The sequence below is a fragment of the Momordica charantia genome (genome assembly GCF_013281855.1).
Source record: "Momordica charantia cultivar OHB3-1 chromosome 7 unlocalized genomic scaffold, Mcharantia_2.0 BLBB01000007.1, whole genome shotgun sequence".
NCBI lineage: Eukaryota > Viridiplantae > Streptophyta > Magnoliopsida > Cucurbitales > Cucurbitaceae > Momordica > Momordica charantia.
In genome coordinates this window covers 5,640,100-5,784,278 of record NW_028275165.1, presented here as the reverse complement: position 1 = coordinate 5,784,278, position 144,179 = coordinate 5,640,100, and the positions used below count along the sequence as shown (strand labels likewise).

At 36.9% G+C, this 144,179-nt stretch overlaps 2 protein-coding genes and 13 pseudogenes across 2 annotated transcripts; 1 reads left to right on the top strand and 14 right to left on the bottom strand.

Annotated features, from left to right (window-relative positions):
* Nucleotides 1-1,475, bottom strand: part of LOC111025581 (berberine bridge enzyme-like 14 pseudogene) — a 1,626-nt pseudogene extending 151 nt beyond the window's left edge.
* An 8,948-nt stretch (nt 1,476-10,423) lies between these two features.
* On the bottom strand, nt 10,424-10,542 carry LOC148210069 (5S ribosomal RNA; annotated as a pseudogene).
* Nucleotides 10,543-11,872: 1,330 nt separating this feature from the next.
* On the bottom strand, nt 11,873-11,991 carry LOC148210068 (5S ribosomal RNA; annotated as a pseudogene).
* Nucleotides 11,992-40,272: 28,281 nt separating this feature from the next.
* LOC111025582 (auxin response factor 18) lies at nt 40,273-44,040 on the bottom strand. Its single transcript, XM_022303465.2, has 13 exons — nt 43,658-44,040; nt 43,457-43,572; nt 43,273-43,368; nt 43,139-43,195; nt 42,849-43,001; nt 42,638-42,722; nt 42,435-42,525; nt 42,161-42,325; nt 41,965-42,078; nt 41,801-41,873; nt 41,545-41,692; nt 40,847-41,445; nt 40,273-40,735 (listed from the first exon to the last, which is right to left on the bottom strand). The coding sequence occupies exons 1-13, from the start codon at nt 43,671-43,673 to the stop codon at nt 40,400-40,402; spliced, it is 2,049 nt and encodes a 682-aa protein (XP_022159157.1). The 5' UTR covers nt 43,674-44,040; the 3' UTR covers nt 40,273-40,399.
* Nucleotides 44,041-48,100: 4,060 nt separating this feature from the next.
* LOC148210067 (berberine bridge enzyme-like 14 pseudogene) lies at nt 48,101-50,689 on the bottom strand (annotated as a pseudogene).
* Nucleotides 50,690-53,041: 2,352 nt separating this feature from the next.
* On the bottom strand, nt 53,042-55,630 carry LOC148210066 (berberine bridge enzyme-like 14 pseudogene; annotated as a pseudogene).
* Nucleotides 55,631-57,981: 2,351 nt separating this feature from the next.
* On the bottom strand, nt 57,982-60,560 carry LOC148210065 (berberine bridge enzyme-like 14 pseudogene; annotated as a pseudogene).
* Nucleotides 60,561-62,923: 2,363 nt separating this feature from the next.
* On the bottom strand, nt 62,924-65,512 carry LOC148210064 (berberine bridge enzyme-like 14 pseudogene; annotated as a pseudogene).
* A 2,353-nt stretch (nt 65,513-67,865) lies between these two features.
* Nucleotides 67,866-70,454, bottom strand: LOC148210063 (berberine bridge enzyme-like 14 pseudogene; annotated as a pseudogene).
* A 2,352-nt stretch (nt 70,455-72,806) lies between these two features.
* On the bottom strand, nt 72,807-75,395 carry LOC148210062 (berberine bridge enzyme-like 14 pseudogene; annotated as a pseudogene).
* Nucleotides 75,396-77,747: 2,352 nt separating this feature from the next.
* On the bottom strand, nt 77,748-80,336 carry LOC148210061 (berberine bridge enzyme-like 14 pseudogene; annotated as a pseudogene).
* Nucleotides 80,337-82,688: 2,352 nt separating this feature from the next.
* LOC148210060 (berberine bridge enzyme-like 14 pseudogene) lies at nt 82,689-85,257 on the bottom strand (annotated as a pseudogene).
* A 2,370-nt stretch (nt 85,258-87,627) lies between these two features.
* LOC148210059 (berberine bridge enzyme-like 14 pseudogene) lies at nt 87,628-90,038 on the bottom strand (annotated as a pseudogene).
* Nucleotides 90,039-93,142: 3,104 nt separating this feature from the next.
* Nucleotides 93,143-94,979, bottom strand: LOC111025613 (berberine bridge enzyme-like 14 pseudogene; annotated as a pseudogene).
* Nucleotides 94,980-124,042: 29,063 nt separating this feature from the next.
* LOC148210058 (serine/threonine-protein phosphatase 7 long form homolog) lies at nt 124,043-130,627 on the top strand. The gene is given in 4 exon segments (XM_088126239.1): nt 124,043-124,217; nt 128,730-129,471; nt 129,558-129,645; nt 129,723-130,627. Coding segments are annotated over 4 exon segments (1,623 nt in total). The 3' UTR covers nt 130,341-130,627.
* Nucleotides 130,628-144,179: the final 13,552 nt, after the last annotated feature.

Below are 144,179 nucleotides of genomic sequence, written 5' to 3'. Positions count from 1 at the left end.
TCGATATCCCTGTAATTCAAGAACGCCTCTATCGGATTCTTCGACACATAAGGCGTCATCACTTCGTACAATCATCTCACCAATGCAATATTCTCCTCAGCCACTTCATCGCCCCCTTCCTTCGAGTTCGCAGAGTACTGGAGTTTGAATTTTACTCCTGCTCTGTGGGAAAATGGCGTCGCTGCGTCTGAAATCTGGCTCATCCTCCCTCCATAAGGGCTCCAAATGAGACCCACTTCCTTAATTTCAATAACCGCCTTCGAGATTGCTTCTATCCCTTCTCTCGAAATGGGTTCTCTCACGTAGTCCGATTTCCGTTTGAGAAAGGGCAAAGATGGGATTTCCCTGCTTAGTAAGGCCTCTGGGGCCGTCCCATTTGGGAAATTAAACCAAAACAGAACAGATTGAATCCAACTAATTTCACTACACTTCTGTTTCTGCAGTTTCAAACTGGATATGTTCTGATTCACAATCTCTAAAAGTTTCTCCGCTCGCCCAAGATACAAACCCACCAATGACGCCTTCCCTGTCATTTCCGCCTTATTCTTTCCTTTGGAAGCATGTAGCTTTAGTCTTATGAATAAATTCTCATCTAGCTTGTCTGCAACTTGCAGCCATTGCCAAACGACATCCGCTGCTCCTTCTTCTATGGTTCTGCCAACATTAAACACTGTAACTATTGAAGGGACTGTAACTAGCTTTATCTTCCATGAGAGAATGACTCCAAAGCTCCCTCCTCCCCCTCCTCTAATGGCCCAGAACAAATCCTCTCCTATTTGTTTTCGGTTTAGAATATGACCATGTACATTTAAAATTTGTGTATCCATTTACAATTTGTGTATCCATTTAAAATTGTAACTAGCTTTATCTTCCATGACCAGAACAAATTTTCTCACTAAATTGTCGTACCCGCCTCCTGAAATATGTCCACCAGTACCCATCCTCGGGCAAACACCTCCAGGGAAGGCGTGGACTCCGCTCCTCTTTGCAATAGCGTAGTAAAGTTCCCCCATGGTGGCCCCTGCTTGAACCCAAGCGCTTTGGTCCGCGGTATTAACATTAATGGCTAGTAGATTAAATAGGTTGAGGATGATGAATGGCTGTTGGGAGATGTAGGAGAGGCCTTCGTAATCATTGGCCGCCGTTGCGGATTCTGATGTGCAGACCAACGCGTTTGGCACAAATAATAATTGCTTGGACATGAGATTCGTTTTTCGCCGTGACAATGGCAACTGGCTTTGGGTTTGGGGGTTCTGAAATCGAGGGTTTCTGATGTAGAAATTGAGAGTTGGTAAGAACGAAGAATTGTTGGGAGTGAAGATGGTTTCAGAGATGAGGAAATTTGGCTGCCCGTTGCTGGATAGACATTGGAGAAAGTTCCATTCAGCACAATAACTGGTAGACACCCATGGCGACAAAATTAAAATGACAGAGAAAACTGTAAGGATCGAGGAAGATGCTGATGAACTCCACATTTCTTTAAGAAAAATAGAACGTTGGGAATTTTTTGAATTGTGATTCCTTGTCTTAGGCGTGTTTATAAAGGTGGCATGAGGACGAAAAGACTCTATTCCAGCTGTGTAACGACCCAGAATTTCCCCCACAGTTCTAAGTCACGTTAACTACCCAACTGATTAAACTTAACCCCAAACGCATGATGCCCACTCCCTATGCAACAATTACATACAATCAAGTTCCACCTCTGGTCAATTCAACAATAAATCAATTTCATAGAATATCATTCAACAACATCCGTGGACAACCTCACGAGGCAATTTTATTATTCAAACTAGGCAAAACTCAATGAATGGTAGACAACTAAGATAGACACCTATCCTGAAATAAAGTCAATACCAAGTGGGAACCTCCCAAATTATTCAAACACGAAGAAATAGTTTATTGACCATAACATAAGGTCTTAATTAATAACTTAAGCTAAGCAAGAATGACTAAGCAGCCTATGGTCCTCGCTCGTCATGCCTCCTCTGTCTCATCACCATGGTCGCCCACGAGTCCTTCACCTGAAACAATCATTGTAGAGGGGGGTGAGTATATAAAATATACTCCGTAAGTAGCCCTCACCAACAACACACACACATCATACTCAACTAAATCATGAAACATTCATAGTCATGTCTTTCATCACATCATGCATTCAAACATAGACACATCCCATAAAATTTGGTGACAACCACAACCAGGAACACGTTAACTACCAACCTATAGTCTCCCTTGAAGGGATGTGAATCCCGGAGCGGAAACAGATTTTCGTTTCTGATTTTCGGGATACAAAATCGAATTTTACAGAAGGAAAATACAGAGGAAATTCATTACCTTTGAAGAACGTTTCTTCAACTTTTCCCAACGAACACCACCAAAATATCTTCCTTGCTATCCTCTTGGGTTTCGAGAACTGTGCTTGTGGGAGCACCTTGTTTGGAATGAGAGGGAGAGTTTGAGAGAGTGTGCTTGAGAGAGAAATTGGCAGTCTCTTCTTTTCTGTTCTGTTCTAGTTTTTGTTTTGCAGAACTGCAAAGGAAGAAGCAGTGACGTGGGGAGTTACCCCACGTCACTTAACTACCCACTCCCCTACAATTTTGCAGGGGAGTTAATTATATATTAATTAATATATAATAATTAATATTATATATTTTAATTTATTAATTAATCATATTAATTAATAAATATAATTAATTATTAATCCAATTAATAATTAATTAATAAATAAATATATATATATATAAATCAAATAAATAATTAACACTTAATTATTTATTATAAAATTAGAATCATATTCTAAAACATTTCTCTCGCATAACCTATAGTTGTAATGTACATCTTATGCACATTATTTTTAACCTATAGTTTTAATATGAATCATATTCACATTAATTTTATTTGAATCTCATTCAAATAATTTCTCTCATAATATATAGTTTTAATTTAGAATTAACTATATATTATAATGTATCAATATACATATAATCCCTTAAGAAATTTGAACAGTTCAAATTCTTCCAAAAATTTGATCCTCGTTTTACCCGTTATGAGCTAGCAAGGGAACCTAATGGACCTACATATCCGAAGCTCCAACGATGCAAGATTAATCGGTCAAACTCATTGACCGAGTTACTCTAGATTCGTTAACTACGGGTCATTCCACTAAAGACCCGCAGTTGCACTCTTCTCACTGCAGAATGTTTTCGTGTCCATGGATATACGACCATTAATGACGAGTCAATCCTTCATGAGTGTTCGTAACTAAAGTTGGGTCAAATTACCGTTTTACCCCTGAGTTACATCTTACTCCTTAAACACCACTGCTCCTCTAATGAACAACCCGGTTATGGTCCAACCAATAACCGGAAGTCCCTCTCGGCCAATGAGAGGGTGGGGCCTCTTGTTCAAATCCCGAAGTCAGCATTTAAGGGAACACTCATCTACTCCCCTAAAGTTGGGGAGGAGTGAATTCCATCTTGTGAAGTTATGTTCCCAGCTCCCCACTCGGTCTCTTCCCCGAAATGGTAGGAATGTTGAGTCGGCGACTCGGGCCACTCTCACCCATACAGATCAAAGAACGAGCCCTCACGGGCAGGAGTCCATAACTCACTCAGGATTGAGAATGAGTTGCCTGGTCATCCTAAGAAATGACAACCTATTAGTTAACGGTGTTACATCTAAAGATTGCCTATTTCGTGGTCCGGTCTTATACAAACTCATTGTATAGGATACCCCCACTCGCATGTCTCCACACGAACGACCTGGATCGAGTCGTCTGTAACCTTTACAGAGTGGGCCGTATCCATAGTGTTGCCAGGATAAGGTATCCAGCCTTATCCATATACTATAGACCCTTTAGGTGATTCACGGGACATTATCCATTCATATATCAGGGGTATATCAAATATATACCCCGTATATCAACTATATACCCAGTATATATACTGTTTCGATTACATAAAAAATAACCTTGGATGTTTAGTTTATTGGATTTTGGACAATGCAAAGCTATGATTCAACAACAAATTTATTGAATAAAACTTTATTAAATAGACATTTGTTTTTACAAAATACAAACTATGAGTTTAGGGCAACACACCCAACATCCCTAACATCCCAAGTACCTCTACGCTATCACAGCTATCCTAGCCTTCCACAGTTAACTCCTTCGAGTAGAGTCGGCCCCTGACCATTTTTACCCAGAGCCCCGACACTGCTGCATCGACCCTCGACCATTTTTACCCAAGGCCCCGATGACTTCACCATCTATTGGCCCTTGACCATTTTTACCCAAGGCCCCAATAGCCTTCCTTCCAAAGGACTCCTCGTATCGACCCTCGACCGTTTTTACTCGAGGCCTCGATAACTCAATTAGTGACGTATCAGCCCCGACCATTTATACCCGAGGCCCTGACACTCACTCATTCATTTCCTCCAAGAATCCAACTCTCACCAGAGTCTTACTATATACTTTCTTAAGCCATTACCGCGGCATCTTTCAACTCACAACTACAAATCAGCATGCTTCCACAACATAAACAACATTCTAATAAGGAAATAATAAACCAATCATGCTCTCACAATATAACTTTTCTTAACAACGGCTCCACAATGAGGTTCGTCGCAACAAGGCATAACCAAACAAATTTTAGACCATTGGAATCCGACACAGTTCACCCAAAACACTTAATATCCAGCATCAATATTCAATAAGCATTACTAAGTATCATAACACACAAGACACGCCGAACAACTCATGCATATTCAGACCACAAACATTTCCACAGCAATACTCAGCAGTTTTAGCAAAGCAGAAACCTCACCATTTTCGGCGACAAATATCCAACACTACTCCAATTATACCGATTAACACAACGAGAATTATTTAGCACAATGACGTAACAAAATTAGTATTAAACGCCACAAAATCAGCACATTAGAGACTATTTAGCATACATTAACGCACGCACACGCCCCTTGTCTACTTACTCACAACCGCGCCCTTAAGTTTTGCGTCGACCTCACACCTAAGTACTAAAATAGAAAAATACAGCAAGTTACGTACACTATTTAGCCTTCGAAATCAATTCTAAAAGGGTTCAAATGAATCATTACCACCAAAGCCGACTTCGTATAGATGTGGGTCACCTAGATCTAGCTCGCCAAGGTGTGGGTAGCCTAAATCGAGCTTCGAACGGATGTGGGTCACCACCAAACGTCCTAAACACTGCTGTAACGCACAAATCCCTCTGCCGGAGTTGCTGTTCATCGGATCGTAGCAGCAGGTCGTCGAGGTTCGCCGCGGATCTGACCCGTTCGTCGTGCGCTGCCGGTTCGCCGCTGTAACAACCCGTTTGCCGTGCGCCGCCGCGGATCTGACTTGTCGTCGTGTGCCACCGCGAGGAGGAGCGGTGCTGGTTCGTTGCAGACCGCCGAGGAACGCACCGCCGCTGCTGCAGATCGCCGGGACGTCGGAGGAGTCGCGCCGCCGCTGCTGCTGCTACAGATGCCGCCGCTGCTGCTACTACGAATGTGGTCGCCGGCCGCTGCTGCTGCTGTTTCGAGGAGGCGCCGCCGCTTCCGTCGCCGCCGTGAGGTGTGGTCACCGGTGAACAAGAAGAAGAAGAGGGGTGGGTGACGGCTAGGGCAAAAGGACGAAGGAGAAGAAGAAGATGAAGTCCCTCCCTTTTTTGTTTTCTTTTTCCTTTGTTTTAAAACAAAATTAACTCAATAGAAGCCCAACAAGTCCAAGCCCAAAAGATAAGAAATCCATCCCCCTTTAAAACAAGACCCACCACACGGAGTCCGGTAAATATTAATTTAATTGGAGTTTAGAGTCCGATAAATATAGATAAATTTAATTAACAATTAATGTAAAAATTAAATGAAAAATCTCCTGATTCGAGACTAACTAACCTGAGGGACTCGGGGCACTACAAGCTGTGTTTTTTAATTTGTGATTCTAGTTTTTGTAGCTACCTTAATTGCGATGTGTTTATAAATGTAGTGTGTTATGGCATATTATAGAGAGTTATTAATGGAGTTGATTTCAAATCGACATCCTATGTTTCCTTTTTTTAGATGAAATAAAGAAACAAGTACAATACCACACACACGACAAGATAAACAATGGAAAAAATAGAGTCGTTTAAATGTAACCTGTACAAGGTTATTTTGGATGCATTTTATACTATTTTTGTTCTTATTTTCTGTTTTTTATTTCTCGTTTCTCTTTTTTTTTTCATTTATAATTTTTGAAAAATACAATTATTTGATAAATGATCATTATTTTAGAAAAGCTTCTATCATTGTTGATCTAAAATAAATAGATTTTTTATCCAATTCTAAGATTTTAAAGGACCAAGTATTCTCGAACAATGAGAAATAACACATCTTTGTTTTGATTTCTTTCTATTTTGTTACTAACCATAAGTGTTGATGTAAAGAGAGCATAGTTTAGTATGACATTAGGAAACCTAGTTTAAATATTCATTTCTACATTCATATATATTTGTAATTTAATATTCTCGCGAAATACAAATAATAACCAAAAACAAAAACATCATAGATAATTATAAGATTACTTTTACAGGAGCCTGGACGAAACAAAGATTTTTGCATCGAGAAAGTTTTTATTGGTTGAATGTGATTGATCCTAGTACTCTACCAAGTTCCTAGAGTCTAACTCTTATGGTGATGATTCATTAGGATTTGTGAAGATTTAGTGTCGAGCAACTTAAACTAAGGAAAACCCATGCACTAATGATGGTATTTCATAAAATGGTTGTCGTGGTTCTAAGGTTTTTAGTCTAAAGGTTTATTTTAATCTCATTTAATCAATATCACTTTTTAATATATTTGAATCTCTTAGAATTTGTAGTTAGACAATATTTTTATTCGTTTTAGAGAAAAATTAGACAATGGAGAAAAGTTTGTAATTTGTACTTTCTCCTTTCTATATATTATTAAAATGAAAAGGAAAATATAAAATTGAGAAAAGTTTAAAAATTACAATTTTTTCTTGCTTCTTGAGTTCAATAACACGCAAGAGTAGAGATTTCAATCCTCTTATGAGCTATGCTCAGTAAAAATTGACCATTAACAAAAGCCAGAAAGAAAATGTTAATTCAAGTATAGTTTAGTAAATAAGGAACTTATTAGCTTCATTAAAATTAATCAACTTGGGGTAATAAGCCTTCATATGTATGGAGGAGCATCCTTTGGTGGCATGACCTTTTCGAGAAGGGCTACCGTTGGTGAGTTAGCAATGGGCATAGCATCACTATAGGCTCAGATCCGTGGATTCCTAGAGAAGGCAACTTCAACCTCATCTACACGCCAAATAATATATGTGATTATCTTGTTGCTTGGTTGCAAGTTGAGAGGGGAACTTCGGATGTGGAGAAGATAAGAGATCACTTTATACCCACTGAGGTAGAGCAGATACTAAAATTCATATTCGTAGAGGTTACGCAGACGACGAAATCATTTGGGGATGGGCAAGAAGGAGATTTTCACTTTCAAAAGTGCTTATCACCTGGGCATGAAAGTGCATAATAATGCAGAGGGTCCTTCTTCATCCAATGCAGATCTACTAATCAATCAGTGAAAGAGGCTTTGGAATGAAAATGTGGTGTCTAAGATAAAGATTGCATGTTGGAAGATTGTGAAAGATATAATTCCCCTTCAATCAAATCTTTATAAGAAAGGAATTGTTACTGATTTGTGTTGTGTGTTTTGCAGGAAAAACGAAGAAATGGCGACCCATCTGTTTGAGGATTTAAGGTGTCCAAATCGCTGTGGAAAACTCTTCTAACTTCTTATTTGGATCTCTATTCACTTGACAGGTGCGGCTAGACAATTTGGGACTATTGAGAATGGATGGATAATGCGACAACGGAGGAAGTGAAGATGCTGATGATTGGTTCATGGGTAATCTGGACGCATAGGAACAATGTGATTTTCAAAAGGGATATTCCAACACAAACCAGAGTCCACAATGCAAGGAAAGTCATTACCGAAAACAACACAAGATTGGACCAACACATCATAACAGCGGAGTCACTAAGGCAAGAATTACCTGGACCCCTCCTCCCCCTTATACCTAGACACTGAATACTAATGCGGCTCGGTGTTGCATCCACACAACCATGTTGGATACACGTGGAATTATACACGATATCTATCCATTGTAGTACGAAGCGAGGTCAAATCCACTAGGACTTAGGAAAATATTCTAAACTATGCTTGAAGATACCAAAAGTACAAAAATAATAAAATATAGATGATTGTATCGAAAATAAAGAACAATATCATAACAAAGCAATAAACGATCTCAGCAGTGAACACACTTTAAAATGTTGACAACAAGAAGAAGTTACAGTATAGAATATCGGAAATAAGGGTTAAACAAATATGGAAAAGCGGGGGAGACATCACATGCTTTTACTAAATACAAACCTACACTCTAGCACGAAATCATTCATTAATGCTCAACTCGACATAGTTCCCTTCTGAGACACCCAAACATGGATACCTACAAATTCCGTTGCTAAATATCCAATCCATAAACACAAGTTATAAGCATGATTAGGGGACCCCATTCCTGAGTATCCATGACCCTACTAGAAAAAAGTAGGTAATCACAAATATAGCAAGTCAGCTACTCGTAAGCCATCCCGGGTCATCCAGATGCTAGCATACAAAACATACTGGCCAACAATGTTAGTAAGATTCAAGAAATAAACACAGCTCTATTTAATAACAAATGGAAATCAGCTAGTTTCGGTTGTTCATCATTTACAGCACGCAAATTTCCCATAAAATGGGGTTTAGCTCATGGAGGAAGAAGAAAACATTATGGATAAAGAAATGTTACAACCTATTTAGAGAAAAGAGATGAAAACCAAATATGGATATGACAGCTCGTAGCAGCAGCCGAATATCCTCCTCTGTCGTCAGCTCTCCTCCGAAAATGGTGAGATTCTTCTTCTTTGTCTTTTCCAACACTCAATAATGTGTCTCCTTTAGGATCTGTGTGTGTCGGCAAGGTCAAAATGTCCCTTTTATATCGGGTCCCAATTTTAGGGCACCCAGCTGGAGATTGTACGGGTATGGTAACTTTTCCCATGTCTGGGACAGTTATTGTTCTGTAAATTCATGATCCAACGATTCTTCGTTCCAGCTTTCTTCTGATCTGCCTTGAACATGTTTTATCTACTATTTTCTGGGCTCAACGCTTTCTTCATGTCTTGTCTTCTCTGTCGTAGCTGTGCAATTAAACCAAAAATACGAGAATTTCGCACAATTTTTAGCCAAAGCATTCAAGACATGGGACTTTTAGCTCAAGCTTCGATTTCAATACTATTTATGAGATTTGAGAACTAAATTAGACACACTTTGACATTTCATTGCACAAAAACACCCAAATATTTACTAAAATAACTCTCTTTTGGAGAGTTATCACTTCGTCGGAGACTCAGCAGGCAAGGGGACTTAGGTGGGTCTTTCGTAATTGGGAAGGTGTCATCATTCTTGCAGGCAACCATTTCGTCAATAATTGTAGGAGTGTGAAGATGTTGGAAGCTATGACTATTATGGAAGGGATGTGGAACTTGCAGTTTATGGTTTCTTATCCTATTCAGGTGCAGATGGACTCGATATAGGTGGCTAATTTGCTGCGAAGGGAAGACAATGATGTTATTGAAATAACGTGGATAGTTAAAGAAATTTTACATCTTCAAGATGCTTGTGGCGTCATCTCTTTTAATAAAGTAGATATGGATGGTAATTTTAGTGCCCACTATCTTGCTCACAGGGCTTTCAGATTAGAGGAAAGTGTATGTTGGATTACTTGTATCCCTGATTGGCTGGCCCTTGTGGCGAATTACGACTTTATTTCTTCTTAATAGAAGTCGCTTTTTATTCTAAAAACAAAATTAATCAACTTGATGGCATGTGGGCTACATTTGAAATGGATCCACCCTCAAAAAGATTAATGAGCCATAAAGGAAAGACAGTCTGTTGAGTCCATAAAAAAGAGTCTAAAATAATGGGGATCAGGAGGGAAATAGATGAAAATAAAAATAAGACGGGTTGAGGACTTCCCAAGTAGTCACCCAACTTAGTACTACTACTTCTTATGGGATCTGGTGAATTAGTGTTGTTATGATCACACCGGACATGGAATGCAGAGAAATTGTATATGACCCAAACGGGGCAGCACAACCTAGTGGGTACCGGCTATGCGGGAATCCCCGAGACAGGCCGACCGCCATGCCGGGCAATATAGGCATGCGATCGGGAGAAAATTGAAATTAAAATTAGAAAAGAAGAAAGAAACTGCATCGGGAGAAAATTAAAATCAAGTTAAGTCTTAAAGAATGGGGATCCGGAGGGAAAGACATGAAAATAAAAATAAAAAGGGGTGTCACACGAGGACTTCCCAAGTGGTCACCCAACTCAGTAATACTCTCGCCCAAGCACGCTTAGCTGCGGAGTTCTAATGGGATTCGGTGTATTAGTTTTGGTATGATCAGACCCGACATGGAATGCAGAGAAATTGTATATGACCCATGTGGAGCATCACAACCTAGTGGGTACCTACTGTGCGGGAGGCCCCGAGACGAGCTGACCGCCACGCCTGGCAACATAGACATGCGACCGGGATAAAATTGAAATTAAAATTAGAAAAGAAGAAAAAAAAAACATAGCGAGAAAAAAGGAAATGAAGCTAAATTTAGAAGAATGGGCATCGGGAGGGAAAGAGATGAAAATAAAAATAAAAAAGGGAAACATCACGAGGACTTCCCAGGTGGTCAGCAAACTTAGTACTACTCTCGTCGAAGCATGCTTAGCTGCAAAGTTCTTATATGATCTGATGTATTAGTGCTAGTATGATCGCACCCAACATGGAATGCAAAGAAATTGTATATGACCCATGCAAGACGGTAAAACCTAGTGGGTACCAGCTCTGCGAGAGGCTCTGAGACAGGCTGACTGCCACTCCGGGCAACATAGGCATGTGATAAGGAGAAAATTGAAATTAAACTTAGAAAAGAAGAAAGAAAACACATGGGGAGAAAAAAGGAAATGGATGTAAGTCTAAAAGAATGGGGATCGAGAGGGAAAGAGATGAAAATAAAAAGGGGTGCAACATGAGGACATCCCAAGTGGTCAACCAACTTAGTACTACTCTCGCCCAAGAACGCTTAACTGTGGAGTTTTGATGGGACCCGATTCATTAGTGCTATTATGATCGAACCTGACATAGAATGTAGAGAAATTGTATATGACCCAAGCGAGGCGGTACAACCCAGTGGGTACCGGCTATACGGGAGACCCCGAGACTGGCCAACCGCTACGCTGGGCAACGTAGGCATGCAATCAGGAGAAAATTGAAATTAAAATTAGAAAATAATAAAGAAAACGCATCGGCAGAAAAAATGAAATCAAGGTAAGTCTAAAAGAATGGGGATCGGTTGGGAAACAGATGAAAATAAAAATAAAAATGGGCGTCACACGAGGACTTCCCAAGTGGTTACCCAACTTAGTAATACTCTCGCGCAAGCACGCTTAGCTGCGGAGTTCTTATGGGATTCGGTGCATTAGTTTTGGTATGACCACACCCGACATGGAATGCAGAGAAATTGTATGTGACCAATGCGAGGTGGCACAAACCAGTGGGTACCGGTTGTGCAGAAGGCCCCGAGACGGGCCAACCGCCACTCCAGGCAACGTAGGCATGCGATAGGGAGAAAAATAAAATTAAAATTAGAAAAGAAGAAAGAAAACGCATCGGAGAAAAAACAAATCAGGCTAAGTCTAAAAGAATGGGGATCGAGAGGGAAAGAGACGAAAATAAAAATAAAAGGAGGTGCAACACAAGGACTTCCCAAGTGGTCACCCAACCTAGTACTACTATAGTCCAAGCACGTTTAACTATAAAGTTTAGATGGGATCTGGTACATTAGTGCTAGTATAATCGCACCAAATATGGAATGGAGAGAAATTGTATATGACCCAAGCAAGGCGGCAAAACCCAGTTGGTGCCGGCTCTGCAGGAGACCTCGAAACCGACCGACCGCCACGCTGGGCAACGTAGGCATGAAATCGGGAGAAAATTGAAATTAAAATTAGAAAAGAAGAAGGAAAACATATCGGGAGAAAAAGGGAAATCAAACTTAGTCTCAAAGAATGGGGAGAGAAAGAGACGAAAATAAAAATAAAAAGGGGTGCAACACGAGGACTTCCCAAGTGATCACCCAACTTAGTATTGCTTTCGCCCAAGCATAATTAACTCCGGAGTTCTTATGGGATCTAGTGCATTAGCGTTGGTAGGATCGCATCAGTCATAGAATGAAGAGAAATTGTATATGACCCATGTAGTGCAACACAACCCAGTGGGTATCGGCTATGCGGGAGGCCATGAGACGGACAGACCGCCATGCCGGGCAATGTATGCATGCGTGTTGGGACTTTCTCAACCTTAAAAGATAAGAGACATGTGCAAGCGTACGCAGTCACAAGTAATAGTTGGGAGTAATTCCAAGGTCGAATCCTCAGGGACTTTGCTTTCAAAAAATGAATTTTACAAAGTGAAATGGTTAAAATACAATTATTGTTTATGAAGAAAATGGTGACAAATGTTCTTGTTTGGGGTTTCAAATATGAAGCAATTTTATAAAACACAACCTCTCTACCTCCTACCTTAGTTTTGATGGAAAATATGGAAGATACACATTTTGGGGAAAATGCACCCACCACAATCTGGCTCTGGCTATACTTCGGAATATTAGTTCTAATTCACGAACTGCTTTTGGTTGCTACAGAACCTAGGGTAACCTAGAATCATATTTCTATGTGTGATTATAATCCAAGAGTGTATTTATCAACTCATTTGCATTTATGGGTTAGAGGGCCTATGTTTAGGATCGTGGTTTATGCGGTTACGTCTAAGTCACATCTCATATTGGTTTCCTATTATTTTACTTAACCTAATCTTCTCAGAGTTGGACTTTGGTGCATAAATCAGTTTCCCAGTGGCCAAATGGGAAAAAAACGTAAAGAGAAAATTTTAGAAACAAATCCAACATAAAAAAAGTAACAAAATTCCCGAGCATGACAAAATCAAATCATTTTGACTAAGACATTTCACAGAGAGGTTGACAAATAAATTAGTGCATAATTAAAGGAAAGAAAAATGAACGAAAACATAAGAGAAGCAATTTTCATTGAATTACAATGAATAATAATGGTGTACAAGGTGTTCTAGCTTAACCTTCTCTCTTTCGAGCTTGAAGGGAGTGAAAACTCGCTTAAGAACTTTAAAATAGCATAATAAATGAAGAACTTTGAATTAAAAGTAAAACAAGTAGAAGTTTGAAATTACAAGGAAATAAGAACTATAAAAGTAACTCCAACGAACTCTAAAGCTAAAAATCGTAAACTAAAGCTAAGAGTGACTGAATTTGAGATGGAAAAGGATTGAAATGGGATGATAAACTGATGGGAAAGAGACTCCCTTATATAAGCCTTCAAAGTGGTTGAACATCCCACCAAAATAGGAGGGAATGAGTTGAGATCCTTCAAACAAACTCATCTTGACTTGGGCTACCGGATTTTGATCCTTCATTAAGTGAAACACATGTTTGAAGGAGTTGACCACCCAAATTGTGCCAGGCACAATTCTTGCACAAAGGAAAACTGTGATTTTCTTCCATCTTCGAACACGTTTTTCTTACATTTTTCTCAAAATAACACATATTGCAAATTATCCAGAAATGTTCTATGCATGTTCTACTTTAAGAATATGTAAACATTTTTACTTAAAAATGACGGGAAAGAGTTCGTTTTTATCGTCAAACAGGCCTACCGAATCACATCTCTGCAGAAAAAAGTCAATCCTAACACACCGTCAAACTTAGCCATTTCCTTGTCCTCAAGCAAAAACAATAACACAAATCCAAAACAATCAACATGCTAGAAAGATGAATGATCAACAATCCAAAGATTCCATAAACCATTCTTATGTTAAAAATAAAAATTATTGTAATCTCCTTCTTTTCTAAAACAGAAAACCTTTTTACAAAAACCAAGGAATTCGCACACTTCCGTTTTGATTCAGAAGTTTATATCAAGAAGACACGTGGACCGGCTACTAGCCCCTGTGGTTTTTTACTCACTAACATCAGTTTCCAACCACAACCACTCATCTTTAGTAATGAAAAAGTTTAAGTTTTAAAATAAAAAGAAGCAGAACACGTCTTTAGTAACAAAACAAAAAGTGGAGAATGACTTATAGCTTGATCATAAACCTAAAAAATCTAACCTATTCATGCCCTTAAGTATCCTCATTGACATGATACAAAAACAAAGAACAAAAAAAAGCTTTTCATTGACAAGATGAGCATGCTGAGAGTTTTGAAAATATGTTATCGAATAAGCTAAGGACAAACTTATAGCTAGAACAAGGGAACATGCAAAATTTGAACTTAAAGCATATTGTAGAAACAAAACTAATAAGCATTTCATCACTAATAGCATAGCATCCCACAAAAATTATCTAAGACTAAAACTAGCCTAAACAAACTAACAAGCAAACTAGAAGCACATAAACACACAAGGTCAAGATCTAACAATATCAAGTATCGAAGCAAAGAGAGAGATACTCCCCTAATCATTATCATCTAAAGAATCAGCGACGGTAGGAGTGGTGGTGGGTTGTGAAAAAGAAGGCAAGTCGGCTGTGAGCTCATCGGGAAGAGAAGGTGCACCATCACCATAAAGCTCCTTGAGAAACTCACATGTCGCGTATTGGTAGCCAATAGAAGATCATACTTGCACCTCAGCTCTCATACTATTCTCTAGTAACCACACTAGCTTGGGTCTCGAGATCTGCGACAGTAGTGGGAGAATCCTCTTCACGAACTATCGAGTATCCCCGAACTCTCCTTGTAGACGTGGCCGGCTTTTTGAGCGTCACTACATCTTCAACATCAGTTTCTACACCTACTTTCAAACATAATTTTGTTATAACATAGGAAAAACAAGCGAACCTACCATTTTCTCGGTGCATACCCGAATCTTGTTCCTTATAAGTTCGCCAAAGTTGAACTTAATGCCCTTCATTAGAATATACACCATCATCACCCTGCTACGTTTGATGGAGGAATCATGTGAAGTAGGGATCAACCGGTTCTTCACTACATATCTCCACACCGTGCCTTGTTCATTGATATCAAGCGGTTTTATGTAAGCTTTCCCTAGGACAAGACAGTCCATGTCTTACGTGACTTACATAGAGCTTACGCGCCTCCTCCACTTGTTCGTCCGTCAGATGCACCACAATCTCATTACCTACTACATTAAACACATATGACAACCCAAAGTGAGTATTAATAATCGAAGGAGAAAATCATACCAACTTACCCCTTACTCTCACGGCATCTCCTCGATTTGGGTGAATGGCAGCATAGAATTCTTTTACCAAAGCCTTTGACACACGCGTAGGTGGAGCAAACAAAGTATCCCAACCACGCTCCATAAGTTTTCGCTTGACATAATCTGGCATGGACTCCTGCTCCTCATTAAAGCCTTTCTCAATCAAGAGTCATCCGACTGTAAAGTCAGGTTTCTTCACTTCTATCCTTACCCTTTTTCCCTCTGGTGGTTCTGGCTTGGTAGTAACGGGCTCCTCTTCGTCGGCCTCTTCAAGTGGCTTTTCTGCCTCTCCAAGTGGTCTAGGCCTCTTGGCTTTTTAGATGGACCAGCCTCAGCTGCTTTTAGGGCAACCAATCTTACTACAGTAGCCTAGGTGAACAATCTTGAAAAAGCGTCTGACGCTTTTTGGGTCGAGTTTTTTGCTTTCTTTGTTTTCTTCACCATTTTGGCCAAACATACTTCCTCTTCTAAGCTCTCTGCAACAGCAATAAAATTTGGGTTAGAAACATTCATACTTGAGAGGGAAGGAGACAAACCTTTGAGGGAGACGAGGACGACTCCGTAGCTTCATTTGGGGCATCCACAGAATTAGATGCTCCTTCTTGGACTTTAGAAGAGACATCCTCCTCATCTTGATGTGACTCATGCACTAGAGTGTGCATACGAACTTCGAATTGTGAAATATCGTCATTGCCATCTTCTTCCTCCAACTCTCTTCCATGGACTTCTAAGGACAAATCTCCAAGAACGTCATCATCTCTAACAAAATCCAACCTCTTCTGAGCTTCCATGTTGTTTTCATCATCCTCTAATGGATTTTCTCACGTCGTTTCATCCATGACCACCAAAATTTCGGTGATTTTTGCCTGACCCGCCCCCAGCACCAACCCCACGCACACCCGCCTGCCCAGCGCACGCCCTGCATGTTGCCAGCATCCCTATGCGCACACCTCCTCTCTTACTACGGCCACCCCTATGGGCGTTCAATCCTTGGCACCAAAACAAGTGACTTGTCGCCTACTCCATAGCATTTTAGGAATCTCCCTATTTCTAATTTGATTCAAAACAATTGTGGGATTTATTTTATTTGCTTTTTATATTGAACAAGTATTTGAATTTTAGGAAAGATTGTTTTAATTTTTATTATTTTAATTTTACAATTTTCCTTGTAAAGGTCATAGGGCTTAGCCTATAAATAGGCTTGCACCCCTCTTGTATTTTGAACTTTTGAATTGTAGAATTATCAAATTGAGTAAAGTGGGAGAGTTTTCTCCTATTGTCGTGTGCAAACCCCCCCCCCCCCCACCACCACCAAAAAATATTGATTTCTTTTGTGTGGTTGAATATAGGATCTCATATTTACCCCTTGGAGCATGCTTGTTTGATTGGCCATCAAACTCGTTGAGTGTTTCCGACCTCGAGCATAGTGAGTATTCTGTCTGCTCAAGATAACGACTGCAAAGGTAAGCCTTTTTGGTTGAACCTCTTATATGATTGGATTCAAGTAGTTGGTGGCTTGAATCGTCCATACGTTTGAATTGTCGCGTATCATTTGGTATCAGAGCTAAGGCTCTAGATCAAGATATATGTTATTTTTCTGCCTTTAAATTTCTGTCTTTATCTTCAATTTCATATTATTCGAAAATCATAAAAAGTTCATCCCTTGTTCTTGTTTTCTTCTGCGTACAAATTTTGCTATCATTCTTGCATATGAATTTTTAATTTTGAAAATTACTTTAAAGTATATAAATCTTATTTGTTTGTGTTCAGCATCCCAAAAGCTTTCCAATAAACCAAGTTTCACTTTAATACAAGCCTCAAAGCCAAAGTTATCAATTTTTCTTCAAATCCCAGAAATTGTGAGAAACCTACAAAGAGCTAAAATCCGAGAGCCAACTTTAAAATATCATAACCTTTTGCTCCAAAGTTCAAATTAAGTAAAACCAGTGTCATTTGAAAGATATATGAGTTAGCTTTCTAGGGATACCAAAATTGATAATTTTGGATTGGTAGTCTGAAAGTTATGGTGTTTTTAGTAAGCATTATTTCTGGAAAAATCCTACAGCAGCTGAGAGTTCCCTGTACCAAATTCAGAGGATTTATATCTCACTAACCTTTTCATTTTTTATTATCAAACTATATATCAAATTGAAGGTCTTTAGAAGAGCTTTCCAGGGACACAAAGATGGCAGTCATACGAGATCTGCAACAAAAGTTATCATTGATTGAAGATGGAGTGTCCAAACATAAAACTTTTCATATTTTGAACTGGACAAATTTAGATAATTTCTTTCGGCAATCAAATCTGGTCCAAAGTGATTTATTTTTAACAAGTAGTCCTATTATTGGTTTATTTTCAAACTAAAAATACTTTTGGATTATTTTGTCAACTTAGGATAACCCTAAAGGAGGACAGCCGCCAAGCCCACTGGGCTACCCCAAAGAGACTTTTAGTGCTGCCCCAGAATTCTTTTCGAGAGAGCAACCCTTCCAAATGATTTCAACCCCAACCGGCAGCTCACATAAGTTAAGTAAACTCATTGTGCTTTCATTTGCCATTGGTTTGGGTCTCATCCGAGTCATACACAACACGCACCCCTGACCCGAAGTCAGCCTTCTTGCCGCAAAGCCCACGATTTGTTGTTGGTAAGTTACCTTTTGTGTGTGTTTGAACTACGAATTGAATTTTGTACATCTTTTTAAGTTAATTTTTGTTTACTTAAAATTTTATTGCATATTTCTTTCATTTGTTGTGCTTTGACTTCAATTTGCATATTGTGGTTGAGTCTTGTTCACCAAGAGCATTAGGCTCAAGGTAATTGCATCTTGTTTCTTTGTGTCACTTGTATTTTGAGTCATCATTCCTCATACACTTTGTTATCCTTTGGTATCATTTGTTACTTAACTCCCTCTTGTCTAGTATCATTTGGTATTTTTCATATCTTATCATTGGTATAATTTATATCCTTGACCTTTATAGATATATACAGAGCATCTTTGCACTGTTACTTGTAGACTTTTGCTTGCTTGTTCAACTGCCGATTCACCACGAGCAATCAAGTAAATATTTCAAAAAGGGTATCCACGCCTATCTTACCCTACCAAAAGAGAGAGAATCTGAGAGGACAAGTAAGGGAGTGAGTGAGAGGTATAAATTGTTATTTTGTTCTAACGTTTGCTTGTGTAGCATAGAGCCAAGAATTGAGATTTCACAAGGAGCCACCACCAACTCCCAAGGAGAATGAGTAAGTCAAAAAGTGCTCATTAAATGCTAGGAGATCTCTCAATGCACAATCTAGGGAAGCATCCTTGGCGGAAAATAGAGATAATCTTTTTTACACTAGATGCATAGTAAATACCACACCTTGTAGTGTTCGTATCGATAGTGGTAGTTGTACTAATGTAATTAGCATCTAAATAGTGGATAAGATTGAACTTAGCCACCACACCACATCCATGCCCATATAATTTGCAAGGTTCAACCAATAAAGGTGAAATTAAGATCAAAAGTCAAGTTAGAGTTTCTTTTGTAATAGGTAGTGTTTATGCAGGAATTTGCACAACAGTTCTTCACGAATCGAGCTCGAACCCGGTCTCCGGTTCCGACCTGAAAACTAGAGTGGACCTGCACAAGAGGGTAAGCACTCCGACGCTCAAGTCAGTATAGATCGGACTCCTTATTTATTTCGAGGTGAGATTCGATACCTGAGCGTGAAATGAAGTCCTCTATTTATAGTTAATGGATCTGACAGTACACACGACCGGCGGTTATGTGTCTTTTTCTCATATCGGACCTGTCGGGTTCCGAGCAGGTCGGACCCTAGTCAGGTCGAACCTTGGTGCCCATAGTCTTTTATAACGGGCGAACCCGGCCACCTCGGCGGGGCCGAGGTGGACCTAAGCAATCCTTCTTATTCGGCTTCTTCAAACACTAATAAGGGTCCTCCACGTGTCTCGGGTATGTTTACCCCCAAACATTGGCCCCCTCTCTGTCAGGTTCGATCTCGACCTGACAGAGAAGTTCATTCGAATTTATTTTGGACACGTGGCGACTTTTCATTTGTAGAGGGAATATGACCGTTGCGGAAGACGTTTTGACCTGCCAGGTTGTCGGAGCACTCAAGTGTTCTGCCGTTGCGTATTTCGAGATGATCTTAGCCACTCGTTGATTACACATGTACGGTGTAGAGGTTTTTCCGATCAGCTATAAATAGTCCCGAAACTTCAGGTCAAACCCTACACTTCCTGAATTTCTGGAGTTCGATCTGAAACCAGCTCGAACCCTTTCTGTAGGTCAGTCGCTTTTCCTTGCTCTTACTCTTCTTTCAAACATGGTAGTTTTCTTGTCTTCCCCCTCCAGTAGCGATAGCCTGGGTAGTTTAGGTCGGACAATAAGTAGTTCGCTCCCCAAACCAAGTGACTCTGGGGAGGTCTTAGCTCGTAGGTTAGAGTCCGAGCTTGAAGAAATAGAGAACTTTAGGTTCTCAGATGATGGAGAGGATAGTGATACCTCCACCTCCGGCCAGGGTCTGGAGTACCCTTCTAGGATGCCCGAGCACTATCTTGGACCCCTTCGTAGGGGGTTTAAAATCCCGAATGACATCCTCCTTAGAATTTCGTAGGAAGGGGAAATAGCTGACAATCCTCCAGAGGGATGGGTCGCTATTTACCTGAAAATGTTTGAGTACGGTCTCAGACTTCCTCTCCACCCTTTTGCTCAAGAGTTCCTCAACCGAACTGGTTTGGCGCAGGCACAAGTGACCCCCAATGGGTGGGGTGTCATTTTTGCCTTAGCCATCATTTTTTGGTTGCGAGCTCGGGATGAGGACGAGGCTGAGCTATTAAGTGTTGAGCAACTGCTTGGATGCTTCGAAGCCAAAAGAATAGCTAAGAAGCCTGGTCGGTACTACATGTGCGTAAAGAAAGGCGCAGGTGGCATAGTCAAGGGGTCGACCTCCATCAAGGGATGGGTAGGAAAGTGGTTCTTTACCTCGGGAGAGTGGCTGGCAAAGGACGAGTCTGGTCGTGCCTTTTTTGATGTTCCCACTAGGTTTGGGAACTTAGGTATGGAGTCTATCTTGTTTTCTTTCCTTTTAATTTCTTGATTTTCTCTTCTAACTCAAACTTGGGTTTGTTTTGGGAACTTAAACCCATTCCGGAGCTCGCTCAAGCCTCCTTTGACACTCTCAAGTACTACAAGGACAACTTCCCCAAGGGCAGGAAGATCGGAACCTTGGTCACCGACAAGCTTCTCTTGGAGTCGGGGCTTCTTGACGACAACCCTCTAGTTCGACCAATCGAAGCTTCAAGGCCGAACTCTGAACTCGGTAAGTCGTGCTCGACCTAGGTTTCAATTTTATCTTTCCTTTGATCTCTAACTTTATGCTTGTTTATTTTGCAGCAATGGTGTGCGGATTCACTAGAAGTGTGAAGCGCAAGTCCAAGGGTCGTGCTTACGCCCTCAAGACCGTGGTGGGGACTGAACCGGTGACGCCGACGGTGCCACGGACTGAGGCTCAGGGTAACTCTGGGCCTTCTTCTGCAGTCCCCACCCCTGTGATCGAACTAGACTTGTTTGGGGGTCGATCTGAAGAGAAGCGTCCGAGGGAAGAGTCCGAGGCGCTTGACGTATCTCCCCTGCACGAGGTGAGGGGAGAGTCGCCTTTGAGGAGAAGAAGAAAGAAGAAGAAGGCCTTCTCCTCCTCGGAAGCTGGGGCTCGTGGGACTCTGCCTACGAGCCATGCTGATTTGGTGGATGACCCCGAAGCTCGAATGGGGGGGACATCCGATGTGCGAATGCGGTTCAGGATGGAACCGTCAAGTTCCGGGGTGAAGGACCAGGTGTCCCGCATCTCAGCCACGTGCTTGGACCTCTGCCTGAGGAGAGCATCCAAGTTCGTGAGTGATCCTGGGTTCGTACTGCAGAGGACCATTGACAACGCTGCCGAGGTAAGATCTGCTTTGCATCTCCCCTTGTTATTATTTTATTTATTTATTTTTTTACACCTTGATCTAACCATTGTGTTCCTTGACTTTCGCAGGCGTTTGTCGCTTCCATTCATTCAGCTATTATGGTCAAGGCCGAACTTGATGGAAGGGAGGCTTTGGCAGCAAAGGAGAGGGAGAACTCCTCTGCTGCCTTAGAGGCTGCCACCACGCTGAAGGGCGAGCTGCTAAAGGCCCAAGGCGATGTGGGTATCCTAAGGGCCGAGGTGGATGCCAAGGCCGAGCTTTTGAAGAAGGAGGGTGAGAAGCACAAGGCCCACCTCCGAGCAGCCCATGCGATTACCAAGGGGCTGGAGAAGGAGAAATTCCAACTTTTGAAGGAGAAGGACGATCTCGCTCAAGCCCTTGAGGAGAAGGATGCCTCAATAGGGCGCCTCACAGCCGAGGTTAAAGACCTGAAGGAGCGTCTTACCAATGGATCTCTGCTGGAGGAGTCGTTCAGGCAACACCCAGACTTCGATGGGTTTGCCAAGGACTTCAACGACGCCGGCTTCAAGTTCCTGATGAAGGGCATTGCTGCCAACATGCCTCACCTTCAGATCGATCTCAGGGATCTCAAGAAGAGATCCTCTGAAAAGTGGGCTTCTGGGCCTAATGGGACTCTTGGCCCCCAATCGCTGGCGGACAAGTACATCAGGGAGCTGGACTTTGACTACTCCGACGTGGAAGAAGAAGATGCTCCTAGCCAAGAGCCTAATGAGATCGGCACGACGCAAGAGGAGGTTCCTTCCCAGTAGGATGGATCTCAGGAGGTTAACCTTCTAGGCTCCCAGGGCGAGCTGTCCTCCCACCTCGGAAGTAGTTGAGGCTCTCTTTCCTTCTATCTTTATATATTTTTTTGTAAGTCTCTGGGCAGAGCTGCAAGGTATATAAGCCTTGGCTCTGTCCTTTTAATCAATGAAACTTCCATTTCTCCATTTCTGTCTGTTCTTTTACTGCTTTTCCCTTTAAGAATCTTTTTAAACTTGCTTGTATAAGTCGAAACTTATGAAGGAACAGATTCATCTCGCACTTTTAACTCATAACTTTTTGTAAGTTTAAAGGCTTGTGAGATAACTCTTTTCACATCGCACCTCTTTCCTAAGGTTTGAATTTCTTTTATTAATCTTTAATATTTCTCCTCGAACTCGGAAGTCCAAAAGATAGTATCAAGCAATTTGAACTTTTTTACATCGCACCTTTAACTTGAACGTTCCAAGGTTTGAATTTTAAGTTCATAATTAATACTCACATCGCACCTCGAACCCGTAGGTTTAGAGGATTGAATTTTTTGAACCTTCAACATCGCACCTTTAACTTAAGCGTTCAAAGGATTGAATTTTGGCTCGTAATTGATTTTGACATCGCACCTGGAACCCGTGGGTTTTGAGGTTACCGATTTTAAGTCTTATGGGAGTCTGTGGCCCCCATTTAATTTCTAATCGAACTCGGAGTTATGAAATTAAATAACCCCATTTATTGAAAGTTCCGCCCCTTGAAAATTTTTACAAGCCCATTTTGGGACTATTTTGACATTTCAGGGGTAATAGCGCTTCAAGTGCTCCGCGTTCCATGGATGCGCAAGCACTCTTCCTTCCAGGTCAGCCAGCATATAAGTTCCAGGTCGGACTATGCCTTTGACTTCGAATGGTCCCTCCCAACTTGGGTCAAGGGTGCCGACATGACTCTGAATTTTTCTTAATACTAAATGTCCAACTTGGAAGCTTCGAGGTCGAACTCGGGCATTGTAATGTCTGACCATTCTGTTCTGATACTCTGCTAAGCGCAGCTGAGCCATTTCCCTTTTCCCTTCCAATAAGTCCAGGTTAAGGAGTAGCTCTTCCTTGTTCTTTGTTGGCTCGTACTGTTCTACCCTGTCTGTTGGTATGCCGATCTCGACTGGTACAACAGCTTCGAAGCCAAAGGCTAGCGAGAACGGAGTTTCGCCAGTTGATTCTCTTGGGGTGGTTCGATATGACCACAAAACTTCAGGTAGCTCCTCAGCCCACCTTCCCTTTCTGGAGTCCAACCTTAGCTTGAGTCCTCGTTTTATGATCTTGTTTACTGCTTCAACCTGCCCATTTGCTTTTGGATGCGCAGGGGACGAACTGAGGTGGCTTATACTCAGTTTTCTGCAAAAGTTCTTGAACTTTGCATTGTCAAACTGTTTTCCGTTGTCCGTCACAATAGCATTGGGTATGCCAAAGCGGCACACGATGTTTGTCCATATGAACGACATGACCCTGGACTCTGTGATGTGGGATAGTGTCTAGGCTTCGGCCCACTTAGTGAAGTAGTCCACAGCGACAACGGCGAACTTTGCTTGTCCTTTGCCCAGAGGAAAAGGACCATGATGTCTACCCCCCATTGCGCAAATGGCCATGGGGCCGAGATGGGGGTGAGCAGTTCGGGAGGTTGATGGATAATGTTTGCGAAACACTGGCAGTTGTCACAAGCTTCCACAAACTGCTTTGCATCCTGCTCGACACTGGGCCAACAGTACCCTTGTCGAACCACCTTGGCCGACAGCGACCTGGCGCCAGAGTGGTTTCCACACACCCCTTCATGAACTTCCCTAAGAATGTAAAGGCCTTCTTCGGGAGTCACACACTTGAGGAGAGGCAGGGAGAAGCCACGTCGGTACAACATTCCTTCTCGGAGTGTGAACCGAGCTGCTCTTCGCGCCATCTTCTTTTGCTCCTTCGGATCTTGTGGTGGGTTTCCTTTGATGAACTCCAGGATTGGGTCCATCCAAGTGGGTGATGGAGTATCAACCTCCATTACATCTGGCTCCAAGATTGAAAGAGTGTCCAAGATCTCGACCGGGACCGATCTAGCCAGGTCGGTCTCGTACGCTGACGCTAATTTGGCTAAGGCATCCGCATTAGAGTTTTCAGATCTTGGAACTTGACTCACCTCGTAAGTCCCGAACTGGGCGAGGTGCGATCTGACCTTGCTTAGATATTTTTCCATTCGGGGGTCCTTCGTTTGGTACTCCTCCTTGATCTGATTTACAACTAGCTGGGAGTCACTAAAGACCTTAATATAATTGGCCCCCAGTCCTTTGGCATCGCGCAGGCCTGCTAGGAGTGCTTCATACTCAGCCTCATTATTCGACGTTCGAAAGTTGAATCGCAGAACATATTCGAATCGCTCACCTCCTGGTGCGAGCAAGAGGATTCCTGCCCCGCACCCCTTCTCGTTGGAAGATCCATCAACGTAGATCGTCCACGGGAGGTCGGACTTGGCCAACTGAGGTGGTGGAGTGAGCTCTGCGATAAAATCGGCCACTGCTTGCCCTTTCATCGCAGTTCTAGGCTCGAACTGGATGTCGTACTCGCTCAATTCCATTGCCCACTTCATCAGACGCCCTGACGTTTCAGGCTTACTAAAGATATTCCTCAGGGGCAAGTTTGTAAGTACTATGACAGTGTGTGCTTAGAAGTATGGCCTAAGTCTTCGGGCCGAGGTGACTAATGCGAGGGTCAGCTTCTCCATTTGGGGGTATCTGGTCTCGGCTTCGGTCATGGCCTTACTGGTATAATAAACGGGGCTTTGGCTCGCACCTTCCTGCTTAATCAGTGCCGAGCTGACGGTGCTATCAGATACTGCCAGATACAAGTGGAGTTTTTCTCCTGGAAATGGTTTTGCGAGTAGAGGTGCCGATCAGAGATAGTCTTTTAACTGCTCTAGTGCTTGCTCACATTCTACTGTCCACTCGAACGGTCCTTTCTTCCTAAGAACCTTGAAGAAAGGAAGGCATTTGTTCGTTGATCTTGACACGAACCTATTCGAGGCTGCAATCCTGCCATTGAGCCACTGAAGCTGCTTTAGAGTCTTGGGCGCCTTCATCTCGAGCACGGCCTTTATCTTCTTTGGGTTAGCCTCAATCCCACGGTTATTTACCATAAAACCAAGGAACTTTCCCGAGGAGACTCCAAAGGTACACTTGGTCGGATTGAGCTTCATTTGATACTTACGTAGTACTCCAAAGGCTTCGGTTAGATCGGAAAGATGCGACTTTGACTGCTTGCTCTTGACAAGCATGTCGTCCACATACACTTCCATATTCCGACCGATCTGCTTGGCGAACATTTTGTTCGCCATCCTTTGGTAGGTCGCACCCGCATTCTTTAGGCCAAAAGGCATCACCTTGTAGCAGTACAGACCTTGGTCTGTAATAAACGCGGTATGATCTTGGTCCGGCAAATGCATTTTAATTTGATTGTATCCGTAGTAGGCATCCATGAAGGTGAGTAGCTCGTGCCTGGCTGTTGCGTCCACGAGCTGGTCGATCCTCGGAAGGGGGAAGCAATCTTTTGGGCATGCCTTATTTAAATTAGTGAAGTTCACGCACATCCTCCACTTCCCGTTGGACTTTTTAACTAATACTACATTAGAGAGCCACTTAGGATACATAATTTCTCGTATATATTCAGCTTTTAAGAGTTTGTTTACTTCCTCAACAATTACATCACTCCTCTCTCTATTTACAGGTCTTTTTTTTGCTTTACAGGTCGGAATGATGGGTCTATGTTGAGGCGATGCACCATAATCTTTGGGTCGATGCCAGGCATGTCCTCGTGAGACCATGCGAAGACGTCCGAGTTAGACCTGAGGAAGTTGATCAGTTCTTCCCTGTCAGTGGCCCCCAGCTTGGTTCCTATGCTTACTTGTCTTTCAAGGCTGAGTAAAGGAACAAGTTCGAGTTCTTCTTTTGGCGGGGAGAATTGCCTTTTACCTTCCTTTGGCAGGTCTGCTTCGGACTCTTGCAGCTTGCCACGATTGGTTTGCTCTTCCAGGGCGCATACCGCCGACCCTTTAAGCGCGGATGCATAACACTCCCGCGAGGTTTTTTGCTCACCTCGGACTATGCCCACTCCATTCGGGGTTGAGTACTTCAAGACTTGATGCAATGTGGAGGGGACAGCCCGAAATGAGTGGATAATGGGTCTCCCAAAAATGGCGTTGTAGGCCGATCTGCCGTCGATTACCACGAACTCGGCCATCTGCGTTACTTGGGTAGCATCTTGCCGGATAGTTACCGGCAGGTCAATGCACCCTTCTGGGGAGACCAATTCTCCAGAGAATCCAACCAAGGGTGTTGGACTCTTCTTCAATTGTGACCTGGTCCATCCCAATGCTAGATATGTTGGGAGGGACAAGATGTTGGCAGATGCGCCTCCATCGACCAATACTCTTCGGACCAGGACGTGATCAATCAGAGGGGCGATCACCAGTGCATCATTGTGAGGCAAGTGGACTCCCTCCAGGTCGGCATCGCCGAAAGTGATGGAGCAAGTGGGCTTCTGCTCCCTGATGATGCATACCTCGCGCCTGGCCTCGCGAGCTAGCTCCTTCCTCTTGTTTCCGGACTGGCCCCCACTCGGACCTCCGAAAATAGTGTTGATGACCGCAGGTCGGTCATCTCAGCGAGGCGGCGTTCTTGAACGCTTCCTCTCTTCTTTCTTTTCAACCGAGTTAGACCTCGGTTTGCCCACGAATTTTTTGAAGTAGCCGTCTTGAATGAGGTCTTCAATCTGGCGTTTTAACTCCCAGCAACTTGACGTATTGTGGCCGTGATCGCGATGAAAACGACAATACTTATCTTTGTTGCGCTTTTCTGGATCTCCTCGGAGCTTCTCAGGTCGCTTGAGGAGCTTTTCCATCCCAGTTTCCTTAATATTTGTAAGTATTTCAGAGATTGGGATGGTGGTCGAGGTATAACGTTCGTAAGGTCGGCTTCATTTGGGGCCACCGTCCGACCTGCGATACTCAATTCGGCTACTGGAGGAGGATGATCCCTTATCCTTGGACTTGACAACAGGCCTCCTCATCTCCTGGTTCAACTTCTTCTGGTCGATCTGCTTTTCAGGTCGGCCAGTTTTGGTTCGGAGGAGCTCCTGCCCATCAATGACCTTTTTCGCCTTCTGCAGGACTTCGGCGAAGGTGGCTGGAGCCTCCTCTCCAAGTTTTACTGTTAAGGCCTCATCGGCCAGGCCGGTGAGGAAGTAGCACATGGCCGAATCATCGGAGCAGTGCGCGACCTTCAACTGTTCCTCCTGGAACCTCGTGACATACTCTCTCAGCGTCTCTCCTTCCTTCTGCCTGATAGTGGCGAGATGAGTCACTGTCTTTCTGTCACAATGCCAAGAAGAGAACTGACTGATGAGCTCCTTTCTCAGCTGAGAGTAGGTCGAGATCGACCTAGCCGGCAGTCTTCGATACCACAGGCGCGCGCTACCGGTGAGCGCGATCTGGAAGGCGCGGCACTTGATTGCATCTGTTGCCGCTTGAAAGTCCATGAGGCCTTCAAAGACCTCAACATGATCCTTTGGATCCTTAGATCCATCATAAGGCTTCATCGTGGGAGTTTGAAACTTTGGAGGGATTGGAGCCTCCATAATATCCGAGGTGAATGGTGACTCTCCCAAGTCGCCATCGTCGAACGAGCTCTCCTTCTTCTCACACCTGGCTTTGAGTGCCTCGACCTGCTCATCGAACCTGTGTTTCATCAGGTCGAACTCTTCCCTGGTGATCACAGCTTCTGGTGCTAGAGGCTTGTATTTTGGCTGAGCCTTTAGGTTCGAGTTCGAGAACTCTCGGGAGTAGGAAGGAGAGTCTTCCGACTCCCGAGATGCTCTCTTCTTTTTTTCAGTTACATGTTTTCTCAGATCGTTATCCCGCAAGCTGTAATCCACTCCTTCAACATTGGGAATGGGCTCACGGTCGCCAGGTTGGATGGATGGAGCTCCCTTTTCACCAGGTGCGCCCGGGACCCTAGAGGGAGACGCAGTTCGGTTAGCACGTGTTGCCTCAGCGTACATTTCTTCCATTGTGCGCAATCGATGTCGCATATCATCCAACTTGCGCTGGAGAGTAGACAGAGCTTCAGGGTTTGCTTCCTAGTTGGCCCTTTGAGAGGTCTTTCTCGAGGTCCCTCCTCGGCCTCTGTTGGCTTTTGAGGGTTTCGGGTGAGCAGGTGGTAGCTCTTGGTTCGCATGGCGGGCAGATCTGCGCGGTAGATCTCCCTCTTGTCCTGCTCGGACCTGGTCCTCGACTATTCTTGCGTCGAGGTCTCGCTGAGTGCCATTATCAGCGTTCACACCCCTCCGTTCCGTCGTATTGGCAGAACTTGCCGGATGCACCATCGTTGCGTATATTTTCTAGATCGGGATGACTTAAGATGTCTTTCCCACAGACAGCGCCAAATGTTTATGTAGGAATTTGCACAACGGTTCTTCACGAATCGAGCTCGAACTCGATCTCCGGTTCCAACTTGAACACTAGAGTGGACCTGCACAAGAGGGTAAGCACTCTAACGCTCAAGTCAGTATAGATCGGACTTCTTATTTAGTTCGAGGTGAGATTCGATACCTGAGCGTGAAATGAAGTCCTCTATTTATAGTTAATGGATCCGACAGTACACACGACCGGCGGTTATGTGCCTTTTTCTCATATCGGACCTGTTGGGTTCCGAGCAGGTCGGACCCTAGTCAAGTCGAACCTTGGTGCCCATAGTCTTTTATAACGGGCGAACCCGGCCACCTCGGCGGGGCCGAGGTGGACCTAAGCAATCCTTCTTATTCGGCTTCTTCAAACACTAATAAGGGTCCTTCACGTGTCTCGGGTACGTTTACCCCCAAACAGGTAGGTATAAAGATGAGATTATTTGTGATGTCAAACCTATGCATACTTGTGATCTTTTGTTTGGAAGACTGTGGCAATATGATAGGAAGGTAAAGTATGATGGTTTTCATTACAAGTACTCATTTGATAACAATAGCAAGAAAACCACATTACTTCCGTTACCTCCAAACGAAGTGCAAATTGACCATAGAAAGCTGGAGGAAAGAAGAAAAGAAGTCGCAGCCAAGGAGGCTACCAAGTTTGAGGAAAAAATGAAAGAGGTTGCAATTGAGGATGCTACCAACATCCAGGTGGAAAAGGAAAGTGCCCCAACCAAGGTGAGAAGGCCGAGAGTCTCATGGTAAGTTTGAATGAGCATAAAAATAAAACATGTTGATTATATCTCACTTGATTGCAAGGAAATACATGATTATATGTTTGTTGACAAGGAAGGTAGTGAGCTTAACAATTGTAATACCATGCATGAAATTTCCATTGATTTATGTGATAGCAAGCCCATTGTGGAGATAAAAAGTAGTGACTTAGAAAAGGAGATTCATTGTGATATGCTTGCTAGTCCAAGCCCTTTAGATAGTGAAGATCCTCTTGATGATAATATCTCTACTATTGAGTCACTTATGCATGGAAAATCAAGCAAGTAGAGAGTAAGGAGAAGAAGAGAGAGAAATGCAAGCTATGTGGACATATAAGCCAAATTTTGAAGAAGTGTTGCATAAGGATCCCTATTTACAAGCTAACATGTTTTATTCTAGTATTTGCTTTCTTTTGAGATTTTTGCAGAAAATTTCAACTCCTAAACTCACTCATGGTCAAACCCAAGTAGAGTTGAAACTTGAGAGAAATTACAAAATGGAATCGAAAATATTCATCATACCATTTTCACAGGATTTTGAAATCACCTTACAAGGTAAATGTAGAATAAATATGTATTTTGAAGATACTAACTTGATTCCTTTTTTTTTTTTTTTTGTAGGTGATCATGAACAAATACTGATATGGCTGAGAATCATTGAGAAGTTCTTATCCAATAAGTCCTCAAAACAATGTCACAGTCGAGAACATCATTTGTTATGCTGGAGAATAAAAATGTCAAACACCATGTCGAGGACAAGGAAACCCAAGCACAAAGTTAATAAACCAAATGATTGGATTCGTAAGCATTTTTGGAAAGAACAAAGATATTTTAAAAGGAAGTTCAAAGGAAGGCCTATGAGAGCATCATTACCAAAAGACTTCAAGAAAGCTCTACAAGGTAAATATAATGTACATCTTGAAGTTACAAACTTGCTTTCTTTATGTGTAGGTTACAAATTTGACTCGAGGACGAATCTTTTTCAAGGAGGAGATGATATGATCATATTTGGCAACAAGTCCTTGAAACCACATCACCACAAAAGGATTGCACCACCGCACGTTCAACACCATCAAATGCACTCTAACCTCATATGGAGACAGCCCATGAGCACACGACAATGCCCTCTACGCCCATGCCTACGCTCTACCGTTCACTCACAAGGCCCGTGCAACTGCCTTGTGCGCATAGCCCCGCCACGCGTACCTCCAGCCACAGCACCCACACCGTGCGCACAATCACGAGCACACACGCTCTGCAGCCCGCGCGCCCCACATCGCACGCCCTCCCCCCCACCTTCCGTACGACCCACCAAGCGCCCTTTCCACACGCACCACCCAGCCACACGCCCTGCGCATGCCTGCTCCTACCAAGTGCTAGCCTCACAGCGCCTCCCCCTACCGCAAACGCCCACGCACGCCCCTACTAACCAGCAGTCGCACGCCCTCTACTTTACCAGCGTTGTGCGCCCCCTATCCTGCCAACCTCACAAGAGGCCCGCACCTCCCTAAAGCATGCGCATGCCTAACCCTAGACCAGCACCAACCCAACGCCCGTTTACGTCCCAACGTGCGCCCTCCATGCCGCAGCATCCCCTATGCGCGCGCCTCCCCTCTTGCTACCACCACCCCATGGGAGCCCCATACTTGACGCCAAAACAAGTGACTTGTCGCCCACTCCATAACATTTTACGAATCTCCCTATTCCTAATTTGCTTGAAAACAATTGTGGGATTTATTTTATTTGCTTTTTAGATTTAGCAAGTATTTTAATTTTAGGAAAGATTATTTTAATTTTATTTATTTTTAATTTTACAATTTTCCTTGTAAAGGTCATGGGGCTCCTGTCTTGTATTTTGGATCTTTGAATCTTAGAAGGATCAAATTGAGTACACTGACAGTTTTCTCCAATTGCCATGTGCAACAACCTGACAGTTTTCTCCAATTGCCATGTGCAATACCCCCCCCCCCCCGCCCCTTGTGTGGTTGAACTTAGGATCTCATATTTACCCCTTAGCCGTTCAACTCGCTTGAGTTGTCGCGTATCACAACTTGAGCTTAGGTCAAACTGGTTAAGACATTTATCTTCTACCAAAAAGTCATAAGTTCGAATTTCCACTTTCACATGTTGTACTAAAAAAATAAAATAAAAAAACTTCTGTAAAAAATATACAAGCTTTATAGAAATACATATCAACCTTGACTTTAATTCTAGTCAGATATTAAATATCTATGGATATGTCGAAATTTTTATATGTTTATAGATTTAACATCGACATGCGGGGTGAATCGACATTTTCATAGTATCTCAAAAAATTGACAAAATAAAAAAAATTAATATCAATATAATATCACTAATATTGACATAATGTTAATATTAATAATTTTTAACTTATTTAAAAAATGTGAGATGCTTATTTGTTATTTTAAATATTTATTACAAATTTTTTATTTTTATAACTTTTTCATAAATATTGATTTGCATCAACATTTTATTGATATTTCTATTAACATTTTCATAAAATTGAAACCTCGACATCGAAATTGATATTTAAAACTTTGCTTAAAATTACCCATTTGTTTGTGTCATGCACATTTTAGGTATCTAACCTGATACAATTTATAATTTATTTAATAATTAAAATTAATTCATCTTATTTTCATTCACAAAATTATTATTCTTTTATATTAACATACATCTTTTTTTTATTAAAAAGAAAATTATCTTTTGGAGTTAAGACAATTGTTCTTTTAAATTTTCATGAAAATGAAAATTATTATATTGGAAATTATAAAATTTATGGTGGTTTATAAGAAATTTTGATGAACTCATGAAAAAATAAATATATTGATCCAAAAATATTTTTTCAAGATAATAGTCTTTTAATACATTTTAATACATTATAGATATATTGGTTAATTGACCTAACAATTTTTCAAACATGTATAAACATTTAGATAAAAAAATAATGATATTTAGATTGACCACAAAATAGTTCAAAATTAAGAATAGAACCGTAAAAATAAGGCTTACTATCATATGATTTCCATAAAATTGATTTTCTTCTTAAAGTGACAATACTTGGTTGATCAACTATTACTAAATAATCCTTTTCAAAAAATATATATATATTGCTAAATAAAACTGCTCAACAACTTAAAAAAAATTAACTTATATCATACTAAATATATAAACTTTAAAAATAATGAACCAATAAATAAGAATAAAAATAGACAAAAGGTAAGACTCAAATTAGTGTAGAAAATAAGGGGATAGAAAACGACATATAAAGTTACAAAACACGTGAGATTCTACCCTTTTTACATTCCACTATTAAGCTTCATCTCAATATTATAGAAGCCCATTAACCTAAAGCTTAGTGTCAAAATATTAAAGGTGTCTTCAAGCCCTTCCTCCATGTGGTTTTTCCCCAATAGCTCCATGTGCCTTGTTAATTATCCTTAGTGTCCAATTCATACACATCATATTTGTACATTTGCCTATAAATAAGAGGCAACTGGTGGTTTGTAGTTGAGTATGAAATTGAACAATTTGGTGGAAAATTTCATTTTAAAATCTTGAGCATTTTACATTTTTGGTTTTTATTTTTATATTTTGTATTTTAGCATTTCTCTTGTTGCTTGTGTATTCGTAATGCCTCGTTTTGTTCTTCAATTTCAAAATACATTATCAACATGAGTCTCTGTCATTCTCTCCGCCAAACGGTAGGTTGTGTATTTTATTTTTCATGTTACAATATATTAAATTGTTAATCTATATACATTTGTTTGTAACAGTGTCACCATGACAAATCTCATCAAATTAGAGTTTGCTGCCCTTGACATCAATGACAATAATTATTTGTCATGGGTACTTGATGCTGAGATTCATCTCGATGTCATGAACCAGAGACCAAATAATTATTTCCTTCGTCACCATCTATACGAGGGATTGAAGATAGAATATCTGACAATAAAAGTTCTCGTGTTTTATGGTAAAATTTGAAAGAGAGATATGATCCTTAAAAAACAGAGCCTTCCTCAAGCTCAATACGAATGGATGCATTTGAGGCTCAAGATTTCAAATCAATAAGTTACTATAATTCCGCATTATTTAAAATCAGTCCTAAATTGAAATTATGTGGAGAAAGAATTACTGATGGAGATATGCTAGAGAAGACATTTTCTACCTTTCATATCTCGAATATGCTCTTGCAACAACAATATCGAGAGAAATGTTTTAAGAAATATTTTGAGCTCATATCATGTCTTCTTGTTGTTGAGCAAAATAATGAGCTATTGATGAAAAACCATGAATCTCGACCAACGGGAGCAACCACCGTTCCCTGAAATAAATGCTGTGAGTTTTAATAATCGTGGTCGAGTTCGAGGTCGTGGCCGCGGTAGATGAAGAAATAATTATTTTTTTCGTGGTGGTTGTTATAATCATCCACATTTCAAAATAACCACATGAAATGATGATCATAAAGGAAAAGCTCCAAAAGATTAGAGTTCTAGAAGTGTTGAAAATAAATGTTTCTGATGCGGTATGACTCGGCATTAGGCACATATCTGTCGTACATCAAAACACTTAATGGATCTCTATCAAGCTTCCCTAAAATAAAAGGGAAAAAATGTGGAGGCAAATCTTGCATATCAAGATGGTGATATATTTGATCCTGCCAACATAACAAGTTTGGATGTAGTAGATTTTCTTGAGTCTCCTGGAGAACAAATCGGCACAGTGGATGGAATAGCTAGTTCTTCTTTCGACTTTGAGAATATTCATAATTAATGTTTTTAATATCTATCTTTCATGTTTCTTTTATCTTAGGTTTACATTTTGTATTTCAAGTTTTTTCCTCTATCTTTTCTTCTTATTGTAATTATTTTGTTTTAATGAAGAAGCATGGATAAATTTAGTATATCGGATGACTCGAGAATGAGCAATGATGATCTATGTCTGACAGATAGTGCAACTACGCACACAATACTGAAAAGTAGGAAATATTTTTCCAAATTGACAATGTTGGAAGCAAAAGTCAATACAATATCAGGTTCTGCAAACTTAATTGAAGGTTTTGAAAAAGAATATATTATTTTGCCTAGAGGAACAAGATTTACAATTGACAATGCATTATTCTTTCGTCAATCAAAGAGAAATCTACTAAGTTTTAAAGATATACGTTGCAATGGTTATCATATTGAGACTGATAATAAAGATAATATAGAATATCTCTATATTATATTTACTGTCTCACATGAGAAACATATACTGGAAAGGTTGCATGTTTTATCTTCTGGATTATATTATACTCATATACGAGTAATTGAAACATATGCAACTACGAACTTGAAGTTCATGAATCCAGACATATTTACCATTTGGCATCACCGGTTGGGTCATCCTGGGTCTATAATGATGAGAAGAATTATTGAGATTCACATGGACACCCATTGAAAAACCAGAAGATTCTTCAATCTAATGAGTTATCATTTGATGTTTGCTCTCAAGGAAAATTAATCATTAGACCATCACTAGCTAAAGTGGGGACTGAATCACCTGCATTTTTAGAACAAATTCAGGGTGATATATGTGGACCTATTAATCCACCAAGTGAACTTTTTAGATATTTTATGGTGTTAATTGATGCATCAATTAGATGGTCACATGTGTGCTTATTATCAAGTCGAAACCTTGCATTTCCAAGATTACTTGCTCAAATTATAAAGTTACGAGCACAATTTTCTGATTATACAATTAAGAGCATTCATCTTGATGATGTTGGTGAACTTACATCTCAATCATTTAATAATTATTGCATGGCGATTGAGATAAGTGTTGAACATCCTATAGCTCATGTTCATATACAAAATGGTTTAGCATAATCATTTATAAAAGGTTTGCAATTAATTGCTAGACCGTTACTTATGAGAGTTGAGCTCCCTACATCTGTATAGGGTCATGCTATTATGTATGCAACGTCACTTGCATGCATTAGGTCAACAACATATCATAAGTATTCCCCATTACAATTAGCTTATGGCCAAGAGCCAAACATTTCCCATCTGAGAATTTTTGGCTATGCAGTATATGTTCCAATTGCTCCACCCAAACGTACTAAAATGGGTCCTCAAAGGAGGCTAGGAATATATGTTGGATTTTATTCCCCATCAATCATTAAATATTTTGAACCCTTGACGGGTGATGTATTTACTACACGATTTGCTGATTGTCATTTTAATTAGACAAATTTTCCAATATTAGGGGGAGAAATTAAGAAGTTGGAAAAAGAAATTACATGGAATGCATCGTTATTGTTTCATTTAGATCCTCGTACAAATCAATGTGAACATGAAGTTCAGAAAATAATTCATTTGCAAAATATAGCAAATCAATTATCAGATGCATTTATAGATACTAAGAAAGTGTCCAAGTCATATATACCAGCTATAAATGCTCCATCGAAAATTGATATCCCAGTGCAGCAAGTTGTCATAACTAATGAGTCTACGACACGCCAGAAGCGTGGTAGACCAATGGGTTCCAAAGATAAAAATCCTCGGAAAAGAAAACTAGTCAACGAAATGACTCAATTGAGAATGTGAATATTCTAGAAGAAATCCTAAATATGACTACTCAAAAAGATACTGAGAAAGATCAAGTGCCAGAGGATAATAATGAGATCTCAATAAACTATGTCATGACGGGAAAAAGATGGAACCGAAGTAATGTAGTTATTGATAACATTTTTACTTATAATGTTGTTATTGACATTTTATCTGAGAGTGAGGATTCTAAACCAAAATCTATGAAAGAATGTCAACAAAGAAAAGATTGGCTTAAATGGAAAGAAGCAATCCAGACAAAATTAAACTCACTTTCAAAACGTCAAGTCTTTGGACCAGTAGTCCGAACACCAGAAGGCGTTAAGCCTGTGGGATACAAATTGGGTATTTTTAAGAAAAAGAAATGAAAACAATGAGGTCACAAAATATAAAGCAAGACTTGTTGCACAAGGTTTTTCGCAAAGACCTGGTATTGATTATGAGGAGACATATTCTCCGGTGGTAGATGCGATTACATTGAGATATTTAATTGGTCTTACTGTGTTTGAAAGTCTTGACATGCATTTTATGGATGTAGTCACAACATATTTATATGGATATCTTCATAATGATATTTATATGAAAATCCCTGAAGGATTGAAGATACCCGAAACATATAATCCAAGTTCTCGGGACTTGTATTCAATAAAGTTACAGAGATACGATCATTATATGGATTAAAACAATCAGGACGAATATGGTATAATCGCCTGAGTGGATATTTGTAAAAAAAAGGATATCGAAATAATCCAATTTGTCCTTGTGTTTTTATAAATAAATCAAAGTTCGGATTCGCCATTATAACTATATGTGTTGATGACTTGAATATAATTGGAACTCCTGAAGAGCTTTCGAAGACTATTGAATATCTTAAAAAAGAATTTGAGGTGAAAGATCTCGGGAAACAAAAGAAAATTTTGTTTTGGCTTGCAAATTGAACATTTAGCAGATGAGATATTTGTTCATCAATCAACTTATATAGAAAAAGTTTTAAAAAGATTTTATATGGACAAAGCACATCCATTGAACATTCCAATGGAAGTTCGTTCACTTGATGTGAAGAAGGATATATTTCGACCTCGAGAAGATAATGAAGAACTTCTTGGTCATGAAGTGTCATATCTTAGTGCAATTGGTGCACTAATGTATCTTGCTAATAATACAAGACCAGGTATAGCATTTTCAGTTAATTTATTAGCAAGATATAGTGTTTCTCCTACAAAAAGACAATGGAATAGAGTTAAGCGTATACTCCGTTATCTTCGAGGAACGATTGATATGGGCTTATTTTATTCAAACAAATCAAATTTTGATCTAGTTGATTATGTAGATACTGAATATTTATCTGATCCACACAAAGCTAGATCTCAAACAGATTATTTGTTCGCATGTGGAGGAACTGCTATATTATGGCGATCAGTGAAACAGATCATAACATCCACCTCCTCAAATCATGCTGAAATTCTTGCAATACATGAGGCTAGTCGAGAATGTGTTTGGTTAAGATCAATGACTCAGCACATTTGTGAGACATGTGACTTGTCTTCTAGTAAAAATCTCCCAACAATATTATATGAAGATAACACAGCATGTATAGCTCAAATCAAATGGGGACATATTAAAGGAGATAGAACAAAACATATTTCACCAAAGCTTTTCTACACTCATGATCTTGAAGAAAGTGGCAACATCATTGTACAACAAATTTGTTCGGATCATAACTTGACAAATTTATTCACAAAGGCATTACCTACAACAACCTTTGAAAAATTGGTGTGTGACATTGGAATACGACGACTCATAGATCTTAAATGATGTTTCCATGAGGGGGAGCAAGATATATTGTATTCTTTTTGGTTTATTAGATTATATGAAATATATACTCTTTTTCCTTCACTATGATTTTTTTCCCACTGGGTTTTTTCCTAGTAAGGTTTTAATGAGACATATTTCATATATACAATGGGCATCTAAGGGGGAGTTTTATAAATTTAGTTAAACTATTATAGATGCCCATTAACCTAAAGCTTAGTGTCAAAATATTAAATGTGTCTTCAAGCCCTTCCTCTACGTGGGTTTTTCTCAATAACTCCACGTGTGTTGTTGTTAATTATCCTTAGTGTCCAATTCATACACATCATACTTGTACATTTGCCTATAAATAAGAGGCAATCAGTGGTTCATAATTGAGTATGAAATTGAACAATTTGGTGGGAAACTTCATTTTAAAATCTTGAGCATTTTATATTTTTGGTTTTTATTTTTATACTTTGTATTTTAGTATTTCTCCTGTTGCCTATGTACTCGTAGTGTCTCGTTTTGTTCTTCAATTTCATAACAATATTTCTTTTATTTATACCACTTTATAGTACATTTAAATTTTGTTCTCCCAAATAAAGTTTTCAATATTCATAATTTATTTATCTTAAATATTAGGAAATTTATTAAACTAAATTTTAATATCTTAATTTATAAAACAAAGATATTCTCATGTTTTAATTTTTAAAAATGTATTTGGTTAATTTTGATCTATATAATTTGCATTTCCTATTTTTAAATTATTTTTGGAAAATAACACTTCAAAGATATTTTATTTTATCATATAATAATATTTTAATTTTGTCCACAATTTAAACTAGTAAATAATAAATGTAAAAACTACCTTTAGAATCTCACTTTGTTAGAAAATAATATTTTAAATTTATCATAATAATTTCTAATTATTAATAAATTGTTAACTAATTAAAGAGATATAACAATTTAAGATTCAATTAATTGATTGATTATTGATAATTAATGAATAATGGCATGCCTTGTAATTTAGAAATCGAAGAATAATAAATAAAATAGTCCAAAACTATTTTTCTAACCTCCTTTTTTTAATATAGTATAGATAATGTACTTGTTCTAATAGTCGAAAAATTAACTAATATATTGAAATTTTTCCTAAAAGTAAATTCAAGTCCAAGCATGAAAAAAATAATCATAAATAAAATTGTTGGTATATAAAAAAAAGGTAACTCCAAAGAGTTGAATTGTTAAAATCAACAAAATATTATTAACAAAATCAGAGTTAAGAGTTTGAAGATTGAATTTAGTAATGAAAAAGAGTCCATATCTTCTATGTGTTTGTCCAATAGATTTTCTAGTTGATAGTTGGGAGTAACTTTAGGGGGAGAAGCAATCTTAATGAAAGCTACTTCCTGCCTCCATATCTTTAGGCCAACACCAAACAACCCAAGTTTTATTATTTCATACCTTTTTTTGCCACAACAAATCCATTCCACTTTTGCCCTCCTCTTCCACAACAAGGCAACTTCAAAACATTCTCTCTATAGCAATCTTAGTTTTTCTAAAATATGAACTCATTCATGTAGAAAATATACACACATATATATATATACATATATATCTATACATATATACATATATATATATATACAAGTATACATCAGAAAATTTTAAGAAGTTTTTAGAAACACTTGTCACTATGTGATATCATACTTGATGAAAAATTGAAAATGTTTTAATTAATGAGTTCTACAACACTAAATTTTGAATATATCTAATCCTTTTTATTTACGTGATAATAAACTGGTTTTTTTTCTTTTCTTTTATGCCAACCTGAGCATAGTTTGCACTTATGTCCCACCAAAAAGTTATGAGTTATAATCAAAGTTAAGCTTAATAGTTATTTATTTATGAGAATGGAGATTTTAACACTTGGTATTTAAGATAGACGTATCATACCTTTATTAGGTTGAACCATGCTCAAATTGTCTGATTCCAATAATTTTTTAACAAAAAAACATAGAAAAATAGATTTAAGAACGACAAATATAAACTGGATTTCAAATTACGATGACTAAATTGAAACTTTAAAAATTAAATTAATTAAAACTCCTACTCAAGTCAAGTCCAAGCTAGAGGGATTAAATTAGTAATTGGACAAATAAATTTTTTATTTAATTAAATAAATCCAATATCAAACAGTGAAAGGAATTAATCGAAAATTCAGAAATTTATACAAAAGGAAACGTAGGTGAATTTACCAATTAAAATGCGTGACTGTTAAGGTGCAGAAGAAAGCACGTTATGCACTCTCCCCACCAGAACAGGTACTTCCAAAATTTCATCACACAAGTTTTGTTTGGCATACATAAAACTATCCTATCAAATTTAAATTAAAAAAAAAAAAAAAAAAAAAGAAGAAGAAGAAGAACTAAGCAAAATCACTTGCCTGAAACACTACTGCTACTAGCTAGCACTCCATTGGAAGGAGGGAAACGGATTTATCCAAAAAAAAATCAGAGAAAATTGAAACAGCAAAATAATAATAGTAATAATAGTAGTAATAATGATATCAGGATTCAGTCTTGCGCTCTGAATCCAAACTATTAGTGATTTGGTGGTCTAAGGATGATGGAGAAACAAGCTTGCTTTTACTACTCATCTTCTTCACCTCTTCACTTGAATATATGAAGATCCTCTTCACCATCTTGCAGAACTCCGGCCACGGATCGTCCCCCACGAGCATCATGTCATTTTCGTCGTCTGTGAAAACGACTGCCCATTTGTTGACTTCCCGAAGTTCGCCTTTTATTTCGAATACGTTCTCCAGCTCGTTTATGAGGTCATCGTATCCTTCGAGCGTCGTTAAGTCTACAGCTCGACCTACCGCAGCTCCTTCCATTTGTACCTTCTCAACAAGCCAATGTTGCTATTTTAGTCTAACACAAAATCAGAAGATAACATTGCGGTTAAATATGGTGAAATTTAATTAAGCCTGCAAAAGGCTTCCATTTTGCACCTTTGTACGAGTTCTCGATGATAGATTGGAAGCGTGCTTCGTCTGCATTCCCTTCGTCAATGGCTCCGATGTCATGACTTGCTGCTGCTCCTTTGAAGGCTGTGAGACTTGTTCAGCATCAGCTTGAGACACCGTATTTGGGGAACATGGTTTTGTCTCCATAGATGATGAGAGGATGCTGGAGTTGTTTTTCAGATCAATTCCAAATATCCGGCAGCCGAGAGACGTGTCGGGTTTATTCGCTTTCTCGACTTGATCGTGCTGAATAAGGTTGGTGCTCGGCTTTGAAGTAACGGAGGGAGAATAAGGCGAGGGAAGAGGGTGTTTTGGAGCAAGTTCTCTTTCACACGTTGAATCTGGGCAGAGCTTCAGGGAAATATTAAGGTGTGGAGGAGGAGAAGGCCAGATGCCTTCTACGAGTGCCAATGAATTACAGTGGCTGCTGCTATTAGTATCGACATTGCTATTGAGTTTTTGCTGCCCGACAGCCCACGCAGCCTGGTTATCACCGCTTTGGACTACTTCATTTCCGCCACTTACCTGAGGAACTGTCGATCCGTGAAGCCAAAAGCCCGAAGGAGCCAAACTGGAAGTCATTTCTACACTCCCAGATCAACAAACATTGGAAATCTTACATAAACACAACATAGAAGAAACTGATTTTCAAAATGACCAAGTTGAGTAGCTTTTCCCATTACCAGGAGGAGGAATCTCAACGGGGCGTGCCCTTTTACTCTTCGTGATGGGATGAGTGAAGTTCAAGGAGGCAGAAGGTACAAAGGGTTCGATCTCCCATGGAGAAACTCGTTCTGGCCTAAGGATTGTAGCAGCTTCATCCCATTGAATCTGGTAAATGCCAAGCATCAGAACAAGTTTCAAGTTTGTGTATATCAATCACATCACAAGTAAGCCTTCAAAGAGTCTAAACCAAACTAACTAAATAACTATCTTCACCTTCAGCGATCGCCATTTAGAATCCGACCATTGCGGAGAAATATCCCCAACCCCAACAATGGTTCCAGTGAACCTAATATAACAGAAGCAACATAAAAACAATAATATTCAATGACTGAAAAGAAAAAATAGAAAAAAAGGCTTTATCATATATCAGACAGTACCTTCTGTCTGGGGAGTCCTCTCCCTCAAATCTCATCTTAAAGCGCATCCCCACACAGAATCCATTTATAACTGTTTCCAAGTATTTGTTTAAGCTGATGATGAATTGGCTAGTTCTGGAAATGAGACTCGTTAGACTAGAGTGTGATTCAATCATATAAGCCAAAGGCCACGGAATTTTATACCCGAAAAACGAACCTTGGCTTATAATAGACGACGAAATAGGTCTGCGTACGAACAGCATGAGAAGCAGTGGCAAGAACTCCAAGATGCATACTATGGCTAGATATGACAGAGGAAGGCATCACGCACTGCTGCCGAGCCTGTCGCCGAACCCCTACCCTCAGTTCCCCATTGCCACCCCTAACGAAAGACATAGACACAAATGCAAATAGATGTTCAAAAACAAGTTAAAAAGGTGCAAAAGGAAGTTTCAAAATATGCTGCACATCCCATTTATGAACTGAACCACCTTAAGAAAACAAAAGCATCCCCAGCAACGAGCCGTTTCGACGTAACGAACGTACTCCACCCGGTGGTCAGCAAATGCCTCCGCGGTTGACCTGATTCCAGAAAGTATAGATTGCAGGAAATCCCAGTGACCACACAGAAGTAGAACAAATTGACTTCCAATACAGAAGAGTTCCAAGATAGAATATAGTTCAAATGAAGTACCTCTGAAAATATGCTTAAACTTCCACTCATACCCATGAAGATCCTTGGCAGCCAACTCCTGGGTTGGGGTGGATTGGCTCATATCCTAAGAGTTTTTTTTCACAAATATTAATGTTTTTTGAACATCGATATGAAAATGAACAAAAATTGTTCAAAGATACAAACTCCAGAATTAGAAAAAGGGAAAAAGGAGGAAGGGAAGAGAGATTACAAGGGGAGGAAGGCATTCAGTGGCATGTTTTCTAAGAACAGAGAAGCCTCCATGAGTGCTGGTATCCGAAGCTGTCAAAATCTTACAAAATGAATGAACACTTTGCCTTGTACGCTCAGGTGGCTCTGGATCAGGGCTTTGCGGCTCACTTTGCTGTCTCATCACACCCACCAACAACAAAACAAAAATCACAACAAAAAACAAAAAGCAATTTTACCCTCGTGGTGGGTATCATTAGAGAGAAATTAATTTACAGTTCATCTTCATAATCATAAGCTAATTGTGCTTACATCAGCTTCCGGGTATAAAGTAATCTGCGCGTAAACCTCGTCTGTTTCTTTCTCTGCCTGAAAATTCAAAGCACAGGGTTCGGTAGGTAGGAGAAACAATAATTTTCCCAAAACAAAACAAAACAAAAAAATACCAGCAAACGAGTGTTGACAACGCGACAGAGGATCTTGGGAGGGAGATCAAAATGGGGGATTTGATGATTCAGCTCCTGATTCGTCGATTCCTCCAACTGATGAACCAAAAACCAGTAGAAATTTAAACCCCATAATTTATTTTTTTAATTTTTGGGTAAAAAAAGATGAAATCGAAGTGGGTACTTGTTCCATATGACCCTGAGGGAAGTAGAAAACCCGTTCTCCATTGACAGGAACTTCCACCAGCGGGCCGGCGCATGCCTTCCACAGCTCCTGATACAGATTCTCCCCCTCCAAACCTACACAAAACCAAAACAAAACTGGTTCAAATTCCAAACTTCAAATTTCAAAACAAAACCCATTATTAACATCATAATTTCTCACCTTTGGGATGCGTCATTGAAGGAAAGAAGAGAGAAGAAGAAGAAAAGGATGGAGAAGAGTGTAAAGAATGGTGCTACCCCATTTACCGATCACAGGACACGGCCCAGGAGAGAAAAGCTAACCAAACAGGACGGTTATGCAAGCAATCATAATTAGCAGTACACGTTTTTTTTTTCTCTTTTTCTTTTTCTCTGTGTAATGTAACAGACTGTGTGTGTGATTATTATCTTCTCTCTCTCTTCTGCTTCGGTTACAAATCAGGTTGCTGTTTTGTTTTTGTCTTGGTTTGAGGAAAAACACTAGTCTAACTCTACTGCTTCTGGGGGAACTTTTGGTGCTGAGTTTCTCTCTCTAGAGTCTAGAGTCTAGAGAGAGAGAGACGGGGAACTGACTCGACGTTACCAAATCCCCAAAAAAAAGGCTTTCTGAGAGGTGGAGGCGAGCCATGTCATACTCATACGTACTGTCGCCGTCTCTCTCTCTCTGTCTGATTTTTGAACAGTTGGGGGATGGGAGGGTGAGCCTATATTGGACCTCCGCGCTTCCCTACGGTGTCATAAGCTAAGCCTTTTTATTATTATTATTTTATTGTTGATAGTTACTTCTTGAAAAAATATGAAAATTAAAAAACATTTCGCCTTTTTTAATAAGTTAATACTTGTAAGCATGACCTTCGAGGAAATATGACATGAGCTCTCCATTTGTTTAAATCTAGCTATCTCCCCGGAACAAAATGTAGTCAAATTAATTATAATTGGCCTATATTTCCAACAAGAGTGTGTGAGTTCGATCCTCATCCCCACGATGAAAAATTTTATGCTCAACTAATCTCTTACAAATATAGCAACATGTTTTGACTTTTTGCAAATATGACAAAATTATTTTAAATACTATGTTTCATTTTTTTAATTCCAAATTTACCCTTCTCTATTTTGTTTCAAATTTTGCGTGTTTTCTCCCCTTTCTTCATTCTTTTTCGAATCTGAAACTTTCAATCTAAAATTTCTATCTTCTACAATTTTATTTCTTCAAGCCGAATCACTACAAATTCTGAAACTTAAAATTTTGGGCTGCACGATTCATCGTTCAAGTTGAATCTGAAACTTGTGGCTCAAACTAAAAACTTCTGACTTCGCTATAAATCATCTTCTTCTTCTGGCTCATCGGAGAAAACAAGAAAAATGGAAAAATTGAATATAGATTTAAAAATCGTGGGTCAATTTTTTCAATTGAACCCACTTTTGAATTTATCCAATTTTTATTTTTTTTCTTATCCTTTTAGTCTCTTGGTATATTGGTTCTTGAAGTTTATTTCTATATGATTCCTATTTTGCTTTGGTTTATTTGTCGTTTAACTTGTGGACAGTGATGAATATCAAGTATTGATGTACCTTTGATTTACCTGAAACCAATGTTTTCTTATTGTTTAAGGGAATTCATTTTCAAGTTTCAAACCTCTGCAACGAATTCATTCTTTGTCTGTAGATATCATAGTTATATCAGTGGTAAATCAATAGTAAACTATGATATCAACAAATTGGCAAACATATGATTAAATTCAAAATGTTTTACATATAAAAAAGTTCATTGTCATATCATTCAAAAAACTAGTGGATATATTAGTAGTATATCAGTATATCAAAAAACATATAAGAGGTAATATATTTGAAATCATTGGTATATCAATGGTAAATCATTGATAAATGATTGATACATCATATAATCATATCAGAAGTATATATCAACACACATATACCATATTTATATCAGTTTATGTAGTTATATTAGTAGATATCATAGTTATATTAGAGATATATCAAGTATATAACAGACATATATATCAGTGCTATATCAATGGTAAATCAATGGTAAAATCAATCAATCATAACAGAAGTTATATTAGTAGATATCATAATTATATCATAAGTAAATCAATTGTATATCAGTGATACATTAGTGGTATATCAAAGGTATATTAAGCATATCAGATATATATTAATGATATATCAGTAGTAAATCAATAAATGGTAAATCATATAATCATATAAGAAGTTATATGAGTAGATATCATAGTTATATTAGTTGTATATCAGTTGTATATTAGCCGTAAATTAGAGGTACAATAAGTATATATGAAACATACATCAATGCTTATTAATGTTTTGAGCTTGGTAAATTTGACCTTTTACAATTTGAACCTCCATTTAAAAAAAAATTGTCATATTTGTAAAAACTAAATGTGGATGCTAAATGTATTATTTTACTTAACTTTTTTTGCCATTATTGCAAGTGCCCGTTTTTTTTTAATTTTCTCTTTTTTTTTTCTTTTTTTTTTTAGGTTTTTGTAAAAACAATGTTAGTTTAGAACTGACATCATAAATAACCATTATCATAAATGATTATTTAGATGACGGTTCTTATAACCATGATTATTAGGATAAGTGTTTGAAATGTCGATGTTGATGGAAATGTCGATATCTCGATTTTACAGACATGTCGATGTCGACGGATATTTTAGGAAAAATCATGGAAATTGATGGAAATTTTTTAAACTAGTAAATAAAATTTGAATTATAGCTTAATTAGTCTATAATTGATCACCTTTAACCATTAAATGTAAGAATATGACCATTTTACTTATAAAAATGCCGACGTCAATGGAAATATCTAAAATATATATATATATTAATGAAGATTGATGGAAATTGTTTGAATAAGTAAAGTAAACTCTAATTGTAGCTTAATTTGCCTATACTCGTTTCTTTTTTACCATCATATCTAAATTATTTGCCTATTAGTTTCATAAGTAAATTACTTAGGGAAATGTCATTGCGATGAAAATGTTGGAACAAAATCCTGTATACATATATGAAAATTATTTGAATTATTAAATTAAAGTTCATTGTTACTTGATTATGTTTTATTGATAATTTATAATACAATTTAGACTTTAGTTACACAATTGAACAATAGATGTGAAATACTGATATATATAAAGATTGAAACAATTGTATAAATTTTAAATGTGTTTGAAAAAATGTGTAAATTCAAATTTGAAAAGAAATATAGGTATGAGTTAATTAGAATTTAGAAATGTGTTTAAAAACTAAGTCGATAATTATCCAATTTACAAATGAATTCCTATTGTGAAAGCACTAAAGAAGTAGTCAACTACCTTTTGCCCAAAAAAAAAAAAAGTAGTCAACTACTTTTAATAGAACAGAAAGTAAATTCTTAATCTTATATTCGTAATGATCTAGTTAGTTATACTTATTACTAAATATTTATATGAAAGTGAGAATGTTGCATGGAACAGACTAAGATAACAATCATCGGGTTGTGAGAAATTATAGATTTTAGTAGGAAGATGATGAAAATAAAATAAACTAAATTAAAAAAAAACGCCTTTTAAGTCGACATGTCGACGACATTGGGGGAAAAACGACTTTTCCCACACATGTCGATATCGAGCAACTCGACACGTCAACATGTCGACGCTCGAAATTTGGAACCATGGTTATATCTATAAACCAATTCTACTCATCATCCAAAGTGGGAATTTGAACTAGCCGAATCCCAAATATTAACATGCATATTAAAAAAATAAACATATGAATTCATTAAAAAATACTTTTCTTTGACATAATAAACGTCTGGATTGAAAAAGCAAAAAAAAAAAAAAAAAAAATAAACGTTGTGAAAATTCGGAAATATTAAGGGTATTTCTCACCACAACTCATTTAACATATTTGATTTCTATTTTTTTAAAACTAAAAAATAAAAATATTATAAATCATATATGGTTTTTGTTTTTTAAAAACAGAAAATAAAAAACAAAAACTAAAAATAGAAAAATAAAAAACCAAAAACAGAAATCATTATCAAACGGCTCTAATAAATTGAATACAATTTTATGACACACGATCACGGTTCCTTACCCCTTACAATTTCTACCCTTCGTTTCCAACATTTCCATGGAAAAAAGAAACCATTTCTTTATACATATATACCATAAAAAAAAAGTTACATATAGGAATGAAAATCAACAAAAATATCGGAAGTCACAAGGAGAACAAATAACAAGGCCTTGTTTGATTCTTCTTCGTGCTTTCACTTACATTAATATCCTCCACCGAATCATACGACCCTGTGGCTGAGGATGTGGTGGATAAATTTCTCTGGTACCTTTCCATTCAATAATACAAAACCATTATTTAAAACAAAAATATAAAAACTATTGTACATATTTTTTTTTTAGTACAACTATTGGTACAATTTTATATTTAAAAGAATTATTGTAATTATGTTTAAACTTTGAAATAATTGTGATATGTTACCTAATTACATATTACTGAATAAAATTATTGGTTATCTCAATGTGACCCAACAATATTTGAACAAACACATTTAAAAAAAAAAGCATTCACGTTTATTTAGTAAACATCCATTTTCTAATTATTTTCGCTTTCCTATTAACATAAATTTAAATATAATTTAACGGATCAATAAATTCCTATTTGGTTCTTTCGGTAGTTGGACTGAGAATTATACCAACCACCTACTTCCCTTCAATTTGTGCCTTCGAGTCCTCAATGGTCGAGATCCTCTTGCAAATGGCAGCCTCCTTTGGTTGAGTGTTACAAGGTAAATACAAACGTCTCTTTTCTTTCGGCTTCTTTATGTGCAGTTTGAGAGTTGTTATTGGCAATAATAACGGCCGTGTAGTGAAATTCCTTCTCTATTGTGGTTCGGTCTTATGACGAAGCATTGGCAATTCAAGAAGGTTTGCCCTTGGCGATGGACAGGGGTTTCAGGCCAATTATCTTGACTTTCTTTAATGTTTGATTCGAATATATATAGATTAATGGATCAATCACAAATTATGATTCGATCCCACAACAACCAACTAAAGAATGCCGTTAATAATTGTAAATTAACATTCAATGATAAGGTTTTGCATTGATTAGTAACACAAGTTGTAGAAAATCAAGAATTCAAAGCTGTGCCAGGCCAACTAATTTGCTCAAATACATAACAAAACCATAATTAGAAGCCCAAGATACAATATTATTAGACGTTCGTATCAATTCACTCACAACATCAACGAGTAGGGATACTCTGTTCATTTCTGAAGAAATTTTCAGGATCAACCTTCGTCTTCACGCTCACCAATCTCTCAAAATTCCCCTTAAAATACTTCGCCCCGTAAACCCTACCTTCCTCCATGCTCCAATGGGCGGTGCTCCCCACGTCGATATCCCTGTAATTCAAGAACGCCTCTCTCGGATTCTTCGACACATAAGGCGTCATCACTTCGTACAATCGTCTCACCAATGCAATATTCTCCTCAGCCACTTCATCGCCCCCTTCCTTCCAGTTCGCAGAGTACTGGAGTTTGAATTTTACTCCTGCTCTGTGTGGAAATGGCGTCGCTGCCTCTGAAATCTGGCTCATCCTCCCTCCATAAGGGTTCCAAACGAGACCCACTTCCTTAATTTCAATAACCGCCTTCCAGATTGCTTCTATCCCTTCTCTCGAAATGGGTTCTCTCACGTAGTCCGATTTCCGTTTGAGAAAGGGCAAAGATGGGATTTCCCTGCTTAGTAAGGCCTCTGGGGCCATCCCATTTGGGAAATTAAACCAAAACAGAACAGATTGAATCCTACTAATTTCACTACACTCCTGTTTCTGCAGTCTCAAACTGGATATGTTCTGATTCACAATCCCCAAAAGTTTCTCCGCTGGCCCAAGATACAAACCCACCAATGACGCCTTCCCTGTCATCTCCCCCTTATTCTTCCCTTTGGAAGCGCGTAGCATTAGTCTTATGAACAAATTCTCATCCAGCTTGTCTGCAACTTGCAGCCATTGCCAAACGACATCCGCTGCTCCTTCTTCTATGGTTCTGCCAACATTAAACACTGTAACTATTGAAGGGACTGGAACTAGCTTTATCTTCCATGAGAGAATGACTCCAAAGCTCCCTCCTCCCCCTCCTCTAATGGCCCAGAACAAATCCTCTCCCATTTGTTTTCGGTTTAGAATATGACCATGTACATTTACAATTTGTGCATCCACAATGTTGTCCACGGAGAGCCCAAATTTTCTCATTAAATTGCCATACCCGCCTCCTGAAATATGTCCACCAGCGCCCATCGTCGGGCAAACACCTCCAGGGAAGGCGTGGACTCCGCTCCTCTTAGCAATAGCGTAGTAAAGTTCCCCCATGGTGGCCCCTGCTTGAACCCAAGCGCTTTGGTCTGCGATATTAACATTAATGGCTCGTAGATTGAATAGGTCGAGGACGATGAATGGCTGTTGGGAGATGTAGGAGAGGCCTTCGTAATCATGGCCGCCGCTGCGGATTCTGATGTGTAGACCAACGCGTTTGGCACAAATAATAGTTGCTTGGACATGAGATTCGTGTTTCGCCGCGATAATGGCAAGTGGCTTTGGGGTTTGGGGGTTTTGAAATCGAGGGTTTCTGATGTAGAAATTGAGAGTTGGTAAGAACGAAGAATTGTTGGGGGTGAAGATGGCTTCAGAGATGGGGAAATTTGGCTGCCCGTTGCTGGATAGACATTGGAGAAAGATCCATTCAGCAAAACAACAAGTAGACACCCATGGCGACAAAATTAAAATGACAGAGAAAAATGTAAGGATTGAGGAAGATGATGATGAACTCATCATTTCTTTAATGAAAAATAGAACGTTGGGAATTTTTTGAATTGTGGTTCCTTGTCTTGGGGGTGTTTATAAAGAGACATGAGGATGGAAAGACTCTGTTCCAGATAGGTAACCATTCTATTTTTTTTCTTTTCTGTTATTTAAAATTTAGCTTATAATTTTGAAAGGTGAGCTGTGTTTTTTAATTTGTGATTCTGGTATTTGTAGCTACCTTGATTACGATGTGTTTATAAATGTAGTGTGTTATGGCAGACTATAGCGAGTTATTAATGGAGTTGATTTCAAATCGACATCCTACGTTTCCTTCTTTTAGATGAAATAAAGAAACAAGTACAACACCACACACACACGACAAAATAAATAATGGAAACAATAGAGTCGTTTAAATGTAACCTGTAGAAGGTTATTTTGGACGCATTTTATACCTTTTTTGTTTCTTATTTTCTTGTTTTTTATTTCTCGTTTCTTTTTCATTTATAATTTTTGAGAAATACAATTATTTGATAAACCATCATTGTTTTAGAAAGGCTTCTATCATTGTTGATCTAAAATAGTATAGGTTTTTTTTATCAAATTCTAAGATTTTAAAGGACCCAGTATTCTTGAACAATGAGAAATAACACATCTTTATATTTTGTTTCTTTCCATTTTGTTACTAACCATAATTGTTGATATCAAAAGAGCATAGTTTAGTATGACATTAGTAAACCTAGATTAAATATTCATTATTTCTACATTCATATATATTTGTAATGTAATATTCTCGCGAAATACTAATAATAACAAAAAAAAAACAAAAACATCATAGATAATTATAAGGTTACTTTTACAGGAGCCGAGACGAAACAAAGATTTTTGCATCGAGAAAGTTTTTATTGGTTGAATGTGATTGATCCTAGTATTCTTCTAGATTGCTAGAGTCTAACTCTTATGGAGATGACTCATTAGGATTTGTGAAGATTTCGTGCCAAGCAACTTAAACTAAGGAAAACTCATGCACCAATGCTGGTATTTTATAAAATGGTTGTTGTGGTTCTAAGGTTTTTTTAATCTAAAGGTTTTTTGTAATCTAATTTAATCAATATCGCCTTTTAACATATTTGAATCTCTTAGAATTCGTAGTTAGACAATATTTTTCAGTCTTTTTTATAGAACAATTAGATAAGGGAGAAAAGTTTGTACTTTCTACTTTGTATATATTATCAAATAGAAAAAGAAAATACAAAATGGAGAAAAGTTTAAAAATCATAATTTTTTCTTCCTTTTTAGTTAAATAACATTCGTGATCAGAGATTTAATTTCGATCCTCTGAAGAGCTATGCTCAGTTAAAAATTACCATTGACAAAAGCTAGAAAGAAAATGTCAATTCAAGCATAGTTTAGTAAATAAAGAACTTAGTGCCTTCATTAAAATTAATCAACTTGATGGAACGTGGGCCAGAGTTGAAAGGGATTCACCCCCAACAATATTAATGAGCTGTCAAAGCGACAGCACATATTGTACTAAAAAAAACCAAGATTAATGAGCCATAAAAGAAATGCGGTATGTTGGACCATAAGAAAGAGTTCGAATGATTGAGCCCAAATTTTACTAACATATGAGATGGATGTTTTCAAACTCTCGGAATATGAGAAAATGAGATTGAACCAAATTTTAGGACCAAATTGGTTATATCTATCAACCAATTCTACTCATCACCCAAAGTGGGAATTTGAACTAGCCCAATCACGAATATTAACGTATATATTAAAAAAGTAATAATAATATTTATATATTCATGAAATATTTAAAAAATAAACACATGAATTCATTAAAAAAGATTTTTCTTTGAAATAATAAACGTCTGGATTTAAAAAACCAAAAAGAAAAACAAAACAAAAAACGTTGTGAAAATTTATTCATTAATTACGATCATATGTATCAAAAGAAACTACAAATTAAATCCAAAGTATTAACGATATTTCTCATCACAATTCATTTAACATATTTGATTTCTCTTTTTTAAAAACAAAAAAACAAAAATATTATAAATCATACATGGTTTTTGTTTTTTAAAATCATAAAATAGAAAGCAAAAACTAAAAATAGAAAAAACAAAAAACCGAAAAAAGAAATCATTATCAAACGAACTCTAATTAATTCGATACAATTCCAGGACACACGTTCACGGTTCATTACCCCTTTCATTTTTTACGCTTCGTTTCCAACATTTCTATGGAAAAAAGAAACGATTTCTATATATATATATACCAAAAAAAAAAAAAAAGAAGTTACTTATACGAAAGAAAATCAGCAAAAATATTGGAAGTCAATAAGGAGAACAAAAAATAGGCCTTGTTTGATTCGTCTTGTGCTTTCACTTACATTAGTAGCGTCCATCGAGTCATCAACCCCTATTCCTCTGAGGATGTCGTGGACAAATCTCCTTGGTTCTTTTCCATTCAATAATACAAAACCATTATATAAAACAAAAATATAAAACTATTCGTACATATTTTTTTTAGTACAACTATTCATACAATTTTATATTTTATAAAGTTATTGTAATTATGTTTAATAGTAAACTTTGAAATAATTGTGATATGTTACCTAATTACATATTACTGAATAAAATTATTGGTTATCTCAATGTGACCCAACAATATTTGAACAAACACATTTAAAAAAAAAAAGCATTCACGTTTATTTAGTAAACATCCATTTTCTAATTATTTTCGCTTTCCTATTAACATAAATTTAAATATAATTTAACGGATCAATAAATTCCTATTTGGTTCTTTCGGTAGTTGGACTGAGAATTATACCAACCACCTACTTCCCTTCAATTTGTGCCTTCGAGTCCTCAATGGTCGAGATCCTCTTGCAAATGGCAGCCTCCTTTGGTTGAGTGTTACAAGGTAAATACAAACGTCTCTTTTCTTTCGGCTTCTTTATGTGCAGTTTGAGAGTTGTTATTGGCAATAATAACGGCCGTGTAGTGAAATTCCTTCTCTATTGTGGTTCGGTCTTATGACGAAGCATTGGCAATTCAAGAAGGTTTGCCCTTGGCGATGGACAGGGGTTTCAGGCCAATTATCTTGACTTTCTTTAATGTTTGATTCGAATATATATAGATTAATGGATCAATCACAAATTATGATTCGATCCCACAACAACCAACTAAAGAATGCCGTTAATAATTGTAAATTAACATTCAATGATAAGGTTTTGCATTGATTAGTAACACAAGTTGTAGAAAATCAAGAATTCAAAGCTGTGCCAGGCCAACTAATTTGCTCAAATACATAACAAAACCATAATTAGAAGCCCAAGATACAATATTATTAGACGTTCGTATCAATTCACTCACAACATCAACGAGTAGGGATACTCTGTTCATTTCTGAAGAAATTTTCAGGATCAACCTTCGTCTTCACGCTCACCAATCTCTCAAAATTCCCCTTAAAATACTTCGCCCCGTAAACCCTACCTTCCTCCATGCTCCAACGGGCGGTGCTCCCCACGTCGATATCCCTGTAATTCAAGAACGCCTCTCTCGGATTCTTCGACACATAAGGCGTCATCACTTCGTACAATCGTCTCACCAATGCAATATTCTCCTCAGCCACTTCATCGCCCCCTTCCTTCCAGTTCGCAGAGTACTGGAGTTTGAATTTTACTCCTGCTCTGTGTGGAAATGGCGTCGCTGCCTCTGAAATCTGGCTCATCCTCCCTCCATAAGGGTTCCAAACGAGACCCACTTCCTTAATTTCAATAACCGCCTTCCAGATTGCTTCTATCCCTTCTCTCGAAATGGGTTCTCTCACGTAGTCCGATTTCCGTTTGAGAAAGGGCAAAGATGGGATTTCCCTGCTTAGTAAGGCCTCTGGGGCCGTCCCATTTGGGAAATTAAACCAAAACAGAACAGATTGAATCCAACTAATTTCACTACACTCCTGTTTCTGCAGTCTCAAACTGGATATGTTCTGATTCACAATCCCCAAAAGTTTCTCCGCTGGCCCAAGATACAAACCCACCAATGACGCCTTCCCTGTCATCTCCCCCTTATTCTTCCCTTTGGAAGCGCGTAGCATTAGTCTTATGAACAAATTCTCATCCAGCTTGTCTGCAACTTGCAGCCATTGCCAAACGACATCCGCTGCTCCTTCTTCTATGGTTCTGCCAACATTAAACACTGTAACTATTGAAGGGACTGGAACTAGCTTTATCTTCCATGAGAGAATGACTCCAAAGCTCCCTCCTCCCCCTCCTCTAATGGCCCAGAACAAATCCTCTCCCATTTGTTTTCGGTTTAGAATATGACCATGTACATTTACAATTTGTGCATCCACAATGTTGTCCACGGAGAGCCCAAATTTTCTCATTAAATTGCCATACCCGCCTCCTGAAATATGTCCACCAGCGCCCATCGTCGGGCAAACACCTCCAGGGAAGGCGTGGACTCCGCTCCTCTTAGCAATAGCGTAGTAAAGTTCCCCCATGGTGGCCCCTGCTTGAACCCAAGCGCTTTGGTCTGCGATATTAACATTAATGGCTCGTAGATTGAATAGGTCGAGGACGATGAATGGCTGTTGGGAGATGTAGGAGAGGCCTTCGTAATCATGGCCGCCGCTGCGGATTCTGATGTGTAGACCAACGCGTTTGGCACAAATAATAGTTGCTTGGACATGAGATTCGTGTTTCGCCGCGATAATGGCAAGTGGCTTTGGGGTTTGGGGGTTTTGAAATCGAGGGTTTCTGATGTAGAAATTGAGAGTTGGTAAGAACGAAGAATTGTTGGGGGTGAAGATGGCTTCAGAGATGGGGAAATTTGGCTGCCCGTTGCTGGATAGACATTGGAGAAAGATCCATTCAGCAAAACAACAAGTAGACACCCATGGCGACAAAATTAAAATGACAGAGAAAAATGTAAGGATTGAGGAAGATGATGATGAACTCATCATTTCTTTAATGAAAAATAGAACGTTGGGAATTTTTTGAATTGTGGTTCCTTGTCTTGGGGGTGTTTATAAAGAGACATGAGGATGGAAAGACTCTGTTCCAGATAGGTAACCATTCTATTTTTTTTCTTTTCTGTTATTTAAAATTTAGCTTATAATTTTGAAAGGTGAGCTGTGTTTTTTAATTTGTGATTCTGGTATTTGTAGCTACCTTGATTACGATGTGTTTATAAATGTAGTGTGTTATGGCAGACTATAGCGAGTTATTAATGGAGTTGATTTCAAATCGACATCCTACGTTTCCTTCTTTTAGATGAAATAAAGAAACAAGTACAACACCACACACACACGACAAAATAAATAATGGAAACAATAGAGTCGTTTAAATGTAACCTGTAGAAGGTTATTTTGGACGCATTTTATACCTTTTTTGTTTCTTATTTTCTTGTTTTTTATTTCTCGTTTCTTTTTCATTTATAATTTTTGAGAAATACAATTATTTGATAAACCATCATTGTTTTAGAAAGGCTTCTATCATTGTTGATCTAAAATAGTATAGGTTTTTTTTATCAAATTCTAAGATTTTAAAGGACCCAGTATTCTTGAACAATGAGAAATAACACATCTTTATATTTTGTTTCTTTCCATTTTGTTACTAACCATAATTGTTGATATCAAAAGAGCATAGTTTAGTATGACATTAGTAAACCTAGATTAAATATTCATTATTTCTACATTCATATATATTTGTAATGTAATATTCTCGCGAAATACTAATAATAACAAAAAAAAAACAAAAACATCATAGATAATTATAAGGTTACTTTTACAGGAGCCGAGACGAAACAAAGATTTTTGCATCGAGAAAGTTTTTATTGGTTGAATGTGATTGATCCTAGTATTCTTCTAGATTGCTAGAGTCTAACTCTTATGGAGATGACTCATTAGGATTTGTGAAGATTTCGTGCCAAGCAACTTAAACTAAGGAAAACTCATGCACCAATGCTGGTATTTTATAAAATGGTTGTTGTGGTTCTAAGGTTTTTTTAATCTAAAGGTTTTTTGTAATCTAATTTAATCAATATCGCCTTTTAACATATTTGAATCTCTTAGAATTCGTAGTTAGACAATATTTTTCAGTCTTTTTTATAGAACAATTAGATAAGGGAGAAAAGTTTGTACTTTCTACTTTGTATATATTATCAAATAGAAAAAGAAAATACAAAATGGAGAAAAGTTTAAAAATCATAATTTTTTCTTCCTTTTTAGTTAAATAACATTCGTGATCAGAGATTTAATTTCGATCCTCTGAAGAGCTATGCTCAGTTAAAAATTACCATTGACAAAAGCTAGAAAGAAAATGTCAATTCAAGCATAGTTTAGTAAATAAAGAACTTAGTGCCTTCATTAAAATTAATCAACTTGATGGAACGTGGGCCAGAGTTGAAAGGGATTCACCCCCAACAATATTAATGAGCTGTCAAAGCGACAGCACATATTGTACTAAAAAAAACCAAGATTAATGAGCCATAAAAGAAATGCGGTATGTTGGACCATAAGAAAGAGTTCGAATGATTGAGCCCAAATTTTACTAACATATGAGATGGATGTTTTCAAACTCTCGGAATATGAGAAAATGAGATTGAACCAAATTTTAGGACCAAATTGGTTATATCTATCAACCAATTCTACTCATCACCCAAAGTGGGAATTTGAACTAGCCCAATCACGAATATTAACGTATATATTAAAAAAGTAATAATAATATTTATATATTCATGAAATATTTAAAAAATAAACACATGAATTCATTAAAAAAGATTTTTCTTTGAAATAATAAACGTCTGGATTTAAAAAACCAAAAAGAAAAACAAAACAAAAAACGTTGTGAAAATTTATTCATTAATTACGATCATATGTATCAAAAGAAACTACAAATTAAATCCAAAGTATTAACGATATTTCTCATCACAATTCATTTAACATATTTGATTTCTCTTTTTTAAAAACAAAAAAACAAAAATATTATAAATCATACATGGTTTTTGTTTTTTAAAATCATAAAATAGAAAGCAAAAACTAAAAATAGAAAAAACAAAAAACCGAAAAAAGAAATCATTATCAAACGAACTCTAATTAATTCGATACAATTCCAGGACACAAGTTCACGGTTCATTACCCCTTTCATTTTTTACGATTCGTTTCCAACATTTCTATGGAAAAAAGAAACGATTTCTATATATATATATACCAAAAAAAAAAAAAAAGAAGTTACTTATACGAAAGAAAATCAGCAAAAATATTGGAAGTCAATAAGGAGAACAAAAAATAGGCCTTGTTTGATTCGTCTTGTGCTTTCACTTACATTAGTAGCGTCCATCGAGTCATCAACCCCTATTCCTCTGAGGATGTCGTGGACAAATCTCCTTGGTTCTTTTCCATTCAATAATACAAAACCATTATATAAAACAAAAATATAAAACTATTCGTACATATTTTTTTTAGTACAACTATTCATACAATTTTATATTTTATAAAGTTATTGTAATTATGTTTAATAGTAAACTTTGAAATAATTGTGATATGTTACCTAATTACATATTACTGAATAAAATTATTGGTTATCTCAATGTGACCCAACAATATTTGAACAAACACATTTAAAAAAAAAAGCATTCACGTTTATTTAGTAAACATCCATTTTCTAATTATTTTCGCTTTCCTATTAACATAAATTTAAATATAATTTAACGGATCAATAAATTCCTATTTGGTTCTTTCGGTAGTTGGACTGAGAATTATACCAACCACCTACTTCCCTTCAATTTGTGCCTTCGAGTCCTCAATGGTCGAGATCCTCTTGCAAATGGCAGCCTCCTTTGGTTGAGTGTTACAAGGTAAATACAAACGTCTCTTTTCTTTCGGCTTCTTTATGTGCAGTTTGAGAGTTGTTATTGGCAATAATAACGGCCGTGTAGTGAAATTCCTTCTCTATTGTGGTTCGGTCTTATGACGAAGCATTGGCAATTCAAGAAGGTTTGCCCTTGGCGATGGACAGGGGTTTCAGGCCAATTATCTTGACTTTCTTTAATGTTTGATTCGAATATATATAGATTAATGGATCAATCACAAATTATGATTCGATCCCACAACAACCAACTAAAGAATGCCGTTAATAATTGTAAATTAACATTCAATGATAAGGTTTTGCATTGATTAGTAACACAAGTTGTAGAAAATCAAGAATTCAAAGCTGTGCCAGGCCAACTAATTTGCTCAAATACATAACAAAACCATAATTAGAAGCCCAAGATACAATATTATTAGACGTTCGTATCAATTCACTCACAACATCAACGAGTAGGGATACTCTGTTCATTTCTGAAGAAATTTTCAGGATCAACCTTCGTCTTCACGCTCACCAATCTCTCAAAATTCCCCTTAAAATACTTCGCCCCGTAAACCCTACCTTCCTCCATGCTCCAACGGGCGGTGCTCCCCACGTCGATATCCCTGTAATTCAAGAACGCCTCTCTCGGATTCTTCGACACATAAGGCGTCATCACTTCGTACAATCGTCTCACCAATGCAATATTCTCCTCAGCCACTTCATCGCCCCCTTCCTTCCAGTTCGCAGAGTACTGGAGTTTGAATTTTACTCCTGCTCTGTGTGGAAATGGCGTCGCTGCCTCTGAAATCTGGCTCATCCTCCCTCCATAAGGGTTCCAAACGAGACCCACTTCCTTAATTTCAATAACCGCCTTCCAGATTGCTTCTATCCCTTCTCTCGAAATGGGTTCTCTCACGTAGTCCGATTTCCGTTTGAGAAAGGGCAAAGATGGGATTTCCCTGCTTAGTAAGGCCTCTGGGGCCGTCCCATTTGGGAAATTAAACCAAAACAGAACAGATTGAATCCAACTAATTTCACTACACTCCTGTTTCTGCAGTCTCAAACTGGATATGTTCTGATTCACAATCCCCAAAAGTTTCTCCGCTGGCCCAAGATACAAACCCACCAATGACGCCTTCCCTGTCATCTCCCCCTTATTCTTCCCTTTGGAAGCGCGTAGCATTAGTCTTATGAACAAATTCTCATCCAGCTTGTCTGCAACTTGCAGCCATTGCCAAACGACATCCGCTGCTCCTTCTTCTATGGTTCTGCCAACATTAAACACTGTAACTATTGAAGGGACTGGAACTAGCTTTATCTTCCATGAGAGAATGACTCCAAAGCTCCCTCCTCCCCCTCCTCTAATGGCCCAGAACAAATCCTCTCCCATTTGTTTTCGGTTTAGAATATGACCATGTACATTTACAATTTGTGCATCCACAATGTTGTCCACGGAGAGCCCAAATTTTCTCATTAAATTGCCATACCCGCCTCCTGAAATATGTCCACCAGCGCCCATCGTCGGGCAAACACCTCCAGGGAAGGCGTGGACTCCGCTCCTCTTAGCAATAGCGTAGTAAAGTTCCCCCATGGTGGCCCCTGCTTGAACCCAAGCGCTTTGGTCTGCGATATTAACATTAATGGCTCGTAGATTGAATAGGTCGAGGACGATGAATGGCTGTTGGGAGATGTAGGAGAGGCCTTCGTAATCATGGCCGCCGCTGCGGATTCTGATGTGTAGACCAACGCGTTTGGCACAAATAATAGTTGCTTGGACATGAGATTCGTGTTTCGCCGCGATAATGGCAAGTGGCTTTGGGGTTTGGGGGTTTTGAAATCGAGGGTTTCTGATGTAGAAATTGAGAGTTGGTAAGAACGAAGAATTGTTGGGGGTGAAGATGGCTTCAGAGATGGGGAAATTTGGCTGCCCGTTGCTGGATAGACATTGGAGAAAGATCCATTCAGCAAAACAACAAGTAGACACCCATGGCGACAAAATTAAAATGACAGAGAAAAATGTAAGGATTGAGGAAGATGATGATGAACTCATCATTTCTTTAATGAAAAATAGAACGTTGGGAATTTTTTGAATTGTGGTTCCTTGTCTTGGGGGTGTTTATAAAGAGACATGAGGATGGAAAGACTCTGTTCCAGATAGGTAACCATTCTATTTTTTTTCTTTTCTGTTATTTAAAATTTAGCTTATAATTTTGAAAGGTGAGCTGTGTTTTTTAATTTGTGATTCTGGTATTTGTAGCTACCTTGATTACGATGTGTTTATAAATGTAGTGTGTTATGGCAGACTATAGCGAGTTATTAATGGAGTTGATTTCAAATCGACATCCTACGTTTCCTTCTTTTAGATGAAATAAAGAAACAAGTACAGCACCACACACACACGACAAAATAAATAATGGAAACAATAGAGTCGTTTAAATGTAACCTGTAGAAGGTTATTTTGGACGCATTTTATACCTTTTTTGTTTCTTATTTTCTTGTTTTTTATTTCTCGTTTCTTTTTCATTTATAATTTTTGAGAAATACAATTATTTGATAAACCATCATTGTTTTAGAAAGGCTTCTATCATTGTTGATCTAAAATAGTATAGGTTTTTTTTATCAAATTCTAAGATTTTAAAGGACCCAGTATTCTTGAACAATGAGAAATAACACATCTTTATATTTTGTTTCTTTCCATTTTGTTACTAACCATAATTGTTGATATCAAAAGAGCATAGTTTAGTATGACATTAGTAAACCTAGATTAAATATTCATTATTTCTACATTCATATATATTTGTAATGTAATATTCTCGCGAAATACTAATAATAACAAAAAAAAAACAAAAACATCATAGATAATTATAAGGTTACTTTTACAGGAGCCGAGACGAAACAAAGATTTTTGCATCGAGAAAGTTTTTATTGGTTGAATGTGATTGATCCTAGTATTCTTCTAGATTGCTAGAGTCTAACTCTTATGGAGATGACTCATTAGGATTTGTGAAGATTTCGTGCCAAGCAACTTAAACTAAGGAAAACTCATGCACCAATGCTGGTATTTTATAAAATGGTTGTTGTGGTTCTAAGGTTTTTTTAATCTAAAGGTTTTTTGTAATCTAATTTAATCAATATCGCCTTTTAACATATTTGAATCTCTTAGAATTCGTAGTTAGACAATATTTTTCAGTCTTTTTTATAGAACAATTAGATAAGGGAGAAAAGTTTGTACTTTCTACTTTGTATATATTATCAAATAGAAAAAGAAAATACAAAATGGAGAAAAGTTTAAAAATCATAATTTTTTCTTCCTTTTTAGTTAAATAACATTCGTGATCAGAGATTTAATTTCGATCCTCTGAAGAGCTATGCTCAGTTAAAAATTACCATTGACAAAAGCTAGAAAGAAAATGTCAATTCAAGCATAGTTTAGTAAATAAAGAACTTAGTGCCTTCATTAAAATTAATCAACTTGATGGAACGTGGGCCAGAGTTGAAAGGGATTCACCCCCAACAATATTAATGAGCTGTCAAAGCGACAGCACATATTGTACTAAAAAAAACCAAGATTAATGAGCCATAAAAGAAATGCGGTATGTTGGACCATAAGAAAGAGTTCGAATGATTGAGCCCAAATTTTACTAACATATGAGATGGATGTTTTCAAACTCTCGGAATATGAGAAAATGAGATTGAACCAAATTTTAGGACCAAATTGGTTATATCTATCAACCAATTCTACTCATCACCCAAAGTGGGAATTTGAACTAGCCCAATCACGAATATTAACGTATATATTAAAAAAGTAATAATAATATTTATATATTCATGAAATATTTAAAAAATAAACACATGAATTCATTAAAAAAGATTTTTCTTTGAAATAATAAACGTCTGGATTTAAAAAACCAAAAAGAAAAACAAAACAAAAAACGTTGTGAAAATTTATTCATTAATTACGATCATATGTATCAAAAGAAACTACAAATTAAATCCAAAGTATTAACGATATTTCTCATCACAATTCATTTAACATATTTGATTTCTCTTTTTTAAAAACAAAAAAACAAAAATATTATAAATCATACATGGTTTTTGTTTTTTAAAATCATAAAATAGAAAGCAAAAACTAAAAATAGAAAAAACAAAAAACCGAAAAAAGAAATCATTATCAAACGAACTCTAATTAATTCGATACAATTCCAGGACACACGTTCACGGTTCATTACCCCTTTCATTTTTTACGCTTCGTTTCCAACATTTCTATGGAAAAAAGAAACGATTTCTATATATATATATACCAAAAAAAAAAAAAAAAGAAGTTACTTATACGAAAGAAAATCAGCAAAAATATTGGAAGTCAATAAGGAGAACAAAAAATAGGCCTTGTTTGATTCGTCTTGTGCTTTCACTTACATTAGTAGCGTCCATCGAGTCATCAACCCCTATTCCTCTGAGGATGTCGTGGACAAATCTCCTTGGTTCTTTTCCATTCAATAATACAAAACCATTATATAAAACAAAAATATAAAACTATTCGTACATATTTTTTTTAGTACAACTATTCATACAATTTTATATTTTATAAAGTTATTGTAATTATGTTTAATAGTAAACTTTGAAATAATTGTGATATGTTACCTAATTACATATTACTGAATAAAATTATTGGTTATCTCAATGTGACCCAACAATATTTGAACAAACACATTTAAAAAAAAAAAGCATTCACGTTTATTTAGTAAACATCCATTTTCTAATTATTTTCGCTTTCCTATTAACATAAATTTAAATATAATTTAACGGATCAATAAATTCCTATTTGGTTCTTTCGGTAGTTGGACTGAGAATTATACCAACCACCTACTTCCCTTCAATTTGTGCCTTCGAGTCCTCAATGGTCGAGATCCTCTTGCAAATGGCAGCCTCCTTTGGTTGAGTGTTACAAGGTAAATACAAACGTCTCTTTTCTTTCGGCTTCTTTATGTGCAGTTTGAGAGTTGTTATTGGCAATAATAACGGCCGTGTAGTGAAATTCCTTCTCTATTGTGGTTCGGTCTTATGACGAAGCATTGGCAATTCAAGAAGGTTTGCCCTTGGCGATGGACAGGGGTTTCAGGCCAATTATCTTGACTTTCTTTAATGTTTGATTCGAATATATATAGATTAATGGATCAATCACAAATTATGATTCGATCCCACAACAACCAACTAAAGAATGCCGTTAATAATTGTAAATTAACATTCAATGATAAGGTTTTGCATTGATTAGTAACACAAGTTGTAGAAAATCAAGAATTCAAAGCTGTGCCAGGCCAACTAATTTGCTCAAATACATAACAAAACCATAATTAGAAGCCCAAGATACAATATTATTAGACGTTCGTATCGATTCACTCACAACATCAACGAGTAGGGATACTCTGTTCATTTCTGAAGAAATTTTCAGGATCAACCTTCGTCTTCACGCTCACCAATCTCTCAAAATTCCCCTTAAAATACTTCGCCCCGTAAACCCTACCTTCCTCCATGCTCCAACGGGCGGTGCTCCCCACGTCGATATCCCTGTAATTCAAGAACGCCTCTCTCGGATTCTTCGACACATAAGGCGTCATCACTTCGTACAATCGTCTCACCAATGCAATATTCTCCTCAGCCACTTCATCGCCCCCTTCCTTCCAGTTCGCAGAGTACTGGAGTTTGAATTTTACTCCTGCTCTGTGTGGAAATGGCGTCGCTGCCTCTGAAATCTGGCTCATCCTCCCTCCATAAGGGTTCCAAACGAGACCCACTTCCTTAATTTCAATAACCGCCTTCCAGATTGCTTCTATCCCTTCTCTCGGAATGGGTTCTCTCACGTAGTCCGATTTCCGTTTGAGAAAGGGCAAAGATGGGATTTCCCTGCTTAGTAAGGCCTCTGGGGCCGTCCCATTTGGGAAATTAAACCAAAACAGAACAGATTGAATCCAACTAATTTCACTACACTCCTGTTTCTGCAGTCTCAAACTGGATATGTTCTGATTCACAATCCCCAAAAGTTTCTCCGCTGGCCCAAGATACAAACCCACCAATGACGCCTTCCCTGTCATCTCCCCCTTATTCTTCCCTTTGGAAGCGCGTAGCATTAGTCTTATGAACAAATTCTCATCCAGCTTGTCTGCAACTTGCAGCCATTGCCAAACGACATCCGCTGCTCCTTCTTCTATGGTTCTGCCAACATTAAACACTGTAACTATTGAAGGGACTGGAACTAGCTTTATCTTCCATGAGAGAATGACTCCAAAGCTCCCTCCTCCCCCTCCTCTAATGGCCCAGAACAAATCCTCTCCCATTTGTTTTCGGTTTAGAATATGACCATGTACATTTACAATTTGTGCATCCACAATGTTGTCCACGGAGAGCCCAAATTTTCTCATTAAATTGCCATACCCGCCTCCTGAAATATGTCCACCAGCGCCCATCGTCGGGCAAACACCTCCAGGGAAGGCGTGGACTCCGCTCCTCTTAGCAATAGCGTAGTAAAGTTCCCCCATGGTGGCCCCTGCTTGAACCCAAGCGCTTTGGTCTGCGATATTAACATTAATGGCTCGTAGATTGAATAGGTCGAGGACGATGAATGGCTGTTGGGAGATGTAGGAGAGGCCTTCGTAATCATGGCCGCCGCTGCGGATTCTGATGTGTAGACCAACGCGTTTGGCACAAATAATAGTTGCTTGGACATGAGATTCGTGTTTCGCCGCGATAATGGCAAGTGGCTTTGGGGTTTGGGGGTTTTGAAATCGAGGGTTTCTGATGTAGAAATTGAGAGTTGGTAAGAACGAAGAATTGTTGGGGGTGAAGATGGCTTCAGAGATGGGGAAATTTGGCTGCCCGTTGCTGGATAGACATTGGAGAAAGATCCATTCAGCAAAACAACAAGTAGACACCCATGGCGACAAAATTAAAATGACAGAGAAAAATGTAAGGATTGAGGAAGATGATGATGAACTCATCATTTCTTTAATGAAAAATAGAACGTTGGGAATTTTTTGAATTGTGGTTCCTTGTCTTGGGGGTGTTTATAAAGAGACATGAGGATGGAAAGACTCTGTTCCAGATAGGTAACCATTCTATTTTTTTTCTTTTCTGTTATTTAAAATTTAGCTTATAATTTTGAAAGGTGAGCTGTGTTTTTTAATTTGTGATTCTGGTATTTGTAGCTACCTTGATTACGATGTGTTTATAAATGTAGTGTGTTATGGCAGACTATAGCGAGTTATTAATGGAGTTGATTTCAAATCGACATCCTACGTTTCCTTCTTTTAGATGAAATAAAGAAACAAGTACAACACCACACACACACGACAAAATAAATAATGGAAACAATAGAGTCGTTTAAATGTAACCTGTAGAAGGTTATTTTGGACGCATTTTATACCTTTTTTGTTTCTTATTTTCTTGTTTTTTATTTCTCGTTTCTTTTTCATTTATAATTTTTGAGAAATACAATTATTTGATAAACCATCATTGTTTTAGAAAGGCTTCTATCATTGTTGATCTAAAATAGTATAGGTTTTTTTTATCAAATTCTAAGATTTTAAAGGACCCAGTATTCTTGAACAATGAGAAATAACACATCTTTATATTTTGTTTCTTTCCATTTTGTTACTAACCATAATTGTTGATATCAAAAGAGCATAGTTTAGTATGACATTAGTAAACCTAGATTAAATATTCATTATTTCTACATTCATATATATTTGTAATGTAATATTCTCGCGAAATACTAATAATAACAAAAAAAAAACAAAAACATCATAGATAATTATAAGGTTACTTTTACAGGAGCCGAGACGAAACAAAGATTTTTGCATCGAGAAAGTTTTTATTGGTTGAATGTGATTGATCCTAGTATTCTTCTAGATTGCTAGAGTCTAACTCTTATGGAGATGACTCATTAGGATTTGTGAAGATTTCGTGCCAAGCAACTTAAACTAAGGAAAACTCATGCACCAATGCTGGTATTTTATAAAATGGTTGTTGTGGTTCTAAGGTTTTTTTAATCTAAAGGTTTTTTGTAATCTAATTTAATCAATATCGCCTTTTAACATATTTGAATCTCTTAGAATTCGTAGTTAGACAATATTTTTCAGTCTTTTTTATAGAACAATTAGATAAGGGAGAAAAGTTTGTACTTTCTACTTTGTATATATTATCAAATAGAAAAAGAAAATACAAAATGGAGAAAAGTTTAAAAATCATAATTTTTTCTTCCTTTTTAGTTAAATAACATTCGTGATCAGAGATTTAATTTCGATCCTCTGAAGAGCTATGCTCAGTTAAAAATTACCATTGACAAAAGCTAGAAAGAAAATGTCAATTCAAGCATAGTTTAGTAAATAAAGAACTTAGTGCCTTCATTAAAATTAATCAACTTGATGGAACGTGGGCCAGAGTTGAAAGGGATTCACCCCCAACAATATTAATGAGCTGTCAAAGCGACAGCACATATTGTACTAAAAAAAACCAAGATTAATGAGCCATAAAAGAAATGCGGTATGTTGGACCATAAGAAAGAGTTCGAATGATTGAGCCCAAATTTTACTAACATATGAGATGGATGTTTTCAAACTCTCGGAATATGAGAAAATGAGATTGAACCAAATTTTAGGACCAAATTGGTTATATCTATCAACCAATTCTACTCATCACCCAAAGTGGGAATTTGAACTAGCCCAATCACGAATATTAACGTATATATTAAAAAAGTAATAATAATATTTATATATTCATGAAATATTTAAAAAATAAACACATGAATTCATTAAAAAAGATTTTTCTTTGAAATAATAAACGTCTGGATTTAAAAAACCAAAAAGAAAAACAAAACAAAAAACGTTGTGAAAATTTATTCATTAATTACGATCATATGTATCAAAAGAAACTACAAATTAAATCCAAAGTATTAACGATATTTCTCATCACAATTCATTTAACATATTTGATTTCTCTTTTTTAAAAACAAAAAAACAAAAATATTATAAATCATACATGGTTTTTGTTTTTTAAAATCATAAAATAGAAAGCAAAAACTAAAAATAGAAAAAACAAAAAACCGAAAAAAGAAATCATTATCAAACGAACTCTAATTAATTCGATACAATTCCAGGACACACGTTCACGGTTCATTACCCCTTTCATTTTTTACGCTTCGTTTCCAACATTTCTATGGAAAAAAGAAACGATTTCTATATATATATATACCAAAAAAAAAAAAAAAAGAAGTTACTTATACGAAAGAAAATCAGCAAAAATATTGGAAGTCAATAAGGAGAACAAAAAATAGGCCTTGTTTGATTCGTCTTGTGCTTTCACTTACATTAGTAGCGTCCATCGAGTCATCAACCCCTATTCCTCTGAGGATGTCGTGGACAAATCTCCTTGGTTCTTTTCCATTCAATAATACAAAACCATTATATAAAACAAAAATATAAAACTATTCGTACATATTTTTTTTAGTACAACTATTCATACAATTTTATATTTTATAAAGTTATTGTAATTATGTTTAATAGTAAACTTTGAAATAATTGTGATATGTTACCTAATTACATATTACTGAATAAAATTATTGGTTATCTCAATGTGACCCAACAATATTTGAACAAACACATTTAAAAAAAAAAAGCATTCACGTTTATTTAGTAAACATCCATTTTCTAATTATTTTCGCTTTCCTATTAACATAAATTTAAATATAATTTAACGGATCAATAAATTCCTATTTGGTTCTTTCGGTAGTTGGACTGAGAATTATACCAACCACCTACTTCCCTTCAATTTGTGCCTTCGAGTCCTCAATGGTCGAGATCCTCTTGCAAATGGCAGCCTCCTTTGGTTGAGTGTTACAAGGTAAATACAAACGTCTCTTTTCTTTCGGCTTCTTTATGTGCAGTTTGAGAGTTGTTATTGGCAATAATAACGGCCGTGTAGTGAAATTCCTTCTCTATTGTGGTTCGGTCTTATGACGAAGCATTGGCAATTCAAGAAGGTTTGCCCTTGGCGATGGACAGGGGTTTCAGGCCAATTATCTTGACTTTCTTTAATGTTTGATTCGAATATATATAGATTAATGGATCAATCACAAATTATGATTCGATCCCACAACAACCAACTAAAGAATGCCGTTAATAATTGTAAATTAACATTCAATGATAAGGTTTTGCATTGATTAGTAACACAAGTTGTAGAAAATCAAGAATTCAAAGCTGTGCCAGGCCAACTAATTTGCTCAAATACATAACAAAACCATAATTAGAAGCCCAAGATACAATATTATTAGACGTTCGTATCAATTCACTCACAACATCAACGAGTAGGGATACTCTGTTCATTTCTGAAGAAATTTTCAGGATCAACCTTCGTCTTCACGCTCACCAATCTCTCAAAATTCCCCTTAAAATACTTCGCCCCGTAAACCCTACCTTCCTCCATGCTCCAACGGGCGGTGCTCCCCACGTCGATATCCCTGTAATTCAAGAACGCCTCTCTCGGATTCTTCGACACATAAGGCGTCATCACTTCGTACAATCGTCTCACCAATGCAATATTCTCCTCAGCCACTTCATCGCCCCCTTCCTTCCAGTTCGCAGAGTACTGGAGTTTGAATTTTACTCCTGCTCTGTGTGGAAATGGCGTCGCTGCCTCTGAAATCTGGCTCATCCTCCCTCCATAAGGGTTCCAAACGAGACCCACTTCCTTAATTTCAATAACCGCCTTCCAGATTGCTTCTATCCCTTCTCTCGAAATGGGTTCTCTCACGTAGTCCGATTTCCGTTTGAGAAAGGGCAAAGATGGGATTTCCCTGCTTAGTAAGGCCTCTGGGGCCGTCCCATTTGGGAAATTAAACCAAAACAGAACAGATTGAATCCAACTAATTTCACTACACTCCTGTTTCTGCAGTCTCAAACTGGATATGTTCTGATTCACAATCCCCAAAAGTTTCTCCGCTGGCCCAAGATACAAACCCACCAATGACGCCTTCCCTGTCATCTCCCCCTTATTCTTCCCTTTGGAAGCGCGTAGCATTAGTCTTATGAACAAATTCTCATCCAGCTTGTCTGCAACTTGCAGCCATTGCCAAACGACATCCGCTGCTCCTTCTTCTATGGTTCTGCCAACATTAAACACTGTAACTATTGAAGGGACTGGAACTAGCTTTATCTTCCATGAGAGAATGACTCCAAAGCTCCCTCCTCCCCCTCCTCTAATGGCCCAGAACAAATCCTCTCCCATTTGTTTTCGGTTTAGAATATGACCATGTACATTTACAATTTGTGCATCCACAATGTTGTCCACGGAGAGCCCAAATTTTCTCATTAAATTGCCATACCCGCCTCCTGAAATATGTCCACCAGCGCCCATCGTCGGGCAAACACCTCCAGGGAAGGCGTGGACTCCGCTCCTCTTAGCAATAGCGTAGTAAAGTTCCCCCATGGTGGCCCCTGCTTGAACCCAAGCGCTTTGGTCTGCGATATTAACATTAATGGCTCGTAGATTGAATAGGTCGAGGACGATGAATGGCTGTTGGGAGATGTAGGAGAGGCCTTCGTAATCATGGCCGCCGCTGCGGATTCTGATGTGTAGACCAACGCGTTTGGCACAAATAATAGTTGCTTGGACATGAGATTCGTGTTTCGCCGCGATAATGGCAAGTGGCTTTGGGGTTTGGGGGTTTTGAAATCGAGGGTTTCTGATGTAGAAATTGAGAGTTGGTAAGAACGAAGAATTGTTGGGGGTGAAGATGGCTTCAGAGATGGGGAAATTTGGCTGCCCGTTGCTGGATAGACATTGGAGAAAGATCCATTCAGCAAAACAACAAGTAGACACCCATGGCGACAAAATTAAAATGACAGAGAAAAATGTAAGGATTGAGGAAGATGATGATGAACTCATCATTTCTTTAATGAAAAATAGAACGTTGGGAATTTTTTGAATTGTGGTTCCTTGTCTTGGGGGTGTTTATAAAGAGACATGAGGATGGAAAGACTCTGTTCCAGATAGGTAACCATTCTATTTTTTTTCTTTTCTGTTATTTAAAATTTAGCTTATAATTTTGAAAGGTGAGCTGTGTTTTTTAATTTGTGATTCTGGTATTTGTAGCTACCTTGATTACGATGTGTTTATAAATGTAGTGTGTTATGGCAGACTATAGCGAGTTATTAATGGAGTTGATTTCAAATCGACATCCTACGTTTCCTTCTTTTAGATGAAATAAAGAAACAAGTACAACACCACACACACACGACAAAATAAATAATGGAAACAATAGAGTCGTTTAAATGTAACCTGTAGAAGGTTATTTTGGACGCATTTTATACCTTTTTTGTTTCTTATTTTCTTGTTTTTTATTTCTCGTTTCTTTTTCATTTATAATTTTTGAGAAATACAATTATTTGATAAACCATCATTGTTTTAGAAAGGCTTCTATCATTGTTGATCTAAAATAGTATAGGTTTTTTTTATCAAATTCTAAGATTTTAAAGGACCCAGTATTCTTGAACAATGAGAAATAACACATCTTTATATTTTGTTTCTTTCCATTTTGTTACTAACCATAATTGTTGATATCAAAAGAGCATAGTTTAGTATGACATTAGTAAACCTAGATTAAATATTCATTATTTCTACATTCATATATATTTGTAATGTAATATTCTCGCGAAATACTAATAATAACAAAAAAAAAACAAAAACATCATAGATAATTATAAGGTTACTTTTACAGGAGCCGAGACGAAACAAAGATTTTTGCATCGAGAAAGTTTTTATTGGTTGAATGTGATTGATCCTAGTATTCTTCTAGATTGCTAGAGTCTAACTCTTATGGAGATGACTCATTAGGATTTGTGAAGATTTCGTGCCAAGCAACTTAAACTAAGGAAAACTCATGCACCAATGCTGGTATTTTATAAAATGGTTGTTGTGGTTCTAAGGTTTTTTTAATCTAAAGGTTTTTTGTAATCTAATTTAATCAATATCGCCTTTTAACATATTTGAATCTCTTAGAATTCGTAGTTAGACAATATTTTTCAGTCTTTTTTATAGAACAATTAGATAAGGGAGAAAAGTTTGTACTTTCTACTTTGTATATATTATCAAATAGAAAAAGAAAATACAAAATGGAGAAAAGTTTAAAAATCATAATTTTTTCTTCCTTTTTAGTTAAATAACATTCGTGATCAGAGATTTAATTTCGATCCTCTGAAGAGCTATGCTCAGTTAAAAATTACCATTGACAAAAGCTAGAAAGAAAATGTCAATTCAAGCATAGTTTAGTAAATAAAGAACTTAGTGCCTTCATTAAAATTAATCAACTTGATGGAACGTGGGCCAGAGTTGAAAGGGATTCACCCCCAACAATATTAATGAGCTGTCAAAGCGACAGCACATATTGTACTAAAAAAAACCAAGATTAATGAGCCATAAAAGAAATGCGGTATGTTGGACCATAAGAAAGAGTTCGAATGATTGAGCCCAAATTTTACTAACATATGAGATGGATGTTTTCAAACTCTCGGAATATGAGAAAATGAGATTGAACCAAATTTTAGGACCAAATTGGTTATATCTATCAACCAATTCTACTCATCACCCAAAGTGGGAATTTGAACTAGCCCAATCACGAATATTAACGTATATATTAAAAAAGTAATAATAATATTTATATATTCATGAAATATTTAAAAAATAAACACATGAATTCATTAAAAAAGATTTTTCTTTGAAATAATAAACGTCTGGATTTAAAAAACCAAAAAGAAAAACAAAACAAAAAACGTTGTGAAAATTTATTCATTAATTACGATCATATGTATCAAAAGAAACTACAAATTAAATCCAAAGTATTAACGATATTTCTCATCACAATTCATTTAACATATTTGATTTCTCTTTTTTAAAAACAAAAAAACAAAAATATTATAAATCATACATGGTTTTTGTTTTTTAAAATCATAAAATAGAAAGCAAAAACTAAAAATAGAAAAAACAAAAAACCGAAAAAAGAAATCATTATCAAACGAACTCTAATTAATTCGATACAATTCCAGGACACACGTTCACGGTTCATTACCCCTTTCATTTTTTACGCTTCGTTTCCAACATTTCTATGGAAAAAAGAAACGATTTCTATATATATATATACCAAAAAAAAAAAAAAAAGAAGTTACTTATACGAAAGAAAATCAGCAAAAATATTGGAAGTCAATAAGGAGAACAAAAAATAGGCCTTGTTTGATTCGTCTTGTGCTTTCACTTACATTAGTAGCGTCCATCGAGTCATCAACCCCTATTCCTCTGAGGATGTCGTGGACAAATCTCCTTGGTTCTTTTCCATTCAATAATACAAAACCATTATATAAAACAAAAATATAAAACTATTCGTACATATTTTTTTTAGTACAACTATTCATACAATTTTATATTTTATAAAGTTATTGTAATTATGTTTAATAGTAAACTTTGAAATAATTGTGATATGTTACCTAATTACATATTACTGAATAAAATTATTGGTTATCTCAATGTGACCCAACAATATTTGAACAAACACATTTAAAAAAAAAAGCATTCACGTTTATTTAGTAAACATCCATTTTCTAATTATTTTCGCTTTCCTATTAACATAAATTTAAATATAATTTAACGGATCAATAAATTCCTATTTGGTTCTTTCGGTAGTTGGACTGAGAATTATACCAACCACCTACTTCCCTTCAATTTGTGCCTTCGAGTCCTCAATGGTCGAGATCCTCTTGCAAATGGCAGCCTCCTTTGGTTGAGTGTTACAAGGTAAATACAAACGTCTCTTTTCTTTCGGCTTCTTTATGTGCAGTTTGAGAGTTGTTATTGGCAATAATAACGGCCGTGTAGTGAAATTCCTTCTCTATTGTGGTTCGGTCTTATGACGAAGCATTGGCAATTCAAGAAGGTTTGCCCTTGGCGATGGACAGGGGTTTCAGGCCAATTATCTTGACTTTCTTTAATGTTTGATTCGAATATATATAGATTAATGGATCAATCACAAATTATGATTCGATCCCACAACAACCAACTAAAGAATGCCGTTAATAATTGTAAATTAACATTCAATGATAAGGTTTTGCATTGATTAGTAACACAAGTTGTAGAAAATCAAGAATTCAAAGCTGTGCCAGGCCAACTAATTTGCTCAAATACATAACAAAACCATAATTAGAAGCCCAAGATACAATATTATTAGACGTTCGTATCAATTCACTCACAACATCAACGAGTAGGGATACTCTGTTCATTTCTGAAGAAATTTTCAGGATCAACCTTCGTCTTCACGCTCACCAATCTCTCAAAATTCCCCTTAAAATACTTCGCCCCGTAAACCCTACCTTCCTCCATGCTCCAACGGGCGGTGCTCCCCACGTCGATATCCCTGTAATTCAAGAACGCCTCTCTCGGATTCTTCGACACATAAGGCGTCATCACTTCGTACAATCGTCTCACCAATGCAATATTCTCCTCAGCCACTTCATCGCCCCCTTCCTTCCAGTTCGCAGAGTACTGGAGTTTGAATTTTACTCCTGCTCTGTGTGGAAATGGCGTCGCTGCCTCTGAAATCTGGCTCATCCTCCCTCCATAAGGGTTCCAAACGAGACCCACTTCCTTAATTTCAATAACCGCCTTCCAGATTGCTTCTATCCCTTCTCTCGAAATGGGTTCTCTCACGTAGTCCGATTTCCGTTTGAGAAAGGGCAAAGATGGGATTTCCCTGCTTAGTAAGGCCTCTGGGGCCGTCCCATTTGGGAAATTAAACCAAAACAGAACAGATTGAATCCAACTAATTTCACTACACTCCTGTTTCTGCAGTCTCAAACTGGATATGTTCTGATTCACAATCCCCAAAAGTTTCTCCGCTGGCCCAAGATACAAACCCACCAATGACGCCTTCCCTGTCATCTCCCCCTTATTCTTCCCTTTGGAAGCGCGTAGCATTAGTCTTATGAACAAATTCTCATCCAGCTTGTCTGCAACTTGCAGCCATTGCCAAACGACATCCGCTGCTCCTTCTTCTATGGTTCTGCCAACATTAAACACTGTAACTATTGAAGGGACTGGAACTAGCTTTATCTTCCATGAGAGAATGACTCCAAAGCTCCCTCCTCCCCCTCCTCTAATGGCCCAGAACAAATCCTCTCCCATTTGTTTTCGGTTTAGAATATGACCATGTACATTTACAATTTGTGCATCCACAATGTTGTCCACGGAGAGCCCAAATTTTCTCATTAAATTGCCATACCCGCCTCCTGAAATATGTCCACCAGCGCCCATCGTCGGGCAAACACCTCCAGGGAAGGCGTGGACTCCGCTCCTCTTAGCAATAGCGTAGTAAAGTTCCCCCATGGTGGCCCCTGCTTGAACCCAAGCGCTTTGGTCTGCGATATTAACATTAATGGCTCGTAGATTGAATAGGTCGAGGACGATGAATGGCTGTTGGGAGATGTAGGAGAGGCCTTCGTAATCATGGCCGCCGCTGCGGATTCTGATGTGTAGACCAACGCGTTTGGCACAAATAATAGTTGCTTGGACATGAGATTCGTGTTTCGCCGCGATAATGGCAAGTGGCTTTGGGGTTTGGGGGTTTTGAAATCGAGGGTTTCTGATGTAGAAATTGAGAGTTGGTAAGAACGAAGAATTGTTGGGGGTGAAGATGGCTTCAGAGATGGGGAAATTTGGCTGCCCGTTGCTGGATAGACATTGGAGAAAGATCCATTCAGCAAAACAACAAGTAGACACCCATGGCGACAAAATTAAAATGACAGAGAAAAATGTAAGGATTGAGGAAGATGATGATGAACTCATCATTTCTTTAATGAAAAATAGAACGTTGGGAATTTTTTGAATTGTGGTTCCTTGTCTTGGGGGTGTTTATAAAGAGACATGAGGATGGAAAGACTCTGTTCCAGATAGGTAACCATTCTATTTTTTTTCTTTTCTGTTATTTAAAATTTAGCTTATAATTTTGAAAGGTGAGCTGTGTTTTTTAATTTGTGATTCTGGTATTTGTAGCTACCTTGATTACGATGTGTTTATAAATGTAGTGTGTTATGGCAGACTATAGCGAGTTATTAATGGAGTTGATTTCAAATCGACATCCTACGTTTCCTTCTTTTAGATGAAATAAAGAAACAAGTACAACACCACACACACACGACAAAATAAATAATGGAAACAATAGAGTCGTTTAAATGTAACCTGTAGAAGGTTATTTTGGACGCATTTTATACCTTTTTTGTTTCTTATTTTCTTGTTTTTTATTTCTCGTTTCTTTTTCATTTATAATTTTTGAGAAATACAATTATTTGATAAACCATCATTGTTTTAGAAAGGCTTCTATCATTGTTGATCTAAAATAGTATAGGTTTTTTTTATCAAATTCTAAGATTTTAAAGGACCCAGTATTCTTGAACAATGAGAAATAACACATCTTTATATTTTGTTTCTTTCCATTTTGTTACTAACCATAATTGTTGATATCAAAAGAGCATAGTTTAGTATGACATTAGTAAACCTAGATTAAATATTCATTATTTCTACATTCATATATATTTGTAATGTAATATTCTCGCGAAATACTAATAATAACAAAAAAAAAACAAAAACATCATAGATAATTATAAGGTTACTTTTACAGGAGCCGAGACGAAACAAAGATTTTTGCATCGAGAAAGTTTTTATTGGTTGAATGTGATTGATCCTAGTATTCTTCTAGATTGCTAGAGTCTAACTCTTATGGAGATGACTCATTAGGATTTGTGAAGATTTCGTGCCAAGCAACTTAAACTAAGGAAAACTCATGCACCAATGCTGGTATTTTATAAAATGGTTGTTGTGGTTCTAAGGTTTTTTTAATCTAAAGGTTTTTTGTAATCTAATTTAATCAATATCGCCTTTTAACATATTTGAATCTCTTAGAATTCGTAGTTAGACAATATTTTTCAGTCTTTTTTATAGAACAATTAGATAAGGGAGAAAAGTTTGTACTTTCTACTTTGTATATATTATCAAATAGAAAAAGAAAATACAAAATGGAGAAAAGTTTAAAAATCATAATTTTTTCTTCCTTTTTAGTTAAATAACATTCGTGATCAGAGATTTAATTTCGATCCTCTGAAGAGCTATGCTCAGTTAAAAATTACCATTGACAAAAGCTAGAAAGAAAATGTCAATTCAAGCATAGTTTAGTAAATAAAGAACTTAGTGCCTTCATTAAAATTAATCAACTTGATGGAACGTGGGCCAGAGTTGAAAGGGATTCACCCCCAACAATATTAATGAGCTGTCAAAGCGACAGCACATATTGTACTAAAAAAAACCAAGATTAATGAGCCATAAAAGAAATGCGGTATGTTGGACCATAAGAAAGAGTTCGAATGATTGAGCCCAAATTTTACTAACATATGAGATGGATGTTTTCAAACTCTCGGAATATGAGAAAATGAGATTGAACCAAATTTTAGGACCAAATTGGTTATATCTATCAACCAATTCTACTCATCACCCAAAGTGGGAATTTGAACTAGCCCAATCACGAATATTAACGTATATATTAAAAAAGTAATAATAATATTTATATATTCATGAAATATTTAAAAAATAAACACATGAATTCATTAAAAAAGATTTTTCTTTGAAATAATAAACGTCTGGATTTAAAAAACCAAAAAGAAAAACAAAACAAAAAACGTTGTGAAAATTTATTCATTAATTACGATCATATGTATCAAAAGAAACTACAAATTAAATCCAAAGTATTAACGATATTTCTCATCACAATTCATTTAACATATTTGATTTCTCTTTTTTAAAAACAAAAAAACAAAAATATTATAAATCATACATGGTTTTTGTTTTTTAAAATCATAAAATAGAAAGCAAAAACTAAAAATAGAAAAAACAAAAAACCGAAAAAAGAAATCATTATCAAACGAACTCTAATTAATTCGATACAATTCCAGGACACACGTTCACGGTTCATTACCCCTTTCATTTTTTACGCTTCGTTTCCAACATTTCTATGGAAAAAAGAAACGATTTCTATATATATATATACCAAAAAAAAAAAAAAAAGAAGTTACTTATACGAAAGAAAATCAGCAAAAATATTGGAAGTCAATAAGGAGAACAAAAAATAGGCCTTGTTTGATTCGTCTTGTGCTTTCACTTACATTAGTAGCGTCCATCGAGTCATCAACCCCTATTCCTCTGAGGATGTCGTGGACAAATCTCCTTGGTTCTTTTCCATTCAATAATACAAAACCATTATATAAAACAAAAATATAAAACTATTCGTACATATTTTTTTTAGTACAACTATTCATACAATTTTATATTTTATAAAGTTATTGTAATTATGTTTAATAGTAAACTTTGAAATAATTGTGATATGTTACCTAATTACATATTACTGAATAAAATTATTGGTTATCTCAATGTGACCCAACAATATTTGAACAAACACATTTAAAAAAAAAAGCATTCACGTTTATTTAGTAAACATCCATTTTCTAATTATTTTCGCTTTCCTATTAACATAAATTTAAATATAATTTAACGGATCAATAAATTCCTATTTGGTTCTTTCGGTAGTTGGACTGAGAATTATACCAACCACCTACTTCCCTTCAATTTGTGCCTTCGAGTCCTCAATGGTCGAGATCCTCTTGCAAATGGCAGCCTCCTTTGGTTGAGTGTTACAAGGTAAATACAAACGTCTCTTTTCTTTCGGCTTCTTTATGTGCAGTTTGAGAGTTGTTATTGGCAATAATAACGGCCGTGTAGTGAAATTCCTTCTCTATTGTGGTTCGGTCTTATGACGAAGCATTGGCAATTCAAGAAGGTTTGCCCTTGGCGATGGACAGGGGTTTCAGGCCAATTATCTTGACTTTCTTTAATGTTTGATTCGAATATATATAGATTAATGGATCAATCACAAATTATGATTCGATCCCACAACAACCAACTAAAGAATGCCGTTAATAATTGTAAATTAACATTCAATGATAAGGTTTTGCATTGATTAGTAACACAAGTTGTAGAAAATCAAGAATTCAAAGCTGTGCCAGGCCAACTAATTTGCTCAAATACATAACAAAACCATAATTAGAAGCCCAAGATACAATATTATTAGACGTTCGTATCAATTCACTCACAACATCAACGAGTAGGGATACTCTGTTCATTTCTGAAGAAATTTTCAGGATCAACCTTCGTCTTCACGCTCACCAATCTCTCAAAATTCCCCTTAAAATACTTCGCCCCGTAAACCCTACCTTCCTCCATGCTCCAACGGGCGGTGCTCCCCACGTCGATATCCCTGTAATTCAAGAACGCCTCTCTCGGATTCTTCGACACATAAGGCGTCATCACTTCGTACAATCGTCTCACCAATGCAATATTCTCCTCAGCCACTTCATCGCCCCCTTCCTTCCAGTTCGCAGAGTACTGGAGTTTGAATTTTACTCCTGCTCTGTGTGGAAATGGCGTCGCTGCCTCTGAAATCTGGCTCATCCTCCCTCCATAAGGGTTCCAAACGAGACCCACTTCCTTAATTTCAATAACCGCCTTCCAGATTGCTTCTATCCCTTCTCTCGAAATGGGTTCTCTCACGTAGTCCGATTTCCGTTTGAGAAAGGGCAAAGATGGGATTTCCCTGCTTAGTAAGGCCTCTGGGGCCGTCCCATTTGGGAAATTAAACCAAAACAGAACAGATTGAATCCAACTAATTTCACTACACTCCTGTTTCTGCAGTCTCAAACTGGATATGTTCTGATTCACAATCCCCAAAAGTTTCTCCGCTGGCCCAAGATACAAACCCACCAATGACGCCTTCCCTGTCATCTCCCCCTTATTCTTCCCTTTGGAAGCGCGTAGCATTAGTCTTATGAACAAATTCTCATCCAGCTTGTCTGCAACTTGCAGCCATTGCCAAACGACATCCGCTGCTCCTTCTTCTATGGTTCTGCCAACATTAAACACTGTAACTATTGAAGGGACTGGAACTAGCTTTATCTTCCATGAGAGAATGACTCCAAAGCTCCCTCCTCCCCCTCCTCTAATGGCCCAGAACAAATCCTCTCCCATTTGTTTTCGGTTTAGAATATGACCATGTACATTTACAATTTGTGCATCCACAATGTTGTCCACGGAGAGCCCAAATTTTCTCATTAAATTGCCATACCCGCCTCCTGAAATATGTCCACCAGCGCCCATCGTCGGGCAAACACCTCCAGGGAAGGCGTGGACTCCGCTCCTCTTAGCAATAGCGTAGTAAAGTTCCCCCATGGTGGCCCCTGCTTGAACCCAAGCGCTTTGGTCTGCGATATTAACATTAATGGCTCGTAGATTGAATAGGTCGAGGACGATGAATGGCTGTTGGGAGATGTAGGAGAGGCCTTCGTAATCATGGCCGCCGCTGCGGATTCTGATGTGTAGACCAACGCGTTTGGCACAAATAATAGTTGCTTGGACATGAGATTCGTGTTTCGCCGCGATAATGGCAAGTGGCTTTGGGGTTTGGGGGTTTTGAAATCGAGGGTTTCTGATGTAGAAATTGAGAGTTGGTAAGAACGAAGAATTGTTGGGGGTGAAGATGGCTTCAGAGATGGGGAAATTTGGCTGCCCGTTGCTGGATAGACATTGGAGAAAGATCCATTCAGCAAAACAACAAGTAGACACCCATGGCGACAAAATTAAAATGACAGAGAAAAATGTAAGGATTGAGGAAGATGATGATGAACTCATCATTTCTTTAATGAAAAATAGAACGTTGGGAATTTTTTGAATTGTGGTTCCTTGTCTTGGGGGTGTTTATAAAGAGACATGAGGATGGAAAGACTCTGTTCCAGATAGGTAACCATTCTATTTTTTTTCTTTTCTGTTATTTAAAATTTAGCTTATAATTTTGAAAGGTGAGCTGTGTTTTTTAATTTGTGATTCTGGTATTTGTAGCTACCTTGATTACGATGTGTTTATAAATGTAGTGTGTTATGGCAGACTATAGCGAGTTATTAATGGAGTTGATTTCAAATCGACATCCTACGTTTCCTTCTTTTAGATGAAATAAAGAAACAAGTACAACACCACACACACACGACAAAATAAATAATGGAAACAATAGAGTCGTTTAAATGTAACCTGTAGAAGGTTATTTTGGACGCATTTTATACCTTTTTTGTTTCTTATTTTCTTGTTTTTTATTTCTCGTTTCTTTTTCATTTATAATTTTTGAGAAATACAATTATTTGATAAACCATCATTGTTTTAGAAAGGCTTCTATCATTGTTGATCTAAAATAGTATAGGTTTTTTTTATCAAATTCTAAGATTTTAAAGGACCCAGTATTCTTGAACAATGAGAAATAACACATCTTTATATTTTGTTTCTTTCCATTTTGTTACTAACCATAATTGTTGATATCAAAAGAGCATAGTTTAGTATGACATTAGTAAACCTAGATTAAATATTCATTATTTCTACATTCATATATATTTGTAATGTAATATTCTCGCGAAATACTAATAATAACAAAAAAAAAACAAAAACATCATAGATAATTATAAGGTTACTTTTACAGGAGCCGAGACGAAACAAAGATTTTTGCATCGAGAAAGTTTTTATTGGTTGAATGTGATTGATCCTAGTATTCTTCTAGATTGCTAGAGTCTAACTCTTATGGAGATGACTCATTAGGATTTGTGAAGATTTCGTGCCAAGCAACTTAAACTAAGGAAAACTCATGCACCAATGCTGGTATTTTATAAAATGGTTGTTGTGGTTCTAAGGTTTTTTTAATCTAAAGGTTTTTTGTAATCTAATTTAATCAATATCGCCTTTTAACATATTTGAATCTCTTAGAATTCGTAGTTAGACAATATTTTTCAGTCTTTTTTATAGAACAATTAGATAAGGGAGAAAAGTTTGTACTTTCTACTTTGTATATATTATCAAATAGAAAAAGAAAATACAAAATGGAGAAAAGTTTAAAAATCATAATTTTTTCTTCCTTTTTAGTTAAATAACATTCGTGATCAGAGATTTAATTTCGATCCTCTGAAGAGCTATGCTCAGTTAAAAATTACCATTGACAAAAGCTAGAAAGAAAATGTCAATTCAAGCATAGTTTAGTAAATAAAGAACTTAGTGCCTTCATTAAAATTAATCAACTTGATGGAACGTGGGCCAGAGTTGAAAGGGATTCACCCCCAACAATATTAATGAGCTGTCAAAGCGACAGCACATATTGTACTAAAAAAAACCAAGATTAATGAGCCATAAAAGAAATGCGGTATGTTGGACCATAAGAAAGAGTTCGAATGATTGAGCCCAAATTTTACTAACATATGAGATGGATGTTTTCAAACTCTCGGAATATGAGAAAATGAGATTGAACCAAATTTTAGGACCAAATTGGTTATATCTATCAACCAATTCTACTCATCACCCAAAGTGGGAATTTGAACTAGCCCAATCACGAATATTAACGTATATATTAAAAAAGTAATAATAATATTTATATATTCATGAAATATTTAAAAAATAAACACATGAATTCATTAAAAAAGATTTTTCTTTGAAATAATAAACGTCTGGATTTAAAAAACCAAAAAGAAAAACAAAACAAAAAACGTTGTGAAAATTTATTCATTAATTACGATCATATGTATCAAAAGAAACTACAAATTAAATCCAAAGTATTAACGATATTTCTCATCACAATTCATTTAACATATTTGATTTCTCTTTTTTAAAAACAAAAAAACAAAAATATTATAAATCATACATGGTTTTTGTTTTTTAAAATCATAAAATAGAAAGCAAAAACTAAAAATAGAAAAAACAAAAAACCGAAAAAAGAAATCATTATCAAACGAACTCTAATTAATTCGATACAATTCCAGGACACACGTTCACGGTTCATTACCCCTTTCATTTTTTACGCTTCGTTTCCAACATTTCTATGGAAAAAAGAAACGATTTCTATATATATATATACCAAAAAAAAAAAAAAAAGAAGTTACTTATACGAAAGAAAATCAGCAAAAATATTGGAAGTCAATAAGGAGAACAAAAAATAGGCCTTGTTTGATTCGTCTTGTGCTTTCACTTACATTAGTAGCGTCCATCGAGTCATCAACCCCTATTCCTCTGAGGATGTCGTGGACAAATCTCCTTGGTTCTTTTCCATTCAATAATACAAAACCATTATATAAAACAAAAATATAAAACTATTCGTACATATTTTTTTTAGTACAACTATTCATACAATTTTATATTTTATAAAGTTATTGTAATTATGTTTAATAGTAAACTTTGAAATAATTGTGATATGTTACCTAATTACATATTACTGAATAAAATTATTGGTTATCTCAATGTGACCCAACAATATTTGAACAAACACATTTAAAAAAAAAAGCATTCACGTTTATTTAGTAAACATCCATTTTCTAATTATTTTCGCTTTCCTATTAACATAAATTTAAATATAATTTAACGGATCAATAAATTCCTATTTGGTTCTTTCGGTAGTTGGACTGAGAATTATACCAACCACCTACTTCCCTTCAATTTGTGCCTTCGAGTCCTCAATGGTCGAGATCCTCTTGCAAATGGCAGCCTCCTTTGGTTGAGTGTTACAAGGTAAATACAAACGTCTCTTTTCTTTCGGCTTCTTTATGTGCAGTTTGAGAGTTGTTATTGGCAATAATAACGGCCGTGTAGTGAAATTCCTTCTCTATTGTGGTTCGGTCTTATGACGAAGCATTGGCAATTCAAGAAGGTTTGCCCTTGGCGATGGACAGGGGTTTCAGGCCAATTATCTTGACTTTCTTTAATGTTTGATTCGAATATATATAGATTAATGGATCAATCACAAATTATGATTCGATCCCACAACAACCAACTAAAGAATGCCGTTAATAATTGTAAATTAACATTCAATGATAAGGTTTTGCATTGATTAGTAACACAAGTTGTAGAAAATCAAGAATTCAAAGCTGTGCCAGGCCAACTAATTTGCTCAAATACATAACAAAACCATAATTAGAAGCCCAAGATACAATATTATTAGACGTTCGTATCAATTCACTCACAACATCAACGAGTAGGGATACTCTGTTCATTTCTGAAGAAATTTTCAGGATCAACCTTCGTCTTCACGCTCACCAATCTCTCAAAATTCCCCTTAAAATACTTCGCCCCGTAAACCCTACCTTCCTCCATGCTCCAATGGGCGGTGCTCCCCACGTCGATATCCCTGTAATTCAAGAACGCCTCTCTCGGATTCTTCGACACATAAGGCGTCATCACTTCGTACAATCGTCTCACCAATGCAATATTCTCCTCAGCCACTTCATCGCCCCCTTCCTTCCAGTTCGCAGAGTACTGGAGTTTGAATTTTACTCCTGCTCTGTGTGGAAATGGCGTCGCTGCCTCTGAAATCTGGCTCATCCTCCCTCCATAAGGGTTCCAAACGAGACCCACTTCCTTAATTTCAATAACCGCCTTCCAGATTGCTTCTATCCCTTCTCTCGAAATGGGTTCTCTCACGTAGTCCGATTTCCGTTTGAGAAAGGGCAAAGATGGGATTTCCCTGCTTAGTAAGGCCTCTGGGGCCGTCCCATTTGGGAAATTAAACCAAAACAGAACAGATTGAATCCAACTAATTTCACTACACTCCTGTTTCTGCAGTCTCAAACTGGATATGTTCTGATTCACAATCCCCAAAAGTTTCTCCGCTGGCCCAAGATACAAACCCACCAATGACGCCTTCCCTGTCATCTCCCCCTTATTCTTCCCTTTGGAAGCGCGTAGCATTAGTCTTATGAACAAATTCTCATCCAGCTTGTCTGCAACTTGCAGCCATTGCCAAACGACATCCGCTGCTCCTTCTTCTATGGTTCTGCCAACATTAAACACTGTAACTATTGAAGGGACTGGAACTAGCTTTATCTTCCATGAGAGAATGACTCCAAAGCTCCCTCCTCCCCCTCCTCTAATGGCCCAGAACAAATCCTCTCCCATTTGTTTTCGGTTTAGAATATGACCATGTACATTTACAATTTGTGCATCCACAATGTTGTCCACGGAGAGCCCAAATTTTCTCATTAAATTGCCATACCCGCCTCCTGAAATATGTCCACCAGCGCCCATCGTCGGGCAAACACCTCCAGGGAAGGCGTGGACTCCGCTCCTCTTAGCAATAGCGTAGTAAAGTTCCCCCATGGTGGCCCCTGCTTGAACCCAAGCGCTTTGGTCTGCGATATTAACATTAATGGCTCGTAGATTGAATAGGTCGAGGACGATGAATGGCTGTTGGGAGATGTAGGAGAGGCCTTCGTAATCATGGCCGCCGCTGCGGATTCTGATGTGTAGACCAACGCGTTTGGCACAAATAATAGTTGCTTGGACATGAGATTCGTGTTTCGCCGCGATAATGGCAAGTGGCTTTGGGGTTTGGGGGTTTTGAAATCGAGGGTTTCTGATGTAGAAATTGAGAGTTGGTAAGAACGAAGAATTGTTGGGGGTGAAGATGGCTTCAGAGATGGGGAAATTTGGCTGCCCGTTGCTGGATAGACATTGGAGAAAGATCCATTCAGCAAAACAACAAGTAGACACCCATGGCGACAAAATTAAAATGACAGAGAAAAATGTAAGGATTGAGGAAGATGATGATGAACTCATCATTTCTTTAATGAAAAATAGAACGTTGGGAATTTTTTGAATTGTGGTTCCTTGTCTTGGGGGTGTTTATAAAGAGACATGAGGATGGAAAGACTCTGTTCCAGATAGGTAACCATTCTATTTTTTTTCTTTTCTGTTATTTAAAATTTAGCTTATAATTTTGAAAGGTGAGCTGTGTTTTTTAATTTGTGATTCTGGTATTTGTAGCTACCTTGATTACGATGTGTTTATAAATGTAGTGTGTTATGGCAGACTATAGCGAGTTATTAATGGAGTTGATTTCAAATCGACATCCTACGTTTCCTTCTTTTAGATGAAATAAAGAAACAAGTACACACCACACACACACGACAAAATAAATAATGGAAACAATAGAGTCGTTTAAATGTAACCTGTAGAAGGTTATTTTGGACGCATTTTATACCTTTTTTGTTTCTTATTTTCTTGTTTTTTATTTCTCGTTTCTTTTTCATTTATAATTTTTGAGAAATACAATTATTTGATAAACCATCATTGTTTTAGAAAGGCTTCTATCATTGTTGATCTAAAATAGTATAGGTTTTTTTTATCAAATTCTAAGATTTTAAAGGACCCAGTATTCTTGAACAATGAGAAATAACACATCTTTATATTTTGTTTCTTTCCATTTTGTTACTAACCATAATTGTTGATATCAAAAGAGCATAGTTTAGTATGACATTAGTAAACCTAGATTAAATATTCATTATTTCTACATTCATATATATTTGTAATGTAATATTCTCGCGAAATACTAATAATAACAAAAAAAAAACAAAAACATCATAGATAATTATAAGGTTACTTTTACAGGAGCCGAGACGAAACAAAGATTTTTGCATCGAGAAAGTTTTTATTGGTTGAATGTGATTGATCCTAGTATTCTTCTAGATTGCTAGAGTCTAACTCTTATGGAGATGACTCATTAGGATTTGTGAAGATTTCGTGCCAAGCAACTTAAACTAAGGAAAACTCATGCACCAATGCTGGTATTTTATAAAATGGTTGTTGTGGTTCTAAGGTTTTTTTAATCTAAAGGTTTTTTGTAATCTAATTTAATCAATATCGCCTTTTAACATATTTGAATCTCTTAGAATTCGTAGTTAGACAATATTTTTCAGTCTTTTTTATAGAACAATTAGATAAGGGAGAAAAGTTTGTACTTTCTACTTTGTATATATTATCAAATAGAAAAAGAAAATACAAAATGGAGAAAAGTTTAAAAATCATAATTTTTTCTTCCTTTTTAGTTAAATAACATTCGTGATCAGAGATTTAATTTCGATCCTCTGAAGAGCTATGCTCAGTTAAAAATTACCATTGACAAAAGCTAGAAAGAAAATGTCAATTCAAGCATAGTTTAGTAAATAAAGAACTTAGTGCCTTCATTAAAATTAATCAACTTGATGGAACGTGGGCCAGAGTTGAAAGGGATTCACCCCCAACAATATTAATGAGCTGTCAAAGCGACAGCACATATTGTACTAAAAAAAACCAAGATTAATGAGCCATAAAAGAAATGCGGTATGTTGGACCATAAGAAAGAGTTCGAATGATTGAGCCCAAATTTTACTAACATATGAGATGGATGTTTTCAAACTCTCGGAATATGAGAAAATGAGATTGAACCAAATTTTAGGACCAAATTGGTTATATCTATCAACCAATTCTACTCATCACCCAAAGTGGGAATTTGAACTAGCCCAATCACGAATATTAACGTATATATTAAAAAAGTAATAATAATATTTATATATTCATGAAATATTTAAAAAATAAACACATGAATTCATTAAAAAAGATTTTTCTTTGAAATAATAAACGTCTGGATTTAAAAAACCAAAAAGAAAAACAAAACAAAAAACGTTGTGAAAATTTATTCATTAATTACGATCATATGTATCAAAAGAAACTACAAATTAAATCCAAAGTATTAACGATATTTCTCATCACAATTCATTTAACATATTTGATTTCTCTTTTTTAAAAACAAAAAAACAAAAATATTATAAATCATACATGGTTTTTGTTTTTTAAAATCATAAAATAGAAAGCAAAAACTAAAAATAGAAAAAACAAAAAACCGAAAAAAGAAATCATTATCAAACGAACTCTAATTAATTCGATACAATTCCAGGACACACGTTCACGGTTCATTACCCCTTTCATTTTTTACGCTTCGTTTCCAACATTTCTATGGAAAAAAGAAACGATTTCTATATATATATATACCAAAAAAAAAAAAAAAGAAGTTACTTATACGAAAGAAAATCAGCAAAAATATTGGAAGTCAATAAGGAGAACAAAAAATAGGCCTTGTTTGATTCGTCTTGTGCTTTCACTTACATTAGTAGCGTCCATCGAGTCATCAACCCCTATTCCTCTGAGGATGTCGTGGACAAATCTCCTTGGTTCTTTTCCATTCAATAATACAAAACCATTATATAAAACAAAAATATAAAACTATTCGTACATATTTTTTTTAGTACAACTATTCATACAATTTTATATTTTATAAAGTTATTGTAATTATGTTTAATAGTAAACTTTGAAATAATTGTGATATGTTACCTAATTACATATTACTGAATAAAATTATTGGTTATCTCAATGTGACCCAACAATATTTGAACAAACACATTTAAAAAAAAAAGCATTCACGTTTATTTAGTAAACATCCATTTTCTAATTATTTTCGCTTTCCTATTAACATAAATTTAAATATAATTTAACGGATCAATAAATTCCTATTTGGTTCTTTCGGTAGTTGGACTGAGAATTATACCAACCACCTACTTCCCTTCAATTTGTGCCTTCGAGTCCTCAATGGTCGAGATCCTCTTGCAAATGGCAGCCTCCTTTGGTTGAGTGTTACAAGGTAAATACAAACGTCTCTTTTCTTTCGGCTTCTTTATGTGCAGTTTGAGAGTTGTTATTGGCAATAATAACGGCCGTGTAGTGAAATTCCTTCTCTATTGTGGTTCGGTCTTATGACGAAGCATTGGCAATTCAAGAAGGTTTGCCCTTGGCGATGGACAGGGGTTTCAGGCCAATTATCTTGACTTTCTTTAATGTTTGATTCGAATATATATAGATTAATGGATCAATCACAAATTATGATTCGATCCCACAACAACCAACTAAAGAATGCCGTTAATAATTGTAAATTAACATTCAATGATAAGGTTTTGCATTGATTAGTAACACAAGTTGTAGAAAATCAAGAATTCAAAGCTGTGCCAGGCCAACTAATTTGCTCAAATACATAACAAAACCATAATTAGAAGCCCAAGATACAATATTATTAGACGTTCCTATCAATTCACTCACAACATCAACGAGTAGGGATACTCTGTTCATTTCTGAAGAAATTTTCAGGATCAACCTTCGTCTTCACGCTCACCAATCTCTCAAAATTCCCCTTAAAATACTTCGCCCCGTAAACCCTACCTTCCTCCATGCTCCAATGGGCGGTGCTCCCCACGTCGATATCCCTGTAATTCAAGAACGCCTCTCTCGGATTCTTCGACACATAAGGCGTCATCACTTCGTACAATCGTCTCACCAATGCAATATTCTCCTCAGCCACTTCATCGCCCCCTTCCTTCCAGTTCGCAGAGTACTGGAGTTTGAATTTTACTCCTGCTCTGTGTGGAAATGGCGTCGCTGCCTCTGAAATCTGGCTCATCCTCCCTCCATAAGGGTTCCAAACGAGACCCACTTCCTTAATTTCAATAACCGCCTTCCAGATTGCTTCTATCCCTTCTCTCGAAATGGGTTCTCTCACGTAGTCCGATTTCCGTTTGAGAAAGGGCAAAGATGGGATTTCCCTGCTTAGTAAGGCCTCTGGGGCCGTCCCATTTGGGAAATTAAACCAAAACAGAACAGATTGAATCCAACTAATTTCACTACACTCCTGTTTCTGCAGTCTCAAACTGGATATGTTCTGATTCACAATCCCCAAAAGTTTCTCCGCTGGCCCAAGATACAAACCCACCAATGACGCCTTCCCTGTCATCTCCCCCTTATTCTTCCCTTTGGAAGCGCGTAGCATTAGTCTTATGAACAAATTCTCATCCAGCTTGTCTGCAACTTGCAGCCATTGCCAAACGACATCCGCTGCTCCTTCTTCTATGGTTCTGCCAACATTAAACACTGTAACTATTGAAGGGACTGGAACTAGCTTTATCTTCCATGAGAGAATGACTCCAAAGCTCCCTCCTCCCCCTCCTCTAATGGCCCAGAACAAATCCTCTCCCATTTGTTTTCGGTTTAGAATATGACCATGTACATTTACAATTTGTGCATCCACAATGTTGTCCACGGAGAGCCCAAATTTTCTCATTAAATTGCCATACCCGCCTCCTGAAATATGTCCACCAGCGCCCATCGTCGGGCAAACACCTCCAGGGAAGGCGTGGACTCCGCTCCTCTTAGCAATAGCGTAGTAAAGTTCCCCCATGGTGGCCCCTGCTTGAACCCAAGCGCTTTGGTCTGCGATATTAACATTAATGGCTCGTAGATTGAATAGGTCGAGGACGATGAATGGCTGTTGGGAGATGTAGGAGAGGCCTTCGTAATCATGGCCGCCGCTGCGGATTCTGATGTGTAGACCAACGCGTTTGGCACAAATAATAGTTGCTTGGACATGAGATTCGTGTTTCGCCGCGATAATGGCAAGTGGCTTTGGGGTTTGGGGGTTTTGAAATCGAGGGTTTCTGATGTAGAAATTGAGAGTTGGTAAGAACGAAGAATTGTTGGGGGTGAAGATGGCTTCAGAGATGGGGAAATTTGGCTGCCCGTTGCTGGATAGACATTGGAGAAAGATCCATTCAGCAAAACAACAAGTAGACACCCATGGCGACAAAATTAAAATGACAGAGAAAAATGTAAGGATTGAGGAAGATGATGATGAACTCATCATTTCTTTAATGAAAAATAGAACGTTGGGAATTTTTTGAATTGTGGTTCCTTGTCTTGGGGGTGTTTATAAAGAGACATGAGGATGGAAAGACTCTGTTCCAGATAGGTAACCATTCTATTTTTTTTCTTTTCTGTTATTTAAAATTTAGCTTATAATTTTGAAAGGTGAGCTGTGTTTTTTAATTTGTGATTCTGGTATTTGTAGCTACCTTGATTACGATGTGTTTATAAATGTAGTGTGTTATGGCAGACTATAGGGAGTTATTAATGGAGTTGATTTCAAATCGACATCCTACGTTTCCTTCTTTTAGATGAAATAAAGAAACAAGTACAGCACCACACACACACGACAAAATAAATAATGGAAACAATAGAGTCGTTTAAATGTAACCTGTAGAAGGTTATTTTGGACGCATTTTATACCTTTTTTGTTTCTTATTTTCTTGTTTTTTATTTCTCGTTTCTTTTTCATTTATAATTTTTGAGAAATACAATTATTTGATAAACCATCATTGTTTTAGAAAGGCTTCTATCATTGTTGATCTAAAATAGTATAGGTTTTTTTTATCAAATTCTAAGATTTTAAAGGACCCAGTATTCTTGAACAATGAGAAATAACACATCTTTATATTTTGTTTCTTTCTATTTTGTTACTAACCATAATTGTTGATATCAAAAGAGCATAGTTTAGTATGACATTAGTAAACCTAGATTAAATATTCATTATTTCTACATTCATATATATTTGTAATGTAATATTCTCGCGAAATACTAATAATAACAAAAAAAAAACAAAAACATCATAGATAATTATAAGGTTACTTTTACAGGAGCCGAGACGAAACAAAGATTTTTGCATCGAGAAAGTTTTTATTGGTTGAATGTGATTGATCCTAGTATTCTTCTAGATTGCTAGAGTCTAACTCTTATGGAGATGACTCATTAGGATTTGTGAAGATTTCGTGCCAAGCAACTTAAACTAAGGAAAACTCATGCACCAATGCTGGTATTTTATAAAATGGTTGTTGTGGTTCTAAGGTTTTTTTAATCTAAAGGTTTTTTGTAATCTAATTTAATCAATATCGCCTTTTAACATATTTGAATCTCTTAGAATTCGTAGTTAGACAATATTTTTCAGTCTTTTTTATAGAACAATTAGATAAGGGAGAAAAGTTTGTACTTTCTACTTTGTATATATTATCAAATAGAAAAAGAAAATACAAAATGGAGAAAAGTTTAAAAATCATAATTTTTTCTTCCTTTTTAGTTAAATAACATTCGTGATCAGAGATTTAATTTCGATCCTCTGAAGAGCTATGCTCAGTTAAAAATTACCATTGACAAAAGCTAGAAAGAAAATGTCAATTCAAGCATAGTTTAGTAAATAAAGAACTTAGTGCCTTCATTAAAATTAATCAACTTGATGGAACGTGGGCCAGAGTTGAAAGGGATTCACCCCCAACAATATTAATGAGCTGTCAAAGTGACACCACATATTGTACTAAAAAAAACCAAGATTAATGAGCCATAAAAGAAATGCGGTATGTTGGACCATAAGAAAGAGTTCGAATGATTGAGCCCAAATTTTACTAACATATGAGATGGATGTTTTCAAACTCTCGGAATATGAGAAAATGAGATTGAACCAAATTTTAGGACCAAATTGGTTATATCTATCAACCAATTCTACTCATCACCCAAAGTGGGAATTTGAACTAGCCCAATCACGAATATTAACGTATATATTAAAAAAGTAATAATAATATTTATATATTCATGAAATATTTAAAAAATAAACACATGAATTCATTAAAAAAGATTTTTCTTTGAAATAATAAACGTCTGGATTTAAAAAACCAAAAAGAAAAACAAAACAAAAAACGTTGTGAAAATTTATTCATTAATTACGATCATATGTATCAAAAGAAACTACAAATTAAATCCAAAGTATTAACGATATTTCTCATCACAATTCATTTAACATATTTGATTTCTCTTTTTTAAAAACAAAAAAACAAAAATATTATAAATCATACATGGTTTTTGTTTTTTAAAATCATAAAATAGAAAGCAAAAACTAAAAATAGAAAAAACAAAAAACCGAAAAAAGAAATCATTATCAAACGAACTCTAATTAATTCGATACAATTCCAGGACACACGTTCACGGTTCATTACCCCTTTCATTTTTTACGCTTCGTTTCCAACATTTCTATGGAAAAAAGAAACGATTTCTATATATATATATACCAAAAAAAAAAAAAAAAGAAGTTACTTATACGAAAGAAAATCAGCAAAAATATTGGAAGTCAATAAGGAGAACAAAAAATAGGCGTTGTTTGATTCGTCTTGTGCTTTCACTTACATTAGTAGCGTCCATGGAGTCATCAACCCCTATTCCTCTGAGGATGTCGTGGACAAATCTCCTTGGTTCTTTTCCATTCAATAATACAAAACCATTATATAAAACAAAAATATAAAACTATTCGTACATATTTTTTTTAGTACAACTATTCATACAATTTTATATTTTATAAAGTTATTGTAATTATGTTTAATAGTAAACTTTGAAATAATTGTGATATGTTACCTAATTACATATTACTGAATAAAATTATTGGTTATCTCAATGTGACCCAACAATATTTGAACAAACACATTTAAAAAAAAAAAAGCATTCACGTTTATTTAGTAAACATCCATTTTCTAATTATTTTCGCTTTCCTATTAACATAAATTTAAATATAATTTAACGGATCAATAAATTCCTATTTGGTTCTTTCGGTAGTTGGACTGAGAATTATACCAACCACCTACTTCCCTTCAATTTGTGCCTTCGAGTCCTCAATGGTCGAGATCCTCTTGCAAATGGCAGCCTCCTTTGGTTGAGTGTTACAAGGTAAATACAAACGTCTCTTTTCTTTCGGCTTCTTTATGTGCAGTTTGAGAGTTGTTATTGGCAATAATAACGGCCGTGTAGTGAAATTCCTTCTCTATTGTGGTTCGGTCTTATGACGAAGCATTGGCAATTCAAGAAGGTTTGCCCTTGGCGATGGACAGGGGTTTCAGGCCAATTATCTTGACTTTCTTTAATGTTTGATTCGAATATATATAGATTAATGGATCAATCACAAAGTATGATTCGATCCCACAACAACCAACTAAAGAATGCCGTTAATAATTGTAAATTAACATTCAATGATAAGGTTTTGCATTGATTAGTAACACAAGTTGTAGAAAATCAAGAATTCAAAGCTGTGCCAGGCCAACGAATTTGCTCAAATACATAACAAAACCATAATTAGAAGCCCAAGATACAATATTATTAGACGTTCGTATCAATTCACTCACAACATCAACGAGTAGGGATACTCTGTTCATTTCTGAAGAAATTTTCAGGATCAACCTTCGTCTTCACGCTCACCAATCTCTCAAAATTCCCCTTAAAATACTTCGCCCCGTAAACCCTACCTTCCTCCATGCTCCAATGGGCGGTGCTCCCCACGTCGATATCCCTGTAATTCAAGAACGCCTCTCTCGGATTCTTCGACACATAAGGCGTCATCACTTCGTACAATCGTCTCACCAATGCAATATTCTCCTCAGCCACTTCATCGCCCCCTTCCTTCCAGTTCGCAGAGTACTGGAGTTTGAATTTTACTCCTACTCTGTGTGGAAATGGCGTCGCTGCCTCTGAAATCTGGCTCATCCTCCCTCCATAAGGGTTCCAAACGAGACCCACTTCCTTAATTTCAATAACCGCCTTCCAGATTGCTTCTATCCCTTCTCTCGAAATGGGTTCTCTCACGTAGTCCGATTTTCGTTTGAGAAAGGGCAAAGATGGGATTTCCCTGCTTAGTAAGGCCTCTGGGGCCGTCCCATTTGGGAAATTAAACCAAAACAGAACAGATTGAATCCAACTAATTTCACTACACTCCTGTTTCTGCAGTCTCAAACTGGATATGTTCTGATTCACAATCCCCAAAAGTTTCTCCGCTGGCCCAAGATACAAACCCACCAATGACGCCTTCCCTGTCATCTCCCCCTTATTCTTCCCTTTGGAAGCGCGTAGCATTAGTCTTATGAACAAATTCTCATCCAGCTTGTCTGCAACTTGCAGCCATTGCCAAACGACATCCGCTGCTCCTTCTTCTATGGTTCTGCCAACATTAAACACTGTAACTATTGAAGGGACTGGAACTAGCTTTATCTTCCATGAGAGAATGACTCCAAAGCTCCCTCCTCCCCCTCCTCTAATGGCCCAGAACAAATCCTCTCCCATTTGTTTTCGGTTTAGAATATGACCATGTACATTTACAATTTGTGCATCCACAATGTTGTCCACGGAGAGCCCAAATTTTCTCATTAAATTGCCATACCCGCCTCCTGAAATATGTCCACCAGCGCCCATCGTCGGGCAAACACCTCCAGGGAAGGCGTGGACTCCGCTCCTCTTAGCAATAGCGTAGTAAAGTTCCCCCATGGTGGCCCCTGCTTGAACCCAAGCGCTTTGGTCTGCGATATTAACATTAATGGCTCGTAGATTGAATAGGTCGAGGACGATGAATGGCTGTTGGGAGATGTACGAGAGGCCTTCGTAATCATGGCCGCCGCTGCGGATTCTGATGTGTAGACCAACGCGTTTGGCACAAATAATAGTTGCTTGGACATGAGATTCGTGTTTCGCCGCGATAATGGCAAGTGGCTTTGGGGTTTGGGGGTTTTGAAATCGAGGGTTTCTGATGTAGAAATTGAGAGTTGGTAAGAACGAAGAATTGTTGGGGGTGAAGATGGCTTCAGAGATGGGGAAATTTGGCTGCCCGTTGCTGGATAGACATTGGAGAAAGATCCATTCAGCAAAACAACAAGTAGACACCCATGGCGACAAAATTAAAATGACAGAGAAAAATGTAAGGATTGAGGAAGATGATGATGAACTCATCATTTCTTTAATGAAAAATAGAACGTTGGGAATTTTTTGAATTGTGGTTCCTTGTCTTGGGGGTGTTTATAAAGAGACATGAGGATGGAAAGACTCTGTTCCAGATAGGTAACCATTCTATTTTTTTTCTTTTCTGTTATTTAAAATTTAGCTTATAATTTTGAAAGGTGAGCTGTGTTTTTTAATTTGTGATTCTGGTATTTGTAGCTACCTTGATTACGATGTGTTTATAAATGTAGTGTGTTATGGCAGACTATAGGGAGTTATTAATGGAGTTGATTTCAAATCGACATCCTACGTTTCCTTCTTTTAGATGAAATAAAGAAACAAGTACAGCACCACACACACACGACAAAATAAATAATGGAAACAATAGAGTCGTTTAAATGTAACCTGTAGAAGGTTATTTTGGACGCATTTTATACCTTTTTTGTTTCTTATTTTCTTGTTTTTTATTTCTCGTTTCTTTTTCATTTATAATTTTTGAGAAATACAATTATTTGATAAACCATCATTGTTTTAGAAAGGCTTCTATCATTGTTGATCTAAAATAAAATAGTTTTTTTTTTTTATCAAATTCTAAGATTTTAAAGGACCAAGTATTCTTGAACAATGAGAAATAACACAGCTTTATATTTTGTTTCTTTCTATTTTGTTACTAACCATAATTGTTGATATCAAAAGAGCATAGTTTAGTATGACATTAGTAAACCTAGATTAAATATTTATTTCTACATTCATATATATTTGTAATGTAATATTCTCGCGAAATACTAATAAAAAAAAAAGATATTTGAGTCGACATGTCAACGACATTGGGTGAAAAACGACTTTTCCCCCACATGTCGATGGCGAGCAACTCAACACGTCGACATATCGTTCGAAATTTGGAACCATGATTAGGATTGACCATGGGTCAATTGGCTCTGTTTTAGGCTAAAACCAACGTCGAAAACTGACCTAGTCGGTTTCAATTTTAGGATACTGACCTTTCTTTAAAACGCTCTTGCACGGATCGAAATGGCCTTGGTTTAGTCGGTTGATTTAGTTAAAACACTTGAACTCGAAATGGAGAAAAGGGAGTTTGATTTGTTGGTTTAAAGAAAAGAAGAAAAATGGAGAAAAGTAAAATAAGAAGAAAAGTGAAGAAAAGATGAAAAAGTAAAAACATTGGAAAGCTAAGAAACATTAATAAAAGAAACTTAAAAACCTAAAAAGTAAAATGAAAACGGAAAAAAATAAAAAAGTCTTAAAACAAAAAATAAAACAAGTGGTTGCTTTATTGGGAACTGCTGTCATTTCTTACCTTTTTTTTTCGGTCGGTCAGTCGGAAAAAATAGATTTTCTGACCACTCCGACCAATCGACATATCGGTTTTGCATATTGTAAAATCGACTCCAACCATACTATCAACTAAATCGACCAACTGATGTCAGTCTGGTCAGTTTCAATAGGTTGGATTGGTTTTTCGGGGATGTTTGCTCACCCCTAATCATCATAGACCAACAATGACGATTAAATTGATGTCGGTTTACAACCAACATCGTTTAGTAACCAACATTTTAGAGTATGATGACACGCAGATCAATGTCGATTGTGAACCAACATCTTTCATATCTGATATTAATTTAGAACTGATATTAAAAGCTAACTTTTTTGTAGCGTGAATCTCAATATACATTCACATAAGACTTACTAATAAACGTCATATTGCACATTAAATTAAAACTAGCAAGTAATCTCTAACTACATATTTGCACAAAATTAGATAGCAATCTTCAACTACACGTTTACACAAAACTGGTAAAATAACTTCAACTACATTTTCATTTCATAACAAAATTCACAACTATAATTAAAGTCTAACATCTTCAACCACATGATCATGAAAAAAAAATACAATTTTACAATGAATTTAAATAGATCTTCATTAATTTATATATAAAATTTATGGCCAAAAAAGTAACCTTAACTTAAACATGCTCATAAATATAATAGAAATCTAATGAACACATGCAAATTTTTGTACAAAAATATGCATAATATGAATTGTCAGATGAAATCATACATTTCAACTCAGATCTTGGCCAATCTCTGCTTGGCTATATGACTCGTGTCTCATCAAATACAAACAAATAAGTAAATATGATATTTATAAAATATTATAAAAGACCAAAAATAATAATAACTATTAAACAAGCATTAACATAAAATTTGTACCTTATCGATAATTATGGTGCTTCGGATCCAATGGGTTATTATATATCACATAAACTTTGGTGTGTAATACCCATGCTATGTACTCCCCAATTGTAAAACACACTTCATGTTTTAATACATGTATTAATGAAAATTATATGTGATTAAAATTACAATACAAAGTACCAGTTGAACGACTTGAGTAATTAACTTAAAAGTCAACCAATTGAAACTTTGACCTCTTAAATTGATTTTAGCATGAAACATTCTTATAGCCCGCCCTAATTTAATGTGTGTAATTAAAAATCATACAAATAAAAGTTTGTTTTAATAATAAAAATAAATACATTATGCCTAAAAAGAAATACATTAAAATTGAAATGACTATTGACTTACGTATTGACTATATTCTTTACTTATGAGAGAATTCTTGTCGAATAAAGTCTACTGAAAAGGCTGTGCTACTTGCCAAAACGAGCATAGCTCAGCAATAATTGGCATATGTCTCAAATCAACACGTTGTGAGTTCGATCTCTCACCACCACATGTTGTACTAAAAAAAGAAAAGAAAAGACTGTGCTACTCCCTAGTCGTTCCATACACTTGATTAACCTTAACCACTTCAATTTTTCTGCTCATATTTTCTTTAGCTCAATAATTATGATATTGAGTTTATCGTTGCCTTTTTGCTCCAAAGTAAGTCGAGTAAGTAAGGACGTAGTAGCCAGTGTAGTTCTAGAGGGTTTTAAGATATTCAGGTTCATTCTTCTATTTAAGGCACTGTATTGAGGTCTATCGTCATAGTAGTAGCAGTCCTTTCTTCTTGAAGTCATTCACAAGCTACCTCAGAGGCCAAGTCACTTGAGACAGCATCCTACAAACCATCATTTGCATATATCAAGCATTCGTCATCTGGTTCTCTTTTGGAAAAAGTAACTCCAGGCTCTGATACTACAACTGACTTTAGATATTTGTTGGATGTCTAAAGCACGATTCATGATGAAAAATAACATTTATCAATCTTCCAAAAGAAAATTAATTAATAAATGACATTCCCATGAGCGTTGCAAGAAATGTTATTTATTTTTGTAGTAATCGAGTTCCTTCTCCCTCGGATGTACTAAATAATTGATCATTTGAATCACGTTTTTGACCAAAAAGATTCAACTGATTAGTAAAAAGTGGTCCTAATCCTTAGGGATGTGGTAATACATCTAAGAAATTATTCCATCTAACATATTCTCCCATTGATGTAGAATTAACTTGACATGCAAAATAAAAAACAGAGAATTATGCTTATTCAATCTCTAGCATTAATCGATGGATGGAGTAGCTGAAGTTTAAACCCATACATTAATATAGAAATTTATTACTTGACGTCAAGAATTATTTTTTTTCAAACTCAACTCTCAAATAATAAATACAAATGTTAATCTTCGTTAACAATTCCACACTTACATTAAGTGATAGTAGTCATTAGACATTTTTTTTAAAAGTTTAATTGTATTCTTAGAATCGAGAGGTAACTTGAAGGATCTGACATTGAAGGGATAAAAAAATCCCCAACTTTCCCAGATCTTTCCAAATAAGATGTTTTGAAAGATTTGATCATGGCAATTGCAAAATAGAAAGTAGACCATAAAGGTACAAAAATATCATTAGAGTTCTCAACTAATTTGCATGAAACATTTCATGGCACACACATAAACCAAAGTCGAACCGATTAAATGACAAAGGAATATGAGAAAGTCGCTTTGACTCAATTGTTGAACCAACGATTTTAGTCAGTTTGACTCGATGGTTAGCCACATAGGTGCGATTTGCTGAAGGTGCGTGTTTTAGGTTTAATGCTGGCACTAATGCTTATTTATTTATTTTGTTTTCTTTCTTATTTTCTCTTCTCTTTTTTAATTAAATAGTGATGATTAATTTTATTGGTAAATTTATAATTTACTTTGTTCACTTGCATTCCTTCCTCGTTCATTACCTTATTTCTAATAATAGTTTAGAACTTGAAATAAAACCTTCCACATGAATTGAGTTAAAACTATTGAGTGACATTAATAATAATATTATCCTAATAACTTAAAACTATAATTAAATTATCATCAACACATATACACATATATACATATATATACTTGATTTTTTGATCGGCAGACTATGTAACACTGTCGAGGATTTTCAAATTTTGGATTTTAATTTTCTTCCATTTTGTCGAATTTTATCTAATCCTGCCTCCTTGTCATTTTTTTTCATAAATCAATCTATTTCTAATTCTTAGGGGAATAGAATGTCAATTGATTATTGTAAATATTATATTTGCATAATCACAATATTTATGTCCGTGTGATTTAGGCAGGATAAAAAAAAATTAAAAGCAGGTAAATCTAAAAATATTGATCTTCTTAAATGACACGAATAAAATTTTAATAAAATATATTTAGACATGATGTATTGTTTTAAAAAAAATCCAAACATTAAAACATATATGAGTCCCTCCTTCACATGCTCCTCCTCCGTCTTTAGGCGTGATAAACAAAAAAAAAAAGTAAAAGCACGTAAATGTTCCCACTACGCGTCCACAAATGCTTGAAATTGCATTAAACGAATGCGATTTGGACTAAAATCATGCCCAACGCATGCGATTTAGGCTGAAATCGTGCCTTACGTATGCGAATTAGGTCGTGTTTATGGTGGATTATGATCTAACTCATGAATTGGTAAGATCAGGAATGACTGAGCTTCCAGATTGAGCTTGGTGAGAAAGACCTACACAAAAGAAGCAACCAATGCTCAAGATGTAGATGTTAAGTCTCAAGTCAATGAATTGTTGCGTACCTGATGTCAGAGTGGTGTTGTTATTTACAAAATGTTAGGTGGTGGAACCAACATAACCACTCTAGTAGGCCGTTGGCCAATAAATTAGATGGTTACTATAGGTTGGACTTTTATCTCAACATATGGTGTTTCCGTCAATCATCATAAATTTGGCCGAGTTATCAAGTCATAAAAACTAGTAGGGATTTGACCGAGTTATCAGGTCACAGTTGGTCAAGGTCGGCCAATTCATGTTTCCAAGATTGTGGGAAAAGATCTTGCATACCAATCTTTCCTAGATCTTCAGGTGGCAAGTAACTTTTTACCCTCCAACGGGCTGAAATCGCCTACAATGTACACTATTCATTTAAATTGCGCCAATTGTAGCGATTTAGCTACCTCACATTTGGAATCTGTTTCAAAACTACTTTATTTATGTATTTCCTTTTTAAAAATATATTTAAACAAAATCTCCTACTTGTGTTTTATCACTTCTTCTTTCATATATTAGATATGCATTTTCTTACCTCGTTTTCAAATTATAATTAAGGTCTTCGATAGTGGAACCTATATTTTCCATTAACCATACATCTACTATATATTTTTTTTCCAATTTTCTGCATGGTCGATGAAGCGTGGGTTTGATTACTAACTCATCGAGAAGAGTTTTTCATCACTTTTGGAATTTCAGCAAAACGGTAGTTATCATATTGATCATAATTTTTTATTTTGTACCATTTTGAAAAATAATTAAAATATGGGCATGTGACAATCATTTATTTTCAAATTATACGTTAACATGAGCATATGTGGAAACTTGAGAAGTGAGATCCGGTTTATCTTGTAGATGTTGTCATGGTAGAAGCTTGTCATAAATTTCTTTCCAATACAAATTGCATGTCATTGTACTAAAGATATAAAGTTTTTCAAATCTCGGTACAAAGGCTATTGCATCTAAGTATCTTTATCTTATATCTCTTCAACCTTCACAAAATAACCATACAATAGTATTCTATTTTCTATTTTATCACCTCTCGTTTTTCATGCATTAACCACATCTATCAACCTTCGGTATAAATCAATCTTATATGAGATTTTTGTGTTCTAAAGCAATCAACCTTATTATATTATTTATATACATATCAACTACATATTGTTGGAACGATCTTTGGGCCAAAAGAAGATTTTGTGGGGTTGATTTATTTGAAACTTGAAACAATAATACGATCTACATGAAATTTGTTTATGTCGTTTCTTCGATATAGTTATCAATAAATTATGCGATAAAACTAAAATATGTAAAGAATTTTGTTTCTTGATAAAGAAAGACATAAACATTTAGTACATTACCAAAAATATAGAAATTGTGGTACGATACCTTGTCATTCTCTTTGAACGATTTCTTCCAAGAGTTGGAGTGTCTTGATTATAATTCATCAAATCTAATTGGAGAATTTCATTTCAAGAATGGATATTATAGTGAGTCATAACAACTAAAATAATATTTTATGTGTTGATTTCTAGAATATGCGTGGACCACCATGTTTCTAGCTCTTAAATGGTACATTTTCTTTGTTTACTTAAATCCATATTACAGAATTTGTAGTGGGCATGTTATAAACTCGTTGTTCAATTCTGACATTACTTGCAATATGTATCTTAATGTCTTTGAATGACGTAATTTCCTTCAAGGATCTAAAGATTTGATCATGCGAGTATTTTTTTATAGGACCTGTTTGATCCAAAATTGACAAAGCTCGGAATCCATGTAAGTTAGATTGTGCGGTATGATCTCCCTTGTCCTTCTAAGAACCTGAAAAATAAGGTTGACACTCCGACAAGCAAGTTAGTCTCTGTCTGATCTAACTCTCTGAATGAAAATAGATTCGCATACCTTGCATAGAGGACAAGCATTCCTATTTATAGGGATGAAATTCGACAGGAGTCCCGACATGGGGCTAACGGTCATCCGATTGTCCATAAAACGCGGCGTGTTGTCGGACTTAGTGTGTTATTCAACGCTTCTCTAGATATGTGCACTTAAGTCGACCTGAACATTTAGCTTGACTTGTGATAAAGAATGACCAGCTCAACTTGACATGTATATCCCCACCTGAAGAAACTTGCACAAATTATTATAATAAAAAACAACCTTCAATTAAAATATCTTTACGGTGTTGACACGTGGCAGGTGACAATTTGCCTCCAACAGGACACATCGTTAACTTTTATGGAATTGACTCATCAAGTCCTCATCTTGTAGTATCTTCATCCTATTTTGAACTTCGTTTTCAGTAGCATAAAAATATAATTGGAAGTATATTTGATAGTGTTCTAATAGAAGTGATGGAAGATCATGATATATATGTTGTTCGACTCTAAATGTGAACTCCTTTTCTTGACGAAGCTAAGTTTTTGTCCAAATGAATCTAAAAATAAGTGAAAGAGAAAATACTATTCTATGCTCATATATTATTTCTGAACTTGATTATCTCCTCAAGTTGAGACGTAGACAAATTAAGCAATTCATATAATATTTGCTTTAAGAAAGTTTAATTTCTCCATTATAGCAATAAAATGTTGGTGTCTCGTATTTAAATCGTTGTACATTGCAAAATGTATAGAGAGGAATTGATTTGAGTTCATGAATGACAACATCATTTCAATTAATTTTATGTTATAAAATTTGTTTTTTTTCCAATTCACGTCTTTTGAATTTAAAATGAATAGTAATGAGTGAATTGATGTTTGAAAGCATGCAACTTATTGCAGTTTCATGTTGTTCTTGTAGGATACATGTATTGTGTCCTTATTCAAAAATTCATCTTGAATCAAGTTTCTCTCTCATGTTATCTTGTTTGCATGATAGGATCTTTGAATTTTAACTCTTGGTTCTTTGTCTGATAATTTTGCATGCTTTTTTCTTTTCCAATCATTCGTTCTTATCACGTAATCATTTTATCTTATTTTTCTGTGTTTTAAATTTCAAAAAAAAATTCAAGAACGTGTTCTACTGCTTCTGCTCCGGGATTCACATCCTTTCAAATTGGTATCAGAGCGCGATTTTTCGTTCTGCATTTTCTGTCGAGATTTACACAGATTTTGGTGGATTTTTCACTGCATTATGAATGTGGGTTTGCAAATTGGGTGTTTTCAAATTTTAGCATTTAGAATTGCAGTTTTGCTTGATTTTGATCATGTAAGGGCCAGTTGTTTTGGGCATTCATTTATATATCGAGTCTGTAAGTCTGGGTCGATCGAAAGGTGTTCAGGGCGACATATTAGACGTTTTTTTTCCAGAAAACAACAAAGAAGACGACGAAGATCTGCAACGGCAGCACAATGGCGTTGCGCTGCTATGTCGCAGCCTAATGGCATTGCGGTGCTTTCCCTGGTGGTTCTGAGGCATCAGTTCGCGAGTTCGAGTTGTTTCAGGCATTTTTTTTTTATTTTGCTTTCTTAGAATACCAAAATTCGGTTCAATTTTGTAATTTAATTATTATGCATTATGAATGTATGTTTAATTAAATGTATGATGCATAAAGTATGCCATTTAGATTAAAATCCCACCATAGGTTAAAGCATGATCAAGCATTATATTAATATAAGTGTTATATTATATGAAACATAATGTATTTTTCTTGTAATTAATATAATTGTTATATTAATTAATGAAAAAATGAGTATCATTGAGCATGACATTTCTTTAGTAAATATAATTGTTATATTTTTATGAATGTCATTTGATGCATGTCTATAAGTTTAATTATATTTATAATTGTTATATGTATGTTTAAAGCTTGATATTGCATATTTAGGGTTAATTAATTTGTTTTAAAAAGGGTTTTAAAATTAATTAATTTTATGTTAAGTTTTTTTTTCTAATAAGATTAGAGTTTTTTATGAAAAAAAAACTTAATTATAAAATATTGTCTATAAGAGAACCCTTTCTTAGCAAGATTCTGTCTAGGTTGAGGTATTTAAGCTGATCGTTTAGGGAACACCTCTAACTGAGAACCAACCTGGGGGTTGAATTATTCAATATTTTATAAAAGCATGCAATAATGTTTTTAGCTTATTAGATCATTTCATAAACAAAAAACATTAATAAACCCTACGTTAAAAAATAATTAGTGGGAGGATTACTATATGTATATAACATACCAATATGTTTCATATACGAGGTACGTATAATATTTACTCTTTTCTTTCACGCTCTCTGTGAAGTTCACACTGTGAGATTCATGCTCGACCTTGTGGTGCCTTAGGAGCATCCTCCCTTCGGAAGGTGTTTGCATGGGTAGTATCAAGGTGAATGGAGAAAGTATTTAAAGTAAGTGGTAGAAGGTCGTGTGGCAACACTTCCTACGGTCTCCTTTATTAGTTTGCAAAGCAAGGATTTCATGCTCGGCCTCTTGGTGCCTTGGGAGCATTCTCCCTTCAGATGGTGTTTGCATGAGATCAGTGCTAAGACACACTCTAGAAATTGATAGGATTCTAAAGTTTTTGCAACCGTATTTTCCTACCCTTCAGTGGGCGTGTCGTAGCATAATTTTTCAGGGTCTAAAATGAAAGGACTACACTTAAAAGAAATTATTAAGTTAGTTAATGTTTTCTAGACCAAATGAAATGGTAGCTAATCATTATAGGGGTAAGAGTTATCCTAGTTGGTTGGGGTAGTCTCGATTCAGTGAAGGAATAACTGACTACCCTTCGATGGCGGTTGTTCTAAATCATTGAAGTATCATTAAAAATTATTTAATTTTTAGGGTTGATTATTTCTTAATTTGCTAAATTTGATACGTTTAAATAGTTTTTTTTTTGCAAAGTTCTAATGTAAATAAATTGTTTGTTTTCACCAATTATGTCTAGGTCTTAAATTTCACTTCTCACCGCTGATAAACTGACTGGGGATAACTATCCCACGTGGAAAATGAACCTTAACGCCATACACGTAGTGGATGATCTCTACTTTGTCTTAATGAAGGTCTGTCCGGAGGCCCCTGGACCTAACGCCACAAAAGCTGTTCGTGGCGCATATGACAGGTGGACAATGGCCAACTCAAAGGCCCAAGTCTACAACTTGGCCAGCATATGTAATGTTTTGGCCAAGAAGCATGATACCATGATCACTGCAGTCGAGATCATGGATCCATTGTGTGACATGATTGGAAAATCTTCCTCATATGTCATGCACGAAGCTCTCAAATTCATCTTCAACTCACAGATGAAGGAGAGAACATCTGTCTGGGAACATGTTCTCGGTATAATGGTTCACTTCAACGTGGCAGAGATGAATGGAACTGTCGTCAATGATCCAGCCAAGTTAGTTTTATTTTGGAGTCTCTTCCAAAGAGCTTCCTTAAGTTTCACAGCAACACTGTGATGAATAAATTGGAATAAAACTTGACTGCGCTCTTCAACGAGCTCCAGGCTTACGAGTCCGTCATGAAAAACAAGGGACCTGAACGGGAAGCGAACGTTGTTACTCCAACAAAAACTTCCACAGAGGTTCGACCTCTAGGGCTAAGCCTAGACCTTCTTCTTCAGGTTCGAAGAGCTTCAAGAAGAAGAACGGTGGACAGGGGAATAAAATTGTCCCTATTGCTGCCCAAAGGGGGAAGAAGGCTAAGGCCGCAGCCAAAGAAAAATCTTTCCAGTGCAGTGTTGACAGACACTAGAAGAGGAACTGCTCGAAGTACTTAGCTGAGAAGAAGAAAGCTAAATAAGGTAAATTTGATTTACTCGTTCTAAACATGTTTGGTGGAGAATGATGATACTGCTTGGATAATTGATTCGGGAGCCACTAATCATGTTTGCTATTCTTTGCAGGGAATTAGTTCCTAGAGGCAGCTGGAGACCGGAGAGATGTCTCTCAAAGTTGGAACCAGATAGATTGTCTCTGCAGTTGCAGTGGGAAATGTCAAGTTATTTTTTCATCAAGCATAGATACATGTTATTAGATAATGTGTACATTGTCCCTCAAATGAAGAGGATTTTAGTTTCTATTGCTTGCTTACTTGAACAATCCATGTCAATCTATTTTCTTTCTAATGAAACGATTATAAGAAAATGTGTTGAAATTTGTTCAGCAAAATTAGAAAATAACTTGTACGTACTAAGACCAACTTTAACTAAAACAATTCTAAACATTGAATTGTTTAAAATTGCAACAACATAGTTCAGAAGACAAAAGGATTTCTCATAAAGAAAATGCCCATCTTTGGCGCCTCAGGCTTAGCCACATTAATCTCAATAGGATTGAGAAATTGATTAAGAGTGGTCTCCTAAGTTAGTTAGACGAAAACTCTTTATCGGTATGTGAATCATGCCTTGAGGGTAAAATGACTAAAAGGCCCTTTACAACAAAGGGTTATAGAGCCAAAGAACCCTTAGAACTTGTACATTCAGACCTTTGTGGTCCGATGAATGTTCGAGCTCGAGGTAGGTATGAATATTTCATCTCTTTCATAGATGATTATTCAAGATTTGGGTATCTTTACCTAATGCAACAAAAGTCTGAAGCTCTTGAAAAGTTCAAAGAGTATAAGACTGAAGTTGAAAATTCATTAGGTAAGTCCATTAAAACACTTCGATCAGATCGTGGTAGTGAGTACATGGACTTAAGATTCCAAGACTATATGATAGAACACGAAATCGCTTTCCAACTCTCAGCACCCAATTCACCACAACAAAATGGTGTGTCAGAAAGGAGAAACAGAACCCTATTGACATGGTTCAGTCAATGATGAGCTATGCTCAAGTGCCTTACCCGTTCTGGGGTTATGCAGTGGAGACTGCAGTCTATATCTTGAACAATGTTTCATCAAAGAGTGTTTATAGAACATCGTTTGAATTTTGGAGAGGTCGTAAACCTAGTTTAAGACACTTCTGAGTTTGGGGATGTCCAACACATGTGCTTGTGGGAGACCCAAAGAAATTGGAACCACGTTCAAAGGTATGTCTATTTGTAAGGTTATCCCAAAAAACGAGAGGTGGTTACTTCTTCCATCCTAAGGAAAATAGAGTATTTGTATTGACAAATGCTACTTTCCTAGAAGAAGACCACATAAGAGATCATAAACCATGTAGTAAAATGGTGTTAAATAAAATTTCCAATGAAACTATTAGTACGATAACAAAAGTTGCTGATACTGCTGGACCATCAACAAGGGTTGTTGACGAAGCCAGTACATCGAGCCAACATCAAACTTCTCAAGATTTGAGGGAGCCTCGACGTAGTGGGAGGGTTGTAGCTCAGCCTTACCGTTACGTGGGATTAACAGAATCCCAAGTCGTCATACTTGATGATGCCATTGAGGACCCGTTGTCTTATAAATAGGAAATGAAAGATGTTGACAAAGATGAATGGGTCAAAGCTATGGATCAGGAAATGGAGTCTATGTACTCCAATTCCGCCTGGGAGCTTGTGGATAAACCTGATGGGTTAAAACCTATAGGTTGCAAATGGATCTACAAGTGGAGGAGAGATGCCAATGGAAAGGTTCAGATCTTTAAGGCTAGACTTGTGGCAAAGGGTTATACCCAGTAAGATGGAGTTGGTTATAAAAAAAACTTTCTCCCCTATTGCCATGTTGAAGTTTAAATTCTCTTAGCCATTGCCACATATTATGCCTATGAGATATGACAAATGTTTGTCAAGACAACTTTTTTTAATGGCTATCTTGATGAGAGCATTTGCATGGCTTAACCAGAAGGATTCATAGGGTAGGGTCAAGAGCAAAAAGTTTGCAAGCTTAAGAGATCCATTTATGGATTGAAACAAGCTTCGAGATCTTGGAACATAAGGTTTGACATTGCGGTCAAATCTTATGGCTTTGATCAAAACGTTGACGAACCTTGTGTTTACAAGAAGGTCGTCAAAAGTACTATAGCTTTATTAGTTTTATACGTTGATGACATCCTACTCATTGGGAATGATGTAGGTTTTCTCATTGACGTTAAAAACTAGCTGGCAACACAATTCTATATGAAAGATTTAGGAGAAGCACTGTTTCTTCTTGGGATTCAGTTCTTTAGGAATCGCAAGAACAAAATGCTAGCTATTTCTCAAGCATTGTATATTGACAAAATACTAGTCAAATATTTGATGCATAATTCCAAGAAAGGGCTACTATCTTTCAGACATGGGATTATGTTGTCTAAGGAATAGTGTCCTAAGACACCTCAAGAGGCTGACGATATGAGACGTATTCCCTATGCATCAGTTGTGGGTAATATTATTTACGCCATGCTGTGTACTAGACCTGACATATGCTACGCAGTAGGGATTACCAGTTGATATCAGTCCAATCCAAGACCTGCACATTGGACTGCAGTCAAAACAATCCTCAAATATCTTCGGGGAACGAGGAACTACATGCTTGTGTACGGCGCTAAGAATTTGATCCTCACCGGGTACACTGACACTAATTTTCAAACTATCAAGGATTCTCGAAAATCCACATCAGGATCAATATTCATTCCTAATGGAGGAGCTGTAGTGTGGCGGAGTGTTAAGCAAGGGTGTATTGGGACTCTACTATGGAGGCTGAGTATGTAGCTGCTTGCAAAGTTGCTAAAAAAGTTGTCTGGCTTCGGAAGTTCCTGAAAGACTTGGAAGTCGTTCCAAACATATCCCTGCCCATTACACTATATTGCTGATCTATTTACAAAAGCTCTCACGGCTAAAATGTTCGAGGGTCACTTAGATAGTCTAGGTCTACGAGACATATACCATTTAGTCTAGGGCAAGTGGGCGATGTCATTGGGTATATTTTATGCCCTAGTTGATTGTATTCCTTATGTATATCCCACTCGCTTTAGGACAAGTGGGAGATTATTGGGTTTAGTGCCCTGACCGCGTGAGTTTGTAATTTGTAAACATTTTATTTATAATAAAAGTTATTTTATTATTTCTTTGCATTACTTGTATTCCAATAAACTAAGATCCAAGGTTATATAATGTAACTGGACTAGTATATATTAGATATATAATGTATATAATTGATATACAATATGTATTTAATATACAGTGTATATATTTGATATACAATATATATACAATATATATTCGATATACAAGTGGATAATATTCCAATAATAACTTAAATTGTCTATAGTACATGGATAAGTTTGAGTACCTTATCCTAGTAACACGATGGATACGACCCGCTTTGTAATTGTTACAAACGACTTTTTCCAGGTCGTTCATGTAGAAACATGCCAGTAGGGGTATCCTATACAATAAGTTTGTATAAGACCAGACCACAAAATAATTAATCATTGACTATAACATCGTGAGTCAATAGATGCCTATGAGGATCTTCTGATGCCATTCCATAGAATGGTCCCATAGTCTGAAGTATTTGAAACATTGCAGCCTTTAGCTCAAATGTATCAGCTTCAATTATCGGGTCTACTATTACAGGATTGAAGTCATAGAAGGCTGGGACCGCATATGTTCTAATTTCCCGTTCCATGTCATTTACAAGCAGGACATTGTTCATGGGAGGTACTGGGACAGCAGCTTCAGCCCTAACCCCTTCTATCCTTTCCAATTCATGTTCAGGCCGAACTGGCGCGTTCGGATTCATGGCTACCTCTCTACACTGTATTCGCTGCTTGACCCTTCTTCTTCTCAATGTGCGCTCAGGTTCTGGGTCGAAAGCAAATTCAAATGTAGAGAAATTGTTCATCCACCACCCAGCCTACCTATAACACCGAAATGGAAGGATTCCTTAAGCACCGTATTTCGAGATTACAAATCCGGTTTATAAATTCTACGTCCCCAAAAACGGTGCCAAAAACTTGTTCGTTTCTCAACAGTAGGAAATATAGTGCAAGTATACACTAATTTATCCGTTGTAGTATCTTAAACAAGGTCGTCTACTCAGGGATATAGATTATAAACGGGTTCGGCACTTTCGAAATACCAAAGTAAAAATAAATGATGCTTTGGTTTTGTTATGTTAAACTGAAATATAAAAAACAAACAACAAATATTAGGTAAAAGAGATCTTATCACACCCAACAGCAACCACTTAGAAAACTCAAAGAATAATGTGAGATATGCGATTGAGAATAAATCGGGGAGGGGATTTCTACTTGATGTTTTTCTTCTCTGAAAAATGCTATCTAAAATTACTTTAAAACACTGTTGCCCAAATCTTCATGCTCTCGCCCGAGATACCCAAGGTATGCTTTAACCCGACTCCCATCGTGACTAAAACAAGCTCTACAACGATTATAGGCACTGTAGGATGAACCCTATCCCTGGGTATTCACCTTCCTACTTCAAAAGAGGATTACTACAGCTAACATAAGTAGATCCACTTAACAAGGACTCTCTCGAGCCTCAAGTAAGCTAACACACTAACCAAGTCGGCCATACAAGCTTAGTCAGATGGAAAAATAAACACACTTCTATTAAATCAGCTTTGAAGTTCTAAAACATAACAAGAAACGAATATTACAGCAAGCTTGATACCCCCTGCACCCCTGAAGGTGGGGGTTTAGTTCATAATGAAAAGTATAAGAGAATTAGAAAAGACAGAAGAAGATTTCATTATTGAATGAAATAGTAGAGAATAAGAAGCTTCCTCAGGTGTACAGTGTGACCCACGAGCAAGACAGGTACCCTCAAGCTCCTTCTTTGAAGAAAAATAGCTTATGTCCACGGAGGAATGTTCCCTCAAATCGATGCTACTCAGAAATGGATCAATAATGTGACACCCTTTTCGACTAGGGTATCATTTCCTTATATACCGGGTCTTTAAAAATTAGGGCACTCCTTGGATGCTGTACGGATGCGGTAACATTTTAAGCTCAGCGAGTTACTGCATTGTTATATGCTATGGAGAATCCTGACGATTTATAGGCTCCTGCCAAGCAACTTCTTTTTCCATACTCCAACATAATTCTCACGACCTTGGCAGCACTCCTCTCATCCTTAGCTGATTTCAGTCATTCTTGCAATAACCATCTACTATTAAGCATTTAATATTAAAAACCAAGCAAATTAGGAATTGCATCAGCTTGGGGTCCACTCGATGTATTCTCACTTTTTCTTAGGTTTATTGATAAGGACTCTTACATTTTCGCACAATACATGTCCCAAATAGCCTATTAAACACTCTCTAACTGAGAGTTATCACATCCTCAAACTTGAAACTTTGTTTTTCTTCAAGCAAGATTACTCTACAGCCTGAGAAAAACGATAATGCTTGCACCTAAACAGACACCTCTTGCCTCAACTCTGCTTTCTGCTTTCGTGCCTATTACGAACTCATACCTTAGAATACGACTCTGTTTTTCTAACAACATCCTCAAGAGAGCAACTAAGCCCATGCTCCCGCACTAGCTAAGACTTCCTTCCTACAGCACTAACACTCGCCTTCTTTCCTCCTTAGAGACTCCACTTCAACTACGTTGCGCTTCTCAACTACTAATCCTCTACCAATGCCTCGATTTCCTATTCCTCTTGGCTAACGACTATGGGCTACTAGCTCTTCCTAGACTTGCAGCCTTCTAAAATATATATATACCCTTTTTTTTAAAGATGGCTGAATTACAGATCTAGAAAGATACATATTACTCTTACAATTGAAGCCTATTCTTATAAGTATCTAAATGAATGCATACCCCCAAACTTAGAAGCTAGCATTGTCCCCAATGCTACATAGTACATGACAGCATACCCCCAAACTTAGAAGGAGAGGTGAATATAATATAGAGGGGGAACAGATTGAGAGAGGATTAATGGACTGCTAGTGACCTCAAGAGGGGCTAGATCTGAAAGGATGAAAAGATTGAGACAATTAGTTATGCTGGAGCTAGTTTAGAAAGGCCATTGGGATGGTACGTTTGTGATTCTCTATCTCTTACTTGTATAGACAGGCGAACGCTAGGGCTTTCAGGTGGAAGACAGGGCTAATACAGAGCAAAGGCTCCTGCTGCCCGCAAGCAGATGCTGCTAACTCAAAACTAGAGGGGGGCTTAGGATGCTTTATCTTAGGCACTACTTAAGAAAGCATAACAGAAACAAGAGGCAACGCAGTAAAGGCAAGACTATCACAATTCTATTCAGAATACCCTCACAATGTGGGGGGACATGATGATAAAAAAAAAAAAGTATCGTAGCAACAAAATAAGCGAATGAACATTAAACAGAAAACATAAAGGCATAAAATAAAATTGGGAATGAAACGACAGAAATTTAAAATTGCAAAAAAGTAAATGCAGGAAGTAGAAGATTAATTTAATGTTAGTGGTTCGGTTTTCGAATCCAGATAGATGAAGACGAAGAGAGGGACGCCACTAGTTAGATCGAACTCCTCTTGCTCTCTTCTTCTTCTAAGCCACTATCCTTTTGAGCCTCCGCTTCTTCATAACTGGAGCTGCGCTCCAGCAGAACTTCCTTGCGCAGTGTTGTGCAGAGGAGCCTGGGGCATCCGACTTGGCTAGATGATCCATGAGGCATTTGAGTTCAACGTCGCGAGCTGTGATTTGCTCGGCTAATGCTACCACCATAGACTTTAGTTCTACCGATTCCGTAAAAATTCGCGTCTGATGGGCCATCATTTCATTGATGGTGCCAATAGGGATAGTGTTGTGCCGAGTGATGTCATTAGCCATGAGGCGGTCCAGAAGTGCTTTGTCCATAATCTACTTCTCCGTTAGCGCTTCCTCATCACTGACCACTGTGGCTCCACTTTTCATGCACATCTTAGAATTGAGGTTGAGGAAGAACAGTCGGCCCAACTTTTTGGAGGCACACTGGGCGATTTCGTGGTGGATGAGCTGGTCTATGTCAATCCAAACACCCTCCATTAAACACGCGAGGAGCAGGACCCTCTCCTTGGTCACGAAAGAATCATTCGTTGTGGGCATGATTCTGCACTTGAGGAAATAAAGCCGAACGTTAGCTTCTGGCTTCAGGAAGTTGGAAGGAAGGGAATTGGCTCCTTGCGGGGCAATACTCCAAGAGGCTCCAGGGTGGGCCACAATAGCGAGCGCGTGAGCCAGTTGAGCCTCAGTAGGTTGCTCCAGCATTCTGTTGAATATCACCTTGGGATTGGAATGAAGGTGGAAGGCCTTATTGATCTCCTCGAGGCTCCAATCAAGTTCCACCTCACGCACTATCGTTTTCCCGATGTAATCGGGGCGGAGGTTAGTATAAAACTCCTTCACTAGCCGTAAGAGTAATGGCCCTAGGGGAGCATAAAAGTAGGCCCACTTGTTCCTGTCAATGACCTACTAAACGAAGGGAGGCATAGTCTCCAACTGAAAACCTTTTTCGAAGAAAAAGTCCCTCTTGCGCAATCGCTCATGCGCCTCCACTACAGCTTGGGTATGGAATCTTTTGAAGGTGTCATCCTGGGGGGCACCTACATTGGCTCTTTTGCGCCCTGACGGAAGCTGCTGAGTGCTTACCTGCATTGAAGAGACAGAAGGTTTCCACTTCCTCTCAAGCGAGGAAGCAATCTTTACTGATTAACCTTTGTTAGAACCTTTGGAGGTAGAAGAAGATAGGGCGGCCGTGGGCTTCGGAGGCTTTGCTACTGCCTATTAGGGTTGACTTTTTATTACAGAAACATATGTCGGTAGCCCTGTTTGACCACGTTTTTGACCCATTTCCCATTATTATTTGCCAAAAAGGATCACATATTCTTAAAGTAGAACATACATAGATTATTTTTGCATAAAAGTCAAACTATGGTACTTTAAGAAAAATATGAGATAAATGCAGTCAAAGTTGGAAGAAAATAACATAATTCTGTTTTTTGCATAATTGCGCCCGACACATTTTTGGAGGGCAATTTGTCAAAACGCACGTGATTAATGAAGGGTAAGGAAGACATTTCCCACATGTTTAAAATCGTGAGTCCAAGTCCAAGTGAGGTGGTTAGGTGAATCTCAACCCTTTTCCACCTAAAATGGAGAGGAGTTTCAACCAACCTATGGTGCTATAAAAGAAAGTCATCCATCCCTCAGCAAATCATCCCTTCCAAGCTTCATTTCATCTTCTTTTATATGCTCTCTAGTTGTAGAACACACTTGTAGGATTTATGTTCATGTTCTAGTTGTTCATTTCTTCGTTTTTCACGCTTTTACCTTTCGTAGTGCTTTTAATTCGATTTCTTACTTCCGTTCTTTGTTCATTCTGTTATCTTAAAGTTCTTTAACGAGTTTCAACTCCCCTTACGCTCGAGAGAGAAGAGGGTCAAGCTAGAACTCCTTGTACGGCTTATTTATTATTTAAATTCAATGAAAAATACTTTCTTTATGCTTTCGTGCATTTACTTTCATTTAATTATGTTCGGAATTAGGTATCAACCTCCTCGTGGAATGCTTTAGTCAAATGATTTGATTTTCAACACGCTCGGGATTTTGACCAGATTGAATTTTAAACTTACCTCCAAACCAAAAATAAAATTTACCGCCCTTTCTCAAATGGAAAAATTACTGCCTGCCACCCTTCTTAACTGCCTGCCAGTTGCCCCATCATCATACTGCTCCTTCTAACCACCAGCCATCTAACGACCTGCTATCAAAATCAAATCAAGCTTTTAAGAATTAAGATTTACCGAAAAATGAACATAAATTAAAATTAAAATTAATGAAAGGAAAAGAAAAATATGGGAGCTTTTTTACAATGTGGTAATTATAGAATAGCTCGTTTATTATTTTTTTGAAGGCGCATCTCTTTACACAGGGGCAAGCTGGTGTGCTCCAGCATCCCGTGCCACATATTCTCCCCAGTAATGTTTTAATCGCTAACTGTTTACAGTGAATTCTCTATTCGATTTTAATTCCTTGACCGTTATAGCTCCATGAGTAGAAACTTTCACTATTTGAAAGGGTCCCGACCACTTAGACTTTAGCTTCCCAGGAAATAACTTGAACCTTGAACTATAGAGGAGAACTTGCGGCCCACTTTAAATTTCCTGGGGCGTATGCGAGCATCATGCCATTTTTTTGTTTTCTCTTTATAAATCTTGGCGTTTTCATAGGTGTCCCTTCGAAATTCTTCCAACTATTGCAGCTGCAACTTCCTAATTTCCTGTGCTGCAGCATGTCTGAGATTTAGCATTTTCATTGCCCAAATTGTTTTATGCTCTAGCTCTAAAGGTAAGTGGCATGTTTTTCCAAACACCGACTTGTATAGGGACGTTCCTAACTGAGTTTTAAATGTCATCATGTATGCCCATAAAGCTTCATCTAATTTGAATGCCAAGTCTTTTCTGTTGACGTTCACCAATTTTTCTAGGATGCTCTTGATTTCTCTATTTGAAATTTCTGCCTGGCCATTGGATTAGGGATGGTAGGTTGTAGCAACTTTGTGCTTGATGTTATATCTAGCTGGTAATCCTACCACGACCCCTATTCACAAAATGTGATCCTTCGTCACTTATAATTGCTCTCGGTGTGCCAAATCTAGTGAAGATGTTTTTCAGGATAAATTTGGTTACCACATTAGCATCGCTCGTGGGGCACGAGATTGCTTCAACCCATTTAGACACATAATCCACCGCTACGAGAATAAACAAATGACCGTTAGATGGGGGAAATAGGCCCATGAAGTCTATACCCCACAAGTCAAATAACTCAACCTCCAAAATATAGGTTAATGGCATTTCAGATTTCTTCAAGATATTCCCGACCCGTTGACATTCATCACAGTTTTTGACCAGCTCGTGAGCATCCTTGAAAATTGATGGCCAGAAGTAACCACGTTGGAGCACCTTGGCTACTGTCCTTTGTCGACCAAAATGTCCCCCATAAGGGGCAGCATGGCAACTCTTTGATATCTGGGATGCTTCCGATTCGGTGACACATTTCCGAATTATATTATCCTGCCCCAGTCTATACAAGAAAGGATCATCCCAATAATAAAATCTGCATTCATGGAAGAAACGTTTTAACTGCTGTTTTGTCCATCCCTCTAGGCGATTCCTCCTGCTAAGAAATTTGCAATATCTGCAAACCAGGGCTCTTCCTCTTTAGTATCTTTATGTGACAAGACGAGCAGCTATTCATCTAGGAAGCTATCTTTGATGACTACAGCTTCCTTACCCTCATCTACTCCTACAATCCTGGACAAATGGTCGGCTACTAAGTTCTCCGACCCCTTTTTATCCTTTATTTCCACATCGAATCCCTGTAGCAGCAAAATCCACCTGATCAACCTTGGCTTTGCATCTTTCTTGGTTAGCAAATATTTCAAAGCAGCGTGATCAGTGTGGACTATTACTTTCGCTCCCATTAGGTATGCTCGAAACTTTTTAAAAGCGACCACTGCAAGCAACTCTTTCTCTATAGTGGTGTAGTTAATCTGAGTCTCTACCAATGTCTTGCTGGCATAATAGATTGGATGTAACACTTTATCCTTCTTTTGTGCTAACACTGCTCCTACTCCAAAATCACTGGCGTCGCACATTAGCTCGAACGGAAGCTTCCAATCTGGGGATTGAATAATCGGAGCATGAGTGAGTGCATACAGCAGCACAGAGAATGCCTGCAAACAGTCAGTAGAAAAATCAAACACCCTATCATTTTCTAGCAAAGCACATAAAGGTTTAGCGAGTTTAGAAAAATCCTTTATAAATCGTCGCTAGAACCCTACATAGCCGAGAAAACTTCGGATTCCCTTTATGTTAGCTAGCGGTGGCAACTGCTCAATGATGTCAACTTTGGCTTTATACACCTCCAGTCCTTTTTTGGAAACTCGGTGTTGCAACACTATGCCCTCTTGTACCATAAAATGGCACATTTTGCAGTTGAGGACTAAGTTGGTCTCCTCACAACGCTGCAGCACCCGTCGAAGGTTCGACAGGCATTCAGCAAAGCTTGCTCCAAATACTGAGAAGTCATCCATAAAGACTTCTACCACTAATTTAACCAGGTCTGAAAAGATAGCCATCATACAGCGTTGAAATGTGGCTGGAGCGTTGCACAAACCAAAGGGCATCCTTCTAAAGGCGAAAGTCCCATACGAGCATGTAAAGGTTGTCTTGTGTTGATCTTGAAGCGCAATAGTGATCTGATTGTATCCACTGTATCCATCAAGGAAACAGTAATACTCTTGCCCAGCTAGTTTGTCCAGCATTTGATCAATAAAGGGCAACGAGAAGTGGTATTTTCTTGTAGCCTTATTAAGCTTCGTATAGTCCATGCATATTCTCAACCCGGTCACTATCCGGGTGGGAATTAGCTCATTCTTGGCATTCTCAATCACTGTCATTCCCCTCTTTTTTGGAACACATTGCACTGGACTCACCCATTCACTGTTTGAGATTGGTTATGCAATTCTAGAATCCAACCACTTTATAATCTCTTTCTTAACGATTTCCTTCATCGCATGGTTAAGCCTCCGCTGTGGTTCTACCGAGTTCTTAAAATTCTCTTCTAAAACAATCTTGTGCATGTAGTAACTGGGACTTATCCCCTCAATATCTGTGATTTGTTCTACTGAGTTCTTGCAATTCTCTTCTAAAATAATCTTGTGCATGCAGTAACCAATGGCTTTCCGATGTTCCCTCAACACTGCCAGCAACTCGTCTTCCTTTTCTACAGTTAGATTTTCAGCAATTATAATAGGCAACGTGTTGGATGCCCCGAGGTAAGCATACTTTAGATGTTGCGGGAGGGTTTTTAACTCCAATTCGGGTGGTTCCTCGATAGATGGTTTCAACTGCTTACGTCCGATTTCCTTTAATTTCAAGCTCTCGTGAACTCTTGACCATGATCTTGCTAAATCTCCTTCGCAATTCAAATACATGATTTCTTGGCATATTTCATCTGTCTGCTCCAGCATATTATTGTTGCACCTCTGCTTAATAGCTCGAGGGTAAGTGCAAGTGCACACTGTCACAAGAGCATATCTGATGTGCCTGCCAAGAAGCATGAGGACACGGTCACCGCTAAGGAGATCATGGACTCACTGCAGAGCATGTTTGGACAACCGTCCTCACAGGCTCGACATGAATCCCTTAAGTTCGTTTACAACTCCCGCATGAATGAGAGCTCCTCAGTGCGAGAACACGTTCTCAACCTGATGGTCCACTTCAACGTGGCAGAGTCGAACGGGGCTGTCATAGACGAGCAGAGTCAGGTCAGCTTTATTCTGGAATCTCTTTCGAAGAGTTTCCTTCCATTCCGCAGCAATGCGGTTATGAATAAGCTGGAGTACACTCTTACCACGCTCTTAAACGAGCTGCAAACCTACCAGTCTCTTATGAAGAGTAAGGGACAAGAAGGGGAGGCAAACGTTGCCACCTCAAAAAGGTTCAACCGAGGTTCGTCCTCTGGAACCAAGTCTGCGCCCTCTTCTTCTGGAAGTAAGACTTTTAAGAACAAGAAGGCTGCTGGTAAGGGGTCTAAACCTGACTCCGCTGCTGCCGCTGCCAAGAAAGGCAAGGCCAAAGTTGCAGAGAAAGGAAAGTGTTTCCACTGCAATATAGACGGGCATTGGAAGCGCACCTGCCCAAAGTACTTGGCCGAAAATAAGAAAGCCAACAAAGGTAAATATGATTTACTTGTTTTGGAAACATGTTTAGTGGAGAACGATGACTCCGCCTGGATATTCGTTTCAGGAGCCACTAATCACGTTTGTTCTTCATTTCAGGGAATTAGTTCCTGGAGGCAGCTTGACGCCGAAGAGATGACTCTCAAGGTCGAAACAGGAGAGGTAGTCTCAGCTGTGGCGGTGGGGGAGCTCAAGTTGTTTACAAACAAGAATATGTATATATTATTAGATTATGTGTACGTGGTTCCTCAAATTAAAAGGAACTTAATTTCAATTTCTTGTTTGTTAGAACATATGTATTCTATTTCATTTCAACTGAATGAAGCGTTCATTTCGAGAAATGGTGTTAATATTTGTTCTGCTTTGCTTGAAAACAACTTGCATGTGCTAAGACCAACCATAACTAAAGCAGTTTTAAATACCGAGTTGTTTAAAAATGCTAGAACTCAAAATAAGAGGCAAAAAGTTTCTCAAAAAGAAAATACCTATCTTTGGCACTTAAGATTAGGTCACATTAATCTCAATAGAATTGAGAGGTTGGTTAAGAATGGCATTTTAAGTGAGTTAGAAGACGATTCTTTACCACCATGTGAGTCTTGTCTTGAAGGCAAGATGACTAAAAGACCTTTTACTGGAAAAGATTATAGAGCCAAAGAGCCCTTAGAACTTATACATTCAGACCTTTAAACCCTGCCGCTTCTCAACGTTAGAGCCTTGCACTTCTCCTTTCCATCTCGTTTTGGCTGTTTTCTATTGCTCGGCAGTGCTCCTTTTGGCCTGCTTTTTTAATTTTCTTGCCAATTGGCCCATCTGAACTTCCATATTACGCAAGGATGTTGCTTGACTCTGCAGCAGTTCAGCTTGGCTTTGCACATTAGCGTCATTCTTGGTCATGTATGCATATCTTTTAAACTCAGCATTTCTAGAAGCTTCTGTTTGGTCTGTTGATTCTGCCCCGAGAAACCTGGTGGGTACTGAGCTTCCTGCGAATATCCTTGGACATTACTTGTTCCCACATTATGTCCTCCTTATTTCCCTCCCCATTATAATCAATTTCTATCTGTATACTAGGGGTGAGCATCATACCCTGAAAAACCGCCCCGACCGATCGAAACCGACCGAACCGAGTCGGTTAGGTCGGTTTCAGCTACAGATCGGTCGGGGTCGGTTTTACAACCAGCGGTCGGTCGGTGGTTCCAAATAAGGAAAAACTGACCGACCAACCCATTTATAAGTTAGATTGGAAAAATGCCCGTTTTTCAAGGTGGTTTTTAAGAAAAACCATGGGTGCACACGGTTTTCTAGAAACTACCCAACTTTTTTATATTATTTTAATAGTTTCTCTTTCCTCTCTCATCTCCCATTTCCCCAAATCATTCATTATTTACCTTTTCATTTATCACTCTCTCTCTCTTTCCTCTCATCTCTCAAAATCTTCTCTCCCACCATTTTTACTCTCCACGGTTTGTCTCTCCTACCTTTTCATTTGTCTTTCATTCTCCATCTTCTTCCTTTCTTCTTCCTTTTCCATCTTCTTCCTTTCTTCTTCCATTACCATTTTAGATCTTTTTTTCTTTACCATGTCTTCTTTTCTTCTTCTTCCATTACTATTTTAGATCTTTTTTTCTTTACCATGTCTTCTTTTCTTTTATTTCTCATCGAAGACACAGTCTTTTGAAGTTTTCTTAGTTCTTATTTCTCAACGACAATAATAGCACACTCGTCATTCGCCCTCGCCGTCCGAACAGCCCCAACCCAATCGTGACAGAATGTTTAGTTAAACCGATAAAAAAAAAAAGGAATCGTCGGTAAAACCGACAAACCGACCGACCGAACCGATTGGTCGGCAGGTCGGTGTCAAACTTGAGAGGGAAACCGTCGGTTTCCAAATACTGCATCAAAAAATTTTCTACTAACTCGTTCCATGATGTGATTGATTTAGCTGGTAAAGAGTTCATCCAAGCTCCAACATTATCCGTTAAAGAGTAAAGGAATAACTTCAACCGTATAGCCTCTTTACTGACTCCCTCTACCTTAAATAAATCTACCACTTGCATGAAATATCACAGATGCCTATGAGGATCTTCTGATGTCATTCCATGGAATGGTCCCACAGTCTGAAGCATTTGAAATATTGCAGGCTTCAGCTCAAATTTATCAGCTTCAATTATAGGGTCTACTATTACAGGATTGAAGTCATAGAAGGCTGGGACCACTTATGCTCTAATTTCCTGTTCCATGTCATCTGTAGGCAGGACAGCGTTCAAGGAAGGTACTGAGATAGCAGCTCCAACCCTAACCCCTTCTATCTTTTCAGTTCCTGTTCAGGCCGAACTGGCACGTTCAGATTCATGGCTACCTCTCTACACTATATTTGCTGCTCGGCCCTTCTTCTTCTCAATGTGCTCTCGAGTTCTGGGTCAAAAGCAAATTCAAATGTAGAGAAATCATTCATCCACCGCTCAGCCTACCTGCAACATCGAAATGGAAGGATTCCTTAAGCACCGTATTTCGAGATTACAAATCCAGTTTATATATTATATGACCTCAACAATGGCACCAAAAACTTGTTCGTTTCCCTTAGAACTAGGAAAAATAGTGCAAGTATATATTAATTTATCCGTTGTAGTATCTTAAACAAGGTCGTCTCCTCAGGGATATAGATCATAAACGGGTTAATACCAAAGTAAAAATAAATGATGCTTTGGTTTTGTTTTGGTAAACTGAAATATAAAAAACAAACAACAAAGATTAGGTAAAAGAGATTCTTATCACACCCAGCAGCAACCACTTAAAGAACTCAATGAATAATGTGAGATATGCGATTGAAAATAAATCGAGGAGGGGATTTCTACTTGCTGTTTTTTTCCTCCGAAAAATGCTATCTAAAATCACTTTAAAACACTGTTTCCCAAATCTTCATGCTCTCTCCGAGATACCAAAGGTATGCTTTAACCTGACTCCCGTCGTGACTAAAACAAGCACTACAACGATTTATTGGCACTATAGGATGAAGCCCATCCCTTGGTATTCACCTTCCTACTTCAAAAAAGGATTACTGTAGCTAACAAAAGTAGATCCACAAAGGCTCTCCCGAGCCTCAAGTAAGCTAACACACTAACCAAGTTGGCCATACAAGCTTAGTGAGATGGAAAAATAAACACACTTCTATTAAATCAGCTTTAAAGTTCTAAAACATAGCAAGAAACGAATATTACAGCAAGCTTGAGACCCCCCCCCCCCCCCCGGAAAATGGGAGTTTAGTTCATAATGAAAAGTAGAAGAGAATTATAAAAGACAGAAGAAGATTTCATTGTCGAAGGAGATAATAGAGAATAAGAAGTTTCCTCAGGTGTACAGTGTGACCCACGAGCAAGGCAGGTACGCTCCAGCTCATTCTTCGATGAAAAACAGCTTCTGTCCACAGAGGAATGTTTCTTCAAAACGATGCTACTCAGAAATGGATCAAGAATGTCACACCTTTTTAGGCTAGGGCATCATTTCCTTATATACCAAGTCCTTAAAAATTAGGGCACCCCTTGGATGTTGTATGGACGCGGTAACATTTTTATCTCAACGAGTTACTGCGCTGTTATATGCTTTGGACCATGCTGATGATAGGCTCCTGCCCAACAACTTCTTTTTCCATACTCCAGCATAATTCTCACAATCTTAGCAGCACTTCTCTCATCCTTAGTTGAATTCAGGCATTCCTGCAATAACCATCTATTATTAAGCATTTAACATTAAAAGCCGAAAAATTAGGAATTGCATCAACTTGGGGTCCACTCGATGTATTCTTACTTTTTCTTAGGTTTATTGATAAGGACCCTCACATTTTCGCACAATAAATGTCCTAAATAGCCTAATAAACACTCTCTATCTTAGAGTTATCAACTACGCAAGATGAAATTTACTCATTCTCTACTTTAGGGAAGTAGATGAGTGTTCTCTTACATGCTGACTGCAGGACTTCAACAAGAGGCCCCCACCCTCTCACTGGCCCGAGAGGGACTTTTGGTTATTGGTCGGACCATAACCTGGTTGTTCATTAGAGAAACAGTGGTATTTAAGGAGCAAGATGTAACTTAAGGGTAAAACAATAATTTTACCCAACTAAAGTCACAAGCACTCGTAAAGGATTGACTTGCCGTTAATGGTCGTACATCCATGGACAGGAAAAATTTTCTACAGTGAGAAGAATGCAGCTGCGGGTTTTTACTGGAGTGACATGTAGTTAACGAATGTTGATTAACTCGGTTAATGAGTTTGACTGATTAATCTCGCATCGTTAGAGTTTCTGATCTGTAGGTCCATTAGGTCCCCTTGTTAGCTCACAACAGGTAAAACGATGATCAAGAATTATGAAATAATTTGAAATGTTCAAATTATATAAGGGAATGTATCTAATGTATATAATGTATATTGATACATTATATAAATATATGTTAATTTTGGATAAATATTCAAAATTTATAATATGTATTATGAGAGTGTGGGCTAATGTTATGGATTGGAAAATTTTCTATTTTCTACATAGGAATTCAAAAGAAGAAGATATTTTGATGGTCTTGGGATTTCCCCTAAATTCAGGAAGAGATATCTTATATCCAAAAGGATAAGATATCCTGATGGTCTTAGGGTTTCCCCTAGATTCATGAGAAGATATCTTATGTTCAAAAGGATAACATATCCTGATAGGATAAGATATCCTGATGGTCTTAGGATATTTCCCTCTATAAATATAACAGTAAGTTGAACCATAAAGGTAAGTTTAAATCTCTTAACTCTCTTAATCTCTCAAGCCCTTGCAATTGGATCCCACAATCCGGATTCTCGACCAAGAGACTTAGCGAGGAAGATAAAGTGTTGTTGTCTCATTGGGTTTACATGAAGAATAGTCTTCAAAGATAAAATCCAACATTCTTCCATATTTTATACTTTTTTCTGTGTTCTAAATTTCAAAAGAAATTCAAGAACGCATTCTACTGCTTCCGCTCCAGGATTCACATCTTTTCACAACGAATTATTAATTTCTCTTTATCTCCATTAATGGTCTTTGTCGTATTTGCCAAACAAAACAGTGGTTCACAAGGCCAATGACGCGAGTGTTCTTTCTACACTCATTGTGGCCTGTTGTTATAATCCCCATGGTTATCCTCCCGATTATAAGAATCTTAATCAGCGTTCATCTCAGCTGACTGTTAATTCAGGTACATCTACGATCAATTCGACTGTTGATTCGGGTACATCTACGATCAATTCGGATAATTTTATGCAATGTCAATTTGTTAAATAAACTCCAATCCCAACTTTCTCTTGCCAAGAACGAGGCTGGTCCTCCTCCTCTCATATTGTGGGTATTTGTTCTTCTTCGGCATATTCTTCACTTACATGGTTAGTTGATTTTAGTGCTTCGGCTCATATATGCTTCTATCGTGACACCTTCACTTCTCTATATCTTGTTTATTCCTTAGTCATTTAGCCATATAAGAAACATGTTGATGTGCATTATATGGGTTTTGTTTATTTGTCTTCTTCACTGTTGCTCCATGGTGTTCTTTACATACCAGAATTTCAATTTAATATTCTTTCTATTAATGCATTATGATGGGATATTCCTGTTACCATTCAGTTCTTTACTGACCATTGCACTTTTCAGGACACATGCACTGCGAGGATGATTGGCAAGGCTAAGCTTTCAAATGGATTCTATTTGCTTGATGTTCCAGAGCCTACTGATGCTGGGTTTTTTATTCATATTACATGTGCTTCAGTGACTTCACAGCCTTCTGTTGTTTTATGGCATAACAGGCTTGGTCATCATTTTTCTAGTCGATTGAATTCTTTGAAGAGTACTTTACATTTACCAAATTTTCAGCATGATCATTATGAATATTGGGAGATATGGCCTTTAGCAAAACAAAGACGTTTATCTTTTGTTTCAAATAATAATTTTTCTCCTACTACTTTTAATATTGTTCATGCTGATATATGGGGTCCTTTTTCGACCCCCACTTGTGTTGGCCACTCTTACTAATTTCTCACGCTTGTTGATAATTCCACACGATATACTTGGGTGTTTTTGCTAAGCACAAGTATGATAATTTGCATATTGTTTCTCAATTTTTCCAAGTTGTTGAAACTCAGTTTGCCAATAGTATAAAACAATTTCGATCCGATAATGCACCAGAGTTTCTTTTTGATAATTTTTTCTAATCAAAGGGTGTAACCCATCAGTTTTTGTGTGTTGGTCGTCCTCAACAAAATTCTATGGTTGAACGAAAGAATTAACACATCTTAAATATTGCTTGTGCCCTTATTTTCAGTCACACCTTCCTATTCGTTTTTGGGGCGATTATATTCTCACTACTGTTTTCCTTATTTATACTTTGTTTGGGGGTAAACATACCCAAGACACGTGGAGGACCCTCATTAGTGTTTTGGGAAATTGAATAAAAAGGATTGCCTAGGTCCACCTCAGCCCTGCCGAGGAGACCAGGTTCGCCCGTTATAAAAGGCTAAGTATGGGCACCAAGGTTCGACCTGACTAGAGTCCGACCTGCTCGGAACCCAACAGGTCCGATATGAGAAAAGGCATATAACCGCCGGTCGTGTGTACTGTCGGGTCCATCACCTATAAATAGAGGGCTTCATTTCACACTCAGGTATCGAATCTCACCTCGAACTAAATACGGAATCCGACCTATACTGACCTGAGCGTCGGAGTATTTACCCTCTTGTGCAGGTCCATCCTAGGGCTCAGGTCGGAACCGGAGACCGAGTTTGAGCTTTATTCGCGAAGAACCGTTGTGCAAACCCTTGCATAAACACATTCTTACATGGTGATTTATTTGAAGAGGTTTAAATGGATATGCCTTTAGAATATAAAACTGTGTCCCGACTAAAAGGGAATGGTTGGTTTACCAGCTACATAAATTGATTTATGGTACGAAAGAGGCCTCATGGTAATGGTTTGCTAAGTTCTCGGAGTTTCTTATTTCCTTTGGTTTTTGCTAGTCTAACGCGGATTATTCTATGTTCATTCGTGGTCATGGAGATTCTTTTATTTGCCTACTCATTTACGTTGATGACATTACAATTATTGGTTGCTCTGTGTCTGCTATTCAGTCTTTGAAGTCTACTTTAAATAATTGTTTCAAGATAAAAGATTTTGGTTCTGTTACGTATTTTTCTTGGTCTTGAACTTGCTGTTGCGTCCACACAACTTTGTTGACAACGCGTGCAAGTATACACGATTCGTCGGTTGTAGTACGTAACGAGGTCGTATCCACAGGGATTTTTTGTTGTATTTTAACGATAAAAGCAGATACCAACAAATAAAAATATTCAAAGATTGGGTATGGATATTGTCTAGAAAAAATAAAATAAAGTAATAACAAGACGACAGAAACTTGTAAGAGACAATAGTTTTGAAGCTGTCAACACAAGAAAGCAGTAGCACAGAAAGCGATAACGGGGGAATAACATATATGGATAAGACGGGGGAGATTCAGCATACTGTCACAAGTTATCAACCTACCCTCTAGCCTAGCTAACATTTATTAGTGCCCAGCTCGACTCGGTTCCCTTCCGAGACACCCCAAACATGAGTAAGTACAACTCACGTTGCTAAATACCCAAGCAATAAACTCAAGCTATAGGCATGATTAGGGGACCCCATTACTGAGTATCCCTATAGCTATAGAAAAGCGCTGATCACAAGCAAAACAAATCAGCACTCATAAACCCTTCTAGGTCAATACAGAAGCTAGCATACACAAAACAGCGGCCTACAGTAACGCGAAGATTAAGAAATAAAATCAAATTTGCTTAAAAATAAATGTAGCAGCTAGAGGTTCAGTCTCAAGTCAGTTACAACATGTAAATCTCCCCCAAAATGGGATTTAGCTCATAATGGGTAAAGAAAACAAAATGGAAGAAGAAGAAATACAACCCATGGCAGAAAATAGCTAAATGACAGAGAAGAAAAAACAGTCAGCTTGTTCCAGTAGGCGAGCTTCCCCTTTCTAGCATCAGCTCTCCTCCCCAAAATGGGTATATTCCCTTCTCTTGTCTTTTCAGCTCTCAAACTTTGTCTCCCTTGGGCTCTGTGTGTGGCGGCTAGGGCAACACGCCCTTTTTATATCGGGTTCTAAATTTAGGGCACCCAGCTGAAAATTGTACGGACATAAGTGAATCCCGTGTTTTTTAAACTAACTGTACGGTCACTCCATGCTCTGGCATTGCTATGCTCCAGCTTTGATATGTTCTGTCTTGGAAATGCTTTGACTACTTTTCTTTGGTTCAGCACTTCCTTCTCTTCTTAGCTCTTCTTTAAAAATTTATGCAAATGAATCACAAATACGAGAATTTATGCTGTTTTTGGCCAAAGTTCTCAAGACTAAGGATATTTAGCTAAGAATTTACATTTTAACACTATTCATGCTAATTATGACCTAAAACCGACACACTTTGACATTTTAATGTACATTTTCACCCAAATAATCATCGGAATAACTCTCTTTTGGAGAGTTATCACTTGTTCGATCTTCTTTTCGCATCTTTATCTCGCAACGACATTACACTCTGAAATTATTAGAAGCTACTGGCTTTCATGGTTATCGGCCTTCTTCTATTCCTGTGGATCCACACTTGTGTTTATCTCTCTCTGATAATGATCTGTTAGATGATCCTTCTCTTTATCGTCGTCTTGTTGGTCATCTTTTGTATTTGACCATTTCCATACCCAATATCACTTTTGCTGTCCATAAACTAAGTCAACTTATGTTGAATTCTTGTAAGGTTCATCTTACTACAATTCGCGATCTGTTATTGTACCAGTGTAACAATTGTACTTCTATTTTCGCATCGGTTAGCCAACTTGTTACACTCGTAAAATAGGTATATATTTTTAAGTTAAATTATTATACTGATACCAATATTTTATTTCTTTTGTTTTCACTACTTATCAAGCTAGAAATTTGGTATTTTTTAATGCTGAGGAGTACTAGACGCATATGGAAGCTGGAAGAAAACAAGACTCTCGTTGACCGACAAGAGATAAAAGGATTGCTCGAGAGAGAGAAAAAATTGTGGCTAAACAATAGACTGCTGAGAAGAATAGAGAGAATTTCAAAATTAAATTTCAAATTTCAAATTCAATTCTGAAATTTATCAAAAAAAAAATCAATTTTGAAATCTCTAAATGAATTTCATTTAAATTATTATTTTTTTAAATTTGGCTGGCAATCACGCCTGCTTTCTTTTCTTTTCTTTTTTTAAATTTAATTTCTTTTAATTTCTTTTATTTTCTTTCCTCTTTTTTCCTCTTTTTTTTACACCTTTATTTTACCCAAACTTATCTCAACAATCAACATTTCCTTAGAAATATAAGACATTTTTTAAGAAAGAAAATTCTATCAATTAGTAAATTAAAAACTATTTATCTAGTCATGTAATTTAAATTTACTAAAATATGTTATTAGGGTGCGAGGTGGGTTTTTTTTTTTAATAATGTGAATTTTTAAAATATTTACCAAAATATGTCTCATCTCAAACTAATTACAAGAATAATGTTTTGAAATTCATAGGTCGTCTCTTTTAAGAGACGACCTATGAGCTGGCATAAGTTGGTCGTCTCTTCAAGAGACGACCAACAAACGTGGCGCTTACTCAGCGCCACGGTAATTTTTTTTTTTAAATTAACCATGGTCGTCCATGTCTTTTTTTCTTTTTTTTTTTAAATAACGTAAGAGACGACATGTTAGGCGGGATTTTTTCAAATCCCGCTTGGTCGTCTCTTAAAGAGACGACCAATTGTGCATGGGCGCCAGCTGGCGCCTTGGTCGTCTCTTTAAGAGACAACTAAGGGTGGGTTTTTAAAACGGCTTTCGTTTTAAATACCCTAACCCCTCACCCCCATCCCCATATCTCCCAAAATACATTCAGCCGCCGCCGCCGCCGATTTTTCCACCGCCGTCTCCTCCGCCGATCAGTCCACCGTCTAGCCGCCGCAACCTCTTCTGGTAAGTATATTCCACTCTTTTTTGTTGTTTTGTTTTGTTTTCTTTGCAATAATTTAGTTTTAACAAAATATAGGGACCACCACTTCATCAATTTCAATTTGGACCACCTACAGAAAAGGTTAGTTTCTTTTTTGGATTTATTTATTATTGATGGTTTTTTTTATTCATATCATGATTATATTTGATTTTTAGGATATGTATATTATATTACATTGATTTTGTCGTTTAGGGTAGGATTTTCAATTTTTTATTTTGTTAAACGAGTTTTCTGTTTTTCTTTATTATTTTATTATATTAAATTAAATTACTTTTATTTCTTTGTTTTATGTTTATTGCAAGGTCAGTGTAACGAGGAGTTGCACTATAGGCGTAGAGAGGCAGTATTTGATCGCACTATTCCATTACATCCTTTGATTAAGTCAGCACTTCGTGCTTCCGATTTTTATGGATTTGCCAAAGTTTGATTTATTCAATTAGATTGACACTTAATCACTGCGCTTGTTGAGCAATGGAGGCCGGAGACTCATACTTTTCACATGCCTGATGGTGAATGCACGATAACTCTCCAAGATGTAGCGGTGCAATTCGGGTTACCGGTAGATGGTGAGCCAGTAACGGGGCCAGTAAATTATGATTGGAAAGCCACATGTCAGTTATTTCTTGGTGTGACGCCAGACGACTCACATATTAGAGGATCTAGACTCAGTTTACCATGGTTGGCTTCACAGTTCCGGAACTTAGATGACGATGCTGACGAGCATACCATTGCTAGATATGCTCGTGCCTACATTTTGCAACTTATCGGTGGAAGCCTATTTGCCGATAAGTCTAATAACTTGGTCCACCTGATGTTCCTTCCGTTGTTGGCTGATTTTGAGGTTGCTGGACGATTCAGTTGGGGAGGAGCATGCTTGGCATGGTTGTATCGACATTTATGCAAGGCATGTCGATCTGATGCACGAGACATTGCTGGTCCGATCATACTCCTTCAAGTATGGGCCTGGGATCGGTTCCCAAGCATGGCTACAGCCCGTCGCCACATCACGGAACATGAACTTGTGGGAAGACCATTAGCTGCACGGTATGCCTATCTAACTATTTCATTGTGCCCTGACATTAATTCTTTTAATATATACATAATTTTACAAATTTAGAGTATTATTGTAGGTGGAGAGATCAGTTTTGTGTCACTGAATTATCGACACATGTATTGGTTCAGTACAGATACATGTTGGATCTTCTGACACCAGGATCGGTATGTGTTTAAATATTATAACTTATAAATATAATTGATTGAATTTTGATATAATATTTTTTGTCCAAATATTTCAGTTGATTTGGGAACCATACAATAAGGAATTAGCATCTCTACCAGATTATTGCAGCAACGGCCACGAGATATGGTGCACAGTAAGTCCACTCATCTGTTTTCATGTTGTTGAGTGGCATCATCCAGATAGAGTTGCTAGGCAATTCGGGATGAAACAGTCGATTCCAGATGTTCCTAGTTGGGACCCGAAAATACATGACATAGACCTTCGACACCGGGGATGGCAAGACCATACAAGACCTTATGTGATTAGGTGGCGCATGCGTAGAGATTATATTGCCATTAGTCCTCTGGTGGACGATGATGGTGATTGCGATCCCGGATACATGAGCTGGTATTTATCAATTACTAGACGTTATATCACTCAAGAAGGAGCAGCGTTTGGTGCCACGGTATGTTTTCCAATTTGGCTTTACAAACTATTTCAATTTAAATATCTATTTATTTTAATTCATTTTCTATGCAGGCTGCATGTTTTGAACAAATTAGTATCTTCTCATCGTCCGAAGATATTAATAGCTTATGTACCACTGGTAGGAGATATCTTCAAAGGCTTCATCAGTTGTATCGAGTACCTACACCTACTCAGGGCCCCAGGCGTAGAGGACGTCGTCAAATAGAGCAGGATGCTCCAGACGAACCTGACATTCCTGAACCTGAAGTTATGTATCATAATTTCGATGATGCTCCACCTTTCACACAGACACAAGATGATGCCGGCCCATCCACACCTATGGTTATGATACCGACTCCTGGTTCGAGTCAGATTCACACACCAGTACAGTATGGTTATGACGGTCATGGACGTGGGCGTGGTGAGTATGGACAATACATCAACCCTAATGAGGATGAACAAACACCAGAGGCACCGAGAGCTCGTCGTCGACAGCCGCATCGTCATCGACGACCTCCCTCATGTGGGACACATTAGATTGATTGATAGACTATAATGGTTGATTATGGTTATTCAGCTGTAATTATATATATTAATTAATATTTTTTTCATATCTCGAATGATAGTATTGTTAAATTAATTATAATTCTCTAATTTGATAAATTAAAAATATCATTTTCTAATTACAGTATGGTATTAACAAACTTTTAAATATAAATAAATATACCAATTAAGAAAGAGACGACCAAAATATTAAAAAAAATTGACCAAAGTATGAAAAAAAAACCTCACATGTCGTCTCTTGAAGAGACGACATGTTAGGTTATAAAAAAAAAAAAAAAAGAAGTCATGGTCGTCTCTTGAGAGACGACCAAAGTAAAAAAAACTAACATGTCGTCTCTTACGTTATTAAAAAAAGAAAAAAAAAGGCATGGTCGTCTCTTGGTTAATTTAAAAAAAAAATTAACGTGGCGCTGTACGTTTGTTGGTCTCTTGACGACCAACTTATGCCAGCTCATAGGTCGTCTCTTCAAGAGACAACCTATGAATTTCAAAACATTATTCTTGTAATTAGTTTGAGATGAGGTATATTTTGGTAAATATTTTAAAAATTAACATTATTAAAAAAAAAATATCCGTGCGAGGTGCTACAAACAATATCAACAATATCATTAATAGGAAAAAAAAAAAAAAAAAAAGAACTACTGAGCAAATCAATGGCAGAATGAAATCGCAGTGGACGAACGGCAGCCGAATTTCAACCTAAATACTCACGTAAATGACGCTGAAAGAAGACGAAACAAGTCTTCTAACAGAACGAACGTTCATTTTAAAAATAAAAGTTAGGGCTGACCAGATTTCAGTTTTTAAAAATTAAAGTTCATTTGTTAATTATATTTTTCAAAATGTTTTTAATTTTTTAAAATAATTTGATTTCTTTCACTATTCTAAGTTGGTTGGTATATTGTTTTTTTTTTTTTAAGAAAACATTTATATTAAAATTTTCATTTAAGATATAGTTTTTAAATTTTAATTTAAAATATCAACATTTAAAAATGGTTTTTTTTAATAATTTAGAAATTTCACCATCAATTTTGAAAATTAAACTTTAGTAAAGACCACAATTTGTTAAGTACTCGGAAGATCTTCTCATTTTTTATTTGTTTAATTAAATTACAATTCTAATTTTCAAATTAAAATTAAAATTTCTAAATTAAAATTCAGCTTTTGAAATTAAAAATTATTATATTAATTAAATTATAAAAAACGTTTTTTAATGTTTTGAAATAATTTTTCTCTTTTTAACTCTTCTAAATTGTTTAGTATATTACTTTTTTTCTTAGTTTTTTAATGAAAAAATTAGACGTATATATCAATTTTAGATTTAAGATATAATTTTCAAAATTCAATTTAAAACATCAATACTAATAAAGTGTGCGTTTAGATCACACCCGTAATCAAAAGTAAACTCTCATATACCACAATTTTTTTGGACCATGGTGTAAAGGAGATTTTTTACAACAACTATAGTCAAAAGTATATCAAGTGGTCGAGGTGTAAAGTTGATTTTAGATCACAATTGTAGTCAAAAGTAGTGTATCAATATCTGGTTTATAGACAATGATTTTTATAACTATGGTGTAAATGTATGTTAGACCACATTTTTTTTTTCTAAAGTCAGTCTATTATATGTTGTTAGACCACGATTGCTAAAGATCCTAGTATGTATAAATCCATGTTTTTTTAGACAACGGTAATATTGATTTCTTAAGCATTAGACTATGGGTTTTTTTTTTAAATCATAGTTGAATATCTAAATTCTACGTAGCCTATTTCATATTTTGTAGTAGTGCAAGATCGGTGTTTTGTCTCCAACTGAGAGATTGTTGGAATAGTAGAGCCAAAACAGGAGAAAAAGCAGAACTGATAGAACACCTAGGCCAAGAGGGTCAAGCCCGTTGTGCCTAGGCACTACACCAGGGCGTCTAGGCACCACCTCTAGCGTGGCAGCACTGTCATAGGGTGCCATCACGCTGCGACTCAAAGAAGACACGCTGCAGCAAGAGAGTTGTCGAGAAGGCAACGACGAACTGCTACAACTCCGATTTCGTGTAAAATTTGAGTTTTCGAGTTCTTTTTCGATTTAGCTTTAAAAGTCCACATAAATAGGTAGTTTGAGTCTTGAATTCAGTGTACATAATCCAAATAAAAGAGATTTAAGTGGTTGTGAGCAGTAGGAAAAAATGAGTGTGTATCTGTAAGTTTAGTGTGTTGGGTGTATTGCCCTAAACTCGTAGTTTGTATTTTGTAAAAACACATGTCTATTTAATAAAGTTTTATTCAATAAATTTGTTGTTGAATCATAGCTTTGCATTGTCCAAAATCCAATAAACTAAACATCCAAGGTTATTTTTGATGTAATCGGGATAGTATATATACTGGGTATATAGTTGATATACGGGGTATATATTTGATATACCCCTGATATATGGATAATGTCCCGTGAATAACCTAAAGGGTCTATAGTATATGGATAAGGCTGGGTACCTTATCCTGGCAACACTATGGATATGGCCCACTCTGTAAAGGTTACAGACGACTCGATCCAGGTCGTTCGTGTGGAGACATGCGAGTGGGGGTATCCTATACAATGAGTTTGTATGAGACCGGACCGCGAAATAGGCAATCTTTAGATGTAACACCGTTAACTAATAGATTGCTATTTCTTAGGATGACCAGGCAACTCATTCTCAATCCTGAGTGAGTTATGGACTCCTACCCGTGAGGGCTCGTCCTTTGATCTGTATGGGTGAGAGTGACCCGAGTCGCCGACTCAACATTCCTACCATTTTGGGGACGAGACCGAGTAGAGAGCTGGGAACATAACTTCACAAGATGGAATTCACTCTTCCCCAACTTTAGGAGAGTAGATGAGTGTTCCCTTAAATGCTGACTCCGGGACTTGAACAAGGGGTCTCACCCTCTCATTGGCCGAGAGGGACTTCCGGTTATTGGTTGGACCATAACCGGGTTGTTCATTAGAGGAGCAGTGGTGTTTAAGGAGTAAGATGTAACTCAGGGGTAAAACGGTAAATTGACCCAACTTGAGTTACGAACACTCGTGAAGGATTGACTCGTCATTAATGTTCGTGTATCCATGGACAAGAAAACATTCTGCAGTGAGAATGGTGCAACTGCGGGTTTTTAGTGGAATGACTCGTAGTTAACGAATCTAGATTAACTCGGTCAATGAGTTTGACCGATTATTGACCGAGTTATCTTGCATCGTTGGAGCTTCGGATCTGTAGGTCCATTAAGTCCCCTTGCTAGCTCATAACGGGTAAAACGAGGATCAAATTTTGGAAGAATTTGAATTGTTCAAATTACTTAAGGGATTATATGTATATTGATACATTATAATATATATAGTTAATTGTAAATTAAAACTATATATTATGAGAGATATTATTTGAATGAGATTCAAATAAAATTAATATGAATGAGATTCATATTAAAACTATAGGTTAAAAATAATGTGCATAAGATGTACATTAAAACTATAGGTTATACGATAGAAATGTTTTAGAATATGATTCTATTTTTATAATAAATAATTAAGTGTTAATTATTTATGTATATATATATTTATTAATTATTAATTGAATTAATAATTAATTATATTAATTAATTTGATTAATTAATTTTATATATATATTAATTATTACATATATATATATTAATTATTATTATATTATATATATATATATTAATATTAATATTAATATTAATATTAACTCCCCTGCAAAATTGCAGGGGAGTGGGGGATTGCTGTGACGTGGGGAGTTACCCCACGTCATTGTTCTTCTTCTTCAATGGTTGAAGAAAACATAACACAACTAAGAAAAAAACCCCATTGATTTTCTCTCAAAGATCAAGCTCTTTCTCTCAATTTTTCCCTCTCATTCCAAACAAAACACTCCCACAAGCACGGTTCTCGAAACCAAAGAGGATAGCAAGGAAGACATAGTGGTGGTGTTCGAGGGGAACTTACTGAAGAAACGTTCTTCAAAGGTTTGTTTTTCCCTGTATTTCCCTTCTTTAAAACTCGATTTTGTATCCCGAAAAACAGCAACAAAAATCTGTTTCCGCTCCGGAATTCACATCCCTTCATAGTGAGGATGCTTCCAATTGTGTAATCCTAGGTATACATTCTTAGAAATACTTAGAAGCAAAATAATCATTGTACACTACAAGAATTTTGACTTCTAGCGACGGAAGCTTTGGCGACCAAAGAGGATTTCGTCGCCGAAAGCAACCTTCGGCGACGAAATACAAACTCGTTGCCAATATATGTATGTCGTCTCCTTAAACCATCTTTCGACGATGAAATGAATAACTCGTCAACGAAATAGAGATTTCGTCGCCGAAAGACGGTTTAATTCCATGAAATACATAGGCGGCAAAATTGGCGTGCCTTTTTGGCGACGAAAAACACCTTTCATCGCCTAAAGTGGACCATTTTTGGCGACGGATCATGACTTCGTCGCCGAAGCTCTACATCAGCGGTGAAATCATGATTTCGTTGCTAAAAAGGGCGACACCCAGATTCAAATGCTTTTTTCGGTCACGATTTTTAACCTTTAGCGACGACTTTAAATTCGTCACCAAAGGTTGCCCTAAAATCAGAACCAAAACCCCATTTTCCATTTCTCCATCTTCCTCTTATTTCTCTCGCGCCCCCACCCCTCCGATTTTCAGACCCCCGATCCCGGCCGCCTCATCCTCCGTCGTCGCTCGACCCCCAACTGTCTGTTGCCACCGCCGTTCGACCTCGCGCCATCCGTCGTCGCCCTCCCTCCTTCTTCCTGTCCAACATCGGCCTTCCCCCCTTTCGTTGCCCGACAAATTTTCGTCGCCCGCCACCCCCTACAGTTGCTCCAACAACCGCTGCCCGCCGCCGCCTGCCGACACCCCAACAAACTGCCGCTTAAGTTTTTTTTTTAATATTTACTTTATTTATGTTTTTTTATATAATATTAGATTTATTTAGGTTATTTTGTTTATTTTTAAAATATTATATTTATGTATATTATTTTGTTTTTTTAATCTTGAACACATGCTTGAGTTATTTGAGAAATTGTGAATTCTATTTGGGAAATTGTGAATGCTATTTGAGAAATTGTGATGTTTTATATGAGTTATTGGAGAAATTGTAAATTAATTTTTTGTAATCTTGAACTCATGTTTGAGTTATGTTTTGTATAGTAGTTGATGTTTTATACAAGTTATTGGAGAAATTGTAAAATGAGTTATTTGAGAAAATATAAAAGTTGTTAATTGTTTGATTTTGACATAGTTTTTTTGGTTGTGAGATTGGAATGTTGTTTGTTTGATTTAATTTATTAGCTTTGTAAGTATGAAATATTGTTATTTATTTACTTTAAAAGCTACCGAATGAATATGTGTTGATTAAGCTAAGTACTTAAATTAGTTGATGCTTGTGCGCATGATTGTTTTATTTATATGTGTTCTTTGTGATTTTATTGTTGTTAGTTTTGAATTTATAATGAATTATGAATTCATTATTTTGGTTGTGAGCGATGTTGGTTTAGATTTTTAGGCGATCTCTCTAAGTATATCTTAGTTCTTTTTTTAGTGGCTATATTTTAGGAATATATCTAAATTCTCGATAATACTTTCAAACTCTCCTAGTTTTAGAAAATCAAATTCGTGCAACGAATGCAAAGGTACATATCGAATGTGACCGCATAGTGAATAAACCAATATGTCCCATGGCCACCACATTCTCTACCGTGATTGGGGTACATACACGCGAACAAGTGGACCTAAAGGTTAACAAGTGGAGTGAGGTCGAAGAAATTCAGAAGAGTGCAATTATAACTCAGCTCAAGGTTTGAGATTAATTACTTAATATGTTTTATCATTTTTTATTATGCAACAGTAATAGCACTTAAATATACGTTCGATGTTTTTTTGTTGTAGGGTTATTTCAATTTCAACGAATCAGACCGAGTTATGATGAAATTCATCGACCATGAGATGAGATCAGCACATAAGACGTATAGGGCAAAATTGCACCAACACTACCTGGGTCATCCCACACCTGAGATTACGCGCAACAATCCTCCGGAGCGGTTGTTGGCAAGACAAGACGATTGGAACATGTTGTGCGATAGATGGGAGACAGATGAGTGGAAAGTAATTTACGAATATAACTTATACTTTTTTTTTAGAATTTATATTCAATATATATTCTCATTTAAGTTTTCTTTTGTTAGCAAAAATCTAAAACCAACAAACGCAACAGGACGAATATGTCATTCAACTATCGTGCGGGGCCGAAGGCGTTTGCTATTATTGCGAAGGAGAAGGTACAATGCAATAATATTATTTAGCCATATACTTATATTACTTAAGATCGATTATCCACAATTATGCGTTATCAATTGCAGAAAGAAGAAGAGGGAGCTGACAACTTTTCTGAAATCGATCTATTCAGAGAGACGAGATACTCTGACACTAAAGGTTGGGTTGAAGGCGTGAAGACAGCTTACATAAGTTTACAAATCTTATAACAATTAACTTCAAATTACGCTTTGAATTTTATGTGTAAACATTTTATTCTTTTTTAAATATGTATGCAGCTAGACATAATGTATGTTAGAGAAGAATCTATGCAAGACGGAGGCAAACCGATGCCAGACCCAGAAGTATTGGAAACAGTTCTTGGTTATCGATCAGGCTACGTTAAGAGTGCTGGTTGCGGCCCAAAACCAAGTCTCGTAGAGGTTCTGCTTCAAGTGTACCTTCTTCACAATGGAAACAAGAGTTGTCTCAAGAAATATATACTCTAAGAGAAGAATTCCAGGACCGTCTCACGCAGAAAGACAAAAAGCTTGAGGATCGTCTCTCTCATAAAGACAAAGAGCTTGAAGATCGTCTCTCTCAGAAAGACAATGAGTTAGATGAGCGTTTTGCAGCCAAAGAATCTAAGATTACTGGTCTACACAGTGAAATGTCAGATTTGAGATCAATGGTGCTACAACTTATTAGTCAGTCTAGTGGAGCCAGCTCGTCAAAATAGGTACATCCACGTAGAGTGTCGTTAGAATTCAATAACCGTAAATATGGCTATCCTGCAGTTATGGTAGTCATTTAGAACGTATGTCATGAATGGTTTAACTATGTTTATGTTTAAAGTATTTTTGGATGATTTTGGTGAATCTGTGAAGCGAATTGGTGAGTGCATGTTTTAGATATTAATAGCAAGTTTTGGGAATTTGAAATTTGTTTTATTAGTTCTGTCAAAATAGGTACGTCCACGTATAGTGTTATTAGAATTCAATAACTGTAAATGTGACTATACTGAAGTTATGGCAGCTATTTAGAACATATGTAATGAATAATTTAGCTACGTTTATGTATAATGTGTTTTTGGATGATTTTGTTGAATCTGTGAAATGAATTGGTGATTGTGGATGTTTTACATAATAAAAACAAGTTTTGAGAATTTGAAGTTTGAATGATTAGTTTTTCTTAACTTTGGGGGAGTCTTATATGATCCTTTCCTTTAGTTTGTGTAATCTGGATTCAAGTTAATGAGTTATATGGACATGAGAGAGTGTGTGTGTTATGATAGTGAGACTAAGTTTTGTGCATTTTAAGTTTGTTTGGGAGAGTTTTTATTGGCTTTGAATATGCTTACTTTGAGTTCACGCATATGAAGTGAGAATAACATATTTAGTTCATGGCATGTGGAAAGCTTGAATGGAAGTGGTGAGTTAACTTACAATGCTTAATTAAGGCATGTCAAGTGAGTTATACATTTTTATGATTTTTAAATTAGTTTTGAGAAATAGATAAATTATTTTGTTAACATAAGTTTATTTGTTATTTATTTTTTCAGGTTCGTTCGATTTCTGTATCGAAAGCTTTTGAAAAGTTGATAATATCTCTCGTGAAAAATTTGATGATATGAGACATTTTCATATGTTTAGGTTTTTTATTTTGGGACTTCTTCGAATAGGTTCTTCAATTTTAGTTTGTATGGACTTCTTGTACTTTTTGTAAAACCAATTTTTGTTTAATATTATAAATTTTTATACGAAATTTGAAATTTATGGCATCGGTTTTTATTATTGAAGAATATAATATCAATGTTGAAAAGGGAAAAACAAAAAAAAAAAAAAGCATCAGCGGCGAAATCTAAATTTGGTCGCCGAAGGCTAGCTTCGGCGACAAAAAGTAATGTCGTCGCCGAAGGTCCCAGCTTCGGTAACGAAATTAATGCCGTCGCCCAAATAAGTTTTCGTCGCCAAAGCTAGCTTCGACGACCAGAAGTATGTCGCTGAAGACATCTTCGACGACGACAATGAATTTGGTCACCGAAGGCTATCTTCGGCGACAGCGACGAAAGTTATTTTTGTCGCCGAAGGCTATCTTCGGCGACGAAATGAATTTCGCCTCCGAAGGTAGCCTTCGGTGACGAAAAACATATGTCATCGCCGAAACCCTCTCGTGACGGGGAAACGGCGACGATTTTGGCGACGACTTGATTTCGTTGCCAAAAGTTTTTGGGGACAAATTTTGACCTTTTAGCGACGAAATGTGTCATCACCGAAACCCTGAAAATTCTTGTAGTGGTAGGTGATATATTGAGTGAGATTTCTATTGTAATATTCTCAATTATAGTAGAATTTGCTTTCGTATAAGACTGGACATATATCCAAGATTGGGGCGAACTAGTATCATTCATGTAGTGCTAAGCTTTTCTATCCCCGTCTCTTATTCTTTTATTATTGTTACTTATCTGTTTCTAACTTGTGGAGAGGGGAAATCAAATAGTTCCTGTTTAAATAACTTCCCAAAAGATTGATTGATTTTGTTGATACAGAAATTTGGCCTCTTGGGATTTCGCCAAATGCGCACCAATCTTCAAGAATAAGAGGGATCGACAAGACCTGCAAAACAGAATAGCACTAAAGGCCGAACTTGCAAAACAGAATAACATTAAAGACCGGTGTGGCTCTTGCCACACAGGCTCCGATGCTTAAGTCAGAATCGGAGTAATTGAGTATAAAGTGTAGAGTGTTGTGAGTATAGAGTAGAGATTTGTCCCCCCTTTAGGATTTGACTTACTTCCCTATTTATAGAAGTTGAATCTTGATCCTTCTGGGGATTGTGGAATTCGAATCCTGATATATCTAGGAAATCTGGTTATCTGAATCTAGGGAGAATCTTGAGGTAAAATTTTCTCATCCATAACAATAGCTCCACTCTCAAAGTTGAAAATTGTCAAAGTTCTGCTTTGAGAGTATTTTGTCGCGATGGCTTGACTATTTTTATGGAATAGCCTCTTTTTGGTCGCTGTTGATTGTCATCTTAATTATACCAACTTTCCTAACCCACATTCTCTTTTGTTATAGTTGGCTACTATCAAGTCTCTTAACATTGAGAGTACTTGTCATTGTCAGTTGTCGCTTTTTATGGGTTGACTGTCATAGCCACCATTTTCTTTTGTTGTAATTGGCTGCAATCCAGTCCCTTAGTGTTGAGAGTATTTGTCGTTATCAGTTGTCGTTTTTATGGGTTGGCCTGTTATAGCCCTCATACCCTTTTGTCGTAGTTGGCTGTAGTCAAGTCTTTTGGTTTACTCTTGGGTTTCTAACCTACTTGGCTTTTGCCAGATGGTTTTTTACCCGTGGGTTTCATTGATTGGTTAGGCTTGCCTGCTTTCTGTTTTAACCTTGTTGGGCCTGTACGCTGATTACGCTTGTTTAAATGCGTAAAAAGAAGGTTTTAGATGCTATTTTTACTATGTTTTAACTTTGTTTCGGACCTTTTTCGATCATTTGAGTTCCAATTCATGAAAAATTCATATATGATGGTTTGTGGTTGGCTTATATTATATTTATGACATTTTAGGACCATTTGGGAGTGGAAATTAATCAAAAGAAGCAAAAATACGGAAAAATACCTCATGAGGCGCCAGGCGCCTGGGCTGCTGCAGAAAACGTGGTTTTCTTCCAACTTTGCCCTTAATGAAACGCGTCTTCCAATGCGTTTTGGTGGTTCCAATCGATACATACGTGGAGAAGAAGTGTTCCACTATCAGTTTGAGCACGATTTAGTCAGTCAAAGGAGTTGGAAATGGGTGATTCACCATCGTTTTAGGACCTACCTAACCAATTCTGCACAGCTATAAATTCCAGTAGCTTCTCCACCAAATTCATCAAGCCTTGCTTCCTTCTCTTGATCAATTTTAGTGTTTCTTTGTTGCTTTCTAAGTACTTTTGAGTTGCTTTCATTAGTTGCTTTTAGTTTTTAAATCCCGAGCACTTTACATTCCTTTATTGATCTTTGTTTTGTTTCCGTTGTTACTTAGTTATTTTCTACTTATTCAAATATATAAAAATCCAGCACTTTGCTTATCTTCCCTTTGCCTTTACTTTATTTTTAGTTAAGAGAATTGTGTTTTTGGAGGAAAGAGCACGTGACACTCCCCCTTGCTTGAAAGAGAAGGGCGAAGCTCTCAATCCCGAGCAAAACTCTCCGTTAGTTAACTTTTGTTTTTCACACATGCATTTCAATTTCAACCATTTTACTTGCTGTATTTTCTTCAATATGTCTTTCTAAATTCCCGTCTCTAGCCCGGTTATGGATAGTTAGCCTTTTATTTCTAAAAAGGGTTGCTAAGAAGTAGTGTTTTTGCTTTCCACTCATTGCTCAACATGTTTTCCCAACAAGTTAGGATTTAGAGAAGGCCACTGTAAGTCTTAACAAGTTAATACTGAAAAGGTTGCTTATTTGCATTGTTGAGTGGTTAAACCGAGAAGAGGAGCGCCTTAGACATAAGGGTTCCGGTTAAGTAGCCTAGACATAGGACCTTAACCCGAGGTTGCGACTATTTCCATCCTAAAACTAAGATATCTCTCATAATAGACATATTAGGGAATGTCTTAGGACTTTGAACTTGCTTAGACATAAGTCAAGTGAAAAGCGTAGTCGTTGGTTCCTAAAGTAAAATGCATATCGTCCTTAGCGTACCCTTGATTCTTTGTTGGCTAACTTGAAGTAATTCGGGCTAGGTTTCACCATTATAAGACCAAATCCCAAATCCAAAACCATTATTTGTGACCACTTCCCATTTTACAAAAATCACTCATTTCAACGTTCACTATTCATTAAAACTTTAGAGTTTGGAAATTATTTAGAAGTCCTTGAGGATCGATACTTGGATACTCCATCCATTTTATATTACTCTGACAGGTGTGCACTTGCATCTATAGAATTGTTACCACACTTAGTGCGTGCGTTCAGCATAACCACCAGTCATACGCATGCCTTTTTCAGCACCTCGAGATTCTTTTCCCTGGTTTCACTAATTGACTTTTAACTTATCGGCCTACTTCTAAGTCTGTCCCTGTTCGAGTTCCTTGACCAGCTATTGATTTACTTACCCATGCCCACACTTCAGGGATTTTCATGGAGTAAAAGATAAACACTTAAGCAGTAAAGATGTAATTATATTTTAGATGTCAAAAGTCTTATTCATAATATATAAAGAGATAATTGCTCAAGTAATAAGTAATTAATTAAATTTCAGATGCTAGGAATCTTTTTAAATCACGAACGAGTAAGTATCTTAGGAAACATAATATCAACATGTAGTTACCAAAAAATCAGTCCTAAATTATGCGATTTACAAAATATGCAGTTACCATAAAATTAAACATAAACTCTTGTAATCATAAACAACCAGAATTACATAGCAAACTTACCATCGTCTGAAGTAGAAACTCCGTATGTTAATCGGTTGTTTTTTCTTTTCTAGGATTTGTTGACTCGGTTATCCCAGAGTCTGTTTTGGAATCCGTTGATGTATCTCATCCAGGATCTGTCCTAGGATTTGTTGATTCGTTCGTTCTGGGTCCTGTCTCATAATAAATTGATTTGTTTTTTTTTCTCAGCTACCTCAAGTAGGGGAAGCCCTCGAGTCGTATGGCATTCGTCGTTAGAAAATTGTGGTCTGCCTCCAGAATACATGTCGATTCGTTTCTCCCGAGATATCCTTGGATCTAAGTAATTCTTGGTCAATTCATCGTCAATCGTCTTGACTTTTAAATCTTAGTCGTCTCTACAGACGGCACCAATTGTTGATGTAGAAATTTAGCCTCCTGAGATTCCGTCAAATTCGCACCAATCTTCAAGAATAAGAGGGATCGATGAGATCTGCAAAACAGAATAACACTAAAGGCCGAACCTGTAAAACAGAATAGCATTAAAGACCGGTGTGGCTCTTGCCACACAGGCTCCAATGCTTAAGTCTGAATTGGAGTAATTGAGTATAAAGTGTAGAGTGTTGTGAGCATAGAGTAGAGATTTGTTGTCCCCTTTTAGGGTTTGACTTACTTCCTTATTTATAAAAGTTGAATCCTGATCTCTTTAGGGATTGTGGAATTCGAATCCGGATACATTTAGGAAATCTGGTTATCTGAATCTAGGGAGAATCTTGAGGTAAGATTTTCTCATCCATAACAGATTTATATTTTTTTCCAACAACATATGAAGTCATGTTATCTGAATAATAAAAAATCAATAGAAACATAATGATAATAATTAAAAATAGTTATTTTCTTTAGAAGTTTTAGATATCAAAAAACTAAAATTTTTCAAATTTAAGATCTGTTTGGTAACGTTTTCGTTTATTGTTTCTGTTTCTTCATTTTTAATAAAAAAATAGATTTGCATAGCATCAACACCCATGAATTCAAGGATGATCAAATAATATTTATATGGTTAAAAAAACACATTTGGTCCCTGAACTTTCACTAAAGTAACAATTTAGTCCTCGAACTTTCAATAATAACGATTTGGTCTCTGTACTTTTAAATTGATCACAATTTAGACCCTACCATTAAAAAATTGGTTAGATTTAACGGAAGTATGACGTGGCTATCCATGTGTGCAAATGAAATTGCCAACTATGCAGGTTGGTTCAATCTCGGGTCGGTTCAACATTGGGCCGATTTAAGACTTAAAGAAAATAATTGTCTTTCATTTCAAGAGTTCCCCCATTCTCTGACACCATCTGTGGCATCCTCAGGACCTTTCTCTCTCCTCTTCCTTGCCGCCGTCGTGATGTAGAAGCTCCCCATCGCTGTGATCACGGCCACCAAATCCCTCTCTCACATCCTTCCGTAAGAGATTATATCAACAAAATCTGCAGCCAAAGGCAAGAAGGGAAGAGAAACGAAATGACCCATAAAAGTAGGAAAATCAAAAGGATAACACATCCTCAACTTCTCATTGAAGGTCGTTGTTTGGTCTCCCATCTCCATATCACAAAAATGCTTTTCAGAAAATTAACAAAACCAAAAAAAAAGTGCGAAAAAGAGGCATAATTTTGCTATAAGCCGGAAGAACAACGGACAAAATCCCCAATCATTAATTCCAATTACTTCCTCATTTTTGTAAGGATCTCAAATTTTCATTGCCTCCTAATTAGGTTTTTTCACTTGGCAGCTTCAAGTTTGAATTCGGC

Bases quoted from the DNA above. Each gene is read 5' to 3' on its own strand.
- LOC111025582 (XM_022303465.2), bottom strand. The intron at 43,002-43,138 runs GTAAGCACAATT...GTGATGAGACAG, and splicing joins CTTTATACCCGGAAGCTGAT to CAAAGTGAGCCGCAAAGCCC. The intron at 40,736-40,846 runs GTGCAAAATGGA...CTTGTTGAGAAG, and splicing joins CATCGAGAACTCGTACAAAG to GTACAAATGGAAGGAGCTGC.